Raw genomic sequence first — 136,596 nt, forward strand, 5'->3', positions numbered from 1 at the left:
ATTGTCTTCAGCCCCTGCCACAAACTCCGTTCCCTCGATATTGATTCCAGCCCCCTCTCTGGCCACTATCTCGGGCTGAACCAGACTATTCGCAACCTCGGCATCCTATTTGATCCTGAGCTGAGCTTTTGACCCAATATCCTCTCCGTCACCAAGACCACCTACTTCCATCTCCGTATTATCGCCTGTCTCTGCCCTTACTCAGCCATCTGCTGAAACCCTCATCCATGCTTTTGTTACCTCCAGACTCGACTATTCCAATGATCTCATGGCCAGCCGTCCACCCTCCATAAACATGAGCTCATCCAAAACTCTGTTGCTTGTATCCTAACTCGCTCCAAGTCCTGTTCAGCCATTATCCCTGCGCTCACTGACCTACATTTGCTCCCAGTCCACCAACGCCTTGAGTTTCAAATTCTCATCCTTGTGTCCATATCCTTCCATGGCCTCACCCCTCCCTATCTCTGTAACCTACTACAACCCTGAGTAACTCTAACTCTTGCCTCTTGTGCATCCCTGACTTCCTTTGCCCAACCATTGGCGGCCGTGCTTTCAGCTGTCCAGGCCCCAAGCTCTGGAATTCCCTCCCTAAACCTCTCCGGCCTCTCTCTCCTCCTTTAAGACGCTCCTTAAAACCTACCTTAACTAGAAAGAACAAACAACAGAAATGGCCAACCTTTCAAAGTTCAAGAAAAAAATATATTGTATACTGACAAAAGATATTCTCAAGTAATTACAAAAAAGTAAGCAAATAAAGCTGAATTTTAGTCTCTCATAGATTTTTGACATTGTGTTTCTATTTGAAATCTGGATGTACTCTCATTCCTCTTCCTGTCACTTTTGCACATTTCCCCAATTCTCTCATGTTCCCTTCCTTTTGTCTCATTCCCTCAGTCATTTCCTTGCTCCGTCTCTGCTTTCATTCTCTTTTTGCTTCCAACCCTTACTGACTTTGGCTCATTGTCTCATAATCTGAGCCCTGTCCCCATTCAAAGTATTGTCTGGCTTCTTTTCTGCTGCAGAGGTAGCACTGAAGGCATACGCTATGGCAGTAATAGTGCTGTTGTTCCACATTTGCTCCTTTGCCAGGCTCTGGTCAGGTTGATCGTTTAATAGCTGAGTGTGCGTGGCAGGTTATGGTGGGGAATCCAGACTAAAACTGGATAAATAAAAAATGATTCCACAAACATGTAAATCAGATTAGTTAGTTTATCTTACAGTAGGTCCATTCCAAAATCATTGATAGTTAAGAAGTAAAACCATATACTTCAGACCTTATTCATGGAATTGCACCTCTGAATGATGTTTGGTTTAAAAAAATGTGTCTATTTTCCATCAGCTATCATTGAAACAAAAGGAATGGAACATGCTAAAATTGTCAGTTTCAATGAAATGAAAACATTTCTAAAATGACTCACACCAATCCTATTTTTCAGGAGAATTGTCACATTGCTTCCCTCCCCACCCCACAAGCATCAACTATAGGTGGGGCTCGGACTTTCCATCGTTTATCGTGCAGTCTGGTAATCAAAAATCACAAGGATTAATTCCTTAATCTTACACTCCCAGCGTGAAAGCAATGCTTGAAAGGATTGTGGATTGGATAAGGTTACCACATTCTTACATTAATTATCGGCCTTGCATCCTGACAGTGCAGCTTCCTGCTGTGAGCACGAAATCAGGGAATTGCTCTAGGGACATTGCTTACAAACCTCTTGCCAAATTCTTGACAGAATCTATGCACTCTCCACTCACATAATTTGCTAGTTTTCTCAAATTACTGCCATATCTCAAACCTGTTCTTTCTGAAACCAATCTACATACTCATCGCTCCCCAAATTCCTTCTGCAAATTTCTCTGCCTTGGTCAAAGTCAAAAACATCCTGCGCGACTGAAAATATAGTTTGCTGTTCCTCCTCAAAACATCACCTTTGACAGTGTTGAGCACTCTGTTCTCCTCCACTGCTCTCTTGTGGTTCCATTTCGATCCATCCAGTGCAGCTGTTATGTTTACTCAGATGGTTTGCATCTACATGCCTGCATGATCATTTCAATCCTTGGCCCCCTCACTTCATCATTACATACTACCCATTGGCAACATCATCCACAGGCACATACAAAAGATCAGTTTCTAGCTATCTGATGGCACCATCAACTCCAGAGATGATGTTGCCTGCCCTGGATAAGTCAAAACTTCTTTCAGCTCAACACAAAGCCAAAGCCAAAGCCATCATTTCAATTTTCGTTTGCCTTTACGTGCCTCTGGCTCTGACTCCATTGATCTCCCCAGCTGCCTGCTTAGGATGAATATCCACTGATTTGCACCCCATTCAATTTCAAGTCAAACATTTGCCCTAATCTGGATCATTGCCAAGACTGTTTTCTTCCACCTTTGGAACACTGCATTCTTATGCTCTTACCTCCTGTCACTGCTACTGAATACCTAACCTATGCTTCATCACTGTAGAAAATTTTCCTCACTGGTCTCTTCACCTCTATTCATATCTGCAACTTTAGTTCTCTCCTGCACAAAGTCCCACATATTCATCACCCGCATCCTTGCCAAGCTTTACTGGCTCCCTATGCTCCAGTAAATCAACTTCAAAATTGTCATCCTTATTGTAGGAACAATGCCTCGTAAAATTGTCCCAACCTCGCCATTGAGATTCATAAGAGCCCATAATCTAGGCTGACACTGCAGTACTGAGGGAGTGCTGCACTGTCTAAAAGATCCCACGACACTATTAGATGAACAGTGTTGTTCCCGGTGTTCTGTCCAATATTTATCCCTCAACCGACATCACAAACAGATTGATGATCTTTCGTCTGAACAGTCTGACGAAAGGTCATCGACCTGAACCGTTAACCTTTTCTTTCTCCACAGATGCTGCCTAACTTGTTGAATATTTCCATCATTTTCTGTTTTTATTTCAGATTTCAAGCATCTGCAGTATTTTGCTTTTGATCACAGATTATCTGCTGTGCACAAATTAGGTCCCCCCGCCCGTTATTACAACAGTGACTATTACATAGGGCAGACGTAGAGATGTTTCAACTTGCGAGGAAGACCAGGACAAGGGGCCATTAATATAAGATAGTCACTAATAAATCCAATAGGGAATACAGAAGAAACTTCTTTACCCAGAGAGTGGTTAGAATGTAGAACTCGCTATCACAAGAAGTAGTTGAGGCAACTAGCATAGATGCATTTACGGGGAAGCTAGATAAACACGAGGGAAAAAGGAATAGAAGGATATGTTGATGGGGTTCGATGGAAATGGGTGGGAGGAGGCTCATGTGGAGGATAAATACCTGCATGGACCTGTTAGGCCGAATGGCCTGTTTCTGTGCTGTACATTCGAAGTAACTCGATGTACTATGTAAACTGCCTGAGACTGCCTACAATATGGAGTTCAGCTATTGAACTGACTGTTGGGGAATGAACAGTCAATACAGGCTTTTAGCCAATTAAGTCATAAAGCCATTATCCCTGGCTCAAGTCCAGGGAAGAAGCACTTAGTGAGTCATAAACAGGTTCCTGTTAAAAGTAAGGCTGCAAGGAAGGTTGTAAATGTAGAGCCAACCTGTCTGGGGATCAATGCTTCAGTACTGACCTGCTGGGGATGATTGACACAAAAAGGGGGAAGCTTGTCTGACATATGGGTCATTTAGAAGCAGTTTTTTTTGTCTTTGATAGAAGTAGCAGTCTTTCTTGTCTCTCTCTCTCTGTTAATCAAGACACTTATTTCCTCTATTCTTCTTCTGGAAGAACTTTTACCTAGCAGGTGTAAGAGGTATTCTTACCAGTACAAGTTAACTTTAAGGGCAGGGTGTCAGAGGTTAGAGGCTAAATTGTGGCTTCAACGGCCATCACAGGCAATCTAAGAGCATCACTTAATTGTGAGTAGTCTGAGATCGAGAAAGGTGAGAGGTAAGCCAACTCATAGATCGTCATTCACGTGCAAGGTGGGTTCAGTCGGAACCAAAGATCCAAGTGAAACATAACTCGGCCGCAAAAGGATTCATCGACTCAACACTAATGCCTGCAGCACAGGGAAGGAAGCAAGATTAACTCAACCAACCCACTCGTGAGGATGAGGTCGTGTAAGCGCTGAATAGATTGCCTTTTCAAAGCTGTTAACTTGTCAGCTATCAAAGGAATTACTCTTAAAGTAATCTCACCAATTTATAACATCAAACTCTGGTCACGGTTTATAGTTAATACTCAGCATTGGTTAGCGCTGATTTACAGTTCCATCGAGTTACATCGAAACTACAGGACAGAAACAAGCCATTCGGCCCACTTGGTCTCTGCCGGCGTTTATGGTCCACACGAGCCTCCTCCCTCCCTACTTCATCTAACCCATCAGAATACCCTTATATTCCTTTCTCCCTTGTGTGTTTATCTAGCTTCCCCTTAAATGCATCCATACTATTTGCCTCAGCTACTCTTTGTGGTAGCACGTTCCGCATTCTAACCACTCTTTGGGTAAAGAAGTTTCTCCTGAATTCCCTATTGGATTTATTAGCAACTGTTTTTATATTTATGACCTCTAGTTTTGTACTCCCCCCACAAGTGGAAACATTTTCTCTACATCTACCCTATCAAACCTTTACATTATTTTAAAGATCTCTATCAGGTCACCCCTGAGCCTTCTCTTTTCCAGAGAAAAAGAGACCCAGCCTGTTCAGCCTTTCCTGATATCCTCTCAGTTCTGGTACCTTGTGAATCTTTTTTGCACCCACTCTAATGCCTCTATATCCTTTCTATAATATGGAGACCAGAACTGTGCACAATACTCCAAGTGTGGTCTAACCAAGGTTCTATACAAGTTTAATATAACTTCTTTGCTTTGCAATTCTACCCCTCTAGAAATGAACTTGAGTGCTTGATTTGACTATTTTTATAGCCTTATTAACCTGCGTCGCTACTATTTGTAACATCCCTTTGCTCCTCTATCCTGTTTAGACTCTTATTATCCAAGCAGTATGTGGCCTCCTTATTCTTTCTACCAAAATGCACCACCTCATACTTAACCATATTGAAATTCATTTGCCATTTACACCCCCATTGTGCAAGTTTATTAATGTCTTCTTGCATTTTGACACATTCTTCCTTTGTATTAATTATACCCCCCCATTTGGTGTCATCCACTCATTTTGAAATTGTACTTCCTATTCCTGAATCCAAATCGTTAATGTTAATTGTGAACATCAGTGGTCCCAGCATCGATCCCTGTGGAGCACCATTTTCCAGTCTGAGTAGCTACCCCAACCCCTACTCTCTCTTTTCTGTTTTGCAGCCAACTTACTAACCATTCTGCTACTTGTCTCCTGACTCCACGTGCTCTGATCTTAGCCATGAGTCTACAATGCGGTACCATATCGTAGGCCTTTTGAAAATCCAAATATATTATGTCTAGTGCATTACCATTGTCTACTCTTTGCTACTTCTTCAAAGAACTCAATAAGGTTGGTCAAGCATGACTTTCCCTTCTGAAATCTGTGTTGACTATTCTTTATTATACTTTTGTTCTCCAGTTGTCATTCTATTGTGGGGAAAATGCTGGAGTCTATAATTAAGGATAGGGTGACCGAACACCTCGAGAATTTTCAGTTAATCAGAGAGAGCCAGCGTGGATTTGTGAAAGGTAGGTCGTGCCTGACAAACCTGATTGAATTTTTTGAAGAGGTCACTAAAGTGGTGGACAGGGGAATGTCAATGGATGTTATTTATATGGACTTCCAGAATGCATTTGATAAGATCCCACGTAAGAGATTGTTAGCTAAGATAGAAGCCCATGGAATAGAGGGAAAAGTACGGACTTGGTTCGGAAGTTGGCTGAGCGAAAGGCGACAGAGAGTAGGGATAATAGGTAGCAACTCACATTGACAGGATGTGACTAGTGGAGTCCCGCAGGGATCTGTGTTGGAGCCTCAATTATTCACTATATTTATTAACGACTTAGATGAAGGCATAGAAAGTCTCATATCTAAGTTTGCCGATGACACAAAGATTGGTGGCATTGTAAGCAGTGTAGATGAATATATAAAATTACAAAGCGATATTGATAGATTAGGTGAATGGGCAAAACTGTGGCAAATGGAACTCAATGTAGACAAATGTGAGGTCATCCACTATGGATCAAAAAAAGGATAGAATTGGGTACTTTCTAAATGGTAAAAAGTTAAAAACAGTGGATGTCCAAAGGGACTTAGGGGTTCAGGTACATAGATCATTGAAGTGTCATGAACAGGTGCAGAAAATAATCAATAAGGCTAATGGAATGCTGGCCTTTATATCTAGAGGACGAGAGTACAAGGGGGCAGAAGTTATGCTGCAGCTATACAAAACCCTGGTTAGACGCACCTGGAGTACTGTGAGCAGTTCTGGGCACCGCACCTTCGGAAGGACATATTGGCCTTGGAGGGAGTGCAGCGTAGGTTTACTAGAATGATACCCGGACTTCAAGGGTTAAGTTATGAGGAGAGATTACACAAATTGGGGTTGTATTCTCTGGAGTTTCGAAGGTTAAGGGGTGATCTGATCGAAGTTTATAAGATATTAAGGGGAACGGATAGGGTGGATAGAGAGAAACTATTTCCACTGGTTGGGGATTTTAGGAGTCTTAAAATTAGAGCCAGACCTTTCAGGAGCGAGATTAGAAGACATTTCTACACACAAAGGGTCGTAGAAGTTTGGAACTCTCTTCCGCAAACAGCAATTGATACTAGCTCAATTGCTAAATTTAAATCTGAGATAGCTAGCTTTTTGGCAACCAAAGGTATTAAGGGATATGGGCCAAAGGTGGGTATATGGAGTTTGATCACAGATCAGCCATGATCTTATCAAATGGCAGAGCAGGAATGAGGGGCTGAATGGCCTACTCCTGTTCCTATGTTCCTATTACATCTTTGAGTAAAGATTGCATTATCTTTCCTACCACCGATGTTAAGCTAAATGGTCTATAGTTCATTGGACATGTTATATCTCCCTTTTTAAATATAGGAATAACATTAGCTGCGCGCCAGTCCTCTGGCACTATTCCCTTTTCTCGTGAATTTTTATATTTATGTAATAGTGCCTCTGCTATCTCCTCCCTAACTTCTTTTAATATTCGTGGATGCAATCCATCTGGACCTGGGGTCTTATCCTCCCTAAGTTTGATTAGTTTATCACCCCCCCCTTTCTATCTTCAATGTTTTAATATCTTTTTTGATCTCTTCTTCTAATGTCCTGCCCATCTCATTAGTCTCCCTGGTAAATACGCAGGCAAAGTAACTATTCTGTAGTTCTGCCATTTCGCGGTCGTTACTGGAGTTTATTGTGTGCATCCCTTATTGGCCCTATCCCTGTTCTGATTTTTCTTTTATTTATGTGTCTGTCGAATACTTTACTATTTCTTTTTATATTCCTTGATAATTTAATCTCATAGTTCCTCTTTGCTTTGCTAATTGTTTTTTTGACTTCTTTCCTAACCTCTTCATATTCCCTTTTGTCACCCTCTCCTTTATTGTCTATGTACTTAAGAGTATCCCTTTTTCTTTAGTTTTAATTTTACCTTTATCTCTTTATTCATCCATGGTGTTTCATTATTGGCTAGTTTGTTCTTGCTTTCTAGAGGAATATACTTCTCCTGAACTCTACTGATCACCGTTTTAAATATTACCCACTGTTCTATTTGTTTGTCATTTTTTTCCCAAGTTACCTGCCTTAGTTCCATTCTCATCCCCTCAAAATTAGCTTTTTTACAATCTATTACTTTGGTATTGATCTTTCTCAATCATTATTTTAAACTTTATTATGTTATGATTGCTACTGCCTACATGTTCCCCTATGCTTACTTCTTTTATCTGTTCTGATTCATTTCCCATTACTAGATCCAGCAGTGATTCCTCACTTGTTGGACTGCTCATATACTGGGCAAGAAAGGAGTCATGTACATATTGTAAAAACTCCATTTCCTACCTCTTCTTGCTAGTTTATTTGGGGGTGGTTAAAATCGCCCGATTGTTATTTGATGTTTTTTTTTTACTCATTTCATAGATTTGTCTACATATTTCATCCTCCACTTCTCTTTCAGTATTAGGTGGTCTGTCGAATATATCTATTAATGTGATCGATTTCCTCTTATCCTTTGTCTCAATCCATATGGATTCTGTTTCTATCTTAATGTTACTGATGTCCTTTTTTCTATTGCCATTATGGTGTCTCTAATTAGTAACTTCTCCAACCCCCCCTCCCACCCCTTGTTCCTTCCCTATCCTTTCTAAATGCATCATATCCTGCAATATTTAACTGCCAGCCCTATTCCTTATGTAATCATGTTATAGTTATCCCTACCACATCTGATTTCTCGCTATTAATTATTGCCTCCAGTTCCCCGGTTTGTTTCGGATGCTGTGCACATTGCAATTTAATTTGTTTTTAGTAATTGTTCCCCTCCCTTTGTTTTTAACAGTCATTTTGTGCTTATGTTCTATAACTATTTGTTCCATGACCATTTATGTTCCCCTCATTCCTTACCTTGGTGTGACCTTTACTCATTTCCTATTTCTTTTTTCTTTAGACTTATGTTAACTTCCCCAGATCTCTTCCCCCACTTTGCTAGTTTAAAGTCCTATTGACAGCCCAATTTATCCTTTCCGCTAGGACACTGGTTGTATTCCAGTTCAGCTGGAGCCCGTCCCAGTGGTACAGCTCCTTCCTGTCCCAGTACTGGTGCTAGTGTTCCATGAAATGGAGACCCTCCTTCCCACACCAGTCTTTCAGCCATGCATTCATCTTCCAAATCCATCCATCCCTATACAGTGATTTACTGAATTGCCTGTGTAAGCAACTCACTCCATTAATGATTTGCTACTCAACTGCTAAGTAACTCTGATTACATTTGTGCATTACTATTAAGCGTTCATGCACCCAACTTTAAGTAGCGATTTGTAACCAATAGTGTTTAGTGAATGTCTTGTGGTCTGGTGTCTTTCTTGATGATTTGGCAATAGTTAATTCACTCACTCAGCAGCTTGAGAGTAACCTAATCAAGGGTTAGTAAATTAAATTCATTTTGATCCAAACTGGTTAGTGTAAGATGGTTCGGTGAGCCTCATTCATCCCTAGACCTACACAGGAAGGTAAAACCCCAAACGGTTCCTTAGTCAGGAGTTAAAGGAGGGAATTCGTCTGGTTCCTCGGCACGTATTTGTCACGATACCGAAACCCAGTTCTCGTATTATTTTCAAATCCCTCCACGACCTTGCTCCACCCTATCTGGGTGCTTTTCTCTGCTCCGCTGACTGCATTAGTCCTTATTCTTCACTTCCTCCACTCCACCAGTTCAGGCCAACATTCCTGCTCACCAACCCTTTGGAAATTGCTAACACATATTATGTACTGAGCATCATATCAATGTGAATTTTTGGAGTACTGGCAGAGCCCTGGGAGCAATTCACCCATGATCTAAATAAAGGGGAGAACCAAAATCAAAAAATGACTGCCATTATCTTTGAAGTTTATCTTAAAGGAAAAAGGTCACTTCATTTTATAAAATATTTTATCATAGCTGAGGGAAATGCAGTATTCTGATAACTGGTTCAAGATGTGCCTGGCAATAGGCAGCATAGTAGTATAAGCATTGGAACACCAAACACAATATCATGGAGTAGAGGCAACCTTCACTTTGCTGAGTTCCTGATCTCAGCTGTACTGGTCAGGATGGTAAGCATCTACTTGTGGTGGAAGGAGAAATACATAAGAAATTGAGTTGTCACTTGACTACTCTTGCACACTTACTGTTACCTAGTCAAAGGCCATCATTGCTGGAGGTCTAGGAACAATGGCCCACCCACTATCTCAGCAGAACATGGTGCAAAACCTAGTGAGACTATGTCATGATGTGGGAAAAATGAGCTTAAATTAAAGGTTGACCATCCATGCACAAAATAAAATATTAAGGATACTAGCATTCATCTGGACTGCACCAACTCCTACGGAATAAATGGCAACGGTGAAAAGATAGTACAACTGCAAATCACAGAATAAAAATCCTTCTCATGTTTCAAAAACACTATCATTAAACAACAGACTACTCTGTGCATTGTACTAAAAAACAAGGCTAGATAGATTGAATGTAGGAGGTGGTGATACAACCAAACAAAATGTTACACAAGATTAGGGCTCATGGGATTCAGGGTAATATATTAGCATGGATTGAGGAGTCGTTATATGACAGAAACGGGTCATTTTCGGGTTGGCAGGTTGTAACTCATGGGGTGCCACAGGGATCGGTGCTTGGGCCTCAGCTATTTACAATCTATATTAATGATTTAGATGAGGGGACCGAGTGTAATGTATCCAAGTTTGCTGACGATTCAAAGCTAGGTGGGAAAGTAAGCTGTGAGGAGGACGCAAAGAGATATCAACAGGTTAAGTTAGTGGGCAAGACGGTGGCAGACTGAGTATAATGTGGGGAAATGTCAAGTTATTCACTTTGGTAGGAAAAATAGAAAAACTGAATATTTTTTAAATGGTGAGAAACTATTAAATGTTGGTGCTGAGAGGGATCTGGGTGTCCTCATACACAAAACACAGAGTTAACATGCAGATACAGCAAGCAATTAGGAAGGCAAATGGTATGTTGGCCTTTATTGCAAGGCGTTGAAGTACAAGAGTAAGGAAGTCTTGCTGCAATTATACAGGGCTTTGGTGAGACCACACTTGGGGTACTGTGTACAGTTTTCGTCTCCTTACCTAAGGATGGATATACTTGCCTTCGAGGTGGTGCAATGAAGGTTCATTAGATTGATTCCTGGGATGAGAGGGTTATCCTGTTAGAAAAGATGGATGAGAATAGACCCATACTGTCTGGAGTTTAGAAGAATGAGAGGTGATCTCATTGAAACATGTATGATTTGAAGAGGGCTTGACAGGGTAGATGCTGAGAGGAAGTTTCCCCTGGCTGGAGAGTCTAGAACTTGGGACATCAACCACTTATCCTGAGACTGCCATTTAGGACTGAGAAGAGGAAGAATTTCATCACTGAGGGTCGTGAATATTTGGAATTCTCTACCCCAGAGGGCTGTGGATGCTCAGTTGTTGAGTATATTCAAGACTGAGATCGACAGATTTTTGGACACTAAGGGAATCAAGGGATATGGAGATCAGGCGGGAAAGTGGAGTTGAGGTCGAAGATCAGCCATGATCTTATTCAATGACGGAGCAGGCTCAAGTGACCATATGGCCGAATCCAGCTCCTATTTCTTATGTCGTTATGTTCAAACAGCTGCTAAAGGAGGAGCATCTGACATAGATTAATTCATGGAATTTTACGAAATGAAATAACAGCCAGCATTGTATTTCAAATTTATTTGAAAAGAAATACAAAAAAAACCCCATTTCATTGAAACCAATTTGTGCATTCGTCTTTAGCATCTCCCCCAATAAAACAAGTATCGCAAAGACCATTGTATTTACATAAAATTTTTAACAAGCTCTAATTGTAAAGCTAGGTTAGGAGTTTTTGTTCAGCCACTGAAGGATTTATAACAACTTTCATTTACGGGAAGGAAAGTAAGATCATTCGATGTGATATACTCCCCTCCCCACAATGTAGTTTGGACTAACAAAGAATGTTTCTTTATTATTCACGTCCTGGGTGCCTGTTATTCTAGTTTGGAACTCATCATGGAGCGCCTTCCTGCTAATATGAGCCATTACCTCAGTCAGGAAGTGCTCTGCACAGCAAACAGAGATTACTAGCCTTTTCAATTCTGGATGATGATCAAGAGGATTCAAAAACACTAATAATGCTTCCTACCTCCACCGTAATATAGAAGGGATATTCTTCCTTTTCCTGTGAAGCCTCATTTAATGCTGCTGAGACACAAATATTATCCTGACTTTACCAAATCCTAGGAACTCGCTGAATTATCCGAATCAATAATAAGACGACAATAAATGTGGAAGATCAACTCCTGTTATTCCTTTGCCTAATCACTGCCTTGTATATTTTTGAGACCCAAAAATCACGTAATTAGCAAAATTACAAAACAGTAGTATGTAAATCATAAAATATCACAATTCTATTGACATAATCCAAGTCATTCCAGGAATCACCATTGAGTGGGTAAAAACAAAAAGAAATCCATTTGACTGCAATAGACCAACAGTGAAAACATCTTTCAGTTGTGGCACAGGATAGATCCAACAATGAAACTGTTGGAGAAAGCTAACAGAATGGGTGTTTCCACATATTTGTAGTTCACTGGGTATCTTATGGCTGTCATGGATCTCAAACAAGGGTCATCCCCTCCTAAATCCCCCAAAAATACTCAAATAACAGATGCAATCAGAACTCTGAAAGGATTGCCTATATATCATTCCTATCAAATTCAATTTCAAATGATGTGCAGCAATTTTTGTCAAACTAATAATCAGAATCCAATCATAAATATCCCTTCTTTTAACTTTTGCTAGACTTTACCACTGGTTTACAATCTGTTGCTGAGATTTTCTTGGTATAAGCAGATTCTGCTTCGCTTTCTTCAGAACCAGATAATTGTAAACTGTTCTCCCAGTAGAATAGAGAGATTCTGCAAAGTCAGCACCTGAAAGAAATAAAAAAATCAGATACATGACATGAACAGAATAGAGTACAAAAGCAAGGAAGTTATTGTAAACCTTTATAAATCACTGGTTAGACCTCAACTAGAGTATTGTGTCCAATTCTGGGCACTACACTTTAGGAAGGATGTCAAGGCCTTAGAGGGTGCAGAGGAGATTTACCAGAATGGTACCATGGATTGGGGAATTCTGTTATGCCGAGAGACTAGAGAGGCTGGAATTGTTCTCCTTAGAGCAGAGAAGGTTAAGGGGAGATTTAATAGCAGTGTTCAAAATTATGAGGGTTTTGATGGAGTAAATAGGGAGAAACTGTTTCCACTGGCTGGAGGGTTGGTCACCAGAGGACACAGATTTAAGATAATTGGCAAAAAAGCCAGGGGGTAGATGAGGAGAATTATTTTTATGCAGCGAGATGTTATGATCTGGAATGCACTGCCTGAGAGGGTGGTGGAAGCAGATTCAATAGTAACTTTCAAAAAGGAGTTGGATCTCTACTTAAAAAGGAAAGATTTGCAGGGCTATGTGGAAAGAGCAGGCGAGTGGGACTAATTGGATCGCTCTTTCGAAGAGCCAGCACAGGCAGGATGGGCCGAATGGTTTCCTTCTGTGCTGTATGATTCTATGACAGAAACACTGATTCCTTTTCAGTATTCTTGCCTATAATGCAAAATTTGAAAACAATATTTTTTGTACATTTGGCACTGTGCATTGCAAAATTGAATTCAGCTTCCCTCGATAGCAACTAGATGAATCATACAGACAATACGGATCTTGGAATTACACTCCACCCCCCCCCCCCCCCCCACCTCGGCTGAGTCAGCTGATCTCAGTCAGGACAGAAATAGGGCTGCAACCCCAGGTTGGGATGATGAAATTGGCCATGATTCTCACCCTGGATCGCTATCCAGTGATCCCTGCTGGCTGGAACAGCACAAGTGTGTATGTAGGGTGAGGTCAAGCTTAACAGTGATGCCCCCATGAGAAAATAGCCTGTCAAAATTCACTGTCTAGGTTCATGCATTGAAGGATGGGTATTTGGTTAATATACCCGAAGGTGGCCAGAAACCATTGAACAGTACTCCAGCAAAGAGTCAACATCTTCAAGAGAAAAAAATTGGATAGAATGAGAAATACATCCAAACACTTTTCAAATTTCAAAATTAATTTTATTTGTATTTCTCAGGGTGGTTTAAATGCTATTTAGACAGAGTCTGTGTCCTCACCTTTGTGTCTAACCTATAGAAGAAGTCTGAGATCCAGAATCCATTAACAGAAACTTTCTGTGGGGGAGATGGAACTCCAAACACAAAGACGCTGCGCAGTTTCAGGCCATCCACCTGGCTGTTCAAATGGATTATCTCACTGAACAGCACATTCTGGGGGGGAAAAAAATATAGCTAGAAAAGGTACCACACACACTCAAATGATCAAATCTCTTCATAGCATATGCCAATTTCTCAAGCTGTGGCAGTCTATAACTGGACAGCACTGCAATCCAAGTATGTAAATTAAACAATATGCTTAACAAAATGCTACTTTGGGACAGTTTTGCATCTTAATATAAAGTCTACCATTCTCTAATCTCTATTTTAAAAAAATCCAAAATGAATTAAAATACAATGTTCTAAAAGGAAATATACAGAAAATACCTGTGATTATAATTCAGGATCAGGAAAGTCTGAAAGATTGGCTTCAACTTGGAGTTTTACATTCATTTTAACCCAGTTTCTGCCTGCTGATTCCCTAAGGAATCTCCTATCATCATTGTTCCTCCTTCAGCTGAGGGGCAGGGCAGTAAGTCATAGGAGTTTTCTGGCTGCTGTTGATGTTGCTCTATGATCACACAACACGAGATGCAGGACTACTGGGCAGGGTTAGTTCAGTCAACTTTTAAACCATTTGCCACACTCAATCTTGCTTCCTTATTGGTTTAAAGTTTCATGTGTAAACAAAGCATTAGAAACTTCTTGATTCAGAGAGATTGTAGCGAATAGGCTGTCATTTGCATGTTATCCAGGGAAGGAGTCCTTATGCATGTGTTTCAAGCTTAGATTCCACACAACCAACACTAATAATGAAGTGTCTAAAATCAGTCATACTTACATTTTTTGCGAGGAAGATAATTTCAGTATAATCACCATTTTCATAACTCAGCAGACTGTCACCATCATCCCAGAAGAGTTCCCCTCTAGCAAACCCCTGATCAGACAGGGCCACGATCAGACCAAATGGGTTCCCACGAGAGGCAGCAGTTGTGGTGTTGGGCTCCTTGATAGAATGCAGATATAAATACAATCATCACTGGGATGCAACCATAATGAGAATTAAGGAAACACACTTAAATCAGTATTAAGTTGTCACTTCTGAGGGTATTCTTATACTGATAATGTGCTTTTGATGACAGGAGTTGGGGTACTCACACAGCTGCTCTCAGGGAAAAATCTGGTCCTGGACAGTGTGGAGAATATAGACTTACTTTCTTTAAACTGGCAATCTGATGTGTGGGGAAAAAAAGCACTTCTTTCCTATTGGTTTGCTAACTGACCCACAATTACTAGTGACATGTTACAAAGTAAAAAGAGAGTGGCACCCAGAGACCAAATGACCTCAACTCCAGTGCTGCTCTCCTGGAATCCTAGTGCACAATATAAAAGTACATTGAGATCAAAGTGCTGGTGGCTGCCGAATCCTGTCCAGAAGAACTGATTTGGGAGAACAAAAGTTCTGATATAACATGTAGTGGCTCGGTTATGAATATGACATGTATCTTGCAGGATACTATAAGAGGTGATAATATTTCTTTAAATGGTAAATATGACTGGATTTAATTGAATTCTGGTACAATTCCAAGTAGTTACTCTATAATGCTAACGTGCAACCGTACACTGGTAATGCAGCACAATTATTAAGTGGCTACCCAATGGATGTGCCGTTACATTACAGTGCTATCATGGGTGGCAGCCCTGACTTTGTTTGCAGCGCTGTAAAGTAAATGAGCCAACACTACTGCATCAGGAGGAGAAGCTCACGAGAAACTCATGTTCCTCCAAAGGCAGCAATCTAACAGCAGCAGATATAAAACAATCCAGCCTGTGGCACGGGATACCTTTTTTTTTGGCCTTGGTCAGCTGAGTTTTCAGCCTGCCACTATAGTCCAACAAAGCAGTTTTTCACTTCTTTCTGTGGTCAGAATTGAAAATTATTTATAATCTGCACATGTGCAGTTGATTCTCTGCTGGTGCCAGTGTCTTTTACTCTGCTCCACAATGTAAATTTGATGGATTGCCACAGGAATGCACAGCAAATTCTAGAAATGCTTCTACCAGAAATAGTTCTGCAATTTAGAGGGACATGACAGCGTCAAAATGTCTCGTGACAAAACTTTGCCTGTGCCTTGCTGTAAAAATGTTAACCTCTGAATGTGTTCCAGTATACATCTTCCAGTATAAAATAAATTGAGGGTAAAATTCAACTTCGGCAGGGCAGCAAAATGGGAAAGGAAAATTGGGCAGGTGTATAACAGGTAACTGATCTGCTAGCACCCGTTTTGCACCCCCCTGAAGTTGAATTTCACCCCCACTGAAGTTACTTGCATACTCTTACCTGTGTAGGCAAAATGCAGCCCCCTCGTACATGAACATTTATTGTATCCAAGGGTGCCTGCAGTACAATGTACTGACCCTTACTATGAACAGCAGAACCCTAAACATTGAAATATACAAGATCAGGAGGGAACTAAAATGATGACAAATTCATACTAGCATGCATACATACATACAAATACTATGCTGTACACTGGGAATAACTTATTTGACTTTAGCTGATCCACTATATGATTTCCAGACTGGAGTGGAGTGGACATTTAATTGGATTTTTGGGTGGAGCAGAGACCATCAACCACTCGATACTGCACCTGAATTGTTCTGTGCTTCAGGTTACCAACATAAGATTGTGGTAAAGACTTTTTGTGAATCTCCTGGGATCTCACAAACAGAAAAAAACTGAATAAAGGCTAGGTTGGTAAAGTAACATTGCTGAGCACATGGAATGAACTGGAGCAGAGGGATAAGTGAGACCACTACACAATCCACAAAATATGGTCTGATCCAGCGGTTGTTTTTTGGACTGGAGGGAGGTGTGCAGTGGTGTTCCCCAGGGGTCAGTGCTGGCGCCACTGCTTTTCTTGATACATATTAATGACTTGGACTTGGGAGTACAGGACACAATTTCAAAATTTGTGGATGAACTTGGAAGGGTAGTGAACAGTGAGGAGGATAGCAATAGACTTCATGAGGATATAGACACTCTGGTGGCATGGGCGGACACATGGCAGATGAAGTTTAATGCGTAAAAATGCAAGATGATGCATTTTGGTAGGAAAAATTAGGAGAGGCAATATAAACTAGAGGGCACAATTCTAAAAGGGGTGGAGGAACAGAGGGATCTGGGATTTATGTGCATAAATCGTTGAAGGTGGCAGGGCAGGTTGAGATAGCGGTTAAAAAAGCATACGGGGTCCTGGGCTTTATAAATAGAGGCATAGAGTACAAAAGCAAGGAAGTCATGATGAACCTTTATTAAACACTGGTTCGGCCACAACTGGAGCATTGTGTCCAGTTCTGGGCACCGCTCTTTAGGAAGGATGTGAAGGTCTTAGAGAAGGTGCAGAGGAGATTTACTAGAATGACTCCAGGGATGAGGAACTTAAATTACATGGATAGACTGGAGAGGCTGGGATTTTTCTCTTTGGAACAGAGGAGGTTGAGAGGAGATTTGATAGAGGTGTTCAAAATCTAGACAAAGTGGATAGAGAGAAACTGTTCCCATTGGCAAAAGGGTCAAGAACCAGAGGGCATAGATTTAAGGTGATTGGCAAAAGAAGCAAAGGTGACATGGGAAAAACTTTTTTACTTAGGATCTGGAATGCACTGCCCGAGGGAGTGGTGTAGGCAGATTCAATCATGGCCTTCAAAAGGGAACTGGATAAGTACTTGAAATGAAAAAATGTGCAGGGCTACAGGGATAGGGCGGGGCAGTGGGACTAGCTGGATTGCTCATTCCTCGAGCCGGTGTGGACTCGATGGGCTGAATGGCCTCCTTCCATGCTGTAACCTTCTATGATACTATGATCTGAATGGGATTTCAGATCAAGCTGTGGCGTAAATGTAAATTCAGTGAGCATGTGACGCACAGATGTAGTACACTATCCAGTACTACAGTGACTGCAAGATCATGTTCAAGAATGACGGTAATATGACACTTACATTATGTAGATTGTACCAAGTTGTTGGGGGAAAATAGCCAGACACCTCCACTGTTTTAGGTTTCAATACTGGAGTGATGAGAAGTGCCTTCCCCCACATGAACTGACGATCAATGCTTGGTGTGTTTGGATCTTGAGGGAATCTAAAGCCAGTGAAATGAAAGCATTTACATATCTGGAGTAATTCCAACACAACTGACAGAAAAGGTCAGGTGAAGCTATTTAAATATTGTATTTTTAAAAAATGTACTAAAATGGATATTTTAACACTTTCCCACAAAAAGACATCCTTCGGCAATGAATGTCATATATACATTTACAAACATTTCATGGCTCTCTGGTAATTGGTGTCTCAAGAGCAGTGGTTATAGTTTCAAATCCCACTCTGTTGAATTCCCAAACTCAGTTGTGCTGCTGTGGGGAGATGTTGAGCAAAGGCCAGGTGCCTCTTCAATGTGGGGAGGGAAATGGGGAAAATATTGAAGGAAAAGTCAACCCATGACCATTCCAACCAGCTGGCTCAGAACAACATAACTAAGGTTCGGGAGTAGGCTGTCCATTTACCCTTTCATTTGGTTGATCTATCTTGCATGTGCACGATGTATGGAATTACAATTACAAACACATGGAGCGCTGCAATAGTATATACTTCCAGGCTACACCAAAAATAACTGCTGTTTGCAGTTGGACAGTATCTCCCCAAATGCAGCAAGACCTGGACAACATCCAGGCTTGGGCTGCTAAATGGCAAGTAACATTCACGCCAGACAAGTGCCAGGCATTGACCATCTCCAATAAGAGAGAGTCTAACCACCTCCTGTTGACATTCAAGGGCATTACCATTGCCAAATCCCCCACCATCAACATCCTGGGGGTGGCGGGGGGCTCACCATTGGCCAGGAACTTAACTGGACCAGCCACATAAATACTGTGGCTACAAGAGCAAGTCAGAGGCTGGGTATTCTGTGGTGAGTGACTCACCTCCTGACTCCTCAAAGTTTTTCCACCATCTACAAGGCACAAGTCAGAAGTATGATGGAATACTCTCCACTTTCCTGGATGTGTGCAGCTCCAACACTAAGTCCATTCCTTTATCCAAGTCATTAATACATACGGTGAAAAGCAGAGAGGCCCCACGAATACCACTTGTCCCACCAATCAGAAAACAAACCTTTATTCCTACTTTCTGTCTCTTACCTCCCAACCAATTACCGACCCAAGTCACAAGGCTACCTCCAATTCTGTGTGCTCTCATTTTTGCTAATAATTACCAGACATGGACCTGGAAACTGTTAAAAAGGAAGGCTGTGCTTCAGATGCAACCTAAATGGTAAAATATGAACACATTGGGTTTCTAATGACCCAAAATCTTAGTTTTGGAATCAACTAATGGAGAAAGTTTGACGTTAGCATTAAAATGTGACTGGATCATTTAAAACAAATCTACAGGCAAAACAAGACTGGAACTAGTTTAAACCTGGCTTCAGGTAAGGCTACTATTTTCCAACCTCATTAAGGTGCAGATACTTTTACACACAGTAATAAAAAGGTAACATACTCAAATGACAGTGGCTGAACAACCATCTCTCCAGCTGAGTGGGCTTTGTGGAAAAGTGTGTAAAGGAAAGGCAGCAGCATGTATCTAGTGAAGAGAGCTTTCCGCATTGCTGATTGCGCCGACTCACTGAAGACATATGGTTCCTGAGACTGAAAAACAAAATATACAGTCCTTCCTTTACAACTGGTATTCACATAGAATCATAGAATCTAGGGGTAAAAATTAACATGTGTCAAAAAGGGGCATGCAGGGAAAGATCAGGCCCGAAGCACACCTAATATTGGGCCTTGGGCCTCAATATCATTGAGCCGGCCGGCTGTGGACTCCTAATGGGCATCCATAGGCAGCTTGCCAGATAAGAGGCCTTGAAGTTCGGGCCGCTGTGTCGCCGACAGCAGCCCTTAGGCAAGTCCTTAAAGGTTACCGGGAGAAGGGGGTCAACCTGGACCTTTTTTCTGCCGACATCAATATGCCGGGCGGCACACTTTCAGCACGTAAGGAGAGTGCGTTTCTTGCTTGCCTTATCGGAGGCTTAGGTGCCCATTTAGCGCTCAAAAAATGGGCGCTGCGCCTTCAAATTTCTAAGCCCTAGACTCTGATCAGCACTATTACTCTTGTTTCCTTCTCAAGGCCTCTCGCCCTTGTCTACTCTCCTTTAGCGGTATGTTGGGGCTGAGGGGCCTCAAGCCTCTCCATGACGCCTGTCACAAATGCCATTCTGCTTTAACAAAATGAAAGCTTTGGTTTGAAAACAAGTCACATTTAATAAGTAAAATACTCATTCAAAATTTTGATCCAAGCACCAATTCTTGTCTTGTGCATCTTAGGCTTCTACCATTGACATCTTTGCCTCAGAGAGGAGGAAACCTTGCATTGTTTTCTCTTGTTTTGTGATAAGCAATGTCTCCAGTCATGAAACTGTTATTGACAGCTGAGAAAATGTCAGTAGCCAGACAGTGATGGCCCTCAGTGAAGAAAATTGCAGAGGTGAGAGCACTAATGGGATTTGTGAGAAAACTTCTCACCCTCAAATAACACTATACATCAAACATAAAAAATGTGTTTCTGCTTATGTTATTACAGTGTTTTCATTTCATGGAAAAATGATTAATGTTGTACCAAGTACATTACAAATTAAAAGAAAACACACGGTAAACTTCTATTTCACAGTTAATCTCCTTTTCCAGTTAAATATCTGAAAACTTTTTCACATCTTTACTGCCGTCAACAGAAATACAACAATTAATCTTTTAATTTCACACACTGCATTTTACAGTACTATATATTCAATGTTTTAAAACAAATAACTAAAATTGGACTCTACGCCAACTTCAATATTTACTAGTCTCTCAAGCACTAACCGGCTGTTTCTGGTCATTGTGATTCCGCATAAACGGGTAGAATGATCCAAGTTGTGTCCAGCGCACACAGAGCTCTTCATTGGTTCTCCAACGGAAACCACAGACATCCGCTCCAACCAGAGGAACCCCATACATGTTAAACAGCATTATTGCTGCAAAATACACAAGATAATGCATAAAAATGTTCAGATTTTTGATCTTTCACATTCCATATTTCAAATTTAAATTGTACATAACCAGTGTTCCCATTCCAATAGAATACCAACAAACAGTATGACTATCCTAATTAAAAATTTAAAAAAATCTCAGGCTATAATAAAAAGGCTCCCTTCGGTGGTGGCATGATACCCACAACATGTTGAACTTGCAATGTGTTCAACCGCACATTGGCTTGTATTTTTAGTTTCCCTACAGGGGAGATACGATGAGGCAGCAGGAATTAACGAAAAAACAAGGACAATCAGCCTGCACTTCTCGCACGCACATCCTAGTGGCCAGCGTACAGCTGCACAGGCAGAGGTTGGGACCAAGTGCCTGGTCCATTGTCAGCCAGGGAAGTTGCTCGGTTCAAAGATTCCACAGAAGGAGAAGTGAGAAAAATCAAAATCATGAAAAACAAAAGATTTGTCCTACATTCTGTTGAACACAAACTTTTTCCCGCATCTAGCCAGACTTGTCGCAGAGACAGTTCTCATATCTCTCTGTTGGCCACGATATCTATGTGATTCACAATAGTATTAATTTTACTATGATATGTTTTGATACTGTAGATGTTAGAAAGGCACATTTAAATCTTACTGCTAAATGTTGAACAAGAAATGTTGACTGAGTACATCCTCTCCAAACGCTTCATAGCTTCTCATTTATTAGAGGTGAAAGAAAAGATTGGTTGATTAATCAACACAATTGACTTGATCATGATATTATGTTAACTGACTGAAGGTAACACAACTAGTGGAATGTAAAACTATATTCTGACAGCTATACATTTTGAAAAGGACACATAAATAAAAACAGAAAGTGCTAGAAACACTCAGCAGGTCAGGCAACAACATCCTTGGAGAAAGGAAGGTAAGGTCTATAACAAAACTCCATTTCTGTACCTGGGATGGTGTAATACATGTCATTCCAGCTGCTCAAGATGTCCCCAGTCCAGTGTCCAGCATAATGGCCATGACTGGGGAATGTGGAACGTGAAATCACAAATGGACGTTTTCCTATCACCTTGATCAAAGCACTAGATATAAGAAAGGAGATCATATTAAACAAAAGGTGGCTTAAAATATGCATCAACTATCGCCAATATAAAACCTCATTATTTTTCAAATGAAAGATGGATATACTGAAACTACTTGTGCACCTATCTCTCTTCAATGATGCACCAACTTCACTTTAAAAGATGCACTAGCCAGTTCAGTAATGAGCTTTTAAGATTAGTAGGCAACACATAACACCCATTGTTGCTGTTGGCATCCCTCTGCCATACTTACCTTGCTGTAAAAAGTTAGAATCTGGTCACTGGGCTCTATTGGCATTAGTGCTTTTATATTCATTGTGCGGCTCTCCTTAACCTCACTTTTAGAGCATTACCACTGCATAGATGCAATCATACATGACACCAAACATTACAATATCATACAGATACTGTACCTGCTGTGAGGGTACTGATGTTGCTCTGCGATTTGCAGAAAGCTGAAGCACCGAGGGAATATGTCCAGATTTACTAGACACTCACAGATCATATTCCATATCATGATCTGATAAGAGTCAATCAGAGGTGTCAGACTTGCATCAATAAGCAAGAACAGTGATAGATGCTGAGACCCAAAATGGATTCTGGGGCAATGTATTGGCTCTGGCTTTTAGACAGTAGCCAGCATGCAGCTAATTCATGCTCAGGAGTTCCCCCAATGATTCAGTGAATTTATCTAATGAGTAGCTGAACCATTCAGACCAGGAATGTTCCAATTTGTCACCAGTCTGTGTTGAGTCAGCTGATCTGAGCCAGAGCAATGGTACAGGTGCTACAATTGATATCAGTGCCTTGGGTTAGGGAGGGGAAAAATCTGCCAACTTTCCTGCTCCTGATTGCTATTCAGTGACTCAGGCTTGAAGTGCACACTTGTGTGCATCTAGTGAGGGCAGAATCAGGCTTCAATGTGATGCCCTTTGCAGTGGAATAGCCTGACAACACTCATCTTCAAATCTCACACATGAAGAATAGCCATTTGCTCAAGGTACTGGAGAGCAACCAGCAACATGGAACCGAGTTCAAAAAGAATTTTTCTTGAAAACTTTAAGCATATTCTGCACAGTGTAAAAAAAGGCTTGTCTTGCTACACACATTACTACACCCATGTCCAGTAAAACTAATGCATTGCTCTTTGAATTGTCACTCACTCGTGGGAAGCAATGGCCTCAGTCAACCCATACAGGTTGTGAAGGTTATAATGTGATGATAGATACTGTTTTCCAGACATACACACTGTGCGATACCTCAGATTTCCTCCAGTCACACCTGCAGCAGACAAACAGAAAACAGTCATTTTCATAGTGAGCTGATTAAATTCTTTCCCACAAAAATCAGAGATCCAAGAGTATAACAAAATGCAGAACAAATCTCAAAGATAAACCTGCATGTACAAAATACAACAAACAAAACCCTTAAAAATTACTGCAAAGAAATGGTACAGAAAGGCTTGGTCAGAGGAGGTTGAAAGATATTTCTTGCTTTTGCTAATGAATTAGCTTTTACCTGGTACATAAGGAGGATTTTCTAAATTGTTGTCTGGACAGCCATTTATTGCTCCATTAACAAAGTTGGATGGTTCATTCATATCCTGTGAAACAAACAGCTTATTTTTATTTCTTTACCATTGCTAGCTAAAAAAAAATTGTTGATTTCAGTCAGGCCACACAGATGCACCTTCCTCTGCATCCTTTAAACCATCCCTACTGACCGCTGACTATAGCACACATTCCACTCCACACTGCATTTTCCAATAACAGTTTGTACTTCAACCATGCTCGATTCTCTAAACCAACAGTTTGTGCCCCCTGAGAACATACACTTTTTATACATTTTTCACAAATAAAGACCAATTATTTAACTACAAAGCATTTTGATACATCTCTGTCATTAATAAAACCTTGTCTTGAACATTTCTGTTGCCTGTCTTCTGAACTCTAATCTTCATTGCAATTCATGCACTATAAACAAGCTCAACATTCTGAAGGTAATAAAACACAGGTTTATGGTCATCTACGATTAGAAAACTTTTTATTTTAAATATATAAAATAACGCAGTTCAACATACGCTCTTGTTCTAAATGGTGTTTCACCATCCCTTCAGACTTGGCTGAGCATAGCTGAACACACCTGGAATGAGGTTGTAATAATGGTTGCACTCATGCTACATTATTGCAACAAGTGGTGAATGCAATGCCATTTTAAATACAAAAGCATGACTAGTTTTCTCAAAGCAAAATTTCTTCAATATTTTAATGGTACCATTCAACAACAATAACAGACTTGTATGTGGCTGCAACAGAAAATGGAGCAGAGCCTGGTTAACTGAAGGACAGGGATGGTTCTATATTCCCAGTACTGTTCATGCCCTTGTATTTTACTGCTTATATACAGTTTTACCTGATAATTCAAAGTCATTTTGTGTGTTCAAAAATTTAAATTAGCCAATCATTTGAATTAAGTAATGTAAATGCAAAGTAGAAACTTAGTGCTAACACAATTTGAATTATGATATATTTTGAATTAAGCAATTTCAAATTAAGACTGCATATTGAATATGAACTATAAAGTAGCTATCAAATGGACATTGTATTCACTTTCCATAGTTTTAACAATCCTTTCACAACAGTACATGATTTTTTAGTTTAGTTAGCGTACTTACAATCCACATCCCATCAAATGGCACTTTATCATGAAACTCCTTAATGTTCTTGTACCACCAGGCATGAGTCTCTGGGTTGGTGAAATCTGGGAAGGCAGTTGGACCAGGCCACACCTGAATAAAATAGATCAGAACACAATTTAAATATGCTTTTGGAGACTGGGTGGCGTGGTGAGTACAAATCCAGTCCAGACTGATGGGATGAGAGTCTGTCTGCTGGTTGTAATGTTAAATGAGTTTGGACAGTCTTGCATTCAGTTTGTTGTGGCAATGGGCTCCAGTGTAGCACTATTTGCAATTTTACTTAGAAAGGTCAAAGGATGGTGTGGGAAATGAAAAAATATCATGTTACCACAAGGGGTGCTCATCTGAAATTGTGGCTGAGGCACGTTGCTGTGATAGAATATAGGGGAGATTTACACTGCATCAAACCTTTCGATATCTAGGAATGCTTAATGATAACACTGGATGCCCAAACAGGAGTGTTCTATTTTACACTCATTTTATTCTACCTGAAATTAAACTTCAGGTTTCCTGTTCCTGACCCTCATCACAGGAATCCACAATGAACCAGTTCGTTGTATTAAGCTGTACTCACTGCTGTTTTGGCGCAACCCCAATGCTCATTTGTATGTCGCCTTGTACGGTTTAAAAAAGATGATACTTTAAGACAGACATTTCCAACGCAGAGATGCTTTATTATGATGGTGTCTGTTGTATAATATTATCTTAAAGAGATACACATTCAAAGATAACTTCACAATAAACTGACTGCAAGGTTCTTCATAATCACAACTAATGACAGTATAGGTCAACAGAACTGCACTTGTACCCATGCACAGGTACTGAATTAGTAGAGTTTGAAATGAATAGTCTTTTCTCACAGATGAGTAAATGTTTTGGATGAAGGTGCTGTTCTGAGAAGCATTTAACATGCTTGTGAACTTGCAGTTGGTATTTTCAGAATCACTAATGGCACTTTCGGCAAATAATTTTTTTTCCAGGTTTATAGGTTTTTAAAATTTCTTCATGTAAAGGAGATTTGGTGAAATTATGCTGTCAGAGTCACTTGCAATTTAGTGAAGTGAAAATGGAAAATCTAAATGTAAAATCCAAACTTCTCAGTGCTGTTATGCTGTACTGACCTTTCCTATTAATGGTTGGCTGGTTTCATTTTTGATAAAGACACCTCTCTTCACACCGTCGTCATATGGTTCGTATTTCCCTGCTGCCTGTGCACTGCTGATACCAGGATCCTACAGTAGCAAGCAAAAAGCCATCAGTGTTAAGAATCCTTGAAGGAAATGGAGTCTGAGACTCACTACAGATGCACAACCCAACTTCAAAACAAGATGACAGATAATGTACCATGGCACGTTAAGAGGTCAGTGACCACGTGCGGGTATTGGGTGGGGGCAAGATTGCCTGTAATTTGGTTCAGTAACGGGTCAACTCTTAACAGTCTTGGTTCACATATGAAGAATGGCCACTTGCTTGGTGTACCAGAGAGCAGCTGGCACCCACAGAATTGTACTCCAAAATGATTTGGGTGTCTTCAAGAGCAGAAAAATTTAGGAATGGGGGTGGGGGGGGTGTGGGAGGGGAAACGGAGGACTACCACACTGTATCACAGAATGCTATCTGTATTTCATTTTGAAAAATGAAAGCAGCTCCACATTTTTTTTAAAATAGATTTGCAATCTGTCACTCTTTTTGATCATAAATCTCATTTCTAACATTTACCTGATGTTGACAAAAAATTCCAAAATTGGAAAAAAGTTAAAACAAAATTTTCTGTTTGTAGAGAGACTTCCTAAGGGAATTTCCTGAATACATCAGCAGTACACACACTGTTCCTGACCACCAGCCAAAGTTGTTCAGGATGGCTCAAAGCTGTGCAGTACTTGTTACCTGCCACTTGATGGTGTTAGTGAGCTATGTAAATACCATTAAGAATCACATGCTACACCAACTATAATCAATTTTCTACTCTTTCATTTTCTGTAGCTATGGATGACAACTCCCCCTTCCTTCCCCAACCGCACAAGAAACACAAGCCTTAGACTCTGGATAGGAATTTTTCAATCCCTGCACTACCCACAGATAAAATGTAATCCAAGTATGTCCAGCCCCCAGTACCCCCCTCAACCAGTTCTACGGAGAATGCCATATGTACATACAGCTTAAAAGCAATATTGATGTGGGAAATGAAAGGCAAGAAAGGAAACAGAACAGTAGCCCTGGAAGAAATTTAACATTTTTACCTATTTTAAAATTTTGGTGAACTTTATGTCAAACATGAAAATTTCCATTCTTAATATTGGGAATCAAATCAATGGTTGAAATACTTTTTGATTCTTGGATGATTTGTGTTTTTCCTCACCACGATCATGACGTATTTCAAGCCCTTCTGGTGAAACTCTTTCACCATCTGTGCATAGTCGCCAAAGTTCTGCAAGTTGTAAGTGAAGTCCTTTTTCTCGTCCATGTAATCTATGTCATTCCACTGTACATCCTGCAGAAAGAAAAATAATTAACAAAAAGAACAATTCTGTATCCTGCTGATGATCAGTGATGTAGAGAAGTGAAACACCCATATATTTTAAACTCTCTTCCCTGCTTATTGTACTGCGCGTCCACTCTAAATACATACAATTTACTTGCCTGAGAAAGAGAATTTCCTTTGCACTTTTTAACCCATTTTTTCTACCTGTAGGATCAGAAGAAGTGATTTTGTTCACTACAAATTCTGTAGGTTTAACATTTTTGTTATTGCCAAAAACTACTGGGTACGTGCGCCAACCCATTACCACCCACAGGAATTTCCAAACCAAACTACTAAGAAATCCATGCAGGTAGGGTACATTTGCCTGATATGAAGTGCACACTCTTTCTGCATAGTGACACTCATCGCTTATCTAACTCTAGAGAGATCAAGCCCAGATTGGCAAGAACCAAGGCCTGAAGACTCGAAGCACAGCATACTAGTAAGCTTTCCTGTGCTTGTCCAGCCAGGACTACCCTACTCATGTGCACCTTGGCTTGCAGAGAGGGAAAAATTCCAGCCCCTAGTCAACCTTTCCAAGTCCTGTTTATCAACCAGACTGGCTGTTCACTGGACTTTTTTGGCTCAGGTATCAGATTACTGAGTCTGCCTCAGAGGGTTGACTTAATTCCAATCATCTTCCATTGCCAGGTGTGTCATCCTGGAGGAAACCTCAACCCCAAGAAGATTTGGTTAATCTTTCCCCACTCCCCCAAACAGAGGATAATCGCTAGTTCATCATCTGATAACTAATGAGCTGGATTTGAATCCTTACTAAACAATCAGCAGATATCGGGGCCTCATCACAAGTGGCCTAGTAAGCAGTATAACTCTCCATGAAAGTGAGTGCACTGCCACCATCCTCTTAACTACAGCATGGGCACGCAGCATACTCCACTAAATGATGGTTCTATCAGTCGGAGGTGCAAAGCTTCTGCTACAGCTGCTTGACTGGAATGCATGCTGAGGTGTTGGAAGAACAGTCTCTTGGAATAGCTCAACAATGTGATATTTTTCAAAGTTGCAAATCACTATTGGCAGCCTGTGTATACAAATCAACCAGAAATGGACCAACAGACAAAACAAGCTGATCAAGCTACTATAAGGAAAGAGTTAATCAGATGTCTGCTAATGTTATACTGCTATTGATTTCTTTTTATATTGTAGTAATAGTAGTTTTACTTGGTAGAATAGTAAAAGAGTGAAACTATCGATAACATAACAAAGTATGACTTCTATATGCAATGGTCAAAGTTATTATAGTACGCTTTCACTTGGATCTGATGGCATTACTGCTGCCACACCTGCTGTGTCTGTCTGTTTGAGCAGAAGACCTATAACTGTTTCACCCCACAATTACTACAAATGAGAACAACTGACATGGGAGAACAACTTTTTACTTATTGTTCTTAGATATCTAGTGACTATTGATTAAAATTTTATTTTTTTAAAAAGCTGCTGTTTGAATGGCCGATACTGAAGTCATTAACTCTTAATAATGGGCACAACATTCAGGAGTACTTGAGTGGCAGGAAGTTGGATATATGGTGGCTGTGGTCAGAAAAGGTACACAGTGACAGACATTATAAAGTTCCAATTTATCTCAGAAAAAGCTCAGTTACTAAAGATTTTAATGTAAAAGTATCGACTCAGGTCTTGCTGGAGTCCAGTGCTTCGATCCTGCAGCAGTTCTCCGAAGTACTTTTAGGAGGTAGTTTTATTTGGAAAACCAGATTTGCTTTCAACAAGAAATTACCTTTTATCTTTGTTTGCTCACCTGAGGCATGTTGGCTCTGGTCATGTTCTCCACAACTTGCCGGGTGATGTTGGTACTCCAGTAACCCCACCGACACAAATGGAATCCCAGACTCCAGTATGGAGGCATTATCGGATAACCTACAAGGTCAACACAATGTACAGTAAGATGTTGTGCTGGGTAGTGTTAAATAAAGAAAAATATGCATTTATGTAGTGCCTTTCACTACGTCTCAAAGCGCTTTACAGCCAATGAAGGACTTTATTGAAGTGTAGTCACTGTTGTAATGTAGGAAAAGCAGCAGCCAATTTGCATACAAGATTCCACAAACAGCAATGTCATAATGATCAGATAATTTGTTTTTAGTGTTGATTGAGGAGCACTCCCTTCTTCAAAATAGTGTCATAGGATCTTTTACGTCCACCTGAGAGCAGACGGGGACTCGGTTTAACGTCTCATCTGAAAGGCAATGAAACATCCGGAGCAGGGAAAAAGGGGAAATTGGGTAAAACAGTGAGTTAGATATTGGCACATCTGCTTTGGAATCTGGCTTGATGAGATTAAAGTCTCTTGTTTATCGGCAGTAAAGTTACTACATGAAATACGTTTGGGCAGTCTCAATCCAGTTCCTTGTAGACGTGCGCCATTAGCACAAAACTGCCCCATATCTATGAACCTTGGAGGGACATCAGGACAGCTATGTGGGAATTGCAAAACTATCAGATTAGTCAGAAGGAGGTTGAGCTGCTTCTAAATTGGCCTTAGAAAGATGCATAGAAAGGGTATACTTATTGTTTCTAGATGTCAGAGAAGAAATTCCAAGTACCTGTAGCTTATGCACAGAAAAAAATCCCGCAACAGAACTGCAACACATTTTAATTTAAATTGGGTTGGGGATGGGGACAAAGATTGGTAAAGCGAATTCTGGTCTTCACCAAATATTATCTGAACCGTTTTCAATAACTGAATTTTCTTTTACAACTTTCCAACTACACACATTTTCAATCATCTGACCATGAAAAGCCAATTTCCTGGAGTTTGCCAAAACTGAATTTTATAAAATAGAAGTCAATTGTACACAGCCATGGGCCATTTTTCAATCAATGTATTATTAAAAATAAAAATTGTAACATCTATGCACCGTAACAGTTATCAGAAGACTAAAATCTGGAATTATTTTGCAATGTGAATTTTAGGTGTTTGTTCAGCAGAAATAACAAGTAGTGGTTTCAATCTTACCGATGATATCCATGTACTGTCTGATCACAGTTTTTGGGTCTGGACCCAAGAACACATAAAAATCCAGGATTCCCCCAATGGTCCTCCAGGTTAGAGCAGGGGTTGGCTGAAGTAAAACGTCTGGATAGAACAAAATTGTTTTAATTTCCTTGAACAGCATATACTTAAATATCAGTATCACATGCATAATATAAATAGGATTCTGAACTCGGCGACCCGTGGAACAATGCAAATTAGTAACAGTCACATGGATAGGGCTTGTGATTTCCATACATGGCAGAATCCTGGGGCATGATTTTAACATGGAGTTGGGAAGGGGAGATAATCAGATGTGAAACCCAGAAATAAAACTGGTGGGTCGCAATCTGTGATCGCGACCTTGATAAGGGCAATAAATTTTACTTCTGGGTTTTGCGCCCGGCAGTCAGCCTGATTGACAGGCTGGCTGGCTGTCGGGTGGGAATCAGAGGAGGGAGGGAGGGATCGTGGGGCCGTGGAGGACATCACAAGCTGAGAGGTGATCAGGTCACCAGAAGATTGGAGGGCGTCGCCAGAAGATTGGAGGTCGGGAGGAGTTGGAGCTACAGAGGGGTTGTGGCCATCGAGGGAGGGGTTTGGACATGGGGGTGGAACTACTGGGGGGGGGGTCAGGCAATCGTGGGGGTCCAATTGTGCCAGGTGAGCTTGTGGTGCTTGGATGAAGCACTGCTGTTCCTCCAAGCCCACAAGCAATGCATGAAAGGCACTCACCTCATGGATCGGGCCCTTCTCGTCTGCTTTCACTTGACATGAATCAGAAGCAATGGGAAACCTGAACAGGTAAGGTTAAATTCGTTTTACACAAAAAATTAAGTGCCTCAACTTGAGGTACATTCCCCTTTAAGAATCGGCCCACTGGCTTTAAGTGGGGACAGGACTTCCAGGTTTCTGTGCATCCTAACGTGCCAGAGTTAATCCCGGAAGTGGGCGCTAAGGAGCCGGGATGCGGTCCGGCTCCAAAAATCAACTATTTTTACTACCCACCCGCCCTCAGCGCACCTGTTCTTGGGGGTTAAAATTACCCCCCTGATCTCAGCTGAGTTGGAAGAAATGGTAAGCAACGGCTAAGTACCATCTCATAAGAAAGGGAGGGAGGTAATTTTGAATATATATATATTTCTGAAATTCTATATCAACGCAAAATGTTTCAACAAGGAAGACTTGCAGCAAAAGCAGAAAGTGTGAAAGACCAAAAACAAATCAAAGTATAACATATAAGTAAGCATTTTTGTCATGCTGATATTTCAGTTCATCACCTGAGAGGTGGTTTAATATTAAACAGGTCTATAGGATCTTTAATTCCAATCTGAGTTGTATTTGTATATCCAAACAGGTTAAGTTAATTATTTACCCTTGGCATTACTGTTTAACAGGAAAACACCATGAGCTGACCCATCCTCTTCCATCACCAAGTAGAAAGGGTGTGAGCCATATAAATTGGAATTTGGCTGCAACAAACAGGACAGTGTCAGTGGCAGTACATGAACAACGTTCTCACTTGGGCTCACAACTGATTTCCTAAATATTTGTGCGGACTTATTGTGAGGTAAACTTTTAGGCTCCCCCTTTCCCAATTTTCTCCACTTTTCTTGGAGGTGAAACATGCTGGATTTTGTTCAATGGGCACCAGCATCCCTCTAGTACTTTATCCAAGTAGCCAGTTGACCCTAGACAGTAAGTGTTGTTAGCCAATTGGAGGATGGGGCCATCATATCTGAACCTGTTCCTTTCTTCACCTGATATTCTCACACATGCATTTTCCAGCAGGGTGACTGAATAGCAAATCAGAAGTGGGAACCCTATTTGGTTTTACTCCAACCATTTTTCACAGTAGGGTCAGCTAAGATTCAGGTATGTTCGACACTGGCCATCCCAGTATTCTCTTTACTGGCACCTGGATACAAAATTGTACTAAGAAATTTGAAATGGTCATTTTCCAGATACCAATATAATTGGGAAACACAGATACCCACATTGAAGTATAGCAAAAACAAGAGTTAACTGGAAATTATATTTATTAAATGAAGTATTCCAATAGGACAGGTTCAGATTAGGTTAAAACACTTGATGTTGTGCCACAGAGCACTAGGAAACAGATATGCTTGCAATTCTGTACACAGTGAACTCCTGATCTTGGGATTATCATCAAGCAGACACTAAATAGATGCTAGGCATTTCCTGAGAGAAAAAAAGAGAAGAGAGTAGAGGAAAATAGAGAGAAAAAAGAGAGAGACTGACTCTCTGCCACTCTCTCAGTGGATAGTTCCAGAACACCATGGCATGAGATTGGGACAGCCATTAGATTTAGAGTAATTTTAAATAAAGGCATGGTGGAAGAGCCAAGTTTTGAGGAGGCTTTTAATAGTGGAGAGAGATGCAGGAAGTTGAAGGGGTTTAGGAAGAGAAATCCAGAGTGCATGGTCATGATGGCCGAAAGCTCTACCACCAATTTCCGAGAGGCTGAGGGATGGGAGAAATGCACGGTATGCTAATGTAAGAAGAGCAGTGGGTGCAATGTAGAGCTAGAGGAAGTTGCAGAGACGGGGTGGGGCAAACCCATGGAGGGATTTTGAAATCATTGATTTGGGGAAATGGGAAGCCAATGGAGGCCAGTGAGGGCAGCATTGATAGCGGAGCAGGACTTGGTATGGAATAGGATGCAGAGTTTCAGATGAGTTGGAACTTAAGCAGGGCAAAGCTGGGGAGGATGGCAAAGAGATCTTTGGAAAAGTTGAGTTTTGTGGTGATGAAGTTGTGAATGAAAGTTTCAGCAGCTATAAGGATGAGGTATAGATGGAGGTGAATGACATTATCAAAGTAGAAATGGGTGGTCTTTATGATGGATATGGGGCTAAAGCTCAGCACAAAGTCAAACAGGATACGAAGTTTGCGGAAGAACAAATTCAGCCTTAGCAAGCAAAAAGGGATCGTGGAATGGAAGGCTAGGCTGCAGAACTATAATAGGGCAAACAATACCCTCGTGACTTGTTGGGATAGAAATTGGGCCGTCTAGCACCCGTTGATTCGGCGCTGCATGGCCTCCCAAACATCCAAGATGGCGTCTTGGATGTGCACGCACTGTTCTAGCGTGACGTGCCAGATGCCACGCATGCACAAATAACGAATGCCGGAATCATGTAAGTAAGGAGAAAATGCATTTGATCAGTGTGCAATGCTGATCTAAAGTGATAGACACATTTTGAAACTTAATGCTCCACTCAACGCATTGTCTTAACCATGACCATCTGAACATGCCTTAGGGTGTCTGGAGGACCCCCCCCCCACCAGTGCTATTTAAAGGGACCATACAGGATTTACAGGTTAGTTGCTGGATTATTGTTTCTGGCTGCTGATGCATTTGTAACCGTTTTTGGAGGTCTCCTATACTTGAATACTAGGACGAGGGGACATAGCGTAACAGTTAGAGCCAGGACATGCAAGAGTGAAGCTAGGAAACACTTCTACACGCAAATGGTGGGAGAAGTTTGGAACACTGTTCTGCAAACGGCAGTTGATGCGAGCTCAATTGTGAATTTTAAACCTGAAACTGATAGATTTCTGTGAACCAAGGTATTAAGGGATATTGGTCTAAGGCGGGTATATGGAGTTAGGTCACAGATCAACCATGATCTTATTGAATGGCGGAACAGGCTCGAGGGGCTAAATGCCACTGCCACTTGCTGCCTTCTGATATGCGCCACCTTCTCCTGCAAGAAAGCGGAACATGTGTCTGGGTGATGCGCCTGTCATGGTTGAGCAGCTGCCAGTGTGTGGCCTGAGAGGTGTGGGTGTGCGGCTTGCAACAGTGATAATGTGTAAAGGTGAGAGGAAGCATGATTGGCAGAGTTTAGTACTGATTGAAAGAGTTTGTTGGTATGTGGGTGATGGGGGGTGTAGTGCATGGAGCAGTGGATGCGCCTAGTGGTGCAGTTGGTACGTGATGCCACTTGACCTCACTCACCTTGACCACTCGTGTCAAGGCACTGACCTTTTTCGTGCACAGTATCCATGCTCGTGGTGCTATGTGCCTGGCATTGACTGCATTCGCTATTGCTTCCCACTGCTTTTTGAGCATATGTCTGGAGGGCCTCGTGCTCCCTCCCCCACCCCTGTGGATATAGGATGTCCCTCCTTCTGTCCACCTCTTGCACCAAGGCCTCTAATGCATCATTAAAGAACCTTGGTGCACCCACTCTCGCAGGCCTGGTACAAACTCGGACCGGCAGATTGGTGAGGTCTGGCATGCAGATTGGAGGATGTGGGATTTAGTGGTGCGCAACTTATTCAATGTTAACATAACTCAGCAGTTTGAAATCATAGGGACGGGACCTGCATCTGTGTTTTACGTGTGTGATGGCTGATCTCCGTTCAGGCTCCATGGAGACAGCAGACTTATTTTTTTAGCAAATAATAGTAGGTACCGGCTACCTTTGAGAGATTTTGGCAGGCTGTCAGAGACAGAGCCTGCCTTTAAGAGATTGGGGCTCCCCCTGCTGGTGAAAAGTGCAAATGTCCTTGAATCTTCGTGGCAATGCTGATTTGGAACGCTACTTTCAGGTGAGTACTGAGGCTGGACAAATGTCTCGTCCTGCCTGCGAAGGAAGCACCGGGCGCGGTTTTGGACCCTTTCCAATTTAACCCCCAATGTCTTGCGCTACCCCAGACAGCCATTAGATCTTCAGCACATTTGCACCAATTTCTTCAGTGACAAAAAGGGAATTGATCTTACATTGTCTAACTGCAGTGAGAATGTTTTTTCTTCATGTATGGAATAACTTACATAAGACATTAACAAATGCTACAAAGTAAGAGAGACAAAGGCACCAGTTTGTGGTTCCCAGTGGAGCAACAGACTGCTTTGAATTGGCCTCAAGTGGCCCCCAAATACCACTTGCCTGAACCACAGCAATGACTGGGTTCTAGATTTTCTCACACTGTTTCATGAAATGCCCCAGAATGGAAATTTCTATGATGTAATCAAACACTAATATAAAACAACGCTGAGAGGGAAAGAAAAAAAGAGACAGAAACCTACACTCTTTTCCATAGAACCTAAGGAGAGAAAAAAAAATCAGCCATGGTATGCCTGCACACTTCTTTGTAGACAGCTTCTTGTAACTTACGTTTCATTAGGATTCTGCTTTCCAAGAGTGGTATCTTGGAAAAGGTGTACTGCCCACTTCTAGGACCAGAATTGGTATATTGGGAGGTCTAAACAGCAGGAAAGAAAGAAACAAACTTACATCAGGTGCTTCATCTCGATTCCAGAGAGTTAATCGAGTCCAGTTGACATTGAGGATCAGATTTGTCATGTGCTCTCCCAGTCCAGAAATGTACTGGGAGGCCAGGGAGGTGGAGATCTGCAGAAACTGATCAGCATAAAACAATGGCCCCACTGTAGTGTCCAGGCTAAGGAAAAAAAGAAATGGGATATACTATACAAATAAATGACTAAAAAATGCTAACCCATGAAATTGTTGTAAAGAATTGTTGATATGCAAAGTTTCATACACACACACACACACACACACACACACACACAAAACAATGGAGCCAACTTAGGCTTTCTGCCTGGTTTTAAACCGTTTAAGCTGCTAGAGTACTGTACTTCTGAGCATTTTCAAAATATAAATTTTATTAAATAGACTGAAATCCACATTTTAAAATTTATTTCTTCCAGACTTCATACCAATTTTGTAAGAACAGCTAAAATTAAACACAGAAAATACTAGAACCATAAACCAGGTTTGCTAGCATCTCAAAACAATGAGAAAATGTATATTACCATTTTGGGTAGAGACTGTGTACCATAGTGATGGGTCTCTGTCTAATTTTTTTTTTTAAATAGGTGACATACTCTGTTGAGAGGGGATGAGGTCTTCAACTTACCTGGTCAACTCCATCCTATTTAAACATTAGTTATATTGCTTTAGAAATGCTTTTCCACCAATCCTAGAACTCAATCCTTAAATATACGTGTATGCATTGAGTGGAAAGAGCTTTTTTTTCTTTCCAATTTTCTCCTGAGGTGTATGACTCATAATGGGAACAGTTTCGTAGCTGCTACTAGCTCTCCAGTTTCTCAGAGTGGCTATTTTTCAAGAGTGAATCTAAGCAATGAAAACTCTCAGGCTATTCATCTAAGAGAAGGCCAGGGGTTTATCAATCGACCTCATTTCTCTTAAATAATGAGAAAAAAAAACTCAGAAGGAGAGCTATCTCCAACTGGATGGTTTCAGCACAACATTTTAGAAACCTAGAATCAGGTCAGATACCCTTTCAGCTGAGGATAGTGCATAGCACAGGGAGACCTGGAAAAAGATTCTGTTCACTTACGGAACTCGGGGAAGATTTCCTCTTATGTCAAATGTGTTTGTAACCTTATAAACATAGTGGGAAGATTTGCCATGTTTGACTTTTCAAGCAAAATCTTTAAAATGTAATAGCAACCAGAGAAAGTCTTTCAGCTTAATTCTAAAACAACCTAAATAATTTACCCATGTTAAGACTTTTTTCCAAAAAGAAACATATTAAAAGAATTTACTGCAATTTGTGCTGTGATTACATCTCTCACTATGTTCTTTTTAAATTCTGATTTTCTCATTTTATCATCTCCACAGCATTCAATAGATTAGTCTCAAAGCTAAACACATCAAGCCAGATAAACGTAATACAGTACATACATAAATGAAGATTAACTTGCACACGATATATTGAAATATAAAGGTTTGCTTAAGTGAACTTTGTAAATGTAATAAAGTCTGAATAACAGCATTATCTTGACAACTAAACATTCCCTTTCCTTGTCAACTCCTTTACATGCACTTATGTATTTTAAAACTGTAATACTCCTTTCCCTCCACCAAAGTAACTAGCTTGTCAACTTTAAACAGGTTTTGAAAAACTAATTGATACATTTGTGTTCTACGTTACACTAATGTTATTCTATATGTTTATTTTTAAAGCTTTTGTCACATGCTACATTATAATGGAGCATGTACTCTGCTGTCCTTGCTAGTAAAATAATCTGTTTTGTTTTTATTGCAGTTGGGCAAACAGTAGTTCATAAAGAAGTCCCACCTTCCTAAAATCTGCAATATCAGTCATCACCACCAGTCTGACTCAGATGGTGAAACAACTGTTCTTTCTTTGATATTAAAGTTTTGTCTGTAATCATGGAAGATAGATGCATTTCTAAATTGAAGTATCACCTCCAAGAAAACTCTTACAAACCAAAATAATAGCACAATGCCATCACGCAATTTCTAAGTGAAAATAATTTACTTGCAGAATTACAATGAGTACAGTAATGAGTATGGTAGCGTAAAGGTTATGTTACTCGGCTAGTAATCCACAGTGTTGGACTAATAATCCAGAAAACATGAGCTCAAATCCCACCATGGCAAGTTTGAGAATTTGAATTCAGTTAAAATAAATAAATCTGGAATGAAGAGCTAGTATCAGTAAAGTGACCATGAAGCTGTTGGATTGTCGTAAAAACACAACTGGTTCATGTTCTTTAGGGAAGGAAACCTACCGTCCTTATCTCTGACTCTTAACTACTCTCTGAAGTGACCTAAAAAATGAGTCTTCAGCCAATTCAATTTACTCTAAGTGATGTCAAGAAATGGCTGAGTGCACTGGACACAGCAAGGCTATGGGCCTCAACAACTGGCTGAAATGCTGAAGATCTGTGCTCCAGAACTAGCCACGCCATACTGTTATACATGACAATGTGGAAAATTGCCCGGGTATTGCCCTACCGTCAATCATCTGTAAAGTAATAGAAGGAGTCATCAACAGTGCTATCAAGCAGCGCTTACTTGCCAATAACTGCTCACTGGTCCTGGTGGAAACCAAACTGAGCATCATTCAGCTCCAGACCTTACTACAATAAAGCCACAGTAACAATCCCAGTCCAACAGGACTTAGATTGGGTCAGTATGGACCTTTATTCTCACATGCTCAACACTTACATCAATGTACTTTTAGAGTGAAGTATAAATTCTGCATTAATTCATTAACAGGTTAACAAAGAATACCATGGAAGGGAACACCTAGGCTAATCACACGTACAGTACAAGGCCATTTGATTTTCTCTGTACAATGATGCCAAAAGGTCTGGATGAAAACTTAACAGTGTAGAGTTGAGTTGAAGCTTTCTTAGTGACCTTAGGGACATCAATAGGAACCTCATAGCGTTTGCTCCCTGGATCCTTAAGCTGAAAAACAGCAAGACAAGGTTTACTTAAGAGAAAAAGATCACTTCCACATGTACCTTACAGACAGTAAACTTAATGATGCTGCTTCACTGTTATTACTGAGCCTGAATTTCTTTGTTGTCTAGTAATAGATCACATTTGTTTAACTATAAAATGTATGATGTGGAGATGCCGTTCTTGGATATCCTTTCCACTGTGAGCCGGCAGTTTGTGGTGTCCCTTCAACCAGACGAAATCGAAGTTCTCAGCCGAGGGCTCAATTTCTGCCCCACTACCAAAATGGACCCTTCAACCAGACGAAATCGAAGTTCTCAGCCGAGGGCTCAATTTCTGCCCCACTACCAAAATGGACCCCACTAGTCTCGCGGCGGACACAGAGGAATTCATCAGGAGAATGAGGCTCCGGGAATTCTACCACAAACCCCAAGATTTCAGCAGCGAACCCAATGAGACAATCGACGATCCGGAACAGCAGACAGAGGGATCCGCGGTACAGCAACCGAAGAGGAAAGAGTCAAACTGGACTCCTCCGGAGGGTCGCTGCCCTCAGCTGGACATGTATGCTCAAGCTGTCAGGAAATGCGTCAATGCCAGATTCATCAGCCGCACTCAGAAGACAGTCCAGAATGTCACCCGAGCACAACGCAACGCCATCAACGCTCTCAAGACCAACGTCATCAAACCAGCGGACAAAGGAGGAGCCATAGTCATACAGAACAGAACAGACTATTGCAAAGAAGCATACCGACAACTGGACAACCAGGAACACTACAGACGGTTACCCGCAGATCCGACCAAAGAACACACCCACCAGCTCAACAAACTGATCAAGACCTTCGATCCAGACCTTCAAAGCATCCTACGCATTCTCATCCCACGTAATCCCCGCGTGGGAGACTTCTACTGCCTCCCAAAGATACACAAAGCCAACACACCCGGACGTCCCATCGTATCAGGCAACGGAACCCTGTGTGAGAACCTCTCTGGATACATCGAGGGCATCCTGAAACCCATCGTACAGGGAACCCCCAGCTTCTGTCGCGACACTACAGACTTCCTACAAAAACTCAGTACCCACGGACCTGTTGAACCAGGAACACTTCTCACCACGATGGACGTCTCGGCACTATACACCAGTATCCCCCACGATGACGGCATCGCTGCGACAGCATCAATACTCAACACCAACAACAGCCAATCTCCGGAAGCCATCCTACAACTCATCCGCTTCATCCTGGATCACAATGTCTTCACCTTCGATAACCAGTTCTTTACCCAAACACACGGAACAGCCATGGGGACCAAATTCGCACCCCAATACGCCAACATTTTCATGCACAAGTTCGAGCACGACTTCTTCACTGCACAAGACCTCCAACCAACACTATACACCAGATACATCGACGACATTTTCTTTCTATGGACCCACGGCAAGGAATCACTAAAGAGACTACACGATAACATCAACAAGTTCCATCCCACCATCAAGCTCACCATGGACTACTCCTCAGAATCAGTTTCTTTCTTGGACACACGAATCTCCATCAAAGACGGGCACCTCAGCACCTCACTCTACCGCAAGCCCACGGACAACCTCACGATGCTCCACTTTTCCAGCTTCCACCCTAACCACGTCAAAGAGGCCATCCCCTATGGACAGGCCCTGCGAATACACAGGGTCTGCTCAGACGAGGAGGAACGCGATGGACACCTACAGACGCTGAAAGACGCCCTCGTAAGAACGGGATATGACGCTCGACTCATCGATCGACAGTTCCGACGGGCCACAGCAAAAAATCGCATAGACCTCCTCAGGAGACTAACACGGGACGCAACCAACAGAGTACCCTTTGTCGTCCAGTACTTCCCCGGAGCGGAGAAACTACGCCATGTTCTCCGCAGCCTTCAACATGTCATCAATGAGGACAAACACCTCGCTATGGCCATCCCCACACCTCCACTACTCGCCTTTAAACAGCCACCCAACCTCAAACAGACCATCGTTCGCAGCAAACTACCTAGCTTTCAAGAGAACAGCGTCCACGACGCCACACAACCCTGCCACGGTAACCTCTGCAAGACATGCCAGATCATCGACACAGATACCACCATCACACGAGATGACACCACCCACCAGGTGCATGGTTCATACTCCTGTGACTCGGCCAACGTTGTCTACCTCATACGTTGCAGGAAAGGATGCCCCAGAGCATGGTACATTGGCGAGACCATGCAGACGCTGCGACAACGGATGAACGGACACCGCGCAACAATCGCCAAACAGGAGGGTTCCCTCCCAGTCGGGGAACACTTCAGCAGTCATGGACATTCATCCACCGACCTTCGGGTAAGCGTACTCCAAGGCGGCCTTCGAGACACACGACAACGCAAAATCGTCGAGCAGAAATTGATAGCCAAGTTCCGCACCCATGAGGACGGCCTCAACCGGGATCTTGGGTTCATGTCACACTACACGTTACCCCACCAGCGAACAAATGTTATCTGTTTTTAATATAATGGGTCATTTGCTGGCTCTCTCTGCCTTCCGGATGTTTCTGCCTCTCTCTGTTTTTTTTTCTCTGTTTTTTTTTCCCTGTTTGTTTTTTTGTTGAATGTGTATTCGGGGGTTCTGCAGATGACACCTCTCTGTCTGAACACGGTGATTGCCTTGGCAACGGGCAGTTGCAGGGGCAGTCTGTAAACACCATGTATTGTTCAATATGTATAAATGCGTAGGCTTCAAGGAGATCCTGAAACATTTGCCTGAGGAAGGAGAAAATCTCCGAAAGCTTGTGAATTTAAAATAAAATTGCTGGACTATAACTTGGTGTTGTAAAATTGTTTACAATTATAAAATGTATAACATTACACAATTCAATCAGTCTTGGAAACAAAGAAAAAAGATATGCTGATTGAAGATCAATTTTGTTGCTAATGACAGAATTTAAAGAGTTTATTTTCCAATGCAGGACAGGTGATCAGGAGACAATGCAGATATTTAAAGGAAGAAGAGAATTACATACATGAGTCATCCTGGGGCATTCTCACACATCTTCTAAAGTGGCAGTGTCAGTGAGCAAATTGTCCACTCTCGGCCAGGCAACAATATATACCATATGGAAAAAATATGGGTGGGGTTATCTTACATACTTGCATATATGGTAACCCACGTACAAGACAAACACTCCCCCCACCAAAAAAAAATCAATGACCCCTGCACCTAACAGCCGTTGCTTTACTTTTCCAGCATGATAGTGTTTTAGTGGCAACTCTCCCGAGAGTTCAATCTTGGCTCCTACTGCAGATTTCAAAATATCTATCCCTGATTCTGCTGGGGTAACTCTGATTTTAAAAATCAGTAGTGGAAGCTTGGACTGAAGTTGAGAGTGAAAGCTGCCACAGTGTTGGAGGTGCAAGAGATGACAAGAGTGCATTGGTATGGTGCTGCTGACAGGCCCACTATCTTTGGATAAATTATTCTGCTAGGAGAAAAACCAGCCAGTAAGAGCACCTGAAGGCAACATGACCCACAATATGAAATCCCACCCTACCTTTAACCCAAAACAGGGACATAAATTTCTAGTCTTACACACTAGTACTTAAAAGATGATAAAAGCCAATTTTGTTTTCCTTTTATCATCCACATTCCTATGATAGGATAATACTATTTCTTATAGAAGTTGGTAGTGAACTTCAGAGTCAATGAGGTTTTAATAATCAAAAAGAAAATGATACAGCAGCAGTGACACCGATTGGTATGTTGGAATGTCACATATAACACTGATACTGGTCATTGATTTCCCTTTCAGAATCAGCAGTAAGTTGTCAGTTATTCAAATCTGTTCACACTGTCATTTGTTATATTGGCTCTTTGCAATGACGTAGAGGGTTCTTTCTTAAAAACAAATCTCTCCGTGCTAAAGGTGTCTTTGTAATCCCTTAATACAAAACTGTTGAAGTGACTGCATTTGAGTTTAACAAATAGGCAGCCTCATTTTTAAATCAAAACAACTTGCTTTTTATATAGCACTTTAACATTAAAAAAAAATCCCACAGTGCCTCACAGAGGGGGACCAGGAGCCAATGTAGTTCAGCAAGAACAGGATGGGTGAGCAGGACTTGGTGCAGGATAGGATAAAGGCAGCAGAGATTTGGATGAGCTGAAGTTTAGCATAAAGGATGGGAGGCCAGGAGAACGCTGGAGGAGAAAGGAATTGTAGCAAAAGAATGGCGATTATCAAAGACAATGGCTTTGACAGGGATTCACAACTTTTAGGTCGGCGGGGGTGAAAGTTGATAATTAGTGCAATGCAAACCATTAATTTCAGCCAATTTATTGAATTATTTATTCGATTGCTTTATGGTTATCTTTGTTTCAAAAAGTGGGTGCTAATGACCTATCAGCTCTATTTGAGAGTGAATAATGATGCTGAAATCAAAAGAATCAATCACCAGCAATGCACATTTCAGAAACATGTCTTACCAAAAACATCAGCTCTCTGGGATCAGTTAACTAAATAGGACCCTAACTGGTCTCAAAGTCAAGCTGAAGAGTTTGAAACTAGTTTGGGCCCTCATGCTGTGGGTTCTGTAACATTTTAAAGGAATGCACCGCATCAGCATATTATACACTGGGGAGCAATACATAAAAATAATTCTCAAGGAAAAATAGAGGCAATAAATCAGTGTTTAGAGATGTGCACAATGCACAATTGTATTGAGATGAATGAAGACAGCAGCATGATAAACTGTGGGGTTTGCAGGAATAAAATAAAATTATTGCAGTTTTATTAAAGAACACTTTCAGGACTACATAGCTGCTTATTCACTGACATCTTCACTGCCGTGTTGGGATGTGAGCTTCCCAGCTTTAATAGAGGACAGATGAGGCAGGTGAAATAACATGGAAATCTAAAAATGAGAAATGGACAAAAGAATCTAGAGTAAAACATTAAACACTACATGATTAGCCAGAGTTTCTGATAACCCAGGGGGCCCAGGCTCTGTTGAATCTTGATTTAAATTCAAACTTTCTTGGTATTTTACTAAAAACAGGTTCGAGAGCCTCAAAGAACAAGTTCATTCCAAGCAAACCTATACAAAATTACGTTAACGCTGTCTTTCTATCAATTGCAAGCAAATTAAGGGCTGAAAATTTTTGATATGGATTCCTGCAAATTGGAGTCAAAAGTATTACCCTCTTGTAAAGAGAATAAAAAATATCAAAAAGATAACAACAAACAAGATTTTACCCATTTTGCCACATTCTTCATCCATTGGGATGAATAATAACATACACCTACACACCTGAAAGACATATCCTAATCAATTGGCTAATAAGTCTACAAATTTAAGCAACTTAGTCCCTTATTAGGAAAAAAATCAAACATTTCAATAGTAACACAGGTGGCTCAAAATGTCGTACTTCGGGAAGGCATCTGATGGAAAGAAATGTTAAAAAGTTTTGTTCTGACTTTAAAAAAAAATCTGAATCCACTTCATTTGTATTTCTTCAATTATAGCGAGAGACTTTATCTGCAAAGGTCAAATATAACTACTTCCAATATTAACTGGAGATTTCCAGAGATAGATAATGGCTGTATCAGTACTGTTACCACAATGACAGTCTACAGCCTCCTTTATGATCTCACTAAAATTAGCTTTTCAATTGCCATTACTTACAGTAAAATGAAGTCTGCCTGGTGTCTCATACATTACATTCAACTGAAGCGTCATTATGTCATTCAGGAACAATGTCTTCTTAGTGCGGTTCAGTGTAGCTGTGTAGCCAGTGCTGGTTGGAGAAAGGTAATCCATGTTGTAAGTAGGATAGTTTGATGGTAAAAAACAAAGTGGGGCAGCCATATTGGCGGCATTGACCACTGTAATCCAGCAGCAGCCACGAGCCTGACATTTCTTTATGTCAATCTGTTCATTAAAAGCACAGTCAAACCTACTATTAGGATCAATATCACACTGTGAGGCACTGTGATGACTCTTACTGAATGACAGCTTGGTAAGTCTTTCTGAGGTCTCTGCTCCGTTTTTATAATTTAGAGATTGCCACAATTGGTCTAGTTTAGTTTTGCCCAGGTTAATGGATCTAGAAATTACCTCAGACTCCAGTGCAGAACAATTATGGTAAGTAATCACACCAACTAGAATGACAATTAGGAGGATGGCCCCACATTTAAGAGCAGCAGTTGAATGTATTCTTGGTTTAGTCACAGATGAAAGTCCAACGAGCACCGTTTCTTCATTTCCTGAAACAAGGGCCTGCTTTTCTGCTTCACAGTGTGGTGGAAACATGACGAAAAGACAGATGGTCTTAAAGCTGTGGTCTAGTGTCTGTGCCTAAATGATGCGGAGGAGAAAAAGTATTGTAAAAAAAAAACTTCTCCCTTCTCCATAATGGCAGCTTTATGCTAATAATACATCAAAATCTTAACAAAACACATCAGAATTAGAATGGAATGCTTAAAGAATTTGCTGAAATTACAACATATGCATCACCAACATATTTGTTTTGTTATGTTGTATTGTAACAGTTTTTTTGTAAGATTGATCCAGGAAGTACACAAAGACAGAATTAAGTCTGTACTGCAAGATTTAACCAGCAGATTTTTTTTTTGTGGAACCACAATATATGGAGCCTTAAAAAAAATTCCACCAACTCTAAGCTTAATACATGGTTTTCTTATTAATTCTGATGGAAATCTTCCCATTCCTTTGATACCTAAATATCAAACTTTTTTTAACATTATGAATATGCACATACATTACCCTCATATACTATGAATCTATTACATTCATACTGTAACAAATAATCATAGATACCCTTAGAATGAACGGGTCTTCTTTGCATTGACCCCCTTAGTGAACACAGTCCTCCCATGACAGATTTCATTGTACGGTTAGCATCAATGTGAACGTTTTTAACAAATAAATAAAAGCCTGTTTCAGAGTTGAGATACAATACTAAGGACAGGAAACTGGGCAGGCAGGGAGTAGATAGATCACGTCCCAAAACCACAATCGTTTGGCAGCAAACATGGTGGACAGGGAGGCCTGAGGTGCTAGGCTTGAGACCCAGCCACTACTGCCAAGTCAGGAAACTCAGCAAGTGGGGAGTGGGGGGTAGGTCCAGACTCAAAATTAGAATTGGGTGGTGGCTAAGAGTTTGGTGAGTGGGTGATAGAACCTGGATCCTTCAGGCAGGCTAACAAGTAAACCCAAAATATGTTGTGCAAGGGGGTAAGCAGATTTTAAAAAGCAAAATGCCAGACAGGCGTGGGAGGTGCAGTATTGCCACTCAGTGATGGGAGACCTGCAAGCCTTTATAGCAATTATAGAAGATGTTTGACAGGCAACTGTTGACATATATTCCTACATTACAACAGTGGCAACACTTCAAAAAGTACTTAATTGACTGTAAACCACTTTGGGACGTCTTGAGGTCATGAAAGTCGCGACATAAATAAGTCTTTCTTTTTATAAATTAACAGACAGGTGTGACACCTTATGGCTGTTGATAGAGCATGGTGGGAAAATAATGACCCAGGAAGTAAGGTTTGTGTGTACAGGAAGTGCTCACTAAATGCAAAATGATTAATTTATTATAGATAATGATGTACTGGAACAAAACTAAAATTCAATTACTTTTTTCAATTCACTTGAAAGAATTACATTATATCATTTGCACATTTAATACTATAAATGAAATTAGCATAAAACATTTGTTACTTTTGTCTGCCTATTTGAAACATACCATCCCAGAACCAAGAGAATGGGGCAGGGGTCTGCCCCTACCACAGTGCTGCTAAAAACAGCTATCAGGATATAGGGGATGGTGACACAGAGTGACTGGTCCTCAGATATCCCCCCCTTGCAGGGAATAACTAGGCCTCAATTCAGTGCTTCCATGATGGCACAGCCAAGGCAACAGTTTTCACCATGTAGAGAATTATGGGTACAAAAGAGCACCCCACAATGCAAGGCATGACAGACCGTTTCAGTGTGCTACTTCAATATTCCTCCTAGAGATCATGAACCAAGTGACACAGTTTGTTATATTTTGTTTTTCCTGTTTATTCAATTCAGAAAATCCGGTTAACATTTTCAATATGGATGCCAGACACATGTTTTCAGAAGACATCAAGTGAACAGTGCTTGAACAGATATGATTAAACATCATATAAACGCCTATCTTCACTGTTTCTAAATATGTTTTCTAACCTACCCAGAGGAGACATTGCAAGTAGAATTGCTATCAGGAGAGCACCTTGTAAGATATTGTTTTGATATCTCAATCATCAGATTTGGGCTCGTATCAGCGATTGACTGTCTTTATTTCGGATATTAATTACAATAAGCAAACAGACAGTACATACGTCTACATGTCTACAAGCAAACAGCTCATTAGGATAACCCGGTCCTCGAGTTCTTACCTCTAGTCCATGTACTTCAAGCTGCTTAACTTCTCTATCTAACCTCATCCTTATATATCCTCACATCAATTATTTCCTACTTGTTTCATCATTCTTGCCGAATTTGGGCAAATGTGCAGGTCAGCACATCCCCCAAAGACCCTTGACCATTAGTAATCTCTTTAGCAGAGTCAGGCAGATCAGGAATATACTTCTAACAGAACCAGACAGTTTAGGAGAGACTGGACAGATGCAAAGGTTGTCCATACAGTTTGCACAGAAAGATAGTGTTAGAAGCAGATAATCTGGTTACTGATTAATCACCCTGCAAACTGGTACCAAAGACAATGAGATAGCCTTGCAAAGGCAGAGAATAAGGAAGTATTCCAGTCCTGTTACTCAGATAAGGGACAACTGCTCATTGCAGCAGAATATACGGTCCTCAGTAGTTTTTGCTATATTCTTAATTCTTGCTAACTAATCTTTCCCCTAACCTTTCACACCAAAGCCTTTTTCAGAAAATTTATCCGAATACCTGGTCCACCCGACCTTTTTTTCCTCACAAAACTTGTCCTAAAACTTGGTCCACCAGACACACTTCAAAACTTTCATCTAAAATCATCAGTACTTACAAAAAGAATTCAGTGAAATGCAATCCTCCATTAGAATATTTCACAGTTCATCATATAGACTCTCAAAATCGCAAGACAAACCTCCCAGGATCTCAGCCCTACAATCATCCCGCAAACTAATGAATCTGGAAATTCTGTAAAAGGATGTTCTCTAGAAATGTCATCAGCGTTTTGTAAAAACAAAAATTATAAATCAGTGCCATTATCCAGAAGCAGTCATAATATATAGTTCAAACACCCTGAAAACTTGCATCAAACTATAACTCTCACCATGTGTGCACTTAAGATGCCACTACATTGCAAGAAGTACCAATTTTTTGAAGCAGTGAAATATTTATGAAAAATCAGAAAGGATATTTAGTAGAAACAGAATATTTTAAACTGTACAAATTACAGGGAAGGGCTACTGGAATAACATGTATATATAAACAATTAAAGGTCGTCTTAAACTAAGAATATAACTCCCAACATATTTAAATACCATTTCTTCAACTGCTTTCCAGATATCAGTTGTTCAATGCAAAATGGCAAGTGAAATTCTATAGCGAAGCATGAGGTGGTTCATTTTGGGAGGAGGAATAAGGAGGCCATTTATTCCTTGGAAGGTAAGAAACTAAATGGGATAGAGGAGCAAAGAGATCTAGGCATACAGACACATAAATCACTAAAAGTAGCAATGCAAGTTGATAAGACCATAAAGTACTGGGGTTCATTTCTAGAGGAATAAAATACAAAGGCAGGGAGGTAATGTTAAATTTATATAGGACCTTGGTTAGACCACACTCGGGAGTACTCTATGCAGTTCTGGTCTCCAAACTACAAAGGACACTGAAGCACTGGAGAAAGTACACAAAAAATTACAACGTGTTACCAGAATTGAGAGGATGCTACTTTGAGGAAAGATTGAGCAGGCTGGGGCACTTTTCTATTATACGAACATACAAAAATGATGGGCTGCATGCTTCAAGGATCGGTGCTTGGGCCTCAGCTATTTACAATCTATATTAATGACTTGGATGAAGGGACAGAGTGTAACATATCCAAGTTTGCTCATGATACAAAGCTAGGTGGGGAAAGTAAGCTGTGAGGAGGATACAAAGAGTCTGCAAAGGGATATAGATAGATTAAGTTAGTGGGCAAGAAAATGGTAGATGGAGTATAATGTGACGTTATTCACTTTGATAGGAAGAATAGAAAAACAGAATATTTATTGAATGGTGATAAACTATTAAATGTTGGTGTTCAGAGAGACTTGGATGTCCTCATAGAAGAAACACAAAAAGTTAGTATGCAGGTACAGCAAGCAATTAGGAAAGCAAATAGCATGTTGGCCTTTATTGCAAGGGGGTTGGAGTACAAGAGTAGGGAAGTCTTACTGCAGTTGTACAGGGCTTTGGTGAGACCTCACCTGGAGTACTGCGTACAGTTTTGGTCTCCTTATCTAAGGAAGGATATACTTGCCTTGGAGGCGGTGCAACGAAGGTTCACTAGATTAATTCCTGGGATGAAAGGGTTGTCCTATGAAGAGAGGTTGAGTAGAAGGGGCCTATACTTTCTGGAGTTTAGAAGAGGTGATCTCATTGAAATATATAAGATTATGAGAGGGCTTGACAGGGTAGATGTTGAGCGATTGTTTCCCCTGGCTAGAGAGTCTAGAACTAGGGGGCATAGTCACAGGATAAGGCGTAGGCCATTCAAGACTGAGATGAGGAGGAATTTCTTCACGCAGAGGGTTGTGAATCTTTGAAATTCTCTACCCCAGTCGGCTGTGGATGCTGAGTCATTGAATATATTCAAGGCTGAGATGGATAGATTTTTGGACCCTAGGGGAACCAAGGGATACGGGGATCAGGCAGGAAAGTGGAGTTGAGGTCGAAGATCAGCCATGATCTGATTGAATGGCGCAGCAGGCTCGAGGGGTAGTATGACCAACTCCTGCTCCTATTTCTTATGTTCTTACATGTTCATCCACAATTTAGGCTCACACATATAGAATGCCCATTTGGTGAGTTACTACAGGGTTTGGCATCTTTAGAAGCATATCCCAGAAAGAGTCAGCACCTTCAATTGATAAGGTTATAAAATTAGGATGTTTAAAAAATAGAAAAAACTTGCACTGAAAAGAATGCAACAGTCTTCCAGAGTGTTTGTCATTACCATTGCTTTCACTGTTTGAAGTTATTAGGGCACTAACTGCCCATCTCTCCATGGACAACAGTGGGCCTTAAAAGTGCTCTCTTAGTCCTTATGCTGGGAAGTGCCTTCTGATGCCTTGACATGTCGACAACACCAAATACCTTCAAAATAAAACATAACAGTTTGAAACAAGAAAGTGCTTACCAGCTTAAAACTCAAGACCGGGCTAGATAAACTTTTGTTAGTTAAAGGTATCTATCAAAGGATATGGGTCAAAGGCCGGGAAATAGAGTCGAGGTGCAGAACGGCGGAACAGACTCGATGGGCTGAATGGGCCTACTCCGGTTCCTACGTGTGGTCTCTGCCCCGCTGATTCAACGACGAAGAGAGAACTGATTTTTTGTTTAAAAAACACAGAAAATTCTGGAAACACTCAGCAGGTCAGGCAGCATCTGAGGAGATATGGTTCTGCTGCACCACCCACTCCCGAAACCTTTTCCCGTTACTTTGGGAGACATTGGCAGAACCGAAACAAGTTCCGGGGCATTGTGTGGCTACGGCAGTTTTTTGATCGGAAAGCAGGAATAAAACGAATTTGCCGTCGCTCAAATTACACAACAGCCCGACTCTCCGCCAACTAATTCAGTGCCTCAGTGCAGGCTCGGTATCCGATCCCGAAATCCGCCAACCCGAGGGGGGGGGGGGGGGGGGATTCACTCAATCCCCCACTCTTCTATTGCCCTCCGAACCTACCCCCCCTCTCTCTCCAAATTGTGGTACAGTCCGACATGTGACCACTCCTCCCTCGGCCAGGAGGCCGGTTTTGTTGTTTTGTGTTTCTTAGCAACGGAGAACATGGCTGACGGGGCGAGGTACTCAGTATCTACATTTTATCCAAAACGCTTTCATTTCAGATTTTTTTTCCCCTCTATGTCATTGTTACTTAATTGCTCGCGAAATCGGAGAATTCAAAGTCATTTCGAAAGTTTGATTAATATTTCCATTAAAAGATTCGCAGAGCCATCAAAGCTCACTCATTAGGAATGAGCCTCAATGTGATTATTGAGAAAAATGTAACCGCTTCTGATGTATATTCTAACTTTAAAAAAGACGCAGTTTTCTTATGTTTCATTGGGTTTGCAACCTGTGTCATTCTTGCTGCTCATTCTGCATTTCACTCCTGAATTTCCCTCGATGTTCACCAGTTCTTAAAAGCGTTCTTTCTGTTTCTTGTGTCGATGTCTTTCATTGTGTAGTGATCAGATAATGTAAATGCGTATCCACTTTGTATTCAAGCAGTTATTGCTGCAGCGACGGAACTCCTATTTCTTTTCTGTAATCAGTCACAAATTTAGCTGGATAGAAAATCTGAATGATAGGTTTGAAGTTTATAATTTCAGTCCATAAATACAAGGCATAAACTTGCACATATATTTATTTTGAGTATTGGTAGTATTTGCAACTGATTCACGTTCAAGCCAAACAGCTCTTATTGAGACACCAAGGTGAGGGGATAAAACCCAGAGTGCAGAGATCACTAAGCTTGAAAAAGAGACAAGGTGAATCAGAAAATGATGATTGGGTAATGACAACCTGTGGTTTTTCAAATCTTAAGATTGTTGGAGGAATGAAAAACTGAGGGAAATAAGGAGTTCCAAACTTCTGAGGGCCTGAAAAGGGACTGTGCAATGAGTCTTGTTTTCAACAGCTATCTAATTTGGTAGGAATAATAAAGGAAAGTTTTGAAATACAAGACAGGTTGCAGGCTAGAAGTGAGAGGGATCACCCGTTAAATGACAAGATTTTTCTTTTATCTTGCATGAGAGATACATTAAAAGACTCTCTCCAGATATGGGAACTTTATTCAAATCTTGGATGTATTTGGACTTTATACAGTGTTGAGAGTTGTTGAAAAAAAATGTTTGGCATGAAAGAGAAAACCACGCTTCTTAGAGGCAGCTTTAACAAGAGAGAATAAGTGAAAGTTCCACTTGAGGTCAGAGGAGATAGTGGGGCCAAGAATATCAATAGATGAAGAAGGGCTAAGGATGAAATTATCTGAAGTAAAGAGTTGGTAGCTGTTGGTTAGACTTGCTTGACACATGAATAAACTGGGGTAGATTATCAACTTGCCACCTGGGCATAAAACTGACATTGAGGATTGGCCACCCATTGTAGAAACTGCCCGATTTTCATTTCCAATGGAAATAAAAATTGGGTGGTTTCTATAATAGGTGGCCGATCTGCAATGGCAGTTTTACACCCAGGCAGCAAGTTGAACATCTACCCCAATGTGACTTTAAAGAATTGATAGGAACAATATTTTCACTGATCCATCAAAGAGCGTAGAGGAGACCCAGATGTAGTGATTCACCTGTTGTACAGTGAGAGGAATTGTGGTTGTGTGCACTGAGGGTGTGTAATTGGAATGAAATTAATAAAGATAGCATGGAGCCAACAGCAAATGAGCAGATAGGGTTGGATGATGAATGACGGAGGTGATTTATATGAAAAAAGGAACACACTGACAGAGAGGACAGTCCTGAGGTAATGGAAAGTGAATCAGAGGATAACCCTTCAACCACAATATATTTGGAGTGATTTGAGAGGAAACCCGATAGCCATAGCTTTGGCTTGAAGCCATGTGATGATAACTTTTTTAGAAATCCACAGTGCCAGACCCTTCCAAGCCTTTGGAGTTGTCCCAAGACAATGGCAATACCTCACCAAAATATTTAAGAGTGGAGTCCAACAGTTGTACAACAGTTTTTAAATGAAACCAAGATGAAGGGTCAAGGCCCCAAGGGTAGGACACCACCAACATTGAAAAGAGAAGACAAGGTAAATAAAGTGGTAGTACCAAAAAAGAAATCCTTTTGAAATGTGCCTGGCCTCCTTTAAGCAGCTCCAACTAATTGTAAGGTTAAAATCTTATCATATCGGGAATTGTGGATATAAGTTTGCATCCTACCAATCCACCCGTCAGTCCCATGGGAAAAATATAGATTACAACAATAGATTTTTACTACCTCCGACCAGAAGTTTTAAAGAATAAAATATAGAAACAAGGATTGAGAGTAACTATTCAAATAATAAATACATATAAATATTTCCATTTCTAACATTTAAAATTATGCAGCTATTCAGAAGAATGTAGATACTTTGGAATTATTTTATTATCCCTGTATTGTTAGTTTTAACCAGTATGCCTATGTAAATATTCTGTACTTATACAACCCAGCCTGTGTTCTTGTTCAGATTAAGTACATTTTAAAGTGCTATTTTTAAATGTAGTAATAATCTGGTAAATTATTTCTCTATTTCAGTATTTAACATTTATTTTCTATGATTGTATGTTTAATTGCTGTGTTTATCTCGCTGTAGCCCCACGCCTGAGACTGCTCAAAGCTCAGAACAGGATCAAGATGTACCAGAGAGTGCACAGAAGGTAAATATTTCATTTTTATTGCACACCTGGTAGTAGTTGCTCCAGTACTTCGGTAGGTAGGCTTCAATGTACATGTAAAATTGCTCAAAAATATGAATGAGTTAATTTGTGCCACTGAAGAAGATTTCAGATAAGTTACATCTTTGTTGACGTCCCAGATTCTTCCATCACCATCCCTGGGTATGTCCTGTCCCACCGGCAGGACAGACCGACCAGAGGTGGCGGTACAGTGATATACAGTTAGGGAGGAAGTGGCCCTGGAAGTCCTCAACATTGACTCTGGACCCCATGAAATCTCATGGCATCAGGTCAAACATGGGCAAGGAAACCTCCTGCTGATTACCACCAACCGCCCTCCCTCGGCTGATGAATCAGTCCTCTTCCATGTTGAATACGACTTGGAGGAAGCACTGAGGATAGCAAGGGCACAGAATGTTCTCTGGGTGGGGGACTTCAATGTCCATCACCAAGAGTGGCTCAGTAGCACCACTACTGATCGAGCTGGCCGAGCCCTGAAGGACATAGCTGCCAGACTGGGCCTGCGGCGGGTGATGAGCGAACCAACACGAGGAAAAAACTTACTTGACCTCGTCCTCACCAATCTACCTGTCGCAAATGCATCTGTCCATGACAATATTGGTAGGAGTGACCACCGCAGAGTCCTCGAGGAGACGAAGTCCCGTCTTCGCACTGGAGACACCATCCAACGTGTTGTGTGGCATTACCACCGTGCTAAATGGGATAGATTCAGAACAGATCTAGCAGCTCAAAACTGGGCATCCATGAGGCGCTGTGGGCCATCAGCAGCAGCAGAATTGTATTCCAGCACAATCTGTAACCTCGTGGCCCAGCATATTCCTCACTCTACCATTACCAACAAGCCAGGGATCAACCCTGGTTCAATGTGGAGTGTAGAAGAGCATGCCAGGAGCAGCACCAAGCGTACCTAAAAATGAGGTGCCAACCTGGTGAAGCTACAACTCAGGACCACATGCATGCTAAACAGCGGAAGCAACATGCTATAGACAGAGCTAAGCGATTCCACAACCAACGGGTCAGATTAAAGCTGTGCAACCTGCCACATCCAGTTATGAATGGTGGTGGACAATTAAACAACTAATGGGAGGGGGAGGCTCTGTAAACATCCCCATCCTCAATGATGGCGGAGTCCAGCACGTGAGTGCAAAAGACAAGGCTGAAGCGTTTGCAACCATCTTCAGCCAGAAGTACCGAGTGGATGATCCATCTCGGCCTCCTCCTGATATCCCCACCATCACAGAAGCCAGTCTTCAGCCAATTCGATTCACTCCACGTGATATCAAGAAACGGCTGAGTGCACTGGATACAGCAAAGTCTATGGGACCCGACAACATCCCGGCTGTAGTGCTGAAGACCTGTGCTCCAGAACAAGCTGCGCCTCTAGCCAAGCTGTTCCAGTACAGCTACAACACTGGCATCTACCCGACAATATGGAAAATTGCCCAGGTATATGCTGTCCACAAAAAGCAGGACAAATCCAATCCGGCCAATTACCGCCCCATCAGTCTACTCTCAATCATCAGCAAAGTGATGGAAGGTGTCGTCGGCAGTGCTATCAAGCGGCACTTACTCACCAATAACCTGCTTGCCGATGCTCAGTTTGGGTTCCGCCAGGACCACTCGGCTCCAGACCTCATTACAGCCTTGGTCCAAATGGACAAAAGAGCTGAATTCCAGAGGTGATGTGAGAGTGACTGCCCTTGTCATCAAGGTAGCATTTGACCGAGTGTGGCACCAAGGAGCCCTCGTAAAATTGAAGTCAATGGGAATCAGGGGGAAAACTCTCCAGTGGCTGGAGTCAGACCTAGCACAAAGGAAGATGGTAGTGGTTGTTGGAGGCCAATCATCTCAGCCCCAGGACATTGCTGCAGGTGTTCCTCAGGGCAGTGTCCTAGGCCCAACCATCTTCAGCTGCTTCATCAATGACCCTCCCTCCATCATAAGGTCAGAAATGGGGATGTTCGCTGACGAGTGCACAGTGTTCAGTTCCATTCACAACCCCTCAGATAATAAAGCAGTCCGAGCCCGCATGCAGCAAGACCTGGACAACATCCAGGCTTGAGCTGATAAGTGGCAAGTAACATTCGCGCCAGACAAGTGCCAGGCAATGAGTATCTCCAACAAGAGAGTGTCTAACCACCTCCCCTTGACATTCAACGGCATTACCATCGCCGCATCCCCCACCATCAACATCCTGGGGGTCACCATTGACCAGAAACTTAACTGGACCAGCCATATAAATACTGTGGCTGCAAGAGCAGGTCAGAGGCTGGGTATTCTGCGGCGTGTGACTCACCTCCTGACTCCCCAAAGCCTTTCCACCATCTACAAGGCACAAGTCAGGAGAATGATGGAATACTCTCCACTTGCCTGGATGAGTGCAGCTCCAACAACACTCAAGAAGCTCGACACCATCCAGGACAAAGCAGCCCGCTTGATTGGCACCCCATCCACCACCCTAAACATTCACTCCCTTCACCACCGGCGCACTGTGGCTGCAGTGTGTACCATCCACAGGATGCACTGCAGCAACTCGCCTAGGCTTCTTCGACAGCAGCTCCCAAACCCGCGACCTCTACCACCTAGAAGGACAAGAGCAGCAGGCACATGGGAACAATACTACCTGCACGTTCCCCTCCAAGTCACACACCATCCCGACTTGGAAATATATTGCTGTTCCTTCATCGTCGTTGGGTCAAAATCCTGGAACTCCCTTCCTAACAACACTGTGGGAGAACCTTCACCACACGGACTGCAGCGGTTCAAGAAGGCGGCTCACCACCACCTTCTCAAGGGCAATTAGGGATGGGCAATAAATGCTGGCCTCGCCAGCGACGCCCACTTCCCATGAAAGAATTAAAAAAAAGAAGCTGATCTAAACTGGGCAGTGGTAAGGGAACTACAGCTGAGCTCAATGCCCTAAATTTAGGAATGGGACAAATCAGCCAGGATTCCTACTTCTCATAATTGTCCAGTAAGCCCTACTGAAAAGTGTATGTATGTGAATTTTGGGTGAGTAGGGAATCAGGTTGAACTTTGATTTGTCCCTCTCCCACCCTCCACCAAAGTCCTATTGTCGACCAACATTCATTATTGTCTGGTGATTTCTCAAACAGCAAGACTAATCACTTGAGCGAAGTGATAGAGTGTTGCTGTCATCTTTGGAACTTTATCCCAGCATGGATCAGCACCTTCAGGCAAAGAGAAGAGAAAACTGGTGGAATTGTTTTTATAAATTGAAGAACCATAAGAATTTTCCATTCCTCCAATAACTTCATTCAATTTTCCTGTCTCCAAACTCATCAATTTCATAATTGTTGTCCTCATTTACAAGTGCCTTATGGTCTTGCCACTCCATACCTTTGCAACCTCTTTCAGCTCTACATTCTAACACATGCCCCTCTGACCTTCTGACTCTAGCCTCCTTTGTATCCTCCTTTCCTTGGTCCACCATCAGGAGCAGAACCTTTAGCCTTCTTGATCCCAAACTAGAACCACTCTCCCTAAACCTCTCCATCATGCTGTCTCTCTCCCTTGCTTCAATAGCCTCCTTAAAACCTACCTCTTTGAACTTGCCATTAGTTATCATCCCTAACACTTCCCCCACCATTGTTTGCTATCCAGTTATTTTTCACATTCTGAAATCCTTTGGGATGTTTTATAATGTTAAAGGTACTATGAAAGTGCAACATGTTTATTAAAAAAAGAGAAGTCTCACATACAAAAAACCATCCAGCATTAAAATTTTAACTGTTAGGGCACCTCTTGTGCAAGCAACTTATATTGGTTGCATTTTCATCCAAATCAGGGAGAAACAACTGAAGAAGTGGCTGAGAAAGCTGATCAGAGGCCCGCTTCAGAATCTCCCAAATCACCAGAATTAGTTAGAGATGTTCCAGGGGATACAGAAACAAATATGGTAAATGTCTATATTTTATAGTACTTTTGATATTTTATTATACTGTGTATTGTTCTTGTAATGTTTAAAATTTAAAATTAGAACAAAATACCTCCCCCATCCTCTATGGCCCAGTTGATAAATGGAGTGCCAAATGTGATAGTGAGCCATGCAGACCAGGAAAGTACCAGCAATGCCTGGTCTGAGGTAGCTAATCATGACTGGGCAGTGCTAGGGGAGCTACACTTGACCTCAATGTCCCTGGTATGGAATTGTTTTTTATAAATTGAAGAACTATAAGAGTATTCCATTCCTCCAATAATTTAAAACATTTTCCCATCTCCAAACTCATCAATTTCACAATTATCCTCATTTGCAAATGCCGTATAATTTTGCCACTGCAAATCTTTGCAACCTCTTTCAGCTCTGCATTCCAACACACGCACTCTGATCTGACTCTGGCCTCCTTTGCATCCTTCTTCCCTTGGTCCACCATGAGGGGCAGAACCTTTAGCCTTTTTGATCCCAAACCTGAAACAATTTCCTTAAACCTCTCTATCACGCTGCATTTCTCCCTTCCTTCAGTGGCCTCCTTAAAACCTACCTCTTTGACCTTGCCTTTAGTCACCATCCCTAACACTTCCCCCATCACTGCTTGATATCCAGTTATTTTTCACATTCTGAAATCCTTTGGGATGTTTTATTATGTTAAAGGTGCTACGAAAGTGCAACATGTTCATTAAAAAAAGAGAAGTCTCACTTCCAAAAAACCATCCAGCATTAAAATTTTAACTGTTATGGCACCTCTTTTGCCAGCAACTTATAATTGATTTCATTTTCATGCAAATCAGGGAGAAACTACTGAAGGTGTGGCTGAGGAAGCAGATCGGAGGCCCGCTTCAGAATCTCCCAAATCACCAGAATTAGTTGGAGATGTTCCAGGGGATACACAAACAAACATGGTAAATGTCTATATTTTATAGTACTTTTGATATTTTATTATTCTGTGTATTGTTCTTGTAAATACTGTGGCTACAAGAGCAGGTCAGAGGCTGGGTATTCTGCGGCGAGTGACTCAACTCCTGATTCCCCACAGCCTTTCCACCATCTACAAGGCACAAGTCAGGAGTGTGATGGAATACTCTTCACTTGCCTGGATGAGTGCAGCTCCAACAACACTCAAGAAGCTCGACACCATCCAGGACAAAGCAGCCCACTTAATTGGTACTCCATCCACCACCTTAAACTTCCACTCCCTTCACCACTGGCAGAACCGTGGCTGCTCTGAGTATCATCCACAGGATGCACTGCAGCAACTCGTCAAGGCTTCTTTGACAGCACCTCCCAAACCTGCGTCCTCTACCACCTAGAAGGACAAGGGCAGCAGGCACATGGGAACAACACCACCTGCACGTTCCCCTCCAAGTCACACACCATCCTGACTTGGAAATATATCGCCGTTCCTTCATCGTCGCTGCGTCAAAATCCTGGAACTCCCTACCAAACAGCACTGTGGGAGAACCTTCACCACACGGACTGCACCGGTTCATGGTGGCGGCTCACCACCACCTTCTCAAGGGCAATTAGGGATGGGCAATAAATGCTGGCCTTGCCAGCGACGCCACAGCCCATGAACAACTAAAAAAAATGTTTAAAGTTTCAAATTGGAACAAAATACCTCCCCCAGCCTCAATGGCTCAGTTGATAAATGGAGTGCCAAATGTGATAGTGAGCCACGCAGACCAGGAAAGTACCAGCAATGCCTGGTGTGAGGTAGCTAATCATGACTGGGCAGTGCTAGGGGAGCTACACTTGACCTCAATGTCCCTGGTATGGAATTGTTTTTTATAAATTGAAGAACCATAAGAGTATTCCATTCCTCCAATAATTTTTAAAATTTTCCCATCTCCAAACTCATCAATTTCACAATTGTCCTCATTTGCAAATGCCGTATAATTTTGCCACTGCGAATCTTTGCAACCTCTTTCAGCTCTGCATTCCAACACACGCACTCTGATCTTACTCTGGCCTCCTTTGCATCCTTCTTCCCTTGGTCCACCATGAGGGGCAGAACCTTTAGCCTTTTTGATCCCAAACCTGAAACACTCTCCTTAAACCTCTCCATCATGCTGCCTCTCTCCCTTCCTTCAGTGGTCTCCGTAAAACCTACCTCTTCGACCTTGCCTTTAGTCACTATTTCTAACACTTCCCCCACCACTGCTTGCTATCCAGTTATTTTTCACATTCTGAAATCCTTTGGGATGTTTTATTATGTTAAAGTGCAATGAAAGTGCAACTTGTTGTTAAAAAAAGAGACTCACTTACAAAAAAAAACCATCCAGCATTAAAGCTTTAACTGTTAGGGCAAATCTGCATAATGATCAGATAATTGGTTTCATTTTCATGCAAATCAGGGAGAAGTTACTAAAGATGTGACTGAGGAAGGAGATCAGATGCCCACTTCAGAACCTCCCAAATCACCAGATATTATTGGAGATGTTCCAGGAGATACACAAACAAATATGGTAAAGGTCTATATTTTTAGTACTTTTAATATTTTATTCTGTGGATTGTAATTTGTAAAGTTTAATATTAAAAAAAGTACCTCCCCATCCTCTATGGCCCAGTTGGTAAATGGAGTGCCAAGTGTGATAGTGAGCTATGCAGACCAGGAAGGTACTATCAATGCCTGGTCTGAGGTAGCTGATCTCAAATGGGCAGTGGTAGGGGAGCTACCTCAATGTTCTTGGTGTAGAAAGGGAACAAGTCAGCCAGGATTCCCATTTCTGATCAGTATCCAGTGAGCTCTACTGAAAAGTGTATGTATGTAAACTTTGGGTGAGCATAGAATCAGTTTCAACTTTGATTGCTTCCTCTCCCACCCTCCACCAAAGTCCTATTGTCAGCTAACATTCATTATGTAGGCTGATTCCGCGTACATCAAGAGTGGTCACTTGAGCGAAGTGGTACAGTGGTCACTTGAGCGAAGTGGTAGAGTGGTGCTGCCGTCTTTGGAACTTTATCCTTGCATGGATCAGCACCTTCAGTCAAAGAGGAGAGAAAACTGGTGGAATTGATTTAGTAAATTAAAGAACCATAAGAGCTTTCCATTCCTCCAATAATGTTCTTAAATTTTAACCTGTTATATTTTCATTTTATTATAAAACTGTTACCACAGTCTCCAAAGGAAATGGTAATATTATTATATATGTACACTCTAATGCAGCTTAGAATATTAATACACCACAGCACTATATCAATGAATGGTAGGATGTATTTTTGGCCGGGAAATTCCTCAGAGCTGGTCCCGATCTTCCGCTGTAACTTTATTGGAAATGCGGCAGACATGTATACGGGGTTTCTGCCACAGTTACGATGGTGAAGCAGGGAACAATGTCCTTTATTTTCCTGTCCTTTATTTTTTCACAGGATATGGGTAACACTGGCAATGTCACTTTCATTATCCATCCCTGGTTGCCCCTATGAAGATAGTGTTAGGTCTTTGTAATTCCAAACAGGGTGAATTCTCAATTATGGCCATGACTAGATGAACAGGAGAGAGACATATCCCCACAGGATGTGGGGTGGAAGGAGGAAAAAAACAAAACATAAATTTAAATTGGGGATAAACCTACACATTATGAATATAAATATAGTGAAAAAGATTTCCTCTGAAAGTTGCATATGTCAAAATCGTAATCAGTTGTTTATAAATGAAATAATTAACAAAAATGATAATCTGCTAAAATATAAGTGTTATATCTTTGGGTTTCTTTTACCCTAGATATTTTTGGCTTCTATATTTTAAACTACTCTCCTAGGTGAGTGCTGGCTCCCTACATCCTCGTGAGTGCTTTTACTTGCTCTGTTATCTAAATAAATTTCACAATGTGCCTCGGATAATGAACACTTGGCAGTCCACTTACTCTTTTGTGTCAATTGGGTCAATCCCGGGTTCTTCCTTATCTCCAAAAGGTGGTGAAACAACACTTCACCAAACCTTGTTTTAGGCTTTAACTGCCAAACAAATTCATTAAACAGTAAAGAACAAGTGGATTCTAGCAGTAAAATAATGTATGGCCGGGGTGGGGTGGGGGGGGGTGATTTTCACCTTCATGGTTTGTGCAGTAAACTGGCAGAGCAGATTGCTTGCCCATTACACAATCCACCTAATTTTCATTTCTGCAAATCTGGTGGGTTCTATAATTGGTGATTGATCAGCTCTACCAGTTTACCGCAAAGACTGTGAAGTTGAAAATGACCCCCGTATTTTACAGTAGTACCTAAGCTTAAATTCCTCATTGTAATATAAAATAAATAATTCATCATTTCTATGCTAAGTAAATATTAATTAATTTTTATATGCAGTTTATTTTATCCTCCCACCAACTATAGAAGTATCAGACTGGTTAACAATTTTCAGAAGTTTCAGACAGGTTCACTTTGAAGATTATAGTCAGCCTCTTGACTTTTTGAAAGCATCTTCATCAGACAGTGACTTGTGGGGTACAACAGGGATCAGTGCTTGGGCCCCAGCTATTCACAATATATATCAATGATTTGGATGAGGGAACCAAATGTAATATTTCCAGGTTTGCTGACGACACAAAACTAGGTGGGATCGTGAGTTGTGAGGAGGATGCAAAGAGGCTTCAAGGCGATTTTGACAAGTTGAGTGAATGGGCAAATACATGGCAGATGCAGTATAATGTGGATAAATGTGAAGTTATGCACTTCGGAAGGAAGAACAGAAAGGCAGAGTGTTATTTAAATGATGATAGATTGGGAAATGTTGATGTACAAAGGGACCTGGGTGTCCTTGTACACCAGTCACTAAAAGCAAACATGCAGGTGCAGCAAGCAGTTAGGAAGGCAAATGGTATGTTGGCCGTCATTGCAAGAGGATTTGAGTACAGGAGCAAGGATGTCTTACTGCAGTTATACAGGGCCTTGGTGAGACCACGCCTGGAGTATTTTGTGTAGTTTTGGTCTCCTTACCTAAGAAAGGATATACTTGCCATAGAGGGAGTGCAGTGAAGGTTCACCAGACTGATTCCTGGGATGGCAGGACTGTCGTATGAGGAGAGATTGGGTCGACTCAGCCTGTATTCACTCAAATTTAGAAGAATGAGAGGGGATCTCATTGAAACGTATAAAATTCTGACAGGGCTAGACAGACTGGATGCAGGGAGGATGTTTCCCCTGGCTGGTGGGTCCAGAACGAGGGATCACAGTCTCTGGATATGGAGTAGGACATTTAGGACTGAGATGAGGAGAAATTTTTTCACTCAGAGAGTGGTGAACCTGTGGAATTCTCTACCACAGAAGGCTGTGGAGGCCAAGTCACTGAATATATTTAAGAAGGAGCTAGATAGATTTCTAGACACAAAAGGCATCAAGGGGTATGGGGAGAGATCGGGAATATGGTATTGAGCTAGAGGATCAGCCATGATCATATTGAATGGCGGAGCAGGCTCAAAGGGCCGAATGGCCTACTCCTGCTCCTATTTTCTATGTTTCTATATTCATTTGAAAAGTGCAGGTTGATAAATCCCTTTGGAGCTAATCAGAGTTTAAATAAATGTATGTTAATTTCAAAAAGCAACCAATATGTTTGAACAAATTACACAGCCACATTTTTATTTGAATTGAGTGGCTAAAACTAATTGTGAGGCAACCAACCAGCTCTTCGTTGCTTAGGCTGGGACATGATTTCTGTGAGGAAGCTATCTTTTGGCCTTTTATATAATGTGACTAATGCCGACCTAAATGTTAGACAAAAATTGGTTCATTTTTGTCACAATAAGTTCATATTGCATCTGCAGACCTCAACAGAGATGCTGGCATCCTGCACTGTAATCAAACCACAAAAAGGCATGCTTGAGCTTGGGCGGTAGGACTCCCACCACCAACTTTCCAGCCTACTGGATAGCTTATGTTATCTAGATGCCCTAGCTAGCACTTCCCAGAGCACATTGAAGTGCTTAAAACTCTACGTCAAGGAGTGGTAAGACATTTTTATGTCTCTGGTGTCTCAATTTCAGACAGGTCAGCATAGAGCACAGCATATAGTTGTGGTTGGGCACTTTGTGACTATTTTTTTTTCAAAAAATATACTTTATTCATAAAATTTGTAGCAAAAACATACAATACATTTGTCATTTCACATTCCAATCGTACACAATACAGATTATACAATTTGCAGGTTAAATCAAGTACAGTTCAATGAACACATTGTGCATAATTACAGTTCATGACACTCTGGGGTGTCTCATTGCATTATACTCAATACAGATTATTGATTTCAGATTCATTACAGGTGCATTACAGCAATTTGAATTTTACATTCTGCCCGGGGGGGGTTTTCCCTGATTGCAGCCCCTCGATATACAATGGCGGGAAGGCTCTAAATGGTTGCCTTTCCCCACAGAGCCTTTGTGGCGGCCGCACCTAGCTTCAGTGCATCCCTGAGCACGTAATCCTGGATCTTGGAATGTGCCAGTCTGCAACACTCGGTTGAGGACAGCTCCGTGCACTGGAAGAGCAGCAGGTTTCGGGCAAACCAAAGGGCGTCTTTCACCGAGTTAATGGTCTTCCAGCAGCAGTTGATGTCTGTCTCGGTGTGCGTCCCCAGGAACAGCCCGTAGAGCACAGAGTCCTGTGTTACAGAGTTGCTCGGGACGAACCTGGACAGATACCACTGCATCTCTCTCCAGACCTTCTTTGCAAAGGCGCATTCCAGAAGGAGATGGATGCCGGTTTCGTCTGCACCGCAGCCTCCTCGGGGACAATGTCCGGGAGTGCATGAAGGATCTGACGGGAAGGGCCCTTCTCACCACCAGCCAAGCTATGTCTTGGTGCTTGTTTGAAAGTTCTGGCGATGAGGCGTTCTGCCAAATGATATTGACAGTCTGCTCGGGGAACCAACAGGATCCATCGTCTCCTTTTCCCGCCGGGTCTCGAGGACGTTACGTGCGGACCACTTACTGATCGCCTTGTGGTCGAAAGTGTTTTTTGCATAAACTTTTCGACGAGTGCCTCCGCTGCCTGGGATCGTCACCCCTCTTATGCCCGCGTCCCTCCTGATGGACTCGGCAAAGGGTTTGATGCAGCACACGAACAAGACGGAGGAGAGAGGACAGCCCTGCCTGACTCCAGATTTGATCGGGAAGCTTTCTGATTCCCACCCGTTGATTGAAACGGCGCTACCGATGTTTGTGTAAAGCAGTTGGATCCAATTGCGGATTCCCTCCCCAAACCCCATTTTGGAGAGCACGTCCATCATGTACGTGTGGGATATTCTGTCAAAGGCCTCCTCCTGGTCCAGGCTGATCAGGTAGGTATTCACCCCCCTGTCCTGTACGTAGGCGATCGTATCCCTGAGTAGCGCCAGGCGATCAGAGATCTTCCTGCCGGGCATGGCGCAGGTCTGATCGGGGTGAAATACCACCCCCAGGGCTGACTTGACCCGATTGGCGATGACCTTGGACAGAATTTTGTAGTCCATGTTAAGTAGTGAGATGGGAAATTTTTGATTTCTTCCCTCTCCCCCTTCCGCTTGTAGATGAGGGTGATGATGCCTTTCCGCATGGAGTCTGACATGCTGCCTGCCAGAAGCATACCCCCGTACACTTCCAGCAGGTCTGGGCCTATCCAGTCCCACAGAGCCGAGTACAACTCCACCGGTAAGCCGTCGCTTCCGGGAGTCCTACTCTTCTCAAAGGAACGGACGGTCTTTGTCAGTTCATCCAGAGTTAGCGGTTGATCCAGACTCTCCCGCTTGCTGTCGTCTAGAACCTCCGTGATAGATGCCAAGAAGGACTGGGAGGCCGCGCTGTCTGTGGGCTTCATGTCGTACAGTCCGGCATAAAAGGATTTGCAGATCCTCATTATGTCGGGCTGCGAGGATGTGACCGAGCCATCCTCTTCCTTCAGGCTGCTGATCACAGAGCTCTCTCTGTGCACCTTTTGGAAGAAGAAATGCGAGCAAGTCTTGTCCTGCTCCATGGAGCGGACTCTGGACCGGAAAATGATCTTGGAGGCCTCAGAAGCAAAGAGCGAGGCTTGCTGGTCCTTCACCTCTCTGAGTTCCTCCTCGACATCGATCCCCATCGACTGCAGCAGGAGAAGATTCTGCATGCTTTTCTGGAGTCGGAATGTTTCCCTCTGCCTCTCTCTTGCCTTGTGAACATCTTTGAGGATGAAGAACCTCTTGATGTTCGCCTTGATGGCTTCCCACCAGTGCATTGGGGAGTCAAAGAGGGGCCTTACAGTTCTCCAACCTTTGTAGTCCCTCTTCAGTTCCTCAATGTTTCCCGGGCTCAACAGTTTCACGTTCAGCTTCCATGTCCCTCTGCCCACTCTCTGATCGTCCTGTAGGTGACAGTCGGCCAGGAGGAGGCAGTGGTCAGAGAAGAACACCGGTGTGACTTTGGTGGATCTGACCTTGAGCGTCGGGGACACAAACAGGAAGTCTATCCTGGAACGGACGGACCCGTCTGGTCTGGACCAGTTGTATTGACGTGCCGCTCCGTCTGCAGGGTTGCTGAAGACGTCGCACAGCTTGGTGTCTTTCACCGCTTCCATCAGGAGTTTGGATGTGGTGTCCAGTTTGTTGTCGGCTCTGCCGGATCGTCCAGCCGCATCAATGATGCAGTTGAAATCACCGCCGAGAATGACCGGCCTGGACGTCGCCGGCAGCAGTGGGAGCTGCTGGAAGACGGCCAGACGTTCACTGTTTAGAGTCGGGGCGTACACGTTGATCAGTCGGAGCGGAGTGTTTTTGTACATTACATCTGCTACGAGGAGGCAGCCCCCCACCACCTCCTTTACTTCGGTGATGGTGAAGTTGCCTCCCCGCAGCAGAATCCCCAGGCCAGAGGCACGGCTGTCATTGCCTCCCGACCAGATCGACGGCCCGTGGGCCCACCGCTGTGACCATTGCCGGTAATTGCTGAGGTGCGGCAGGCCGCACTCCTGCAAGAATAGCAGGTCGCTCTTGACCTGGGCCAGGTAGTCCAAGGTCGACACACATTGCGTAGTGCATTTAACGCTACGCACGTTGATGGATGCGACTTTCAGACCCATTTTAACAACAGTTTAAAGTCTCACCCAACAGTCCGTTTGCTGTTTCCAGCTCTTGGCCGTGTCTTTGCATCAAGGTGATCTTTGCAAAGTGTTCCACGTTCCCTGAGTTAAGGTACGAGTCCTGTTCTGCCTCAGAGAGGGGGTCGTAGTTCCGCCTGGTGACATTGGCGGTTTGGTGTCGGGGGGAGGGCCCGTGCGATCCAGTTTTGTATAGCTCCTATAGTCAGAGTTGCATTGATGAAGGACTGGCACCAAGTTGGTAGTCCTTCATCTCACTCATGAGTGGTATGAAATAGCACAGAGAAACCAAAGAGAGTGAATTGAAAATAGCTTAGAAAGAGAGTGTCTCAATTACAAAAAAGTCCATAATTGTGAGTTATTTACTGTCAGAGTATCTGTTGCAAAGTATTTAATAATTGTTGTATTTTTATGCAAATCAGGAAGCAGGTATTGAAGGTAGGGCTGAGGAAGTAGAACCTCCCACTTCACCAGAATTGGTTGAAGATGTTCCAGAGGACACAGAAGCAGGACTGGAAAAGGTCTATTATCTAATATTTTTAATATTTTGTTCTGTGGACTTGTAATTTGTGACATTTAATATTTAACATTTAATATTCTGAAAAATTAACTACACTGTCTGCTCCTGATTGCTAAAACGTGCCTGTGTATAGACGTCAGGTTAGAATGGGATCATGCTCGACTTTGGTTATATCATGTCCACCAGAAAGCATTGCTTACAAAGTGGACAAAGAAGCCTCTTCCTCCTTCCCTGAGTAGTTTTCCTATCTTCTCCAGATAATCCATTGAAGATCTAAAAAGCTGTTCATTTGGAAAAAGCCTGACTATAAATCTCACTGGAGACTAGGATGCAAACTCAATTGAGCACATTAAAGTGCCAAAATTCTGTGCTGAGGAGAGGTAGGATGTGGATTGGCATTCATACTTCACACAATGAACTTCCAATTGCAAGGCATGCCACCACGAGGAGGTACCTAGATAAGGAGTAAGGTGCTTTCACACAAGAGATAGAAAAGTCCTGGCATTGTAATGTACTGCCTACTCGACAGTTTCAGAGCAGGCAGATTGACAATTGAGTCCTAGCAGGAGGTTGTTGCCTGCCTCAGATATGGATGGCATGGCATGGCACAGAGAAACCAAGAATGGGGAATGGGAGAACATAATTTAGAAAGATAGCAAAATAAGGTTCCAACACTTAACATTTTAACTGTCAAGGCACCAGATAATTGGTTGCATTTTCCTGTGAAGCAGGAGGATACTAAAGGTGCAGCTGAAGAAAGGGATGGTAAGCCTGCTTCAGAATTGGTTGAACCTGTTCCAGAGGAAGTGCAAAAAATGTCCATTGTATTTTCTATTTTTAAAAAACAAATGATTATTCTGTGGATTGTTTTATGATAATTTCTAATGTTAAATGTTAGAAAGTGTTTTCTGAAAAATGAAGAAACATTTAACATTTTCTATTTTTCACATAATTCCCTGTGGGTTAACATTACTGTTAAAATAGCAGATAGTGCTTAATGCATTCATACGACACTACTATTATCACTAAAATGTTTTTGACCTATTGTTAACAAAAAATGCAATCAGTTATAACATAATTCATAATCACCAGTCATTTAATAATTGTTGGAAATGAAGCTGATTTTATCTTTTTTTTATAACCATATAACATTGATCACAGATGATGCCGGATGAGTTTGCATTCGAGGTGATAGAGCCCTCCACAGAAGAGGTAGAGGCTACTTTTGAGCCAGTTGATGCTCAACAGCTTATAATTGAAAAGAGCAATGCATCCTCACAAAGCAGCACCAAAGAACCTGCTAGACCAGAACTGCTGAATTTAGGTAAATCCCTCAAAATTAGCACTGGTGATATGAATGCCAGATGAATTCTGGATGTTGGACCTGTGAAAGTAGATCGCTCATATGTGAAAATCAATAGTGGGACCACTGTAATCTTTACCTGGGGATCAAGCTCACAAGCTATTTCTTAATTTTAAAACCAATTTTCATGAGAGGTACTGAATTTTTAAAAAAATGAAGTACTAGATGAGAATGAATCAGCATTTTGCTGCAATCACTACTTACAAAAACATCAATTTGCTGCTGCATGAATCAATCCTTATGTTCCAATAACCTAACAGAAACTTATTCAGCAAGAATTCACATTAAAATTTTTGTATGTTGCGTGCAGAATATTTTATTAGTATTGCAAAGATTTATTTGATAATATATATGTGAGAGACAATACTACACTGATAGTAATGTATTACTGATTTTGTAAGCTTGAACAACAACAACTTGCATTTATATAGCGCCTTTAATGTAGAAAAACGAACCAAGCTGTTTCACGGAGGTATACTCGCACAAAAACAGACGCCCAGACAAAGAAGGAGATATTAGAAGGGGTGACCAAAAGCTTGGTCAAAGAGGTGGGCTTTAAAGAGGTTATTAAAGGAGGAGAGACGGTGGGGTTTAAGGAGGCAATTGCAGCGTGTTGGGCCTAGATGGCTGAAGGCACGACCGTTAAAGGTGGAGTGAAGGGAGGGAAGGAAACACAAAAGGTTAGTCAGAGGAACGAAGAGTTCTGGGGTGGGGCGGGCCGGGGCGGTGGGGGGGGGGGGGGGGGAGTTGTAGAGCTGGAGGAGGTTATAGAGATAGAAGGGGATGATGCCTTAAAGGATTTAAACACAGGGATGAGAATTTTAAATTGGAGGCATTGGAGGACCGGGAGCCAATGTAGGTCAGCAAGGGCAGGGGTGATGGGTGAGCGGGATGGTGCAGAATAGGATACAGGCAGCAGAGTTTTGGATGAGCTGAAGTTTATAGAGTGTGGAGGATGGGAGGCCGGACAGGAGAGCATCGTAACGGTCGAGTCTGGAGTTGACAAAGGCATGGACGACAGCTTCAGCTGCAGATCAGCTGAGGCAGGGGCAGAGACAGGTCATGTTATGTTATGGAGGGGCAAGTGGGTGGCCTCAATGATGGAGAGAATATGGGGTTGAGTATGATGCAAAGTTTATGAGCAGTCTAGTTCAACCTGACATAGTGGCGAGGGTACGGAGTTAGTGGAGGGGGCCGAAGATGATGGTTTTGGTTTTCCTGATGTTCAACAGGAGGAAATTTCAGCTCATCCAAGACTGAATGTTCGATAAGCACAGGCAGTGGAGGGGTCGAGAGGTGCTGGAGTGGTAGAACTGGGTCTCATCAGCTTATTTGTGGACTTTGATCCCATGTCATTGGATGATGTCACCAAGAGGCAGCATGTAGATGAGGAAGAGGAGGGGGCCAAAGATAGATTCTTGAGGCACTCCTGAGGTAACAATGGAAGAGAAACCATTGCTGGAGATGCTCTGGCTACAGTTTGATATGTAACAGTGGAACCAAGCAGGGCAGTCCCACTGAGCTGGTGACTGCATTGAACTTAGTCGGGCCAACATTAGGGTGCTACATTAGCTTCAGTGCCCTGGGTTACAAAGGCTAAAATCAACCATTATTCATGCTTCCACCATTGTCCATTGATACCTACTTAAAGTCCTAATGTTGACATTGGATGAGGACATAATCCAAATTGGTTGTTATATGATTACAGTCAAAATAGATTGTCAAGGCTCATACGTGAATACCACCATTTAGGTGAGTACCAGAGGGAAGAAGAGTAGGTAGAACTGTCTACATCTTCAAGTGAAGAGGAGAAAGGAAAAAATTGGTGAGAGAAAGAAGTCCCCAACTGAAGCCACCTCTTTCCCCAGTATTAATTCCAATCTATTATTTCCACACCTCACCACTTCCATCAGAACTTCCCAGATGCCAATACCAGCCCCTCACCTCAGCTAAATCCCTTAGAGCACCATTCGCAATGTTCCCCTCCCACTGCTCCTGGATCCAAAACCCACTCTTCCACCATTTCTTTACCCCAAAACTCCATCTCACCACTACTAGAACTTCAAAATACCACTCCTAATATTCCCACACCCAGATCCAGAGACCTCTATGCCAAATGCACCCACTTCTTGGGATCCAGTCTACTGCTCTCAGATACAGTAATCCCCTTCCTGAGACTCCAGGGTCATCCTCCCAGCACGTCTCACTCCAGCACCTACCTCCAATCACTACCAAACCCGCAAGATTCAAGTTGCAGACTGCAAGAACCCCTCTTGGTAATCTGATATTCCCACTACTTCCAGACCTATACATTCTCCTCCCAAATCCTTCCACACCCGATGACTCTCTCTGCACCCCCCCCCCCCCCCACCCCGACCCCCCGAACTCCTCATGCTCCCAAAATTAGAGAATCCACTCTTCTGGGTGAGAAGGAAATTCATGAAGGTTTACAGCCTAGATTATGTGCTCAAGTCTGTAGTGGGGCTTTAATGCACAACCTTCTGACTCAGAGGTGAGAGTGCTATCAACTGAACCAAAAAATTCAGTACATAAGTAAGCCATAAAATTAACTACATAGGTAAACAAACATTTAATAATAATTATGGCCACTGATTTACAATTTCCATAAAAATATGGACATAATGACAAAATTTGAGTTCAAATATGCCACCAACATAACGCTTTGTAAGAAAAACATAATTTTACTTATTCAATAACCATAAATCCTTGGCCCTGAGAATATGCTGTACATTCCATGACATGAAATAGCTTATCCTCTGCCTCACAATGAACAATGCCACAGGAGATCTACTTGTGCTATTTCAAGTACTTTAACAATACATGCACTTCCTGACAATCATGCATAAGATTTCCACACATTTGAAATGTCATGGACTGTCTAATGCAAATTTCCGTATATGGTTAAAAAGTCACTTGCAAGGTACTTGCAAAAACTCTCCAAGAATACTGGAACCAGAGGCTAGAGTTTCCCACTTATGGCATTTGCTAACTTGCAGTTATCCTGTCCATTGAAATGAATGGGTTGGGGGTGGGGTGGGGTGGGGTGTGGGGGGAGGCGACTGCATACTGGCAAGCACACATGTGGAAAGCCCCAGCCAGAATGTCTGCAGTCTCTTAAATGACTTCTGTGTGAATTCATCCATTGTTTACATAACAGAAATGAGTCTTTATAGCTTTAAAGAGATACACGCCTACACTTTAGCAGAAGAATAATGCATTGTGACTTACAATAATGTTCCTGAACTTATAAAGCAGCACATTCCCATCTTGTTATCAGGAGCAGCATCATGGGAGATCTGCTAGTTTCTCTATGTATTTTAACCAAAAAACCCATTGAAATGTTAGTAGTATTACTTTGTATGTTCCATTGTTTTCTGTATTTCAGGAGAAATAAATATCTTTCCCTGTTTCCCCAGGCTTGCAATTAGAATGTCCTCCCAGCCCCAACTTTGTATGTGAGTCAGATGAAGAATCAGATGAAGAATCAAATACGGATGAAGAACAGACAGAATTGGTTGTGCTTGACCCAGATCATGTAAGAAATGTTTTAGCATTAGACAGTTCATCCAAATCAGAGCCTGAAGGTCATTATTTTCAAAATCAGTACGTGTTTTGGACTTTAAATTTCAATACTGATTTTTTTTTTTGGTAGCAAAACCAACCAGAATTAAAGCAATTCTGAAGACAATTATCATGACTTTCATAAGCAAAATTTTGCTAGTTGTTGGTATTAGGACTGTGCTCTTCAATAAATACGTGGGAATATTTCCAAGGCAGTAAATTAAGCAAGGAGTCCCAACACGAAGGAACATGTAAGCAGTTTGTAACAGTCAGCTAAACCCTGAAATAAGATTAGAGCCTTTAAGTCACCCTCTATCATCAGTTATTGTTATTAATTTATGTGGGTGAGGATTTATTCTGTTTTTGTGCCAGTAGTAGCTGTCATTGTAGTTGTTACCTGTCAGCACACTCCACATCTGAGATGCATGATGATGAAGATTATTGATTGTGACATCATCATTGCAGACTTAATACTAATTTCTAGAAATGGATTTGTATATAATTGATTCATGAATTAAAAATTTAATTGATCACAAAATCTTTGATTACTCAACATACATTTAATACACTCATTGTAGGGGAAGTATATTGCACCAAATTGCAATATAAAGGAGAATACCTTTCCAGTTGCTAGTTCTCTCAGTTGCCCCTTTTTATAATGTAGCACTGTTTGCTAGAGACACCTGGGAACAGTGTAAAACCTCCCCTGATGCGAAATCATGAAGAGTTGCTCCAGAAATATCATGAATAGTAATGGGAGACTATGGGGCTGCACTTCTCATTGAAATATTACTTTGTGATGTCACATCAGGGGAGAGGGTTTCTGTACAAAATCTCTGCCTATTTTTAACTAGCAGTTGTACAGCATAAAATATTTAACAAGGTTATGATGTGTGCAGATAATTCCCTTGATAATGATCAATTATGAGCAATTCAGTAACTGCAATTTTGTTTTAAGAATCTATAGAAAAAACACCTGTCCCTCCCTACGGCAGCAGGCAGAGCACTTCATATCGAAACTTGAAAAATACTCCATTCTCAGCTTTTGTCATCAGTTCAATGAGTACAGGTTCACCAAAAGAGAAAAGAAAAGTAATCTTTATCTTTTTTAAATTAATTTTTTTTGATAACATAGCCTCTAATGAAGCGCTTCCAGGAAGCTCTGAAGAACCATCTTTCAAAGCAAATGGACAAGTTAATCCTGGAGCTCAGGGAATTGGTAAGTGCAGTAACACCGCTTTAAATGTATTACTTATAGTTAAATAATATAAATTTTAATGCAGTGATTTGGCAATCAGCAACATTTAAATTACAGCTCTCCAACAATAATAGTTATGTATGGCAGTAATGAGAACTTATTCTGCAGAAAATTGTTTGCTAGCTATAACTCTTGACTACAGATCTTTTGACTTCGCAATTAGTTGCAGTGCAAACACTTAGCACTTTCCATGAAGAGAAAGGAAGTGTCAGCAAGCATGACATCCAAAACTGAGGAAAATCACTATCAAAATTATTTATCTGTTTTGTATTGCTTTTAAAATGGGCCCATCCCTTTTCAGCACTGCAGTATGTAGGTAAATAATGCTATTGTTTCCACCTTCAACAGGATTCTGCATCTTTTAGAAAACCATGTGTTCACCATAGTGATTACTATAGTGCATAAGTGGTGAAGGGTATTTATCATATTATTCTACACCAACACAATGTAATTCTGTGCCCCAAACAGTTTCCTTTACAGATTTTTTAAAAATTGAGGCCTTTAGTTAATGACTGTACTGTTTTGTCTCTACTTAGACATGGAGAATGAAAAAGCAAACAACTGAGCGTGAAGACACAGGAGTGATTCTTTATGGCGTACAACAGTCTCTTGCCCAAATGCAAATGGAACTTGAAAAATATCATAACCGTTGTTCATCAGTTTCAGCAAAGAGAAGACAGGCAGAGGATGATTTGGCATGTGTGAGGAATCTTTTCCAAATGTCACAAGCCACAACAAATAGCGAGCGCTTAAAAGGTGAGCTTAATAGTTTACTTAATTGTTTGCTACAACCACAAAACCGAAACAAAACTATCATTGAAGTCAATGACTTATTAGTTCATTGAAGTCTCCCATTTAGAAGCTTTGCTGGATATATAGAAAGGGAAATTATGAGACCAAGATTGATAAAAAAAATGCCATGCTGGACTCAATCTGAACAACTGCACATAATTAGACATATTCCAGCAAGCTCCCTTCTGCACACAGCTGAGCAAAGCATCCTGAATCAAATAAACACATCCATTTCATGTGCAGTAACACCTTCAATAACTGGTAGGCAAACATAGAAAAACATTGTAAGATGCTTTACAGAGGCATAATTAGACAAAAATGAAAGCCGAGACAAAGAAGGAGATATTAGGACGGGTGACCAAAAGTTTGGTCAAAGAAGTTAGTTTTAAGGAGGAGAAAGAGGTGGAGAGACAGAAAGGTTCAGGAAGGGAATTCCAGAGCATGAAGACACAGCGGTGGGACAAAGGGGAGGAGAATGCATGAAGCCAGAATCAGAGGAACAGAGTGCTTGAAGTAGTTGTAGGGCTGGAGGAGCTAAGACAGATCGGGAGGGAGCGAGGCCATGAAGGCACTTAAACATGCGGATGAGAATTTAAAATTAGAGGCTTTGGAGGACTGGGAGCCAGTTTAGATCAACAAGGACAGTGGGGTGGGTGAGCAAGATTTGGTGTGGGATAGGATATGGGCAGTAGAAGATTGGATGATCTAAAGTTTACAGAGCATGGAGGATGGTAGGACTGACAGTAGAGTATTGGAATGGTTGAGTCTGAAGATGACAAAGGCATGGATGAAAGTTTCGGCAACAGATGGGTTAAAGTAGGAGCAGAGTGATGTTATGGAGGGGCAAGTAGGCGATCTCTATGATGGAGACAACATGGGGTCAGAAACTCAGCTCAGTCAAATAGGTCGCCAAGGTTGCTAACAATCTGGGTCAGCCTGAGACAATGACCGGGGAGGGGGATGGTGAGGATATGGAGTTTGTGGCAGGGGCTGAGGACGATGGCTTCAGTTGTCCCAATGTTTAACTGAAGGAAATTGTGGCTCATCCAAGACTGGATTTTGGACAAGCTTTCTGACAACACAGAGGTAGTGGAGGGATCAAGAGAGGTGGTGGAGAAGTGGAGCTGGGTGTCGTCAGTGTACATGTGGAAGCTGATCCCAAGTCTGCGGATGATGTAGCCATGGGGCAGCATTTAGTTGAGGAAGAGAAGGGGGCCAAGGACAAAATTAATCAGCAAATAGTGATTAGGTTACACTAAGCTTTTGTTATAAAGCCAGTAGATTGTAGGAGGAAAAGAAGAGTGAGGAAGGTAAAGAGCTCAACAATTGTTAGGTCCTACCAAAAAGGGCAGATACAATATGAGGCAATGAGATGGGATTTTCTTCAATGAACTGAGGATGTAAAGAGGAATAAGTGTGTGTAGGATAGCATATTTGCAGCTTAGGGAAAACAAGCGAGGAAAGCTCAAAGAAGAACTGACCATAGTAGTATTTATTAAAATGAGAAAGGTTGCAACTGGAGAAAGCAAAAGAGGTGGAGGAAGGATCGTGTATCACATGTAAAGCTTTTTCTTGTAGTCTGTCCATGGTTGTGAGTGTCATATTAGAAGAGCCTGGAAATGAGAGTTTTGCCCTTTGTCCTACTAGCTGTGTCTTTATGCTGTGGAATTCCCTCCCTGAAATCTTTGGCAGATTTGAGCTTTATACACAATTACGAGTAATTAAGAGGAAAAAATGTATTTGGCACATAAGAGTAAGCTAAGCTTTTTGAAAGCATCTTTAGCAATGAAGGAGATGTGGGAGTTCTATCTGAAATCAAAGAGGATAGTGAAGCTATGAATATCAGATGAAAAAGGACTAGGGGTAGAGCTATCTGTTAAGTTTATGTAAAAAGAAGGAAAGCACCTAGATTCATGTTCACCTTATATAAAAAGTTGACCAATGAGAAACTTGCTTGTTTTAATTTATTAATAATATTTAATAAAAGTGTAATAGAAGTGCCTATCACAGAGTCCTGCAAACCAGAAATTATATATTACATGGGGGTAGAAGCCAGAATTGTCTGTACTGGTGCAAATGTGTATGCAGTGTGTTCCACTCGACAGTAAATAGAAGTGAATACCTTTATAACATGTAAATAATTCAAAAAAATTCAGCATAGCATCTAATGAATAAAACTTTATATATTTTAGATATTTTAATACTGATGGTGTCTGTGATGTGTCTTTGCTGGATAAATGGTAGACCCAGTTTGAGTGGCAGGCAGGAAGTTAAAAACAGCTAAATCCAGTGGCCAGTGTCACATAATAGTTCACATGATAGTTCACAAGCAAAGAAAAGGCTTTTATATTGCTCAGGTGCACTCCCAGCTTAGTCATCGTGATGTGCTTAATTTGGAGACGTTTTTTCCCTGAAAATGTTTCATCAACTGAAATACTTCTCAGCTGACTGATGGTTCACCAGCCGCAAAACTAAACCTGGTGTAAACCAAATTTAATTTGCTATATATAACAGCCACTGGGGCATAAAAAAACAATCTTTTGAAAGTTAACTCTGCATAAAATATTTTTTTTAAATGCAAAATTAGTACAAAATACTTGAGAAAGTGCTCATACCCCATATTTTGTTTCTCCTTTTTAACAACTTGTTCCCCACTTTCCTCTTCTCACTATGAGCTTGAAAAGCATTTGTTTATTTTTCTGGAAATTAAGTTTGAAATACTTTGCTGCAATTTTGAAATGTTCTGTTTTGTTCCAATGTTAATAGTTATCTCTAACCCATTAAACCAATCCATAGTGAAGGCAGTGTAGTATAGACATGGGGCAGCATTTTAGCACCCGCTATCGGGTGCGTTCCTGGCGGGGGGGGCCCCGAAAATCGGGAAATCCCGGAGCGGGACCGGAGCCCGCCGCGAACCCGCGCACTTATAGAGTCATAGAGTCATAGAGTTATACAGCACGGATAGAGGCCCTTCGGCCCATCGTGTCCGCGCCGGCCATCAGCCCTGTCTACTCTAATCCCATATTCCAGCATTTGGTCCGTAGCCTTGTATGCTATGGCATTTCAAGTGCTCATCCAAATGCTTCTTGAATGTTGTGAGGGTTCCTGTCTCCACAACCCTTTCAGACAGTGAGTTCCAGACTCCAACCACCCTCTGGGTGAAAAAGTTCTTTCTAAAATCCCCTCTAAACCTCCCGCCTTTTACCTTGAATCTATGTCCCCTTGTTATAGAACCCTCAACGAAGGGAAAAAGCTCCTTAGTATCCATCCTATCTGTGCCCCTCATAATTTTGTACACCTCAATCATGTCCCCCCTCAGCCTCCTCTGCTCCAAGGAAAACAAACCCAATCTTCCCAGTCTCTCTTCATAGCTGAAGCGCTCCAGCCCTGGTAACATCCTGGTGAATCTCCTCTGCACCCTCTCCAAAGCGATCACATCCTTCCTGTCGTGTGGCGACCAGAACTGCACACAGTACTCCAGCTGTGGCCTAACCAGTGTTTTATACAGCTCCATCATAACCTCCTTGCTCTTATATTCTATGCCTCGGCTAATAAAGGCAAGTATCCCATATGCCTTCTTTACCACCTTATCTACCTGTTCCGCCGCCTTCAGGGATCTGTGAACTTGCACACCAAGATCCCTCTGACCCTCTGTCTTGCCTAGGGTCCTCCCATTCATTGTGTATTCCCTTGCCTTGTTAGTCCCTCCAAAGTGCATCACCTCACACTTTTCCGGGTTAAATTCCATTTGCCACTGTTCCGCCCATCTGACCAACCCATCTATATCGTCCTGCAGACTGAGGCTATCCTCCTCGCTATTTACCACCCTACCAATCTTTGTATCATCAGCGAACTTACTGATCATACCTTTTACATTCATATCCAAGTCATTAATGAAGACCACAAACAGCAAGGGACCCACCACCGATCCCTGTGGTACCCCACTGGCCACAGGCTTCCAGTCACAAAAACAACCTTCGACCATCACCCTCTGCCATCTGCCACTAAGCCAGTTTTGTATCCAAAGTGCCAAGGCACCCTGGATTCCATGGGCTCGTACCTTCTTGACCAGTCTCCTGTGGGGGACTTTATCGAAGGCCTTACTGAAATCCATGTATACCACATCCACTGCGTTACCCTCATCCACACGCCTAGTCACCCCCTCAAAAAATTCAATCAAATTAGTCAGACATGATCTTCCCTTGACAAAGCCATGTTGACTATCCCTGATTAATCCTTGCTTCTCCAAGTGGAGACTAATTTTGTCCTTCAGAATTTTTTCCAATAATTTTCCTACCACTGATGTTAGGCTCACTGGCCTGTAGTTCCCCGGTTTTTCCCTACTCCCTTTCTTGAATAATGGTATTACATTAGCGGTTCTCCAGTCCTCTGGCACATCCCCTGTGGCCAGAGAGGTTCTGAATATATGTGTCAGAGCCCCCGCAATCTCCTCCTTTGCCTCACACAGTAGCCTGGGATACATTTCGTCCGGGCCTGGGGATTTATCCATTTTTAGGCCTGCTAAAACCGCCAATACCTCCTCCCGCTCGATGTTAATATGTTCGAGTATATCACAGTCCCCCTGCCGTATTTCTATGTCTACATCGTCCTTCTCCATAGTGAAAACAGATGCAAAAAATTCATTTAGAACCCCTCCTACATCTGCCGGCTCCACACACAGATTGCCATTTTTGTCCCTAATGGGCCCTATTTTTTCCCTAGTCATCCTCTTACCCTTAATATACTTATAAAACATCTTAGGATTTTCCTTTATTTTGCTCGCCAGTGTTATTTCATGGCCCCTCCTTGATCTCCTAATTTCTTTTTTAAGTATCCCCCTGCACTTTTTGTACTCCTCTAGGGCTTCCTCCGTCTTTAGCCTTTTGTATCTGCCAAAAGCCCTCCTTTTTTTCCTAATCCATTCTCGTATATCCCCTGACATCCAAGGTTCCCTGGAGTTCTTGGAACCACCCTTGACCTTTACGGGAACATGTTGCCATTGTATGGTCTCAATCTCCCTTCTGAAAGACTCCCATTGCTCCGATGCGGATTTTCCTACAAGCAGCTGATCCCAGTCCATTTTGGCCAGATCCTGCCTTATCCTATTAAAATCGGCCTTCCCCCAATTTAGAACCTTTATTTCCGGCCCCTCCCTGTCCTTTTCCATGACCACCTTAAATCTCACCGAATTATGGTCACTGTCACCAAAGTGCTCACCTACTAGCACTTCTTCCACTTGGCCGGCCACATTCCCTAGAATTAGGTCCAGTACCGCCCCCTCTCTTGTAGGACTTTCTACATGCTGGCTCAAAAAGCTCTCCTGGATGCACGTTAAGAATTTTGTACCCTCTAAGCCTTTTACACTCTTGAGTATCCCAGTTAATATTGGGGAAGTTGAAATCCCCCACTATTATTACCCTATTATTTGCACAATTTTCTGAGATTTGCCTACATATCTGTTCCTCTATCTCCCCCTGACTGTTTGGGGGTCTATAGTACACTCCCATCAAAGTGCTTGCCCCCTTTTTGTTTTTAAGCTCCACCCATATGGCCTCATTTGAGGAACCTGCTAATATATCATCCCTCCTTATGGCAGTAATTGATTCTTTAATTAATATTGCGACCCCCCCTCCTCTTATACCTCCCCCTCTGTCTCGCCTGAAGATTCTGTACCCCGGAATATTGAGCTGCCAGTCTTGCCCCTCCCTCAACCATGTCTCTGTGACAGCAACAATATCATACTCCCATGTGTTTATCAACACCTTCAGTTCATCCACCTTATTCGCAAGACTCGTTGCATTAAAATAGATGCCATCCAGCCTTGCCCTCACATATTTGCCCTGTCTTCCAAGCTGACTTGTTTTTTTCTCTATATTTGGCTGCACATCACCCCCCCATTGTAGCTCCACTCTGTATCCCATCCCCCTGCCAAGTTAGTTTAAACCCCCCCCAACAGTGCTAGCAAACCTCCCCGCAAGGATATTTGTCCCGCTCTGGTTCAGGTGCAACCCGTCCGACTTGTACAAGTCCCACCTTCCCCAGAAGCAGGCCCAGTGATCCAGGAAACTGAAACCCTCCCTCCTGCACCAACTCTTTAGCTACGCATTCATCTGTTCTATCCTCCTATTTCTATACTCACTAGCCCGTGGCACTGGGAGTAATCCAGAGATTACAACCTTTGAGGTCCTGCTCTTTAATCTGCTACCTAGCTCCCTAAATTCTTGATGCAGGACCTCATCTCCCTTCCTACCTATGTCGTTGGTCCCAATGTGGACCACGACCTCTGCCTGCTCACCCTCCCCCTTGAGAATGCCCTGTAGCCGCTCAGTGACATCGGGTTCCCTGCTGACGCACCGGCGTGCGCACGCAGCTCCCGCTGGTGGGAATCCCGCAGGCAATTAAAGCCAGCGGGATGCCACTTGAAGCTATTTATTTGGTTTGTTCAGGTCATTAACTGACCTGATTAAGGGATTATGTGAGGAGGGGTGGGATTTTAGAGCAAACTGGGACTGTTTCCCACACTGGGGAAAACACTCCCAGTTCAAATGGACCTGTTGCAGCTGTCAGCCTGTGGCAGCTGCAAAGGTCCATTTGACAGGTGGGGGGTGGGGAGACCCTCACTCATTGCAGGAGGCCACTCTGTCACTTGGGACAAAGTTTGGCCTCCACCACCCTCCTCCTGACAATCAAAGTCACCAACTTGCACACTTACCCCGGGGTCCAGAGACATGTATCTACCTTGCGGACCCCCTCAGATGTACATCTTCCAGATGGGGGCCGCCATAGCTGCAGTCATGACCTCTTCGGAGGGCAAACAGCATCACCAGCCTCGCCATCCACGCCGTCCACCTCTGACACGTGGAGCTCCACAACACAGTGCTGTGACACATCTACCTGTGCAGCAGGAGGGAGGGCTACCGTAGAGAGAGATGCATCGCAGAGGGCACTACCCTCGCCACAGGGTCCACAGATCGAGGCTCAGCCTCCTGGACCTCTCTGAGCAGCAGTGCACACGGAGGCTCAGAGTCACTCGACATGTAGTCGTGGACATCTGCAGCCTCCTTCATGCCAAGCTGCTCCTGGCTGGCCCGAGCACCATCTTCTTACCTGTCGCTGTCAAAGTCACCACTGCCCTCAACAACCTCTCCTCCACATCCTTCCAGGGTGCAACCGGGGACATCATCGACGTCTCTCAGCCGTCTGCGCAAAAGAGCCCTGCAAATACACCTACACCCACTCTGCAGTGACACAATGGGTGGCATCAGTTGTGGGTCTTCATAGTCATCCTCAGGAAAGGGCATTATTGCACAGACCAGACAGGATTCGTGAAGACATGGCAGTAGTGGTGCCAATATAATATGTAATGTGAGTTGGTCAGAAATTAAATATAAGTAACAACCATGACAAACCCTCAAACACCCTTGTGCATTCCTTTCATGCTCACGACATGTTTGCCTTACGCTGCCTACTGCACATATGTGATGCATGCCCTGTGGCTGCAGCACAGGTAGTGGCAGGTTGAGTGAGGCTGGCCGTGAAAGAGATGCACGAGAGGGTGAGTATGAGAGAGAGCCATGAGATTGTATGAGGATTGGGTTGAGTGGTAGTGGCGGGATGAGTACTGGCGAGGTGAGTAGGTGCAGGTACGATGAGGATGAGTTTTGAGTGGGTATGAGGGGTGATGTGACAGAGTAGTGTTGGCAGTGCAGAAGGAGATGTGGGGTGGGGACGGTGATGTGGCAGACGGAGTGTTGGGGAGAGAGTAAGTGTACTCACTTTGGCTGACCTACTGAGGTCATTGGAGCGCCTCCTGCACTGTATGCAGGTGGGCAATATGTTGGTGGTGCTGGTGACCTCCTCTGCCACCTCGAGCCAGGCCTTCCTGGTGGCAGAGGCAGGCCGCTTCCTCCCGCCCGCCGGGGGGAAGATCTCTGTCCTCCCCCTCCTCCTCACCCCTTGCATTGATACCTGGAGTGAGGCATCATTAAACTGGGAGCAGCCTTCCCCCTGGGCTGCTCCATGCTGTGATTTTTTCTGTTTGTTGCAGCATCAGTCAATGGAGGACTGCCCCTTTAAATAGAGCTCCTCCAGCTGACAGATCTTACTGCGCATGCGCAGCCCGCCCGACGCGCAGATCAGCAGTGGGGAACCTGGAGGAGCAGGTAAGTGGATCTAATTATGCTATGATCGCGCGGGGAGCTGACTGATTTCGCCGGGTGCGTTACCCAAGCGCCCAATAGCCCCCCCACCGAGAACCCGCAGCCCTGGTAACATCGGGCCCATGGTCTCAGTCAACAGAGGATAAAACTCAAGTAAAGACTGTGCATGCTTTCCCTTTTCATGGACTCTTACAGCACAGAAGGAGGCCATTTGGCCTATCGTGCCTGTGCCTGAGAGAGATTTGATATTGAATGATGCTGCTTGATGTTATCATGTAATCTCATTATAGTGTCACAACTACAAACAGAAGTTGAAAACATTGCACTGCGGCATTTCTACATGGAGAACTTAAAACATGATGTATGCTCTGATATTATGGTGATGAAGCGTGCAACAGAAAAGTTAGAGGCTGAAAAATTACAGGCAGCAAAGCTGAAGCAAAAGCAGGTACTGTGGATCACAAATTTGTCTTAATAGTTATCTAAAATTAAATGTATCATTGTTAAATGTACCTGCACCATTAAAGATACAAGTTCCTAGTAACCATGTTACAGAGTGGGAGAACATTAATACAATAAGGAAGTAGAGTGATCAGAGTAACCCCTGTTCTACATATAATTGTCTTCACTTGTTACTGAAATTTATTTAGTAGAGTTATATTGAAATGTATCTGCGCCTATACCTCATAGCATTGCCAGTCAAGAGAGTTGGCAGACAGTCTACTCCTTGGGGCCTCCGCTGATGCTGTATTTGAGCTGATCACTGATCACAGCAGCCTGGAATAACTCATCCTTTTTTTTATAATTGTCTTCCTCCCTTCCTCTTGGGAAGTGTGTAGAACTCTGGATAACCTCTTCCCCAAAAGAATGCTACAATTAGGAACTTGCCATTTAGAGAATCAATGGTGTCAACTTGCCTATAACACAATACAACGCAGCACCAAGGTGTTTACATTTAAACTGTACACCTAAAAATATAACTTCCATGTCACCCAATCTGTTTGAAAACCCACAGTTGACTTAAGAAGCTTAACAAAAACTGAGATGCAGGCATTTCCTTTTTTTCGGTCTCTGTGGTATCAGAAATACAGTGTTACTTTACAGTTGCATAATTTTAGAATTCCACAGCAAAATCAGATGAAACATTAGAATTGAATTTAAAATAGATTTATAAATCCTTTCTACTTGCTCCTTAGTCGTGTACTGTAGAGACTTTGATCTTTCCCAGCATGTTCTCACATAAACTCTACCTGAGCCTATTTTCTCCATAACCAAGAGCAATCTTCTAAGGGCCTAGTGAGTCAAGAAGAAATGGCACCCGACCCACAAATAATGGCACTACAACCTATGACTTATTTCTAACATAAATATTTTCAAACTTCCATTTACATTGAATAATAATTGTGTACCTTCAGTGCTTTTGATGATTTATTTACACGTGACAGATAAATCACTTTTTACAAGATCCATGTGTTGAACTTTGAGGCCTGCCGTCCGATGGGAACGTGGCGGTAGTGCCCTGAAAATGGCGTGGAGCAATTTACCTCCCTGTCCTTGCCATTGCTTTGGCCATCTCCATTTTGCCAAGGTCCTCCCAATAGGACCCCAATGCTATTTTAGGATTGAACGCATAGAGCGTGCAACATTTATTGCTTCTCTCAATATCAGCTGGTGGCTGGCTGACAAGGAGCCGCTGGGTAAGTTTCACTTTATTTTTGTGGGGCTGGGAGGAACAGGAGTGCTAACCTGGGCTCCACAAAACCAGCCTTGTCAACTGCCGTTCCTGATTCCCGCCCACCCGAGATCAGAGCCCCACCCCGTGGACCTACCTTCTTCCAGCCCAGAGGTCCACTAAAATCACAGTCTCCTTCCAACAGAGGTGCTGCAGCACCATCACTGGTGAGAGGGTGTAATTAAAGTGAGACGTTTATGTAGGCAGTTTCCATTATAAATGTGGACATAGGAATTTATAATCAAAAAATAAAAATAAGGACAGAATATATAACTTTAAAATGGGGACTGAATTACATCTGCATGCTCTGGTCCAATTATCACCTGGCCTCCAACCCTGCTTCACCTGAAGACTACACTTGGTCTTGATTCCCCATGTGCATTGCTATGGGAGATCGACTAGTATTCTAGCATCCTGCTGACTATGGGAAACTTTTGTAGATGTGAGCCTTGGCTTAGTGGTAGCACTGTCGCCTCTGACTTAGAAGGTCATTGGTTCAAATCCTGCTCCGGAGACAGCAGTACACAACTGAGGGAGAGCTGCATTGTCAGAGGTGTCATGTTTCAGATGAGATGTTAAACCGAAGACCCGTCTGGCCTCTCAGGGGGATGTGAAAGATCCTGTGGTTTGAAGAAGAACAGAGGAGTTCTCTTGTTGTTCTGGCCAACATTTACCCTTCAACTAACACCACTAAAAAAAACAGATTGTCTGGTCATTTATATCATCGCTGTTTGTGGAACCTTACTGTGCGTAAATTGGCTGCTGCGTTTGACAGTGATTACGCAGCAGAAGTACTTAATTGGCTGTGAAGACGTCTTTGGGGCATCCTGAGGAAGTGAAAGGTGCTACATAAATGCAAGTTTTTTTTCCTTTTTAAAAGCCAAATGTAATGGCCACTCCTTGTCGTTGTGGAACTCTGTTCCATCTTAGACGTAAACAACTAATAATTCTCCTTTTGTGCTCTAGGACATGTTTGTAGATCGTTTAGTATCACAAATGGATGCACTGCGAGAACAGGTTGCAATGTATGAAGCCCAGTACGCAGCACAAGTAGAAGAAACAAAAGCAGCACGGAACACAGTAGCAGAGGTGAGACAGTAATCCTCAGCACAACTATAGCCAACTGCAATTCAGACGTATTTTACCATGTCTGCAAGTCACTGCTGTATGAAAAAATTATAATTTGCACCCTTCGTACTGCCTGGCACTGTTCAACACAGTGCTGTGGATCCTATGTTTTATAAAAAGTTTAGAATACCTTTGTACAGTCTGCTTTTTTTCTGTTGAATGACAATTTTTTGGATGTCAGCCACTGGCTTTATCTGAGCGCAATATGGTGCAATTGCCCTATATTGACCGATCAATAAAGCTTACAGATAATTTACCCATTTCCAGCAGTCATATTAGGGCTTGGTTATTCTGCAGTTACAGGCCTTAGACCAGTACACGTAGAACACAATACAGAGCCAGCAGACTTGAGTTATTTTGGTGCTCCCATGGTTCTCTCACTCAGCATTAATAGAATTCAGCACATGTAAACTTGCAAGCAAGTACAGAGGTCCCGTCATTCACTTCTGACTGCCAGGTAAATTTTAATTCGAGGACGCACCTTCAGAATCTCACCCAAAATAGATCTTTTGTTTTAGTTCTTTCATAATTAATTGTAGCTTACTTCTCCTTTTATTAAATCTCTCAAATCGTCTCTCAGGCTATCACGGAGATTGAAGCAATTGGTTTTGAGAAGAAACAACTAATAGAGCAGTGGAACAGTAGCCTAATTGGTATGCAACGGCGAGATGAGGCCTATGCTGCAATGCAGGAAGCTGTCAGGTACGGTTCAGAATCTGAATAAAGTGATATCAGTTCAGAGGAAGAACTACAGTCAGGAAATTTATTTCATTTGTCAGAAATATTCAAATAATTTTTTTGTTATTGTTTGTGTTTGGCTCTGCATCTTAGCCAGTTTTGCATTTTAAAGATTTTTATAGCTCTTGACTGCTAACTATCCGATTGAAAAGGATGTCATTTGTTATAAAAGCTATTAGAGCTGTTTGCTGATGGACCCACAACTGACATTGGCTGAGTGGCTATTTTTTAAGTTCCAGTCCCAAAACAGGAGTATCTATGGAAGAAGTACTTCCTTTCGAGAAATGCTCACCTTCAATTTATGACTTGTCTGTCAGAGTTTACACTTGCATTTATCTAAATCAATATGTATGCTTGACATCAACAGATAAACGAACCCAACTTATCAGCACTGATTTAGCACGTATAATTCATGTGATTTTACATTGTCAAACAGAATGCACATTTTGGCTGATTGTAGATCTGTTCCAGCCTCCAACCACCAGTGTAAATGGGATAGTAAAGAGGTGGGAGATCTATACTAATGAGTATATAGAAATTCCTCTATTTCGTTCATGTCATTTAGTTAGTGTGGCTTGGTTAAAACGCATTGATGCACCCATGTGCAACAGGTGACCTCTGTATCCTCTTCAAAAGATGAGAATTTGCTTATCTCTGCACTCTTACTTGTTTCTATCATCTATCTTAACTCTTCTAGTATATCATACGCTTCTGTTTCATATACATTGTGAAACCTCCTGTTCCTCATTTCATAACTAGTACTATAGATGGGCAATGCATCTATTGTTGATATTCAAGCTAATACCAGTTTCCTATCTTTGAAAACTTGGAGCATTTTTCAGTCTTCCTCCATCTCTATTTTTTCCTAAAATCCCTGCTGCTAAACCTAGAGCATTATTTAATAGCTGGCAATTCCTCATTCTACCAGTTTATGATAGTTTCTAATGATTCTGCTTCCTTCATCTAGACAGTCAAAACACCAGGTGGAAACATTGAAGACTGAACTACAAGCCTACAAAAGTTTTATCATGAAACAAGAGGAGAAGAACGAGTTTCTAACAATTACTCTGAACAGATTGGTGAATGACGTTAACATGACCCAGAAAATGATTATGCAGAACCTGGCAAAGCAAGAAGGATTAAAACATGAGTACAGCACCTACACTCGGACACTAAGTGAGACAGAACGTTTGCTCAACAAAGTTACATTAGTAAGAGAATTGACATCCTGAATAATATTAACAAGTTAACCTGACCAAATAGAAACCAGTATCTAGTTATCCCTGTGTATTTGTTGGATTTGAAATATCTAATCACAGCTAGAATTTGGTTCCTGCGCTGTCAGTTTCTAAACGTAAAAGTTGGGTAATCAAGGACCAGAATACTATGCCATAACAAGCTGTAAATTGTAGTTACATTTCTTAGCTGTTTAATGTCTAATATTCTTACCGAATAAAATTATAGTCACACAGTTAGCCTGCTGATGCTACATTGCATTAAAATAAAGGTTCATGTGAGTGATTATCCAGACATTTAGTTTCTGACCTCAGCCAGGCAGTTAGGAGGAGCTGCCAAATGTATATGAGAATTTTACTCACAGAGATGGAAGGCGTCAACCAGCATGCTTTCACCCACTTTCTATAGCAGTTACTCAGCAGTGTCACTTGTTCACTTGTTTAGCCCAAGAAACATAAAGAGAGAGACAGAAAATAGCAGCAAAATGGAGGAAACAAAATAAAACATCAGTTTTAGTAATTATCATTCTAATCATAAGCAGTTGTTATTTGGTAACAAGTGGTTGTTTTTTTTGAATGGGATGATAAATCTACTTATCATAAATGATTTGAATATGGAAGTTTTTTTATTTCTGAATTATTTTAACACACAATACAACTATGTAAAGCCAGAACTCTTACAAATTAATTGATGAATGAATTTTCAAATAAAATGAAGAATGAAACTTCAAACTCAGTGCTAATTTAGAAATGTTATCTCTCAAGTAGAGTAGTGTATTTGAGCTTCATTGCACTGCACCTTTGCACTGATAGGATGTGGGTTGGAGTCAACATGTTGAGTTCCTCATATCAACTGTGCTGCTGTGGAAAAGTGCCCAACAAAGGCCAGGTGCTACTGGAGAAGGAGGCAAGGACAATCAGAGACAAGTTACCATTAGCTCCTCTTCCTCATGTCTAAGCAGCTGGCTTAAGAGCAGCATTATTGGAGTCTTGATAGCAGGTTGCCCACTTGGTAGCTAGTTGCATACCTGGCTTCTCAGCCAGGCTTGCTGAGTGATTCAGAAATGAGAGAGACAGCACAACCTCAAAACTACAAAGGAACATATTCTCTCCCCCAAAAAGTTAACATTAGCTAACTCTGTATGGAAAGACTAAATATAAAACATTCTTTTAACCAGCCATGATTGTTCTTTTGATTTTTCAATATAAAATAATGAAACTTACTGTATGTTCCTAATCTAATTTAACACCCTCTCATATTTCATACCTAGGACCAGAACATGCACCAAAGCGAAGTTAAAGTGCTGCAATTACAAATAGAGAAGGAATATGCAGCAAAGGTGAAACTGGAAGATGAGATTATGGAGAAATTACAGAGTAAATTGACCACGAATCAGGCAACAAATTACTTGAAACGCTTAGCTGGCAAGCTTCGAAGCCGAAAACGGCAGCTGGTATGGAAAGACATGTACATCAAATACTTATAAATATTTATAATGCTGCCCACCTAACACTTTTCCCAATATGGCTTTGCTGGTTACAAAAATATACAAGTACTCATAAAATATTTCCTCATGATAAGCTTTACAGCCATACTTTATACATGTATGAAGTTCAAATTGCCACATAAAAGATGTTTAAAAATTACATCATATCTGCTGTTTATGAAATTACTTTTTTTTAATGAAGCTACATTCATCCTTTTCAAGATGCCTTCTGAATTATCAGTGGACTTGAGTCTGTAAAAGCTGGTAGATAGTTGTAAAACACATCTTGGCTACTGTAAGTCTATTGACTCCTTTAATCTAATACAGTGGATCAATATGATTATTTAGTTTTTTTCTCTTTCCATCTCATACTCATTGCAGCTCCAAAAGAATTTGAAAGCTATCTCCTGTTAATGGACATTTGTCAGCCTTGACTTAGTGGTAGCACTCTCACCTCTGAGTCAGAAGGTTGTGAGTTCAAGTCCCACTCCAGAAACTTGAGCACATAATCCATGCTGACACTCCAGTGCAGCACTGTTGAAGGTGCTGTCTTTCAAATGAGACATTAAACCGAGGCTCCGTCTGCCCTTTCAGGGGGACATAAAAGATTCCATGGCACTATTCAAAGGGGAGTTCTCCCAGTATCATGGCCAATGTTTATCCCTCAACCAATATCACTGAAACAGATTATCTGGTCATTATCTCATTGCTGTTTGTGGGACCTTGCTGTGCGTAATTGGCTGATCCATTTCCCTACATTACAACAAGTACTTTAATGGCTGTAAAGTTCCTGTTCATTTCAGCGTGGGATGAATATATATGGTATGACAACATACAAAGCTGCAACTGTTATCTGATGTAAATTTATATCTTCTTCCCTGTCCTTCTAAATTAATGAGCCTCATCCAGTGTAACACCTTGTCTATAAAAAAATTACTTAAGTTTAGCTTTATGTAATTATATGTGTTTTGTTACTATACCTTTTTTCAGAAATATAAGTGCTTGTGGATTTTTAATGTTTGTGAGATTTAAAAAAACAAAATCAGCTTTAAAAAAAACTTTGATTTTGAGTCCAAATGTGGGTAAGTGAATGGAGAGCAACTATCTATGGAAATTCTACTCAAAAAGGAAATAATTTTAGAGGCACCCAAGCTGTCCATTAAGAGTATAGAGAGTATATTTTTACTTTCTTATCCCCACAAAAAAACTTGAAAAATTGATATTTCCCCCTGGATGTCATGTATGTTACACATGATACCTGATCTTTAAAAAATTGAACATTCAAGATTAGGCACACAGTCATATCAAAAGGCCCTTGTTTAAATTAGTCTACTGGTGTCTCTCACTTGTCATGGTGGACGTCCATGTGGTCATTGTGTCCTTCCTGTTTTATTTTGGGTTGCATGCTCTTTGAAAACAATGCCTGAAAATATATAGATGCCATGATTCTCCCTTCCCCACAATAGTGCACACTGTGTATGTGAAATAAATGATCATTTTAAATGGTTTCTTATATTTCTGGGATTATCTACATAATTAGGCCCCTTTCTCCATCATGGGATACTCAATTTGCCTCGCGTTAATTCTCATTGTCAAACCCTTTGGAACAGAGTAATCATTAAGCTATGAAATAACCTTAACTGTACAATGCATGCATAGTCTGTACACTCAAGCTTCACTCATACATGTGAGGCCTAGCCCCTAGCCATTCAGCTTGTTTTACATTTCTTACCAATTTTTGCACATAGTTAAATACTTGTGGGAACCAACAAGGTAGTTTATATCAGCCACTGCCCAATCCACTCAGACAGTAATGAGCTTCAGATGAAACCAAAGGAAAAATTGGTATTCCAGTGAGTGGTTTATAATAACTGAGTTGATTACATCAGAAAGTACTCTGCAGTATTTTCATAAGTTTTTTGGTTTCTTTAAATGGATAAAAATACAAAAATGGTAAAAAAAATAAAATATTGTTTTCAGGAAATGTGTGGAACAGAGGGTTGAAACACTATCTTTTAACCTCTGGGGCTTGGTATGCAGGATGTACGGCTATTATTAACAGATCTATACAAGTAATAGTTACTTGTGCATCGTGTATAGTCTTAACTGTATTTGAAAAGACCATGCAGGATGAAACTCCTCTCTAATGGCTCTCATGAATTCAAAGTGTAACTGAGCTGAACACTCTCGTTTTAGGTACCAGTGAAGTTAAAACTATGGTACAAACTGCCATAATTTAGTGCTAATTGGACAAGCTCTGTCAGTGGAAGATGACTGACAAAATTGAATTGTGCTCATTGATAACCATATTCAGGTTATTCTGATTGTAAATACACCACTAAAAATCAAGTATTGAACTACTGGCACATCACCACCATTCACTTTTCTGCTCATAGCAAGAATGCCACGACATGGTGGTCTCACAATGAATTAATATTATCAGCTGCAGTCTAACACGAGGAGCCAACACAGTGTCCCAGAGTACATTGTATGTTGTGACATATAACAGTGCTGCTGGTGGGAGTTCAACCAGGTTGATTCTGGTGACTTACAAGTAAGTGTTACTTGTGTAGATCTGGTAATTTTGGCCATATATCCTGCATATTTTGGCTTCCTTCAGACCTCACAGTACTACCAAAACCAACCTACATGTACATATATGACTCAAGGCATTCAGCATCATGTTTAAGTGTTCTGAGATTTGCAAAATGACAGCAGGTCTACAAATTATAACATTGCTAGCACCATGAGAACTGTGTCAACAACGTTAATGCAAAATGCCAACTTTACACTGTCAGGTAAGTATAAAAGTGGCGTTAGGCATCTCACTGGGGCAGTACAAAGGGAACTTCCTTTCTGAAACATCGTCCCTGTAGAGGTGCACAGTCACTTGGTATAAAGAGGAAATGTTCAATTCCTGAACGTTGTCATTCCTCACCTTGATGGTTACAAAATATTAAAATAATAATGTTAGTAGAATCTTTCACAGTAAATGACCTTGAGATAGGTGTGTAAATATAAAGATTTTTGCTCGCACTATTTAATTACTATCAGTGAACTTCTACTAAAAACTCTCATTTTCCTTGTAGGAAATTGATTATGCCAAAACAGAAAATGACTATGCTCAAATAAATCTGGAAATGAATGACTGTAAAACAGAACTGAGCATGCTGCAGAAAACGCTGCAAGAACAGGACAATAAATTGAATGAGAAAAACAAAATTATCTCATTGAGTGAAAAAGAGATTGCTAAACGGATCCTTGCCATTCAAAACAAACAGTCAATTCTCAACCTACACAACAAGAAGATTGCACAATTGACAGCAGAAATGGGAGTAAGTCAACAATTAAGTGTCATTTGTTAATTACTGTGAATTTTAAAAGATAAATAGTAACTTATTAGTAAGTTTTCCAGTAAACAGAATTATATATTTTTAGTCTTTGAAAATTTAACATTACAACTTTTAAAATATACTTGTTTTGATGCAGAATAGTAGGAGGCCTGAAAGGAAGGAAGGTTGAATAGTTTGGGGTGCTAGTGAGTTCTCACTCAAATTTATATATTAACCAGTGGATTACTTATGTTGCACATGGTGAGTGAGAATATACGGTAAAGGTGGTGGTAGTGGGGTGGGGTGGGGGGGTAATTTTCAACTTTCCCGCCTGGGCAGTAACCTGGCAGAGTGGATCGCTGGCTTGTTGTATAATCCATCCAATTTTTGTTCGATTGAAATTATTAGAATGAAAATCAGATGGGTATCATGTGGTCATTGTGTCCATCCTATTTTATTTTGGGTCAAACAACATTGCTAACTGGGAATTTTTATTTAATGGCTTAAACTGCATAAAACACTAATAATAGATCTTGTTACTTCCAATGTTCACAACTTCCATTTTTTTGTAAATTTTCTGCCTGATTGTCATGTAACATTTGTCATTTTTACAAACTGGGTATTATAGTTTCACAGGAGCAGGGTGAAAACTACAATTCCCATGATATTTCTCTCTGTTACACATACACATTTGACAGCAGTAGTGATAACTCCCTGGATCAGTGGATCGATCCCTTTCTACCTGAATCCCATGTGACACTGGTTTTCATTGTGCACTCTGGATATTATAGTTCCACAGGAGCTGGGTTAAAACTACAACTCCCATGGTGCATCTCTCTTGTTCACATAGAATTTGCTGAGTGTCTATTGACACCACTGTGTTGGCCAATGAGTTGCACTTTGTCAGCCAAGGAGTTGGAGGAGGGTCGGGACTTACGGTAGGACATACAGCAAACAAAGTCTATTTAAAAAAGAGTCTCTACAAACTACAGCAAACAGAACTCATGACCGAAACTACAGCAATGTCTCCCGATAAAAATAGGGTTATTTCTCCATCAAATTGCAGTGAATGGAAAAGAGTTACATAATACAAATTTATTATTTCTCTAGCAAAATGCAGTGAGTGGAGGATAGTTACAAATTATGTGCGTAAAATCAATCCCAATCACTTATAGCAATGCGGTCTCCAGGATTGACAGGGGAATTATTCCATTCTGGCCAGGAACAGTGTCAATATGCAGCATAGAATTTGCCAACGGGAGCTCCCTAGAACCCAAGACCCAGTTGGAAGTTCTAATTCTGGGACTAAAGCAGAATTCAAGCTGAAGTGCAGGTCTATGCGAGAGAAACATCTTGTTGGCCTTTTTAATATTGAATAACCAATTTGATGGGAAATTTTAATTTTTTTCAGTTGATTTTTTTTAGTTTGTTAGGTTTTAAATGTTATTTTAAATATATACTCTGATCTAAGAGAAGAAGGAAAATGGTGGTCAAAATGGTTTCCCTTATAGAAGTTGTGTTTGCTTTCAAAATTCAACTTGTATTTTAAAATAAGAAATCAGAGGAAAGAAATTGCCTTTCCATCTATTTGTGTTTCTCTCTTTCTCTCTCCCCCTCCTTTCTCATAGGTGTAAGCCATCAGTATCGACTTTTTCCAATTTCCAACAAAACAGGTTAAAATCGAAGTAAAAATTCAACTGGTACTTTTTTCAAAAATTGAAATAACATTACATGAAGAAAGACACACTGGGGTTGATTTTAATGCCAAAATGGGTGTTAATGGTCTCAAAATTGTGTCAGTAGCTCTGCCTCCTGCCTGCTGCCACCTTTTTAGGGACCTACCTTTGAGTGGCCAAAGTGCCTGCCCGTTTCAGCCGATAGACCCCTTTTTATATGTAATTCGGAGTCCTACGATGTACACAGGACCCAGATTGCCATTTTAGGACAGAACTCGTCTGAACCAGAGCCATGCACTCTCCAGGGCCAGGAGGAGCAGCCCCTGAGTCATCCGATATTGCGCCGGCCTGATTCGGGAATCTGTTCGGGGCAGGCAACTTGCCAATTCCATTTAAATGAGGCGTGGGCCTCAAAATGGCTCCTCCTTCGCTGCTGGAATGGGCGGGCTGCAGGTGTGTTCCGCCAGGAGACCACCCAAAAATTTGACCCCACTGTTTCTTGCCTTCTCTCTCTCTCTCTCTGACCCAAGTTTCTCTTTCTCTCGCTTTCTAAAGTTTATAGAATAGAAAACAAAGTCTACAATGGGTTTTTAATCAGAACACTCACTTTTCTCTCTCACATTCAGACATACAGCCTTTTTTTTAATGTATGAATTTTACCTCAGTAAAGCTTTTGCAATTTTCACTCTATCTTCAAATAATTTTGAAAAACTTTGACCAGAAACTGCTAGTAGCTAGAGAAAAAAAAATTCTCAGCATAGCTGACTGAATGGTGGTGATGAATCCTGGCAAATTAACAACAACAACAACTTGCATTTATATAACACCTTTAACATGGTAAAGCGTCCCAAGGCGCTTCACAGGAGCGTTATCAAACAAACTTTCACACCGAGCCACATAAGGAGGTATTAGGACAGATGACCAAAAGCTTGGTCAAAGAGGTAGGTTTTAAGGAGAGTCGTAAAGGAGGAGAGAGATGTCGAGAGGTGGAGAGGTTTAGGGAGGGAATTCCAGAGCTTATGCCTAGGCAGCTGAAGGCATATCCTCCAGTGGTGGAGCTATTAAAATCGGGGATAGGCAAGAGGCAAGAATTGGAGGAGCACAGAGATCTCGGAGGGTTGCGGGGCTGGAGGAGGTTACAGAGATAGGGAGGAGCGAGGCCCATGGAGGGATTTGAAAACAAGGATGAGAATTTTAAAATTGAGATGTTCTCGGACTGGGAGCCAATGTTGGTCAGCTAGCACAGGGGTGATGGAAGAATGGGACTTGGTGCGAGTTAGGATACGGGCAGCAGAGTTTTGGATGAGCTCAAGTTTATGGAGGGTGGAAGTTGGGAGGTCAGCCATGACACCATTGTAATAGTCCAGGCTGCAGGTAACAAGGCATGGATGAGAGTTTCAGCAGCAGATGAGCTGAGGCAGGGGCGGAGACGGGCGGTGTTACGAAGGTGGAAGTAGGCGGTCTTGGTGATGGAGCGGATATATGGTCGGAAGCTCATCTCAGGGTCAAATAGGATGCCAGGGTGTCGAAAGGTCTGGTTCAGCCTCAGACAGTGGCTAGGGAGAGGAATGGAGTCGGTGGCTAGGGAATGGTGTTTGCAGCGGGGACCGAAGACAATGGCTTTGGTCTTCCCGATATTTAGTTGGAGGAAACTTTTGCTCATTGTACAAGCAATGTGACAAATGAGAGACAGTGGAGGGGTTGAGGGAGGTGGTTGTGAGGTAGAGCTGGGTGTCGTCAGCATACATGTGGAATCTGACGTGTTTTTGGATGATGTTGCCAAGGGGCAGCATGTAGGTAAGAAATAGGAGGGGATCAAGGATAGGTCCTTGGGGAATTCCAGAGGTAACGGTGGGGGAGCGGGAAGAGAATCCATTGCAGGTGATTCGCTGGCTACGGCTGGATAGATAAGAATGGAACCAGGTGAGAGCAGTTCCACCCAGCTGAATGACGAAGGAGAGGCGTTGGACGAGGAAGGTGTGGTCAAGTGTGTCAAAGACTGCAGACAGGTCGAGAAGAATGATGAAGGATGGTTTACCATTGTCACAGTCACATAGGAATTAAATAGATGGCACATGATCAGACGGCACAATCTAAATTCAGCTCTGTGTCACAGCTCTGGGCAATAATATCAACTCAAAGTCTAGGCTTCTGGCAAAAGCTGATGCCTTCAAGTAAAAATTTTAAAGAAGGCTTTAAAAGACACAAAAGTCAATTCAATTAATAAGTTTAATTATGTTGATTTTTAAAAAATTTGGTTAAACCCTTATTTTAGACATTAGAAATTTAAATTACTGAGTATTGTGGCCATGTTGCAAAATCAGAGTGACAGGTTGACATTGGCATTTTCCATTATATATGTAGATGCAGAAATTCATAATGGAACATGTTGACACAAAAAGTGTGACAAAAACCTGATAACAGTAAGTCAAGTGGCTTAGACTGGAAATGCGTGCAGATATAAGATTTTTAATAAAGATAGATAGTGATGTGTTGTGTTTGAATATTAACACCCTAATGTACTGTGTTTATGTGTTGCATGTAAGTTCAGATATTTTCTTCCAAGACGGTCTAGAGATTGGATAATTTCAAATTAGAATGTGTGGGGGAGGGGCTCAACATTTGAATTTACTGCACATTCGCTTTTACTCTTCAGGGACAGGAAATGAGCCCTCTGGAGCTTGAAATCAAAACCTTGACAAAAACGATTGAGGAACACAACAAAGAAATTACATCACTCCAACGGTATTGGCTCCAACAACAGCATGAGCTAGTCAGACTGACCCAAGAAAGGGAGCAGCAGACAGCTGATGTGGAACTGCTGAAGAAACAGGTCACCATTCTTCAACAAAAGAAAATCCGCACTGAAAGTAAGCTGAAAATCAACCTTGATGTTCTATACTCAAATTATTTTTGTGTTTACCTGCCTTAGAAAGTGTGTAATTTACTATGTAAAATGTACAAATTGGTAAAAAGTTATCTTAGATCTTATTCACAAAATGTTGTTTCCTTATATTTCACTTGTGTGTAAAGGAGATTTGTAACAGTTCGGCAGAATGCATTACCCTAAACGTTGTAAAGGAAAATATTTATACATTTATTATCAATGCCTCTCAGTCAGCTTTGTCACTCTGCTAATTGGAAACAGCCTGGGAATGGAACTACACCTGGTGTGATAACACAAACCCCTGCACTTGTTACCTTATGTTGGAGAGTGCAGCCTATAGCTCACCTCCCAATTACATCAGAGGGAGTTATACACAAAATACCAATTCTGATAAATGGTTTTAAAGCATAAGACACAGTAACAAGAGGCAACGGAAAGATACTGTTTGATGCCCAGATATCTTCTTTTATAAAATTTATTCTGATTATATAGTAATCCAGTAGAATACATTTCCCTCTAAAGACCAAGGCCCCAAATTTTCTTCAGGGCCTGTGGTGTACTTGCAGAAGAATCCCAGTGGGCGAAGATAAGTAGGGGTGTGAAATGGGGCTGGACCCAGTCATGCTGGGTCTCCCGAAGAGCAAGCTGTGGGAGTTTCCTCTGGGGACAGGTGGTAGTTTTGTCTGCCCTTTGTCCTTGAAAGCCTGGCATATTAAAAGGAGGCAGAGCCAGCAGGATGGAGCCAATTGTCATAATTCCCATACTCCCGCCTCCTTTGCCTTGAATAAATTGTCCAGATAAGAGGAATGTGATGTTAAATACTAAATGATATAGCTGAGAATGTTGCATTTTGGTGGTTCCACAAGCTTAAGTCATGGACTCACAGAATGTAGGGTTTGTACTTGCAATACTGCATGCAGTCAGTTCAGATCTCATTGGTACCATCAAAAGAAGGTGCTGATCAGAAACTTCACATCTGACAAAGGGAGGAAGGGGCAATTAGAAAGCCAGTCATCCCATGCTGCTTTCACCCATACTCTGATGACTTGGTGAGCTCATCCAGTGAGTAGCTGAGCTATACAGACCAGGGACGATCCCAGGTTCAATTCCTGATCTATGCTGAGTTAATTGATCTCAGTAATTTGTGTCTGTGTCCCTGGGTTAGGGAAGAAGGGATTTGGCCGGGGTTCCTGCTCCTGGTTGCTATCCGGTTACCCTTGTTAGAAGTGTGCATGTGCAGATGTCAAGTGAGGAAAGTTTTTTCAATTGAATGGTCAGGTTATTTGAGGTTGGTGAAGTGCAAGCCAGACTCCCAATAATACATGGTTGTTACAAAGTAAATTTCTTTAATATCTGACAGCTAGCACTGGTTGTTCTTATGGCAGCTTATCAAAGAAACATGTTTGTGAAGATTCCAAATTATCAGGCAGCTGTTGGGAGCTACCAACCGTGGGGAAAGAGCAAGATCATGATGTCAGGTCACACTGTCTCTGGCATACAGAGATCAGATGTACCATCCTGTACCAATCCCCCTCCTACCCCTACCCCCAACAACAATCTTCCCATTCTCGTTTAATCTGTTTTACAACCAACCTTTCCTCTACTTTGACAGTGTTGCTTGACACAATAAATCCAATGTTTATTCTTTTCTTCCTTTAGATATGATACAACAGGAACTTAATGGAAAGAAAGAAATTACGCATCACTTGCAGGCTATGTCTAATGACATGGTGAAGCTCAACACGTTGTTAACAAAGAACACCTCTGTGAAGGATTCACTTGAGCAGATGAATGTACTCATGGAAAATAATTTTTTAAGTGCCTTGAAGGTTAGTACAGGCAAAATACATAATTGGAGAAAAATAAAAAGTTAGCAAATATACAACCCCTTTCCATCATAAAAGTCAGTGAAACATCATTGTTTGATCTGTCATTATACAGGTCCTCGGTTAGACCACTTCTAGAGTATTATACCAAGTTTTGGACCTCTCACACGGTGGGTGATATAGTAGCTTTGGAAAAAGTTCAGAGCGGAGCTACAAGAATGACTTCTAACTTAAAGAACCTTAGTTACTCAGATAAGCTTAAAGAGCTGGGTCTATTTACTTTAGAGCAGCATAGACTTAGAGGCGACCCGATAGAGGTATATAAAATAGCGAAAGGACTGGATTGCATGCCTATTGATAGATTCTTTCAGTTTGACAGATTGGGGATGATCAAGGGATATCCATTTAAACTACGCAAGAGTAGGAATAGACTAGATGTTCGACGGTTCTTCTTTTCCCAGAGAACAGTGAGCATCTGAAATGGGTGGTGTGTGCAGACTGTCTGCACGAGCTGGACTGGTTCTTGGTGGGGCAGAGATCGCATCATATAAAAGGCAAGTGGATTAACATGTTAACGTACACATGGTCAATGTGATCTCCTGGACTGGTTTCGATCGCCTGAGGTGGGGGGGCGGGGTGGGAGAGGAATTTTCCAGATTTTTTTTTTCATTATTGGCCCTAGGTTTTTTTCTCTTTCTTTGCATCTCCCAGAAGATTACACAGCTCCAGGGGAGGGTAGGAAGCGTCTAGTCATGATGCTCCAGGCATCATGAGTGAGCAGCAGGCTTGACGGACCAGCTGGTCTTTTCTTGCCCGTCATGTTTGGATGATTCCCAAAAGTTTCTGTCCCCTTGTTTTTTTCCTCATGCAGCTTCTGTAATGTTTCAATTTTAGAACTTTGTGAAGTACAACTTTATACTAAAAACGGGTACAGCTGGTAAATATAAAATAGCTGTAAGTTACCAAGATGGCCACAATAATCAGCCTATATCAGACTTTCCAAAATAATGGAAACTAAGACTCTACTTTTGACTGACAGATGACATTGTCTAATGGAATTTGATAACTGTTAATTTAGGTATCCCTTTTATAATGCATAAAAGGGTATGCATACATGCTCCATTTCATTAAATGATTTCCGTTTCCCCAAAATGTTCCTTTAAAAAAAAGTTTAATAGCATCTATTTAAAGTTACTTCTGTAATACTCAAATGATGAATACACCAATGATTGGTTACATTTCAATTTCCCATGAGAGACATAATTTAACTTTCAAGTTTTCTTTTTCAAAATTCTTGGATGGATATTTTTGTAACTTATAGAAAGAGCTTTTTTATGTTATATTTAAATTAGCAACATCTGTAAAGCAGTTTCACCCACTGATTCTAGCAAAGACTGCTTATCCTTTGCTTAAAAATTAAGTAAGTCTGTTCTTACTTTCGCAGTCTTTAATTAAGTGCGGATGGTTGAAACTCAACAGTTACATTGAAAATGTGCTCTGCCTACTTGTAGGTGGTGAGTCAGCTGGCAAATCAGAAGACAAACAATGTTACATTTGGTGCACAATATGGGATAAACTCTTACATTAAAATTTACCGTACACATCTAAGTGTTATTCTTTCAGGATGCTGAACGAGAATCTATTGTAAAGCAGCAATATCTGGACCAGATGAAGGAGGAAAAAGAACGGCAGCTTAACAGTCTTGTGGAAGCAGAGTGAGTAACTATAAGAGTGTGTGGCTCCGATTTTAGATCTGCAGTGGACCCAAATGATGGTTCAATAATATTAATCTTGAATGGCTTTAAACAACAACAACAACGTACTTGACCTCGTCCTCACCAATCTACCTGTTGCAAATGCATCTGTCCATGACAGTATTGGTAGGAGTGACCACCGCACAGTCCTTGTGGAGACAAAGTCCCGTCTTTGCACTGAGGACACCATCCAACATGTTGTGTGGCACTACCACCGTGCTAAATGGGATAGATTCAGAACAGATCTAGCAGCTCAAAACTGGGCATCCATGAGGCGCTGTGGGCCATCAGCAGCAGCAGAATTGTATTCCAGCACAATCTGTAATCTCATGGCCCGGCATATTCCTCACTACCATTACCAACAAGCCAGGGGATCAACCCTGGTTCAATGAGGAGTGTAGAAGAGCATGCCAGGAGCAGCACCAGGCGCACCTAAAAATGAGGTGCCAACCTGGTGAAGCTACAACTCAGGACTACATGCATGCTAAACAGCAGAAGCAACATGCTATAGACAGAGCTAAGCAATTCCACAACCAACGGATCAGATCAAAGCTCTGCAGTCCTGCCACATCCAGTCGGGAATGGTGGTGGACAATTTAACAACTAACGGGAGGAGGAGGCTTTGCAAACATTCCCATCCTCAATGATGGTGGAGTCCAGCACGTGAGTGCAAAAGATAAGGCTGAAGCATTTACAACCATCTTCAGCCAGAAGTGCCGAGTAGATGATCCATCTCGGCCTCCTCCCGATATCCCCACCATCACAGAAGCCAGTCTTCAGCCAATTTGATTCACTCCACATGATATCAAGAAAGGGCTGAGTGCACTGGATACAGCAAAGGGTATGGGCCCCGACAACACCCTGGCTGTAGTGCTGAAGACTTGTGCTCCAGAACTAGCCGCGCCTCTAGCCAAGCTGTTCCAGTGCAGCTGCAACACTGGCATCTACCCGACAATGTGGAAAATTGCCCAGGTATGTCCTGTCCACAAAAAGCAGGACAATTCCAATCCGGCCAATTACCGCCCCATCAGTCTACTCTCAATCATCAGCAAAGTGATGGAAGGTGTCGTCGACAGTGCTATCAAGTGGCACTTACTCACCAATAACCTGCTCACCAATGCTCAGTTTGAGTTCCGCTAGGACCACTCGGCTCCAGACCTCATTACAGCCTTGGTCCAAACATGACAAAAGAGCTGAATTCCAGAGCTGAGGTGAGAGTGACTGCCCTTGACATCAAGGCAGCATTTGACTGAGTGTGGCACCAAGGAGCCCTAGTAAAATTGAAGTCAATGGGAGTCAGGGGGAAATCTCTCCAGTGGCTGGAGTCATACCGAGCACAAAGGAAGATGGTAGTGGTTGTTGGAGGCCAATCATCTCAGCCCCAGGGCATTGCTGCAGGAGTTCCTCAGGGCAGTGTCCTAGGCCCAACCATCTTCAGCTGCTTCATCAATGACCTTCCCTCCATCATAAGGTCAGAAATGGGGATGTTCGCTGATGATTGCACAGTGTTCAGTTCAATTCACAACCCCTCAAATAATGAAGCAGTCCGAGCCCGCATGCAGCAAGACCTGGATAACATCCAGGCTTGGGCTGATGATTGGCAAGTAACATTCGTGCCAGACAAGTGCCAGGCAATGACCATCTCCAACAAGAGAGAGTCTAACCACCTCCCCTTGACATTCAACGGCATTACCATCGCCGAATCCCCCACCATCAACATCCTGGGGGTCACCATTGACCAGAAACTTAACTGGACCAGCCATATAAATACTGTGGCTACGAGAGCAGGTCAGACGCTGGGTATTCTGCGGCGTGTGACTCACCTCCTAACTCCCCAAAGCCTTTCCACCATCTACAAGGCACAAGTCAGGAGTGTGATGGAATACTCTCCACTTGCCTGGATGAGTGCAGCTCCAAAAACACGCAAGAAGCTCGACACCATCCAGGAAAATCAGCCCGCTTGATTGGCACCCCATCCACCACCCTAAACATTCACTTCCTTCACCACCGGCGCACTGTGGCTGCAGTGTGCACTATCCACAGGATGTACTGCAGCAACTCGCCAAGGCTTCTTCGACAGCACCTCCCAACCCGCGACCTCTACCACCTAGAAGGACAAGAGCAGCAGGCGCATGGGAACAACACCACCTGCACGTTCCCCTCCAAGTCACACACCATCCCGACTTGGAAATATATCGCCGTTCCTTCATCGTCGCTGGGTCTAAATCTTGGAACTCCCTTCCTTCACCACACGGACTGCAGCGGCTCACCACCACCTTCTCAAGGGCAATTAGGGATGGGCAATAAATGCCGGCCTCGCCAGCGACGCCCACATCCCATGAACAAATAAAAAATAATTTATATAGTGCCTTTAATGTCGGAAAACATCCCAAGGCACTTTACAGGAGCATAAGTTTTAAGGAGGATCTTAAGGGAGGTGGAGAGATGGAGAGGTTCAGGGAGGGATATCCAGAGTTTAAAGCCCAGATAGCTGAAGGCATGTCTGCGATAGTGGGCCAAAGGGAGTGGGGGATGCACAAGATAGAGAGTTGGAGCAACACAGTTCGTGGAGGGTTGCAGGGCTGGAGGAGGTTACAGAGATAAGGAGGGGTTAGGCCGTGGAGGGATTTGAACATGATGATGAGAATTTTAAATTCAAGGCTTTGATGGATTGGGAGCCAATGTAGGTCAGCGAGGACAGAGGTAATGGGTGAGCAAGTCTTGGTGTGGGTTGGAATACAGGCAACAGAGTTCTGAATTAAAGTTTATGGAGGGTGGAAGATGGGTGGCCAGCCAGGAAAGCATTGGAGTAGTCAAGTCTGGAGGTACAAAAAGCATGGATGAGGATTTCAGCAGCAGATAAGCTGAGGCGGGGCGGATATGGCCGATGTTATGAAGGTGGAAGCAGGTGGCCTTTGTGATGGAGAGGATAAGGGGTCGAAGCTCAGCTCAGAGTCAAATATGCTATCCCACACTCGCCTGACGAAGGAGAAAGCCTCCGAAATCTTGTGATTTTCAAATAAAACAGTTGGACTATAACCTGGTGTTGTAAGATTCCTTACAGAGTCAAATAGGGTGCCGAGGTTGTGAACAGTCTGATTCAGCCTAAGGGAATGTTCAGGGAGGGGGATGGAATCAGTGGCGAGGGAACAGAATTTGTGATGGGGGCTGAAGACAATGGCTTCGGCCTTCCCAATGTTTAATTGCAGCTCACCCAGGACTGGATATTGGATAAGCAATCTAACAGTACATAAGCATTGGAGGGGTTGAGAGAGGTGATGGTGAGGTCGAGCTGGGTGTTGTCAGCATTGTGTTTTCGGATAGTGTCGCCGAGGGGCAGCATATAGATGAGAAATGGGAGGGTGCCAAGGATAGATCCTTGAGGGACCCCAGAGGTAGGTGCGGGAATGAGAAGAGAAGCCATTGCAGGAGATTCTCTGGCTATGACTGGAGTGGAAACAGGTGAGGACAGTCCTACTCAGCTGGACAATGGAGGAGAGGTGTTTGAGGAGGATGGTGTGGTCAACCGTGTCAAAAGCTGCAGAGAGGTCATGAAGGGTGAAGACAGATAGTGCACCACAGTCACAGAGGATGTCGTTTGTGACTGCTTAGAGCCATTTCAGTGCTGTGGCAGGAGTGGAAACCAAATTGGGATGATTCAAACATGGAGTTACGGGAAAGATGGGCATGGATTTGGGAAGCGACAACATGTTCAAAGACTTTGGAGAGGAAAAGGAGGTTGGAGATGGGACGGTAGTTTGCAAGGACAGAGGGGTCAAGGGTAGGTAAGGAGGGGGGTGATGACGGCAGATTTGAAAAGGAGGGGGACAGTATCTGAGGAGAGGGAACTATTTACAATATCAGCTAGCATGGGTGCCAGGAAGGGAAGTTGGGTGGTCAGCAATTTAATTCAGTTCAGTTTAAAATATAGACCACTAAAATACTTACTAGATTTTAGTATTTACAGTGTATGTAAGTAACAGATAGAATTTTGTAGCTCATTTTGGAATGTTTAATTTGATCAATAGGTTTTAATGACCATCCCAACACCTTTGCATTTCTGGCTTCTGATCCTCCAGTTTTTTCCTTCCTCCCAATGGACAAACAACGTCTTAGTGTTTCAACTACGATAGGGTGAATTCCTCTCCCCTCCCTCCAGGGCAATCAATCAGCCGAAAAGTAACCACATTTAAAAGTAATTTAAATGAAGATCAATTTTGATAAGTCTTTTGATTTTTTTTCTTACTTTTATCACTTCTTAATCACTTTTATTGATTTGAGGAATTGGATTAACATAACAACGGTTGCAGCTGAAGGAACCTAAATTATTGATAGTTTCAATTACATAGAATTACGTAGAATTGATGTTAATTCAGCTCTCTTATTTTGCTGCAATCAATAAAACCTCCAGGCCATAATGCTTCATAATCTCATCAGGGCTTAATATTTAAACAATGTTTAAAGATCAACTGAAATAGACAGAATAAAACAAACAAGTGCTCAAATGAACCACAACTCTGTAAAACAATCCCCACCACCCATAGCGAGCATGTTCGTGCAAACACGATTTGCCCTCTATAAGCGATGGTGGGTGTAAGCAGGAAATTAACAATCCATATGATACCGTATAGTGGTTGTTGGTGGCAACAACTCGGACAGCTGTTTAAATCCCAGAATAGAAAGGCTGCAAGTTGACTCTTTAATATTTGATGCGTTTCAGTTATTTCGTGTTTTGGTGGATTTAATTTTGTTGGGAACTAAACTGACGCCTGGGACCAGCTTCCAACCTCTCAAAATGAACCAACATCTAGGTTCCCTTCTTGTATCAGCTAAAAATAAGTGGTTATTATTTAAGACTGTGTGCATCATGAATCTGGTTGTTATTTCACTGGATAAATTTGATTTTGCTTTTTTGGACCTTCTATTCCTGTGGGCAGGATGAACCAGAGTGATTCCGACAGATTCTATATTCAATGTTGAATCGAACGAGTGTTTAGTCCAGCCATTCTTTATGGGAGTTGTGGTCACTTTAAATTGGCTACTGCACAGCTTACAAAACAATGCTGGAGACAAAGTGGTCTGCAATGAAAAAGCGATTAACCAATTAGGGGATTGTTTGATCTGGCTAAATGGGGCTGAAGTACGCAATTTCACTTCTGGTCTTTCATCTTTGTAAGCAGCAATCATAGGACACGAGGTGGGGGAGAATAAAGGCGGTGGGGCTGCCTAAAAGAACAGCTGCTTAAATGCCCAAAATAGCTGGCGTGCTTAATACGGTTTAAGCAGCGCCTTTGTAATTGAAGCGTATGGCAAATGGTCGGTGCCACTTCCCCGATATAGGCAGCTGTCTGGGGTAAGTGGTGGGGATTGTAGTTTCATTTTTAAACAGGGATCCTGATGGTGAAACTTCCTCTTTATGAAAATTGTACAGAAATCTTAACTCTTTCTGTTTTCGCATCGCCGTAGTTCCACAATTGGTGTGAAAGTTTATTTCCAGTACCAGTGTACTTTCATCATGTATTTGTATTTACAGGCGTCAGATTATGCTGTGGGAGAAGAAGATACAGTTAGCAAAAGAGGCACGATCAGCTGTTGACTCAGGCGTTGGACAGAGTGAGATACGAGCCATGAGAGCTGAGATACACAGGATGGAGGTGAGTTCTTCTGCAAAGATGATACAGAACGATGAACTAACAATAGACTACTGCCAATATTTACTAGTTTTACCCACTCTGATTTGGTTCTAATTCAGTACCACTGGTATAGGCTCAATGCTGGAACAGCAATTTTTGTAAAACTGGAGGAAAGTGTAAAATAGTTGTACCTGAATTCTGTATTTATTCCTTATTTTTAAACTATGTCCTCTAGTTTTGAATCTTTAATTGATGTGAACAATTTGTTTGTGAAGTTTATGAATCTTCTTCATAAATGTGACCTAATATTTGTAAAATTTTCACATCAAAATCTCATTTTCAAATGAAAACCTATTGAATATCCTTGATCTTTCTTCATAACTTGGATCTGGTATCATCTGTATTGCACTATGCTGCACTCTCACGCGAGAAAAAAAATCCTTCCTATGGTATGGGGCGCTTTATATAGCAGTCTACTGTCCAGCGTATCTGTCACATTTGAAAATGCCACACTTGAAAGTGTCAGATAAGGAAAAGTTTGTGACACAATGTACCTAATCGGCTCAAGTATGATATTCGTAAAACAGCACAAACTCACAACTAAACAGATGAACAAGTAGGAGCTTTAAAATATATTCATATAAAACAAAGGAAGAGCAATTAGCCTCTAATTGATCCCAAGTTGTGCCTGTTTAACTTTATGGCCTGAAAGGGACAGGCCACATTCAACATAAATCCAGTCTCAGCAGCAGAATGATTCACTGTGCATTTAAATGGTATGGCAGTGTTGTCTTTATAAACAATGTGTCCGTGACTTAACACAAGCAATGCCAAGGAAGATCACAAGCATGTTAATAAATAACAGGTGCCCTGGACAGTTCTCAATATAATTTTTAAATATTCCATTTTTGTTTTTATCCTTTTTTGACTACATATAGAAATATTCACAATTATGACTTCTTCATTCAAAAGGCATGACAATAATTGTGACATTCTCCCTGTTGGTGATTATTCTTAAAGAGAATGTTGCCCTATCCTTTGATCATGGAAATTAGCCAGACTGATTTCACTTAACCCTCATTAGTCATCCAAAAATAGACATTCCATCTGTCTTGGTTGGATTCAAACTAAGTTACTAGAGGTGAAGGGTTCTAACATTTTGTTGTGAAATCACTGTGTAATATCTGTATTCTTGTTCCAAAGATACGCTACAGTCAGCTTATGAAGCAGCAAGAGCGAATGATTCGTGAAATGGAGGCTGTTGTCTCGCGCAGGGATACAATTTTGACACGTGGGGAAGCACAGGCCAAATTGGACAAGAAGCAAACAACTAAACATGATTTTCGTAACAAAATACAGGACCTGTGCAAGAAAATTGGGACTATGCAAAAGGTGAGATAAAGGAGATTGAGTATTTCTAAGCCCACATGAATTAAATATGTACTATCCATTTTCTCCTACCTTGAGCAAAGCTCTTGCACCCATTGTGCTCTTGATCAAAAGGTTTGAATAGTACAGCCCATAAACAGCTCCAGTTCACACAGCCATTCATTGCTGACTCACCTAGAGAAGAATCACTTGGCAGCACAATAATGGACCACTCCCAGTCAGTTCTCCTCTCCCTTATGTGATCTGGCTAAAACTAGTAAATTCGCCCTTTGGAACAATTTTGTGAGTGCTATACTCAGACCTGCTAGTAGAGAGTTCAGTATTCTAACATTATAGTTTTTGGAGGATCAGGACTGATTTTAAATATCATACCAGTGTTGTGCACATCATAGAATCATAGAAATTACTTGAAATTATAGCACAGGAGACCATTTGGTCCATTGTGCCTACGCTAGTACTAGCTCTTCAACTGAAGTTATCAACTCTAATCCCAATTCCTTGCTCTTTGCCTTTTATATTCTTCCTTTTTTAAATACTTATCTAATGCCATTTTAAATTATGTTATAGTGTCAGCCTCAAAAGGTACCTGTGATAAAGCATTCCCTGTTCCAATAAAAATAGAAAATACTCAGCAGGTCAGGCAGCATCTGTGGAGAAAGAGAGTTAACATTTCAGGTCGATGACCTTTCATCAGAACTGGAAGATGTTTCAGAACGTGAAACCCTTATTGGGCTGTACTGCAAGAATTATATAGAATGTACAGCACAGAAACAAGACCTTCGGCTCAACAGGTCCATGCCGGCGTTTATGCTCCACACAAGCCTCCTCCCTACTTCATCTAACCCTATCAGCATATCCTTTTATTTCTTTCTTCTCATGTGTTTATCTAGCTTCCCCTTAGATGCATCTATGCTAGTCACCTCAACTACGACTTGTGGTATCGAATTCCACATTCTAACCACTCTGGATAAAGAAGCTAATCCTGAATTCCCTATTGGATTTATTAGTGACTAATTATATTTATGGCCCTTAGTTTTGGTCTCCCCTGCAAGTGGAAATACCTTCTCTACGTCTACTCTATCAAACCCTTTCATAATCTTAAAGACCCCCATCAGGTCACCACTCAGTCTTCTCTTTTCTAGAAAAAAGAGCCCTAGCCTGTTCAGCCTTTCCTGATAAGTATATCCTCTCAGTTCTGGCATCATCCTAGTAAATCTTTTTTGTACCCTCTTCAGTGCCTCTATAACATTTTTATAATATGGAGACCAGAACTGTTCAGTGTGGATGGACTAACCAAGGTTCCATACAATTTTAACATAACTTCTCTGCTTTTCCATTCTATTCATCTAGAAATAAACCTCAGTGCTTGGGTTGCTATTTTTTTTATGGCTTTATTAACCTGCGACACTACTTTTAGTGATTTGTGTATCTGTACCCCCAGGTCCCTCTGGTCCTCTACCCCATTTAGACTCTTATTATCCAAGAAGTATGTGGCCCCCTTATTCTTTCTGCCAAAATGTAACACCTCACAATTATCTTTCTTTGAAATTCATTTGCCAATTACACACCCATTCTGCAAGTTTATTAATGTCTTCCTGTATTTTGTCACAGTCCTCCTTGGTATTTACTATACCCCCCAGTGTGATGTCGTCTGCAAATTTTGAAATTGTACTTTCCAATTCCCGATCTTTCAGACCTACTAAGGTACCAGAAACAGGATTTCAACATGCCAGTTGCTAGTTCTATATCAATTTGGCTGGATCCTAAGGTCTCATTATACTAGTCCTCTACTGAGGAGAATGATTGCAGGAGAAGTGTCATCAGCCAGGGCTGCAGGGAGTATTTCTGGTCTTCAGTAAACCAACCCAAAACAGCATTTTGTCTCATCAATGCAGGTATAGTTGATTCTTGAAGTACAACTGCATCATGACAGCTTCCTGGGGGAAATTGCAGAGGTACTGGCCATAATCCTCCAGACATCCTTAGATACGGGGGTGGTGCCAGAGGACTGGAGAATTGCAAATGTTACACCCTTGTTCAAAAAAGGGTGTAAAGATAAACCCAGCAACTATAGGCTAGTCAGTTTAACCTCGGTGGTGGGGAAACTTTTGGAAACGATAACCCGGGACAGAATTAACAGTCACTTGGACGAGTATGGATTGATTAGGGAAAGTCAGCACGAATTTGTTAAAGGCAAATCGTGTTTAACCAACTTGAGAGTGTTTTTTGATGAGGTAACAGAGGATAGATGAGGGCAATGCAGTTGATGTGGTGTATATGGATTTTCAAAAAGCATTTGATAAAGTGCCACATGGTAGGCTTGCTATTAAGATTGCGGCCCATGGAATAAAGGGGGCAGTAGCAACATGGATACAGAATTGGCTAAATGACAGGAAACAGAGAGTAGTGGTGAGCGGTTGTTTTTTGGACTGGAGGGAGGTGTGCAGTGGTGTTCCACAGGGGTTGGTGCTGGGACCACTGCTTTTCTTGATATATATTAATGATTTGGCCTTGGGAGTACAGGGCACAATTTCAAAATTTGCGGATGACACAAAACTTGGAAGGGTAATGAACAGTGAGGAGGATAGCGATAGACTTCAAGAGGATATAGACACTCTGGTGGCATGGGCGGACACGTGGCAGATGAAGTTTAATGCGGAAAAATGAGAGGCAATATAAACTAAAGGGCATAATTCTAAAAGGGGATGGAGGAACAGAGGGATCTGGGGATGTATGTGCATAAATCGTTGAAGGTGGCAGGGCAGGTTGAGAAAGCGGTTAAAAAAGCATACGGGGTCCTGGGCTTTAGAAATAGAGGCATAGGGCTCGATTTTCGCACCCGCGATCGGGTGCGTTCGTAGCGGGGGGGCTGCGAAAATCGGGGATTCCCGGGGCGGGTCCGGAGCCCGGCTCCAACCCGCCCCATTTCCGGATTCCCCACTGACGCGTTCACATGCGCGCGCAGCCCCCGCATGTGGGACTCCCGCCGGCAATTAAAGCCGGCGGGGTGCCACTTAAAGTACTTGAACAGGTACTTCAGGTTGTTTACAGACCAGATTGATCTGTTATTTTAGCAGGGATGGGATTTTGCAACTGACTGAGACTGTTTCCCGTACTGGGGAAAACACTCCTAGTTCAAATGGACATGTTGCAGCCATCAGCCTGTGGTAGCTGCAAAGGTCCATTTGACAGGTTGTGGGGGGAGACCCTCACTCATTGCAGGAGGCCACTCTGTCACTTTGGACAAAGTTTGGCCTCCACCACCCTCCTCCTAGCAACAAAATTCACCAACTTGCACACTTACCCCGGTGTCCAGACACATTTAGCTACCTTGCGGACCCCCTCAAATGTACATCTTCCGGATGGGGGCCGCCGTAGCTACAGTCATGACCTCCTCGGAGGGCGAACAGCATCACCAGCATCGTCGGCCTCGCCATCTACCTCTGACACGTGGAGCTCCACAACACAGTGCTGTGACACATCCACCTGCACAGCAGGAGGGAGGGCAACGGCAGAGAGAGATGCGTCGCAGAGGGCACTACCCTCGCCACAGGGTCCACAGAGCGAGGCTCAGCTTCCTGGACCTCTCTGAGCAGCAGTGCACACGGAGGCTCAGAGTCACTCGACATGTAGTCGTGGGCATCTGCAGCCTCCTTCATGCGGAGCTGCTCCCGGCTGGCCCGAGTACCATCTTCTTACCTGTCGCTGTCAAAGTCACCACTGCCCTCAACAACTTCTCCTCCGCGTCCTTCCAGGGTGCCACCGGGGACATCGCCGACATCTTTCAGTCGTCTGCACAAAGGAGCCCTGCAAATACACCTACACCCACTCTGCAGTGACACAATGGGTGGCATCAGTTGTGGGTCTTCATTGTGATCCTCAGGAAAGGGCATTATTGCACAAACCATACAAGATTCGCAAAGATGTGGCAGTAGTGGTGCCAATATAATATGTAATGTGAGTTGATCAGAAATTAAATATAAGTAAAAACCATGACAAACGCTCAAACACCCTTGTGCATCCCCTTCATGCTCACGACACGTTTGCCTTACGCTGCCTACTGCACATATGTGATGCATGCCCTGTGGCTGCAGCACAGGTAGTGGCAGGTTGAGTGAGGCTGACTGTGAAAGAGACGCATGAGAGGGTGAGTATGAGATAGAGCCATGAGATTGTATGAGGATTGGGTTGAGTGGTAGTGGCGGGATGAGTACTGGCGAGGTGAGTAAGTGCAGGTACGATGAGGATGAGGTTTGAGTGGGTGTGAGGGGTGATGTGACAGAGTAGTGTTGGCTGTGCAGAAGGAGATGTGGGGTGGGGGCGGTGATGTGGCAGACGGAGTGTAGGGGAATGAGTAAGTGTACTCACTTTGGCTGACCTACTTAGGTCATTGCAGCGCCTCCTGCACTGTAAGCAGACGGGCGATATGTTGGTGGTGCAGTTGACCTCCTCTGCCACCTCGAGCCAGGCCTTCTTGGTGGCAGAGGCAGGCCGCTTCCTCCCGCCCGCTGGGGGGAAGATCTCTGTCCTCCCCCTCCTCCTCACCCCATCCAATAAGACCTGGAGTGAGGCATCATTAAACCTGGGAGCAGCCTTCCCCCTGGGCTGCTCCTTGCTGTAATTTTTCCTATTTGTTGCAGCATCAGTCAGTGGAGTTCTGCCCCTTTAAATAGGGCTCCTCCAGCTGACAGACCTTACTGCGCATGCGCAGTCCACCCGCTGCGCAGCTTAGCAGCGGGGAACCCTGAAGAGCAGATAAGTGGATCCAATCAGTCTGCGATTGCGTGCGGAGTGTTACCCACGTGCCCAGTCTACCCCCCACCGCGAACCCGCCGCCATGGTAATATCGGGCCCATAGAGTACAAAAGCAAGGAAGTCCCAACGAACCTTTGTAAAACACTGGTTCGGCCACAACTGGAGTATTGTGTCCAGTTCTGGGCACCGCACTTTAGAAAGGATGTGAAGGCCTTAGCGAGGGTGCAGAGGAGATTTACTAAAATGATTCCAGGGATGAGGGACATAAATTACCTGGATAGACTGGAGAAACTGGGATTGTTCTCCTTGGAACAGAGAAGGTTGAGAGGAGATTTGATCGAGGTGGTTAAAATCATGAAGGGTCTAGACAGAGTGGATAGAGAGAAACTTTTCGCATTGCAGAAGGGTCAAGAACCAGAGGGCATAAATTTAAGGTGATTGGCAAAAGAACCAAAGGTGATATGAGGAAAAACTTTTTTACACAGTGAGTGGTTAGGATCTGGAATGCACTGCCCGAGGGAGTGATGGAGGCAGATTCAATCATGGCCTTCAAAAGGGAATTGGATAAGTATTTGAAACGAAAAAATGTGCAGGGCTACGGGGATCGGGCGGGGCAGTGGGACTAACCGGATTGCTCATGCATAGAGCCGGCGTGGACTCAATGGGCCGAATGGCCTCTTTCTGTGCTGTAACCTTCTATGATTCTGTAACTGCCATTCACATGCGTATCGTTGGCATTGCACACTAGCTACACATTAATACAACAATACCCCTTTCTGTTGATAAAATTTAGCAGGTTCGCATATATGGCCTACAATGTGAGTTCCATCGATTGCACCATGTACATGGGGGAATTGTGCCTCTCAGTGAGAGCTCTTTGCTGGTTCTCGTTGCTTGGCAGGGTGCATAGAGAAAGATATAAATTGGGAGGCTGTCTGAATAAATCACTGACCTTCTTGATGCAGTGGTACACTGTGGATTGATTTATGTGACATAAGTCATATGAGGCTGCCTGGAATGATGTGGAGGCATGAGAATTCAGTGGTGTGATCACTTTTAACAGCTAATGACAAGGCCGTGCTCCTTGTTGAGCAGGGCTGACAGTCTGTGGCCAGCAGTTTTCTAACAGTGGTCTCCTGTATGTGATATCTGCCTCAGGGATCCCGCTGTGGTGCTTTTATCACCACTTTTATAGTGGGAAGATTTCCTGATGTTGGATTATGCATGCAAATTGGGGTAAATTATGGGGCTGGGTTGGCCATGCCTTCATTCACATGCAGTGGGAGTTCCAAGGGTTTGCAGTAATGGTGAATGGTGGTTTTCTGGGAGTAAGATTTTGGTGGCCATTTGTTGGGGTAGAATTGCACTGTTAAGACACACTGCCTATTTTTCTCTTTTCAATGTTGCACAATTGCCCAATAATGGGTTTTGAGAAAGAAAATCTGGCCCATATCCCTATAATTGGCTTCATTTCTCTTGTTGAACATTTTTAACCTTGTTGTTGTATTGGTAATTGTCCACTATTCATTATGCTTATAGTTATAAAGTGACGTAATAGTCTTCTGCAAGTTCAAACTCAAGACCAATGCTATAAGTCACTATGCAACCCAATTCCTCCTTCTATCTCGCTATTCTCAATATATTAAACAATCTGCAAAAAAGGTTTCACTTTTCTCTATTTAATTAATTATGCCATTCTCTAAAATGTTAATTGATGTTGTTGGTCTCATTCTGGCCACACTTTCTTAGAATATAGAAGAATGTGACAAAACTATTGAGGAGCTGAGGGAATCGCAGAGAACCGTGTATGAGCATCTGGGAGAAAAGCAGTGTCAGATTCAAGAACATCAGTCTATGGTTGATCACCTTGATGCAGACATAGAATCTCTACAGGAAAGGAAACGAGTGGTAAGAATGGTTTTAGGAAATTAAGAGGGTATTCAAGTTTGAAGAAGATGCATTTTTGGGCAGGAAGATATTCAAATAATTTTGGAAATTATTTTAATCTGTTTTATATGATGATTAGGTGCAATTAATCAAGCTAATTGTGTGACATTAGTTTGATGTCATCATTATATGACAGAGAATAATTGTTACCCATTTTGAAAATGTAACTACATTTCTCAAACCCCGTTCCCTTAATGTGAGCTATCCATCGCCTGAAGTGGAACCTCAGTGTTTTACACTGAAAACCAGCTGGAGCAACAGAAGCAGGATCAGAAGTAGGCAGCAAATAGGGATTCTGCACAACAGGATTGAGTAAAGGAATACCTGTTTGCAGATTGAGAAGAAATGAGATTACCAACCAAAATCAATAAAGAAAAGGAGATTCTTATTTGTTTTATATTGTCACCCATCAAAAGATTTTGCCCAACAAGGTGCAGCAAATTTTTTGATTTCTATATAACACAGGAAAATGTTACTTAATTCATCAACAATAAGAACCTAAGTTGGCAGTAAAAATACACCTCAACTGTCACAGGCCAACGTGTGCTTTCATTATATATCCTTTTTTGAAAAGAAAATCCTCAATTTTCTCCCCTCCCATCTTCTGAAGGCCTTAACTCTGATAGTATACATTCCATAGTTGCTGATTGCTTTCCAGTAGCTTGGCCAACTGGCCATTATTCATGTCTGAGCTTCAACTGTCCAATCAGGTAATTCAACCAATGGGAATATCACCAATTATCCTGCCTCGCTGATGTCCACATATGCAGAATTCCAACTGGGGTTGGATAACAATCAGGAACTAAAATCTTGACCAATTTTCTCTTCTCTCTCCCAGATCACTACGACCAGTTTCAGTGGCCTAATTACTGGTCTGGATATCAGTTAACTGAGCACAGACACAGATCAAAACTAGAGGCACAAATATATATAAAATTCCTGGGATTAAGAGTGGGGAGCTAAACTTTCAGATACGAGTATTTGCTACCATGTTGCCCCACAAGCAGAAGTTTTGTATTTTTGTTTGTATTCATTTTACACAAAAAAAAGTATCATTATGGAAACATCTCCCTATGCTCGGATCTAAACTTGTGATCAGCCTGCAGTTCCATAGTAGTTTCAGCAAACCCACATGATAGTTATTTATCTCTTGTGCATCAGTAACACAGATGACATCTGTAGTGACAATTGCTCCCAAATAAAAACTTGCAGCAAACAAAACTAAGACGCATTCTTTGATGTAGTGTAGAAAATGGATGAAGGAACCCATGATTGTTTTATTTGTCTGGATACCCAGAACCCAAAATATAATTTGTGGACTGATTTCTGGACTACTTTGTACACAACAAAACCCAGTTATTCAATCTTTGTAGAAGCCTCATATTCCATTGAACACTGCCTCCTAATTTGTGTTCATCAAATGGTCGTCACTAGCCTAAACATCTACCCCCTCCATCACTGGCATACCGTGGCTGCAGTGCGTACTCTCTACAGGATACACTGCAGCAAGTTGCCAATACTTCTTCAGCAGCACCTCCTAAACCCGTGACCTCCACCACCTAGAAGGATGGCAGCAGATGCCTGGGAACACCATTACCTTCAAGTCACACACCATCCTGATTTGGACATATAATTGCTATTCTTTCATCTTTGCTGGGCCAAAATCCTGGAACTCCTTACCTGACAACATTGGGGGAGCACCATCACCACACGGACTGCAGCGGTTCAAAAAGGCCCATCACCACCGTCTGAGGGCATCTAGGGATGGTCAATAAATTCTGGTTTTGCCAGTAACACCCACATCCCAAGAATGAAAAAGAATGTTCAACTATGTAGAGAATTTACAAAAGTAAAGAATTCAATGATGAAAAATGAAGCAAAAGAGAACATATGCTGGACTGCAATAAGTGATGTCAAATGTAATATTGAGTGATATCTCTGATAATGCAGCAGACTTGCTGTAATCAAGGGTGTGTTTTCCATATACCACCAACCAACCATATTTGTTCTTCATGTATTATGAATGAAGGCAACTTTCCTCTAACAGTTTTCTCCTCTTCTTCTGAAAACAGTGACTTGTGATGGGTTAAGGTTCTACAAACACTTGTATCCTTTCATTACTTTACCCATTATCATTCTTCACTTGAGCTTGGATATCAGCAAGCTACTTGACCATATGGTAGATCATAGATGAATCTTATCCAGTCCTGGCTCAACTTCTACACCCTTGCACTTCTAACAGGGATTGTTGAAACAATGGCTATTTTTTTTCCAAGGATGCTGTGGTCTATTGTAGTACCTCACTGCCATTCTACCTAAAGTTAGCTAACTCAGCTCAGACCAGCAATAAAACCTGAGAAATTTTTAGTCTGCATGGCTCAGTACCACACCATTTAATGCAATTACCCATTGAGCTATGAAGGGAGCTTACTGAGTAAAGCTATTGTAATTTGTGAAAAAAGAGACAATGAGTATGCTGTCTACATTGTGTTATCTGTTTCATTTGACTACATTTTGATTTACTATTTGATGTCAGCAAAAGGTTATGGTTGAAATAATTCAGCATTATTGCATACTTCATACATAGGGTATTGTACAAAATGCTTAATGATAAGTGATGGTATATGAGAGGTCAAGCAGGGAATCTGGTCAAAAGCTTGAACCATAGCCACTCTAAGCTATGAAGCATCAGGGAGGCAAATGTGAACTCAGTGGTATAGGAGGGAGAATCTCTTTTACCGCCTTGTAGCATTTTGCATTGGGGACCTGCCAATGTTGCTTCAGAATTCAACCACTCATATGTACATGAAAGTAGAATACATTTGCACTTGCTTCAGTTTTCCCCTCTCTGTCTTTTCCCTCTGCCTGGGAAACACATCACTTAGTACCTTCCTTCTAATACTCCATTTGAGATCTGGAAACTCATTGTATGGGGGAATCACAAACATCAAATTACATTCTATCACCTTAAGATCCACTGTATTAATACACCAAAGCAGTACACCAGCAGGCTGTTGAAAATACATTAATGGCTAGAGATAATGAAACAGCAAGTTAAATAAGAATGTGTATACAGGTGAAATGTATTTACTATCTTTTGTTATTCAGAATCTCACCAATATAGTGACTTTCCAGACACGACTCAAACATCTTCAGGCAGTGAAAGAAGGAAAGTACATACAACAGTGCAAATCTGAACAGTCACTGAAGAATGAAACACAGAAGCAAGAGAGTCGAATCCACACCATCAGCACTATCATTGACCGTGTCAAAGAGGAGTGGCCCCAGTACCAGGGAGTACTTCGTAAAGTGACACTCACACTAGCAGCACGGGGAACAGCAGTGGAGGAACTACCATAAAAAGATATGCAGAAATTGCAGCAAACTAGATGGTGAAAAGAACTAATGTGGTAGGGAAAACAGACATAAAAGTGAGACAGTATTGAGTGCAACTATAATTAATGCAGTACAACATTGTATATCATTACATTACTGAGACCAAAGGGTGGTTTGCACAAAGAATGTCTTTGAAGAAATATTTGAAATAGCTTTTTTATGAATCTAGATTTATGCTGATGTGAATTGATATGTTCAAATAAAAATTGATTTGCTAATTTAATTTTGGTGATCAGATCATTTTACATTAATAGAGAGAATGTCTAAAAGAAGTCAAATTAAGAAGCAAATAATGTGGTGACGTTTGGGAGCAAACTGATACAGAAAATAGCAGAGCAGGATGTAGCTAAAGGAGGCATTGTAATCTGGGACTTAATAATCAGTTGTGTACGGTATAATTTTTTTAGTTTTCTGAGTGCAAGTGCAACAAATAGAAACAAAAGCTGATCTGCTAACGTAGGGAGAGGAGATTTAACTATTAATAGTGTCACAATAGGATACATTTTTTTAAAAATCAGAAGAAAATATATGAATGGTGTTCAAGTTTAAAGAAGAGGTGTGAACGAAGTGATACCTGGGTTGCTCCTGGTGCCATCTTGGGACAAGAGAATTGACTTCAGTAAATGGTCACGATTATTAAATGGTGACATGAAAATGTGCTACACAGGCCAGTTAAGATAATAAAATGATGTGTACAAAAAGCAGTTGACTAGTGCTGTGCTAAACAGTTGGCTCAAAACATGAAAACAAAATTAATTTAAGCTAAATCTGGCAAGGTGAGCAAATATGAATAATGGTTACTGCTGACCAAGAGAGAGCAGCATATAATGCCTGTGGGCAAAGAGAAACAGATAAATAGAGTAAAAGGTTCAAATAAAGAATTAGAAGACATTGAAGTGTAAGCTTCAATCCTTTTGTACTAATGCAAAGAGTTTTCAGAACAAGCTGTTGGAATTCCAGATAAATATAGTTAGTGAAAATACTGGCATTACAAAACATACCGTGAGCAAGAGATGGAACTAAAGAAGTATTAAACTTAGTTTCAAAAGTGTCAATATTAGTAGGGGTAACATAATAATTATTAAAAGCGTGGATGTAATGGCATAAGAGGGGAGATGGCAGAAGTAATTTAGTAGAAATCACAGTTTTATAAACGACATCTAGCCCAGTAAGGCATTTACACGAAGGTAGCAGATAGCACCAGATTGCCCTAGTGACCAGGTTATCAACTAGTTTTCCAAGTATACTCGAAAAAGTCTTTTTGTCTGTAAAGGATTATTTATTGAATTCTTTCTTATTGGTCACAAGAATGGTTAAAATTGGTTACTGCTTTCTAGTTCTACAAACTACAGAGAATAAACTTTCCCAACTGGCTTATATATACATCTCAGGACAAGAGAGAAGCTTTGTTCAGGAAGGCTTGAAAAGTATGCATTGATTGTTGCCATTGTCTTTGGATGGGAACCAGTCTCACAGATTATTCAAGCCATTCAATTCAACTACAAGCATCTTATTCACAGTGCATGTTTTTTTTTACCAGGTGTATTGGTGTAGCCAAACTTCATTTTGAATCCTGTGAATGTCTGACCATCTAATTGTAGTTGAGAAATACAGTTTTAATCTCCTTTGTTCAGGGGTATTTTCAGGGTGAAGTAGCTGAAGGTAGTTGGGTTAAGAATATGCCCTGAGGAACTCCTACAGTGATGACCTGGGGCTGCGATGATTGGCCTCTGACACCCACAACCATCCTCTTTTGTGTCAGGTATCATTCCATCCCCTGGAAGGTATCATTTTGACCCCCATTGACCTCAGTTTTTCTAAGGCTCCTTGGTGCCATACTTGGTCAAATGCTGCCAATAGAATAGAAGGATATGCTGATAGGGTTAGATGAAGTAGGGCGGGAGGAGGCTTGTGTGGAGTATAAACACTGGCATAGACCTGTTGGGCTGAATGGCCTGTTTCTGTGCTGTAAATTCTATGTGTGTAATTCTATGATTCAATAATTAAATTGGTGATAGTGCTGAAAAATTTGCCTCCGGGAGAAATCATTTTTGAAATTCTAGTCAATAGATTCAGTTGAGACAAAATGAATATTTGTGTTTAAGTAGAATTGCTTAATGATATAACATGTTCACCAAAATCAAGTATTGTGATCAGCAGCACTTTACCTCCCCTGACAAACTGGACTGCATTTTATGGGTATTGCAGAATTTCAGAAAGAACAATGTCCTCTGAGTCAAAGATTAAGCAATCAAAGTAAACACACAAGCTCTGGATTTCACAGAAAACTTAGATTAGGACATTTCTCTTCATCTTTTCTGTAAGAACCAGAGGGAATAATGTGCATGCTTTCACAAAGAACTAATTTAGCTTGTTAGTTCAAGACAACAAATGTTTTGGATCTTTTGTGCTTCACCATTGCCTTACGGTTTTATCCACTTCAATTATTGTACTGCTTGAGTATAATTAGTTTCTATGTGCAGAGTGAACAAATGAGGAAGAAAGTTATCTTACATACCTTCCTCATTCCTTGAATGTAGTTTGTGTACTGCTAGAATGGCAGAACCAGTTGCGGCATTGATTTCTCTACATCAAACATCAAGTCATTTGATTTGTAGTTCACATCTGCAGGGCATAACTGACCTTATCAGTTTCTCTTCTTCCTGTGAGTTCTGACTGATTTTTTTGTTAAGTACTATTCCAATTCATGACTTGTGGTTCTGAATCCCAGCTTCCAACAATGTACTAAAGGGTGTGCTCAGTTGTACTGAATAAGATGTTTCAAACTCCCTTAGGTTTTGTATTTTCAGGAGAAGCAAGAGGATTTTCTGCTCAAAGCTGAGGAATGGACTATTTTTCAATTTGACTATTAAACTCAGTTCCAACAAAATAGAGAGATGTTTGTATTTTATTTCACAGTTTTGAAATGGAGTGAAAATGGAAGCTGTATTCCCTTACCCAATCTCAAAACAAAGGCCTGGAGATGAGTTGTCTACAGGATAAGAATTGCTTGATTGATCTGGAATTCAGTCAGAATGCAAGGGGGTCAATTTTAACTTTCGAGTGGCAGACTGTAGGAACCTGCCACAGCCTGCCTGTGTCCGAGGGCGAAGAGGCCCGCAGGAATCAGGCCGGGTAAGGGAGGGTTTGTGTCATGATCTCAAGATGGTGGGCCGGAGTGGCAGCGGCCAAATCTTGCTGGAAAAATAACAGCGTGTTAATGACAAACGCCGTTACTAATGTGCAAATCGGATAGCAAGTTCAGGGGATTGGGAGATATGCCGTGAGTTGCGGATCTCCAAAACTTGCTGGTCGATTCACACAGCTCCATCGTTTGCTTCGCACAAACGGTATCTCGCCCTTAGCCTCCCTGTTATTTTTAAGAACTTGCTGGATTTGAACATTAATTGCCTATTAAACTTGCCACAGAAAGTTAAGTCTGGTCATTAAGAGTGTAAGTAAGTACCTTTTTAACTTTGTGATAATTGTTAATGCAATGCCAATCAACCTCTCTGGCCCAGTAATTGAACAATTTAAACTCTAGAGTCTCATCCCTTCAGGTGGTACATTGTTCTTAGAGATTTAAAAAATGTCAAATTTTAAATTTTTTCATTTTTTTCTTACCTTTCCTTTCTGTCTCTTTTTTCTCTCCCTTAATCCAGTCTTTCTTTCCCTCTCTTTATTTGTCTTTCTGCACCTGATTTGACTCTGATTCAATCTCCTTCTCAATCATTCCTCTACTTTTTTCTCAATCCTTAAATCTAATCGGTTAAAGAGATACACTGTTGGTCCCACCACTCACTGAAGTCCCAGATGGCCTGTCCCAATTGCCACAATGTGATCAGATTGCACTTCCAGCAAGTTATGGCACAAAAATTCTTTGAGCTGAAGGGTGCAGAAAAAAGTTTAAATAACGGAGTACGCCATGAGATGCCCTGCTCCAGCAAGATCTGGCCCAATATCAAACTTACCTTTTCAAGGCCTCTTTGGCTGTATCACCAGTGAAACTGTTCCAAGAGTGCACGGCCTATGCACTGACCAGTTCTACCCTAAAATGATAATCGGGGTCCTATGTATGCCATAGGATACCGATTTTCACATTAGAAGGGGCTTACCACCTGAAACAGGCAGGTGCTTTGATCGTCTAGACCTCGGAATTTTTGGAGAGTACTTTTATCTGTCTTTAGTTCTGGCAAGAAATCTGAGCTCCATGGATGTAGTGAGATTAGTATTATCCAAATACATCACATTTGGATGGTTTATCAAGTGACAAATCTGACTGCTTCATCCAACCACATCATTACCAGACTCTAAGAAATTTATTCCAAAATGGATATTTTAACCTCTAATGAACGGATTCAAATTTTAATGTTTTCAAGTGAGTAGTCTGAACTCGGAAGTGTTTTCGCTGTGTGTTGTCTGAACTCGGAGTGTTAGCACTGTACTTTGTCTGAACTCTGGGGAGTGTTAACATTGAGCGTTGCTTGAACTTGGGCGTGTTAACACTGCAATAAAAGCAGAAGATGTTGGAAATGCTCAGCAGGTCAGGCAGCGTGGAAAGAGAAACAGAGTTATCGTTTCAGGTCGATGACCTTACATGAACCTGAATTATCGAGCTTGAAACGTTAACCTCGTTTCTCTCTCTTCAGATGCTACCTGACCTGCTGAGTGTTTCCAGCATTTTCTGCTTTTATTTCAGATTTCCCAGCATTTTGCTCTTGTTTCAGTGTTAACAACGGCGTTGTCTGAACTCGGGAATGTTAACACAGAGCTTGAAGGCTGCACAGCTGATTGGAACCTGTCCGAATCAAACTGACCAGGCAGCAAGCTGGGTGAGTGGTGTCCATCCAATTACACCTCCTACTTTTGTAAACAATTTTACAATAACGTTTCCAACAACGTTCACCTGAGGAAGGAGGAAGCCTCCGAAAGCTTGTGAATTTAAAATAAAATTGCTGGACTATAACTTAGTGTTGTAAAATTGTTTACAATTGTCAACCCCAGTCCATCACCGGCATCTCCACATCATGACCTCCTACTTTGTACAGCAGTGGACCCGACGTTGCCCGTAAACGTAGCCAATCTTTTAAAGGAACCAATGTTAACCAAACTTTCGAAATGACTTTGAATTCTCCGATTTCGCGAGCAATTAAGTAACAATAACATGTGAATGCAGAGTCCCTCTCCCCGTCAGCTATGTTCTCCGTTGCTAAGAAACACAAAACAACAAAACCGGCCTCCTGGCCGAGGGAGGGGGGTCACATGTCGGACTGTACCACAATTTCGGGGGGGGGGGGGGTTCGGGGGTGCCAGCAATGGGAGGAGAGAGGGGGAAGTCACTGAATCCCTGGGGTTGGCGGATCGGGGATCGGATACCGACCCGCATTGAGGCAGTGAATTAGTTGGAGTGAAGCGTAGAGCCGCCCTTTAATTCGACCGGCGCCGTATGACAGCACCCCCCCCCCCCTCCTCCTCCTCTTCCTCCTCCTCCTCCTCTTCAGGGTCTGTTTCTCTGTCACTGTTCTCCCGAGGGGAAGGAGCCCCTTCCCGGCTTTGTGTTCGTAGAACCGCCGGCGTCTGGGCTCAGCCGCGACGCGGTCGGTACAAAGATCACAACAGTGACTTAATAACTGTTTATTAATTAATTAATGTCTGCGATGCGGCGACTGTAAAGAGGGCGTCGCTGCGGCTGCCGACTGAAGCCGGGCTGCACGGTTTCCCTGGAGACGGGACGGCCCTGGCCCTGTTCGGGTCTTGGCGGCCGATTCGTTTTATTCCTGGTTTCCGATCAAGAAACTGCCTCTGACACACAATGACCCGGAACTTGTTCCTGTTCTGCCAATGTTTCTCCAGGTTCAACGTGTCCCAGAATAGCAGGAAAAGGTTGGGGTGCAGCAGAGTGGAGCTGAGCACATCTCAGTCTTATTTTAGTCGTTGAATCAGCGGAGCAGAGACTACACTGAGCTTTGAGAAGGTAAGCACGTTCATTTCTTGTTTCAAGCTGTTATATTTTATTGGTTATATGGAGTTGTAGATATGTCAAGGCATCAAAATGTGGTTGGTGTTTTAAGATGATTCCCAGCACCACGGCTGAGAAGAACTCTTTAAAGGCGCATCGTTGTTTTATTGGGGGTGGGCAGTTAGGGCACTAGCCACTTCGGACAGTGGCAGTGACATTGACAAACACGTTGGCAGACTGTAAATCTGTTTTTATAGGTATTTTTTAAAAAATCCTAGTTTTCTTCCCTCATAATTGAATGCGCTGGGTATGGTTTCCCAAAGCCTTGAACATCTCACCAAGTGGACATTCTGTAAGTGTGAACCTAAACAAGGTATTTGACCTGGATCTGGAGTAAGCCACCTTTTTGATTTGAAGACAAGGACAGCGATTTTGAATTCTATGTGTTGGGAAAGAGGGTGCCAGTGGAGAACATGGGTGAATGGGATTTAGTCTGTGTCAAGATGTGGATTGTGGTGTTTTGAACGAGTTGGAGTTTGTATAAGGCAGAGCTTGGGAGGATGGTAAGGAGGTCACTGGAGAAGTCAAGTTTTGAGGTAACAGGTATAGTGGTGAAACCGAGTGGCCATGGAGATCGATGGGATTTGGGGTTTGAAGCTAGCTCATGGCACAAATAGGACACTGAGATTGTGCACTGTGTGGCTTATCTGAGCAAGCAGCAGCGGAGGGTTGCATTTAGGGGGAGTTCTGGCTTAGCCACAACTTGATGTCAAATAGCAATGTGATAAAATAGAGGTACTTGTGGAGTTTAGATTGATAGTGGAAAGATAAAGCTGGTTATTGTCAGCATACGTATGGAAATTGCCAGATTCCTACAGATAACATCTCTGAGGGACAGCATGTAAATGAGGAAAAGAAGGAAGCTGAGGTTGGAACCTTGGGATACTCCAGAGCTGACCATGTAGGGGTGAGAAGAGAAGCTATTGCTGAAGATATGCTGGTTACACTGGGAAGGTAGAAATGGAATCAAAAGAGGGTAGCTCCACAGGTATACCATGCAGAAAAGACAATGGACAGGAATATAGTGAAATAAAGAATTTGGATTTATATAGCACCTTTCATGACTTGAGGACATCCCAAAGTGGTTTACAACCAATGAAGTACTTTTGAAGTGTAGTCACTGTTGTAATGTAGGAAACACGGCAGCCAACTTGCACACAGCTAGGTTCCACAAACAGCAATGTGAGAATGACCAGATAATCTGTTTTAGTGATGTTGGTTGAAGGATAAATATTGGCCAGGACACCATGAGAACATTCCTGCTCCTCTTTGAATAGTGTAGATCCACCTGAGAGGGCAGACAGGGCCTCAGTTTAACGTCTCATCCGAAAGAAAGCACCTCGGAAGTTACCACCTCTGAGCGGTAATTGTCAAATGCTACAGAGAGGTCAAGAAAGACAAGTAGGGATGGCATACCACAGTTGCAAGGAAAGGGGGAAGAAGTCAGTATTTGTGAGCCAGTTTTCAGCCAGGCCCTAGGATGTGGATATACTTATCCAGGCTGAGGAGTTTGAAGTCATGGATGGGGAGGGCCTTTATTCATAAGGTAGTGAACATTCTGGAGCGTAACGTTGAGTGGGCTGGAGGTTGGGAGAGTTGGAGGATAAGGGGTGAGAAGGAGGTTAGAAAGATCGCCCTCAATCAATGAACTAGGTGTGATATTTGTTGAGAAAGAGGGCTGAGACAGTTGGAGTTGCTATTCTGGAGAAGATATTGACAGGTGCCATGTTGGTCACAGCTGAGGATGTCTAGGGTGGAACATGCTGTGGCCATGTCCAGGCCGGACTCAAGCCTGTAATGGCGATAGAAGAGGAGATTAGAGGTTTGGCAGCTGGCAATCAGGAATTCAGGGTCAGACCAAGTGGTAGAATATATGATACTTTGGTACATAGCTCGGACTGTTCGATCACTTCAAAACAGTATTATTTCAATAATACTAAGATTGCAGTTTATGGCCCTGTTGGAAACTACCAAGCTTTACCTTTGTCACAAATTTCAGACTTGCCAGCCAGAAATTACAATCAACATAGCTTTGGCTCTTTTTTTTCCCCAGACATGCATTTTTTGTTGCTATGACCATATCATTGACATTGTGTTGTACATTTAGTCTCAGCAGGAAAAGACTTGCAGGGAACTGAAGATAAAGGAACAAGCATATTTCATTCAGTTGACCATTTTAAAACACCTGTATGTTTGGAATAAAAGTAATTTTATGCATTGTATTCCTCATCTTTGGATTTTCTTAAGCATCATGCTGAAAGGAGGTAAGTTAGCTGCACTTTTCACTAAGTGCCTTTTAGTCACAGTGCAAAGCTGAAGCTTTTGTACCAAGTGAGTGACCTTTTTGCATTGAACAGTTGACATTTCGAAAGCAGTGACTGAACTGACATTTAGGTATCTGTAATTCTCTGTAAAAGACGTTGGAAATTGTAATTTGAAACTGCCTTTTCTTTGTTTGCACATGTGTGGTATCCCTTTTTATATAGGCCTCCCCCATTATTTGTACAGTTTTAAATATTCTGTTTTTTAAATATTTAATTGCTTCAAAAAATTGCCATTGTTTCCAGTATACCAGCATCTGCAGTGCACACCTGGTGAGATTTATGGTTTGATACAATTTTTCAGGATATTTGAAGTGTACCCTGCTTCAGCTATTGACATTTCCAGGGAATGCCTGTACATAAAACTTCCAGAAACACTATTCTGTGGGAAGATTTTAGGGCTGACTTCCTGGGAGGGTTGGCTTGGGATTTGAGAGTCTGCACATTGAAGATATGTTGTATTCTAAAGGATGTTTACCGTCTACTAAATTCTTGATAATTTTTACCTAAAAAATCATGAAGTCCTGCAGTTTCAAGGGGTTACTTTAAAACTTGAATCAAAGTAATTGATTGAGGCAGTTGATCACTGAATATTGTACCTCAAATTCAAACACTGTGATTTTATAGTGATTATGATGTGGATCATGCTGCTTGTATTGACTTGTCATTTTTATCATTGATTGTTGCTATTGTAGCAGCTGGCTCCTTAACCTTTTGAGGGCTACAGCATGAGTTCTGTATAATGACAAATAGAGCAAGATTTGAATTTATTATTGATGATTTTTGTACTTCTTTTATATATGGTAGATTAAGTAATAAGCATTGGAGATTCAAGTAAATGAGGCAGTAGTCCACTCTGTGAGTTGAATAAATGCAGAGATCAAGGGAGAGAAGGATTGTTAATTACTACAAAGGGAATACAAGTGAAACTATCCACTGTGGTAAACAAAAATATTCATTGCGTGAGTAAATATGAGAGAAATTTTTGTACTAACTGAGTCATCTCTTAGCATTATATTCATGAGGTTTGCGAAAATTACTTGACTGTGGCAGCACAAAGCACAAATTAATTTGTCTTTGCTCTTTGTGGGAAGCCATTTCAGTGCTGCTTGCCTTTTTCCTCCCTTATAGCCCCACTGAGATGTGAAACCTGTACAATACAAGATGTGAAACCTGTACAATTCAGGATGTGCACAGCGGTCCAATGACAAACTGAATAATTGCACTCGGGTAAGAGCTTCTGTTAACTTGAGTCTCAGACCTAGGATTCTTGGCTTTAAGCTTAATTCTTGGTGGGTGAATTTTTCTCTTGGCAGCATCAATGCTTTAGTGTCTAAAATCAACATTACTCCTGCCAATGTCTGAGTTAACATGAGTTTACATTTACCCCTGGGCCACAAATGCAAGCTGTAAATCCATCTGCATTCCAATCTGTACCTCCTTAGTTCTGTTTTGAGGTGGGGGATGAGGGGGCAATAATGGCCTTAATTTTTTTTAAATTGAGAAATAACCCTACTTCCTTCATACCCCCCATGGACTCTTGGGCCATGTATCAAATATGGTTTAGAATATCAGCAGGCAACCATCAGATGTCTGCCATTGGATCTCAAGATAGTTCAGAAGAGATATGAGAGTGACCTGGATACAGCTATGTCTTCTTGGCTTGAGTTGGTCTTAACATCTGAACACAGTATAAACCACTGAAGGATTTGAGCACAGTTAAGTGTAGCAAGCCATGTTAATGTATTTACAGATAAAGTAGCTTCCTTTTTTGACCCCTTTTAGTGCAGGATCCTGGACTGTTCCTTTTGTGTATTTTAGGGAATCTTGTGTTGTGATAGGAGGTAATGCAGCCAGGGCTTTGACAGAAGTGGAGTCTGAGGCATCACTGCTGCTTGCCACTGACCCCCACATCCCTTGTGGTAAAGCATTTTGATGCTTTGGTGGAGCGCCACTGTCCGAGGTTCCAGGAGGAGGGTGTCTGGCTGTGGTGAACTAAGTCTTTGATCAGAGAGCCAGCCTGCTCCACCATTTCCCTCAAGGCGGCTGTACAGTCTTTTGTATGTCCATATGCTGGAATTCACTCCAGGATGGGTTCCACTGTTGGCAGAAAAGTATTCATCCAAGTTCAAATGGATGCTGGAGATCTACTGCCATTCTGCAAGGAGTACCTCAAGTTACGATGCAGTAAGGAACCAATCACTGTGCAGCAGGAGAGAAAGGGGTTTCTTAACCCCCGCCCCCCTCCCTTCCCGCTCCTCAATCACCACCACCATTAGGCCCATTTTCTTCCTGCATCCAAAGGAAATCATTTGGAAAGAAGGCATAGTACCAAACTTGAGTACCTGAATTCTACTTTTTGTTTTCAAAGATTATTTAATCAATGCTAGCATAAAAATGCTGTGTCCTTCCAGGCTATGATCCCTCCTTCTGCTGCTGGGTTGCACTTGAATTTTCTTAGTGGGTGGGATTTATTCCTTAGTGAAGTTCACTGTGGAGGTGTGAGTTGTTCTTCACTGGCCGATGGCCATTGCTTTTGAAATGCTCTAACATCATGTGAATAGGTTAAGGGGGGTCATTGTCGGGACTTTGTTTTGTAGATTCTGTTAGTGATGTAGATACCTAAAGACCTAATTTGGACTTTTTAAAAATCTCTGTGACTCTTTAAAACTTGTTTCAAACACTAGTAAATCTCTGGTTACTGCAAGATTAATATTGTGCTCCTGTTCTTTAACTTTGTTTTCTCTACCTGCATGAATTTTGAGAATTCTCAGGGCAATAAATGCTGGCCTTGTCAGCGACGCCCACATACCATGAATGAATATATAAAAAAAGACTGCTAGATAGACTGAAACTGGTCATGTTAATTTTTCCAATCAGCAGAAGCAAATCTTATGTTGGCTGGTCAGCATTAACAGGAGGCCTAGAGTGGGCTATTTCATAATGTTGGACATATGGTGGCAGGAGACATACAAATAATACCCATGTGCCAAGTGGACCTAAATAACAAGGCCTATCAAATTTTATCCGGTCAACAGGTTGTTACGAACTTGGATTTCACACTGGCTACCTGTTCACAATGCGCCAATGGTTGCTCGAGTGCCTCAGTGGATGAATGCACTTTGTAATGCTGAACCATAAAACCAGGAAAGTCTGTGGTTTGGGCTAGGTTAATTGGTCCCAGTCTAGGTGGTGGTGTGGCTGATACAATTGGGCTCTGGGTACCTGAGCTACAAAGGGTTCAATGTCAGCCAGGGTCCTGCACCTAATTGCTATTAGGGCAGGGATTAAACTTTGTCTCCACAATCAAGTAGCCCACATATGCGTGCTGTTCAGGCGCTCTTTTGAAGAATGTCCAGCTAGGCGAGGTACCAGTGAGATCCCAGCGCCTGTTAAACTATGCTAGCATAAATCATTCCCTTCAAAAGAGGAGAGTATGGGAAAAGGCTAAAGAGAAAATGGAGAAAATTAATCTATGACTGTGTAGTTATGCAGGCTGAATTCAGAGAGGATTTGATTTGTGAACCTGGATATTGACTGTAAACTCATTGGTTAGTGTGATGCTAATAAGGAAATGCAGCATTTTGACGCGAACAACATGTTGGACAGAATGGTCTGTTGCTACAGAATCTCTTTCTGAAATCTTGTGCTTTATTTAAATGTAGATTATGGGATAATCTTGAAATTAATATTAATTGTACCACTATTCTTTGCTTACTCTCCGTTATGTATGGTTTTGCATTTGCATTTAGCTAGTTATTTTCCTGGTGATCACTGTTTCAACATAGCATGAAAAAGCCACACTGATCGTGGCTCTCTAAAACAGTGATGCAATTTTCCTTTAAAATTTCAACATATCTTGAGTACCATATACTTTGAAGTTTATCCTAACAATCAGTGGTACTTTGTCACAGGATACCATATCCAAGGGATGAACTTCTATGTAACAGTAGCTCCATTTTAATTGGTGTATCTAGTCACTTTCAGTGAGATACACTGTAAAGTAGCTGAGCCTCAGGTCATAATACCTGCGCTAACATCCTTTATGATCCAAGAAATGCTTCACCAGCATTACTGGGATATTCAAGATTCTCTTCAGTCAACATATGATCCGGTTGATTATTGATGAGCTGTTCCTTTTGATTCCAGTGTAGAATTGATTATAGAGCTAGGCTTCCTACTTACGATTATGCAGAGTCTTGTCTAAACTATTAAATAAAAACTCACTGACACATAGCTGCAGTTTGTAGACCTGAGCTTACAATTTACTCACAATGATCACTACAGGTGCATTGTTTGTGGACTTTGTTTTGATGAAATTTATTTTTAACCATATGTTTTCAAAAATGTTATTTTATTTTTGTATTTATTTTGGTATCAGTTTCACATTATTTTTGAATTCTTCTTGGCCTTTGTTTTTCAGTGTCAGCCTAATCTTTTGTTTCTTCTGTCACCTCTATTCTTTATTTTATTGATCTTCCACTCCAATTTTTAGCTTCAGATCTTTTTTTCTTTCCCTTTAGCTAGTAGTATTCTCTTTTTTTGTTTGATCCCACTTGAGTTGCCTCTTCCTTCTCCTCTCTTTTTCCATTTAATTTTCTACTTGGTCATTATTCCCTTTACTTTATGTCAGCCTGTGCTGCGTACAATTCCCCAACCAACAGGGCAGATAGGTAGCCTTCTCTGTCAATGTGGATTATTTCCATCTGTATTAAGGATCATGTGTCAGAGTAGCTGCTACTAAACAAGATATTTTTTTTAAATTTGAAAAAGCAGCCAGCTGGTTTTGTGATATTCTAAGACATCACAAAATGAATTATTGTATGGAGAGCCGTTCAACATTAACAAAATGTCTCATAGCCAGACACACAAGAGATCAGCTTAGTACAAATGTTGGTTTAGCAAAAGATTGTAATTACAAGGGTATAGGGTTACTGTTTAATAGTAGGCTCCTGTGGCATGCAGCAGTAGTTTTCAAACTGTCCTGTGTGGCAGATCCTCTACTAATATTGAAACACTCCTGAAGAACCTCGACCAAGCTTCTGAAAGACACTGGCAGCTACCCAAAGAAGAGTATTACAGAATACTTTGTTTCTGTTGCGGAATGCTAATAAAAATTGTGTTAGTAACTCACTTGTACAGAAAAGAAAACAAAATCCAATGAACTGGTGGACCTCAAAGGGTCTAAAAGTTTCAGTTTGAAAACCTATGGCAAACATACGACTCAAGCCACACTGTAGAAATAAGCTAACGGAGCATGGTGCTTTAGTATATTACTGCAGTCTTTCTAATAGCATATATGGAGAAGAGCAATGGTCCTAACACTTACTCCGAGGAAACACCGATAGATACCTAGATCCTAAATACTAGAGAACAAGTTCATAAAAGCTGTTTTTAAAAAAAAATGGGATCCTACGTTCTAAAAGCTTTAATCAGATTTTGTTTAAATAAAAAAAAGACAGTGGCTGAAATAATCAAACAGGTGTGTAGATTTACACTACCATCCACAGTGTAGGGAGAGCATAAGTGTAAAAACTGAGTAAAGCAAAGCAGGCAGAATCTCCATGTTTATGCATCACCCAATAAACATGCTAGTGACTGAGCTACTATGCTATTTTAAGGGTGCAATAAGTTATAAACCCCTCAAGCAGACTGGTCAATTTATTCAAAAGGTAGACATGAACAATGTGAATGCTACATTCAGGAAGAAAGAATGTTGCTATCAGGCTTCCCTGGCAGGAAGCGACTACTACACACTGGGTTATTTTTCTCGACTGTTCATGGTTTTTATTGTCATTAAATAAAAGTCTTGGAGTTAATGCACTTTTGGATGTAGTACTGTGCTATGCAAATCAGGATGATCCCAAGTTTGATCCCTAATCTATGAATCATAGAATCATAGAAATTTACGGCACAGAAGGACGCCATTTGGCCCACCATGTCTGTGCAGGCTGAAGAAGAGCTATCCAGCCTAGCCCCACTTTCCAGCTCTTGGTCCATAGCCTTGTAGGTTACGGCACTTCAAGTGCATACCCAAGTACTTTTTAAATGCGATGAGGGTTTCTGCCTCTACCACCGTTTCAGGCAGTGAGTTCCAGACCCCTCCCAACCTCTGGGTTAAAAAATTTCTCCTCAACCCCCTTCATACTTCTACCAAATACTCTAAATCTATGCCACAATGTCTTTACAATAGAAAGGGGGAGAGGCAAGTTCCAGGAGTAACTTGTGTACTGAAGTGATGTCATCATCACATGCACATCTACATGTGTTTATTAAGTAATGGGAAAATTAGAGTCCTTAATCTAAGATCTCATAGCTTCAACTTCTTCTTTCAGTACTGCTGAAAAATTCTGCTAAGGGAAATAGGTCCTTCCTATCCACTCTATCTGGACCCCTCATAATTTTATACAACTCAATTAAATCTCCCCTCCACCTCCTCTGTTCCAAAGAAAACAACCCTAGCCTATCTAATCTTTCCTCATAGCTAAAATTCTCCAGTCCTGGCAACATCCTCATAAAATGCTATATTAATAAAATCACACCTTGCCTGCAGTAAGGGTGTTAAAGTTGGCCTCAGTGCCCCAAGGCCCAGGAAGTGAAAAGTATGCCAGAGTACCTGCTCTTGATCTTTCCATTGACCCTGACTAAAAAGTGCATGCATGAATATCAGGGAGAATAGATTGGGCCTGGCTATAACATCTTTGGTTGAATTGCCTGCTGATGCTCACACTCGACTCTTATTTGCAGAATGGCTACTTGGGTAAGCTACTGTATGTTTGCCAGTGTCAATGGAACCATGTGCCATCAGGAGCCACAATGTCTTTATAACAGAAAGGGGGAAAGGAAAGTTCCAGGAGTAACTTGTGTACTGTAGTGATATCATCATCACATGCACATCTACATGTGTTTATTAAGTAATGGGAAAATTAGAGTCCTTAATCTAAGATCTCTTATGCTTCTTTGCAATACTGCTGAAAAATTCTTGCTTTTCTAATCGGTTACAAACAGGCAAATTCAGTTTCCATAGAATGTAAATTTGGCACTTTGCTTGACTGGTTATTCAAGTTTTCAAGTTGGTTCATCTGACATGTTGTTATTTAAGTTGTATTTCTATGGTATGCTCTTTGCATCCAATGTATTTGTATTGTACATGTTTTTTTTTTACTTTTATTTTCAATAAATATTCCTTGAGCATTCCACTTTAAGGATCTTTCATTTCGTATGGTGTCATCCTACAGACTGCAACTCTCTACACTGTTTTTCCTGTCCTGGTGAGATGATTGCTGTAGTGATGTCAGGCTTTCTCTCTATATAAAACAGGACTTTTGGCTACTTCAGAGTTCTCATTTATTTAGAGGGCTGGCCTAACCAAGGACTCCCAAATAAAATCGATAGGAGAATACTTGACTCAAATATAGACTTTATAATGAGCTTTCTGCTCATTTTGATAGTTAATCTGTGATCAGCACCAAAGCTTCAACCTCCCAAGTGTAACTGTGCCTAGATTGCTATAAAGCAAGTTGTCACTATACATACATTTGCCTAATTTTATAAATGTTGCGTCAGTGAGGTTATGCTCCTTGAATGCAGAGGTGCTGCGGTTTCTTCTAAAGATTGGAACGTTGCTGTGAGTATTGCATTGTGTGTGATATATGCCCACACAATGGCACTTCAGTTATGAGGAAACTAGAGCACTCAATGTTTGTAGACCATTTGTGACTGCACGCACATTAAATCTGATTGCCGGTCTGAGTCTATGGGTGTGCAAGGGGTTGGACTTGTGGCAATATTTGTTATGGGTTGATTTCAATTTACATCGCTTTCTGCATTGCATGCTGAAGTGTTGTCAGCTCTAGCTGAGACCCAAAGTTGGAGCATGAATTTATGTCATCAGCTAGATTGGAACTGATAGTGCAAATTCATGCTCCAACTTTGGATCTCAAAGGAGGCTATGTGGGTTAATTGGAATGAGGTATAACTGCTGTATTATTCATTTATAGTTTGTTGCAAAATTTCCACCCATAGAAGCGGCATAAATTTGGTGTGAAAAATTAGAGCTCGGACAGCCATATCACACTCTGATTCGTCTGGAAAGCCTCTGTCAAACCAGTGATCAGAACTATTCGATCAGCATTGTTTTTTCAGAGTGTATGTGGGGTTTTCCAATGCTATGATAGTTAATTACAGTGATAATAAAACAGGTACAATTGATAAACATTAGATTGGAGAGATGGTGAAGGAAGGAATGCGTAGAATTGAGACAAGAAGAAGAAGGGGAGGCAGTCCGAGGCATCTGTTAATGACGAATGGTTTACAAAGCATCAAGATAAAGAAACAATTGATAAACCAGAATCAAATCAAAATCCTGCGGATGCTGGAAATCTGAAATAAAAACAGAAAATGCTGGAAATGCTCAGCAAGTGAGGCAGCATCTGTGGAGAAAGAAACAGAGTTAACATTTCAGGTCAGTGACCTTCCGTCGACCAACCAGGGCCCCAAACGCTCCTTCCAGGTGAAACAGCGATTTACTTGTACTACTTTCAATTTAATATACTGTATTCGCTGCTCACGATGCGGTCTCCGCTACATCGGGGAGACACAAACGCAGATTGGGTGATTGCTTTGCTGAACACCTCTGTTCAGTCCGCAAGCGTGACCCTGACCTTCCATTTTAATTCTCTGCTTGCCATTTTAATTCTCCATCCCACTCCCACTCTGACCTCTCTTTCCTTGACCTCTTACACTGTTCCAATGAAAACTCGAGAACAGCACCTCATCTTTCGATTAGGCACTTTACAATCTTCTGGACTCAACATTGATTTCAGCAACTTCATGCTCCCATTTTTTCAATCAGCAGGTGCTGGTAATGGTTCTGCTGTTGCCATTTACAGCTCCTCCAGACCCATCTTTTGTTTCTTTTCCTGTCCCATTACCACCCCTCCTTGCCTTGCACCATTATCCCTTTTCTCATTTAATCACTCCTGCTCTTCACCCGATCATAGACCTTCCCTTTCCTCCCTCCCCCCTCTCCCCTCCCCTCCCCCCCACTCCCCCCTCTCCCCTCTCTCTCCACTCCCTCCCCTCCCTACCCCCCTCTCCCCTCCCTCCCCCCTCTCCCCTCCCTCCCCCCTCTCCCCTCCCTCCCCCCTCTCCCCTCCCTCCCCCCTCTCCCCTCCCTCCCCCCTCTCCCCTCCCTCCCCCTCCTCTCTCCCTTCCCCTCGCTCCCTTCCCCTCTCTCCCTCCCCTCCCCCTCCCTTCCCCCTCCCTCTTCCCCCTCCCTCTTCCCCCCTCCCTCTCCCCCCCTCCCTCTCCCCCCCTCCCTCTCCCCCTCCCTCTCCCCCCCTCCCTCTCCCCCCCTCCCTCTCCCCCCCTCCCTCTCCCCCCCTCCCTCTCCCCCCCTCCCTCTCCCCCCCTCCCTCTCCCCCCCTCCCTCTCCCCCCCTCCCTCTCCCCCCCTCCCTCTCCCCCCCTCCCTCTCCCCCCCTCCTCTCCCCCCCCTCCCTCTCCCCCCCCCTCCCTCTCCCCCCCTCCCTCTCCCCCCCCTCCCCTCTCCCCCCCCTCCCTCTCCCCCCCCTCCCTCTCCCCCCCTCCCTCTCCCCCCCCTCCCTCTCCCCCCCCTCCCTCTCCCCCCCTCCCTCTCCCCCCCCTCCCTCTCCCCCCCCTCCCTCTCCCCCCCTCCCTCTCCCCCCCTCCCTCTCCCCCCCTCCCTCTCCCCCCCTCCCTCTCCCCCCCTCCCTCTCCCCCCTTCCCCTCCTCCCTTCCCCTCCTCCCTTCCCCCCCCCTTCCCCTCCTCCCTCCCCCCCCCTTCCCCCCTCCCTTCCCCCCCTCCTCCCCCCCCTTCCCCTCCTCCCTTCCCCCCCCTCCTCCTCCCTTCCCCCCCCCTTCCCCTCCTCCCTTCCCCCCCCTTCCCCTCCTCCCTTCCCCTCCTCCCTTCCCCCTCCCTTCCCCCCCTCCCTTCCCCCCTTCCCCTCCTCCCTCCCCCCCCTTCCCCTCCTCCCCTCCTCCCTCTCCCCCCCCTCCCTCTCCCCCCCTCCCTCTCCCCCCCTCCCTCTCCCCCCCCTCCCTCTCCCCCCCCTCCCTCTCCCCCCCTCCCTCTCCCCCCCACCCTCTCCCCCCCTCCCTCTCCCCCCCTCCCTCTCCCCCCCTCCCTCTCCCCCCTCTCCCTCTCCCCCCCTCCCTCTCCCCCCCTCCCTCTCCCCCCCTCCCTCTCCCCCCCTCCCTCTCCCCCCCTCCCTCTCCCCCCTCCCTCTCCCCCCCTCCCTCTCCCCCCCTCCCTCTCCCCCCCCTCTCCTCTCCCCCCCTCCCTCTCCCCCCCTCCCTCTCCCCCCCTCCCTCTCCCCCCCTCCTCCCTCTCCCCCCCTCCCTCTCCCCCCCTCCCTCTCCCCCCCTCCCTCTCCCCCCCTCCCTCTCCCCCCCTCCCTCTCCCCCCTCCCTCTCCCCCCCTCCCTCTCCCCCCTTCCCCTCCTCCCTTCCCCTCCTCCCTTCCCCCCCCCTTCCCCTCCTCCCTCCCCCCCCCCTTCCCCCCCCTTCCCTCCTCCCCTTCCCCCCCCTTCCCCTCCTCCCTTCCCCCCCCCTTCCCCTCCTCCCTTCCCCCCCTTCCCCTCCTCCTTCCCCTCCTCCCTTCCCCCTCCCTTCCTTCCCCCCTCCCTTCCCCCCTTCCCCTCCTCCCTTCCCCCCTTCCCCTCCTCCCTTCCCCCCCCTTCCCCTCCTCCCTCCTCCCTCTCCCCCCTCCCTCTCCCCGCCTCCCTCTCCCCCCCTCCCTCTCCCTCCCCCTCCCTCTCCCCCCTCCCTCTCCCCCCCTCCCTCTCCCTCCCCTCCCTCTCCCCCCCTTCCCCTCTCCGCCCCCCCCTCCCTCTCGCCCCCCCTCCCTCTCCCCCCCTCCCTCTCCCCCCTCCCTCTCCCCCCCTCCCTCTCCCCCCCTCCCCTCTCCCCCCCTCCCTCCCCTCCCCTCCCTCTCCCCTCCCTCCTCTCCCCCCCTCCCTTCTCCCCCCTCCCTCTCCCCCCCTCCCTCTCCCCCCCTCCCTCTCTCCCCCCCTCCCTCTCCCCCCCTCCCTCTCTCCCCCCCCTCCCTCTCCCCCCCTCCCTCTCCCCCCCTCCCTCTTCCTCCCCCCTCCCTCTCCCCCCCTCCTCTCCCCCCCTCCCTCTCCCCCCCTCCCTCTCCCCCCCTCCCTCTCCCCCCCTCTCCTCTCCCCCCTCCCTCGTCCCCCCCTCCCTCTCCCCCCCTCCCTCTCACCCCCTCCCTCTCCCCCCCCTCCCTCTCCCCCCCCCTCCCCTCCCTCCCCCCCTCCCTCTCCCCCCCTCCCTCTTCCCCCCCTGCCCTCTCCCCTCTTCCCCCCCCCTTCCCCCCCCTTCCCCTCCTCCTCCCCCCCCCCCTTCTCCTCCTCCCTTCCCCCCCCCCTTCCCTCCTCCTTCCCCCCCCGTTCCCCTCCTCCCTTCCTCCCCCCCCTTCCCCTCCTCCCTTCCCCCCCCCA

General features: G+C 42.5%; 2 protein-coding genes across 5 annotated transcripts; one reads left to right on the plus strand and one right to left on the minus strand.

Annotated features, from left to right (window-relative positions):
* Nucleotides 1–11,345: 11,345 nt before the first annotated feature.
* Nucleotides 11,346–50,410, minus strand: gaa (alpha glucosidase). 2 transcript variants are annotated; one of them, XM_068004108.1, is made up of 20 exons: nucleotides 49,912–50,410; nucleotides 44,196–44,867; nucleotides 38,368–38,513; nucleotides 35,535–35,700; nucleotides 31,643–31,739; nucleotides 30,253–30,372; nucleotides 29,035–29,153; nucleotides 27,096–27,227; nucleotides 25,858–25,968; nucleotides 24,713–24,826; nucleotides 23,557–23,641; nucleotides 23,202–23,319; nucleotides 21,905–22,038; nucleotides 20,802–20,953; nucleotides 19,441–19,589; nucleotides 17,884–18,025; nucleotides 16,223–16,321; nucleotides 14,723–14,887; nucleotides 13,843–13,995; nucleotides 11,346–12,603 (listed from the first exon to the last, which is right to left on the minus strand). In XM_068004108.1, exons 2-20 carry the CDS (start codon nucleotides 44,820–44,822, stop codon nucleotides 12,541–12,543), a joined length of 2,892 nt encoding a protein of 963 aa, XP_067860209.1. In that variant the 5' UTR covers nucleotides 44,823–44,867; nucleotides 49,912–50,410; the 3' UTR covers nucleotides 11,346–12,540. The 2 variants fall into 2 exon arrangements, with proteins under 2 accessions (XP_067860209.1, XP_067860208.1); XM_068004107.1 differs by lacking the exon at nucleotides 49,912–50,410 and adding an exon at nucleotides 49,729–49,829.
* Nucleotides 50,411–50,528: 118 nt separating this feature from the next.
* ccdc40 (coiled-coil domain 40 molecular ruler complex subunit) lies at nucleotides 50,529–119,627 on the plus strand. 3 transcript variants are annotated; one of them, XM_068004104.1, is made up of 23 exons: nucleotides 50,529–50,579; nucleotides 53,092–53,155; nucleotides 57,003–57,113; nucleotides 57,944–58,054; nucleotides 59,507–59,623; nucleotides 66,620–66,718; nucleotides 67,879–68,041; nucleotides 71,518–71,636; nucleotides 72,798–72,881; nucleotides 73,457–73,676; nucleotides 82,162–82,319; nucleotides 84,570–84,692; nucleotides 85,312–85,433; nucleotides 86,437–86,680; nucleotides 87,976–88,158; nucleotides 91,281–91,526; nucleotides 95,856–96,069; nucleotides 97,746–97,915; nucleotides 99,536–99,627; nucleotides 105,200–105,320; nucleotides 106,503–106,691; nucleotides 113,193–113,351; nucleotides 116,499–119,627. In XM_068004104.1, exons 1-23 carry the CDS (start codon nucleotides 50,563–50,565, stop codon nucleotides 116,748–116,750), a joined length of 3,378 nt encoding a protein of 1,125 aa, XP_067860205.1. In that variant the 5' UTR covers nucleotides 50,529–50,562; the 3' UTR covers nucleotides 116,751–119,627. The 3 variants fall into 3 exon arrangements, with proteins under 3 accessions (XP_067860205.1, XP_067860206.1, XP_067860207.1); XM_068004105.1 differs by having other exon boundaries at nucleotides 59,507–59,617; nucleotides 116,499–119,626; XM_068004106.1 differs by lacking the exon at nucleotides 57,003–57,113 and having other exon boundaries at nucleotides 116,499–119,626.
* Nucleotides 119,628–136,596: the final 16,969 nt, after the last annotated feature.

The sequence above is a fragment of the Heptranchias perlo genome, chromosome 23 (assembly GCF_035084215.1).
Source record: "Heptranchias perlo isolate sHepPer1 chromosome 23, sHepPer1.hap1, whole genome shotgun sequence".
In the NCBI taxonomy this organism is placed as follows: Eukaryota; Metazoa; Chordata; class Chondrichthyes; order Hexanchiformes; family Hexanchidae; genus Heptranchias; species Heptranchias perlo.

Coding starts and splice junctions, on each gene's coding strand:
- gaa (XM_068004107.1), bottom strand. Junction 29,154..30,252: donor ACAGTACATGGATATCATCG/GTAAGATTGAAA, acceptor TTGACCTTGTAG/GTTATCCGATAATGCCTCCA. Junction 24,827..25,857: donor GCCAACCATTAATAGGAAAG/GTCAGTACAGCA, acceptor TATTTTATTCAG/GTGTGGCCTGGTCCAACTGC.
- ccdc40 (XM_068004104.1), top strand. Junction 86,681..87,975: donor TGCTCAACAAAGTTACATTA/GTAAGAGAATTG, acceptor TTTCATACCTAG/GACCAGAACATGCACCAAAG. Junction 88,159..91,280: donor GAAGCCGAAAACGGCAGCTG/GTATGGAAAGAC, acceptor TTTTCCTTGTAG/GAAATTGATTATGCCAAAAC.